Source organism: Camelus ferus, chromosome 18 (assembly GCF_009834535.1).
Source record: "Camelus ferus isolate YT-003-E chromosome 18, BCGSAC_Cfer_1.0, whole genome shotgun sequence".
NCBI classification, from domain to species: Eukaryota; Metazoa; Chordata; class Mammalia; order Artiodactyla; family Camelidae; genus Camelus; species Camelus ferus.
In genome coordinates this window covers 3069736-3213914 of record NC_045713.1, presented here as the reverse complement: position 1 = coordinate 3213914, position 144179 = coordinate 3069736, and positions in this window count along the sequence as shown.

The window sequence follows — 144179 nt, the reverse complement described above, 5'->3', positions numbered from 1 at the left end:
GGGGACACGAAAGGCCACATCACATGGTCTGATTCATCTGGTGACAGTGAGGGTTTTGAATGTCCTACCCGTGACTCACTGACTATAAGTCTTTTCTGTTCTTCCAAAATATTGGGGGGCTGCCTCTGTGAACTTACAGACCTTTATGCCTACATCCTGTCTCCTCTTGTCATTGAAACATTACAGAGCATCGGTCACCATATTTGGCCTCTTTGTGCTTTTCCTTGGAGGTGAGCACTGCAGGAAATTACTCTCAATTAATCAGCCCCTTCACAGCCCAGCATCCTGGCAGGGGTTTGAGACAACATCCCTTCCTTGGGGTTCAGAGCTACTGAAAGTTCTGCTGGGGTTGTAACTGTCCTGCACCTGGTGGTTGGTCTGATCTGGGATTGGGTCTGATCAGGAAGGTTTCTCAGACAGTGTTGAGTAGAGGCGATACTGGATGAAGGGGGAGTGCAGAAGCTTCTGGCTCACCAGGCTGTTCTCAGCATGCCAGGCTCAGATGATGTGGCCAGCCACCAGCCCAACATCCAGAAGACGTGGACCCTGTGATGTCACTCCAACTTGTCACTGACCCATGGGACATGGAGATTGTTACTTTAATAGGCTACACTGTTTGCAGATTTTTGTAGGCTGTGCACAAACTTATTTTGGGAGGCTTCAACCTACAATATATAAAAATGTACCCACATCCCACTGTAAACACACGTACAAATGTATGTCATTAAAGATTGAGTGGGTTGCAGTTGATTAATTTGTCATTTTAAGTTTTGTAAACATTTAATTAGACACATTAACATTTGACTTTCTAGTTTCCTTCTTACATTTTGGAACCAAAGAATCTTTTTCAGGTGCAGCTAAGGGGCTCTACGGGACTTTTTGTCTCCTACAAAGTATTTCAATGAAATATTTCCCAACATAACCATCTACATGGGAGTCTTACATTCGACTCAGCCCTGCTGAACTGCTCCCACTTGGATTAGCTGCACTCTGGACCCGCTGCCCAGATACCTTCTGAGTTCTCCTGTCATCATCACCACGGAGAAAGCATTCACCTCTTCTGTGCTAGAGTCCCTGTTTTTGGATCCCAGACTTTCCTCTTTTCATCACATACTCCCTCATTTTGGCAAAACATGTTCTATAATAATTCTGGAGAAAGATACGTGGAAGCCTGGAAAGTAACTTCCTTTTGATTTTCTGTTCTCAACAATCCCCTTCACACACACACACACACACACACATGCACGCACGCACGCACGCACACATGCCCACACTCTCTCCATCACACCAATGAAAAGTTTTGCTTTCTAAAAGTATGGTTTTGATTTTGGATGCCATTTGCATTTTTGTTAAAAACAACCTAATTTGCCTCAAGGAAGATGACTTTGATCAACTACAGTAGGGTGGACACAACTAAGGGTAGAAAAGAAAGGCACAGAAATGAGTGCTAGGAACTGAATTACGTCCTCCCCCAAATTCAGACATTGAAGCCCTAACTCCCGCCCCTTGCAACTGCATTTGGAGAGAGGGTGATAGAAGATTAAGGGACACCGAGTTTACTCCTCTCGGTGTCGCAGAGGAAAGGCCACTTGAGGACAGACTAAGACAATGTATCCAAGCCAAGGACCCCAGGGAAACCAGACCTGCTGGCACCTTGACCTTGGACTTGCAGCCTCCAGAACTGCGAACAAATACATGTCTACTGTTTAAACCACCCCGTCTCTGGTATTCTGTTAGGGCAGCACTAGCACAATGAGTATTTTAATACTTTATCTCGCTCTGTTGGCCCTATGTGCTCAACAAACATCTTCTTATCTGATCCTGGGAGTAGTTAATAGAAATGGTAACAATTTTTAAAGGGACCAAGTAAGAGACCTGTTTTAATGGATGACGGGGACTGACTTGCTGACTCCGCTGAGGCTGGCAGGCCGAACAGCTCGGAAGCAGCCTCCTCGGAACTCTTGCCTCCCCCATCACAGCCTCCTGGGGTTTTCCAATCTGTAGGTCTCACCTGTGTGCCTAACACTCCGAGGAAGCGATCTTTGCACTGGCGGGTCTGCGTTTGTGCCTTCTGCTCTGATGAAGCGATGTGGCGCTTCCCCGGCGACTTCATTCCCCCGTGTCATTGGCGTGTCATTTGCTTGTCATTTGAAGCTTAAATCGCAGACCAGGATGGCGGCCAGGGGCTGGGGCTTGCCCGCCCCTCTTCTCCCTTCCAATTTATACCTGTTTACTTACTGATAAGCTGAAGTGCTCCCTGCTGTGTTTCAAAAATAATCCGGCAAATCCTTGAGATTTATTTTAACGATTGATTAGAAAAGTCAATGTTGTACACTGGAGGATTAAAAAAGAAATATTTGGAATCTACTTAAGTATCTGTTATCTCAAAGTCAGTCTTGACTCCTCCAAATTTATATTGCCACAGGCGGAAAGGGGTGGTGGAAAATTCCTGCGTACAAATTGCATTGTCTACATAACGGGAGGAATGTTGGGCCGGCCCCCAAAAGACATTGATCCTAATCTGAATCTATCCTCTGATAGATGCTGTGACCTCTGTCAAGTTATTTAGCCCCCAGACCCCTGTTTGCTTATTTTTTTTTATTGTGGTAAAAAGTGCATAACAGCAAACTACCTGAACCATTTTTTAAAGTATATATAGTACAAGTGTTAATTACACACTCCTCACGGTACAGCAGCTCTCTAGAACTTTTCCACCTTGCAAAACTGAAACTCTATACCCACAAAGCAACAACTCCCCATTCCCCTTTCCTCTCCCCCACCACTGGCAACCACCATTCTTCTTACTGTTTCTAACAATTTGGCTACACTTTTTCATTATTAACGATACTCAGATACAAAAAAGGGAAACATCATTCTGACCTTCCCACCTCCTATCTTTGTTGTAGGGCTATGTTCAGTCAATTCTATGAAACTGCTCTGGAAGCTAAATCACTCTTCAAATGCCAGGAGTTATTTCAAACTAGAGCCAACTTTCTCAAGGTGGGTGAGGATAATCTTGATATAAACTGGCATTTGGCTTAAAAAGACTGACAGCCTGGGTATTTTGGGATGTGCCGAATTCTGCTTACGTATGTACCCTAACAATGTTTAGGAGAACTGGAAAAATTCATGAAAAGGATATATTTGGGGGAAATCTTTTCATTTAAATATGGATATGTGAATGCTGATGATAAAGTTATTAACTGGCTTACTCCTGCATCTTAGGGTTTCTTAATTCAGTCTGTAGTACATTGTACTAGACTCTTCCTCATCTCTTACCCTAGCCACCTGATTTCCAAGACTGAAGATGTACCTCCCCAGATGCAGGAAGAAAAGCTACATCTTTGATTGTCTTTTTATAGCTCATTCTTTAAATTCTTCCATTTTGTGTTTTGTAATATATACAGCATATTAATACTGGGTACATGTAAATTATTTATAAACAAATAAATACACATGTATTAGAGTGCATGTTTCTTTTTTTTTCTTATTTTGTTTTCCATTTAAAAAAAATTTATGACTGACAGGAACAAAAAGTTTCAAAGACCAATAACCTACTTCCAGTATCAGTCAGGGTTCTCCAGAGAAATAGAACCAAGAGGACACACACAGATACACCCGTACGTGTACACACACACAGATATTTATTTTTTATTTGAAGGAATTGGCTCATGCAATTGCGGGGACTGACAAGTTCAAAATCTGTAGGGAAGGCTGAAAACTCAGGCAGTATTTCTACATTAACAGTCTTGAAGCAGAATTTCTTCTTCTCTGGGTAACCTCAGTTTTACTCTTAAGACCTTCAACTGATTGGATGAGGCCCGACCCACCATATGGACAGTAATCTCCTTTACTTTAAGTGAACTGCTTATAGTCCAACAAGATACTGTTACAACTCCTAGATTGGTGTTTGATTAGAAAACTAAGTACCATATACACATAAAGCTCATCATCATGCAATCCCATTGCCAAGTTTCCTAACTGATAATCTAGCTCTAGTCTGTGCCAGCTCCAAGCCCTCTCCATGCCATTTCCAGGCTCAGCTTACCAAAGGATGTTTCTGGACAGGTGTCTCTGCTGGACATCCATCACCACTAAATGAAGACCAAGCCCTTGGACTGACATTAGCTGCCATTTAGACTTCAGAGCCCAAGCACCTCTTGTCCCCAACCCTTAACCTGGGCTATTCTGACAAGGGGGCCCCCTTGAGTACACCTCAGGGCACGTGTTCCCCTCCAGTTCAGCAGATCAACATCCCACCCTCTTCAATCAACATGTCCCATATCCAACTCATTACGTTACTCAAAATACACTTCTTCTCTTGTATTTCTGGGGCTCAGTTAATGTATTCTTTCCCTTTGCATAGACTAGGAATCTCAAATAAAATTAATAGATGGCAGACTAGGGGGAGATATTTCCAATACCTAAAACAGTCAAGGGAATTGCTTCTAGAGTGCAGAACGAAATCCTTCAGACCAGCTCACAAGGACAAGGAAAATCAATAGAAACACAGGCCAACGTTATCCCAAGGCAATTCACAGAAGGGGGAGCCCTGGTAGCCAACGAGCAGATGAACGAATAAATGCTCAAACCCACTTGTAGTCAAACAGATGAAAATGAGCACACCACTGAGACACCACTTTATAATCGACCGGGTGGCAACAGTGAGAAAGGTAGATAGCCCCAGTTGTTAGATAGGATGCGAGTGACTTCAAGTCTTTCCACGTCTTCATCTATCACTTTATTGATGTGGGTGTCATTGGCCTCCACAGCTGAGGTTTGTCTCTAAGCCCCGTATTTGCAAATCCAACCCGTTTTTAGACATCTCCCCTTCAAAGTTCAATGGGTTTACTAAAGACAGCACGTCCAAGACGGAACTTGCTCTCTGCTTCTCCAGACGTGATTCTCCTCCTGTTTCCTGTCCCAAAGGGCCACGTGCCATCCACCAGTTTGCCTAATCATTCAAATCCCTAGTACCCCTTCTCCAGCACCCCTCCCCCACCTGTCACAAAGTCCTTTATATTTTACCACTTAGTGTATTTGACATCTGTCTCCCATGTTCCATCTTTTCCAAATGCCACCCTACCTTAGGCTATTGTCATTTCTTGCCTGAATTATTCAAATTGTTTCTCGTATGTCCTCCCTCCGACAATCTCGCTAACTAATTTAATAATGAGTGCTCTCTATCTGACAATCACTTGAACACAAGAACGGATAAGATCCTCTCCATGACCTCATGGAACTTGCCCTTCTCTGGTGGGAGGGAAGGATGAATATACAAATAATTACAATCCCATGATGAGAGCGGGGAAAAGTGGAGTGACTATGGGAGCAGGAAGGAAGGGTACCCACTACTACAGCCCATCCTTTACCAGCCAGGCCTGTGATTGTTCTAAAATTCAGGTCTGATCATACGCCCCGGCCTTAAAACACGCCAAAGGCTCCCTGCTGCTTTCAGGATGAAATCCTCGACACAGGTGTAAATTCATGCACGGGCTGTCTCTGCCTACCTTTATGGTCCCTGTATGAATTCTCGGGCTGTAAGGAACTATATCCTGTACACGTAAACCACCTCTCTTTTGCGACTTGACGGGCCTGCCTACCGCCCGCACTACAAGCTGAGCGGTGTTTTGGGCTGTTGAAAAGTTAATTACAGTTCTGATAAAGTTGCGTTTTAACCGTTTGCAGTTTCCCCTGTCGCTCCTCTGCTCAAGGATGCACAGTGATAATCCAACAGACATCACGCTCATTCAGCGCCAACAGCGTGCAGTGCAGAATGCTAAACATCGTGGCAGAGGCAAAGATGAGTTAACAAACTCAACCACCTGCTCTCTCCCTACACCCTTAACTCCACAGCAACCATCTCCTCACTGAACGCTCAGCTCTTCAAGTCTGAATGCTGCTGCTTCCACACCCAGCTCAAACACGTCGTGCTCCCTGAAATGTTTTGTTTATCCCCAGCGGAATGTCAGCATCTCCCCTTTGAGCTCCTTTGCACCATCTGCCTGCTTCTCCTGTGGGACACTCATCATCCCTGTCCTATGCCATCCTTGCTTATGTCCACCGTTGACTCCTGTTGCCACCTGGACTCTGAACTCTGAGCTCCTTTAATGCAGAGGTGCTCTCTGATTTCCCTTTGTGTGATGTCTCGCACAGTCTAGGTACCCAACAAACGTGCTAAGTTGATGAGAAAGAGTTCTTGTTTTCCAGGAGCTCACAATTCTCTATGGACAAGTCCAAATTTTTTGGCAAAAATGTCAAAGCTTTCAAGAATCAGACCCCACCTTACTTGATTACGTTCTGCTTCTTCAGCAACCCAGTACCCTCTATGTCAGCCACCTGGTCCTTCATCGCACTTGAACTCTACCCAGGTTTGTTCATTTACTTCAAAAGCGTTCATTGAGTTAAATACCAAAAATGTATAGAGAGAACCTACCGTGTGCCAGGCCGGGCTCTCGATGCTCAGGATACAGTGATGAGAAAATGAGACAAGGTTCCTGTCCTCCTAGAATGTATAGAATGAGAAGGAAGCCAAGGTTAAGTCAATAATAACTACAAATCATGGAGAGTGCTTGGAAAGACGCAGACTACATTACGAGAGAGCACAGCAAATGGTGCTCAGGCTCTCTCCTCGCCGGGACATTGACTGACCCTTCTCCACTACCGGCATCACGCATCTCTTTCATCTCTTCCAGCCCCATGGCTCACTTCCGGGAAGTCTTCCCAGATGCCTGCAGGCCCTGCCTGGCCCCCGCAGCATTTACCAGGACAGCCTAACCAGCCAGCAAAGCTGTGGTGAGCGTTTACCCTGGTGTGGGAGCCGTGGAGATGGTGTAGCCGTGGCCACCAGCATTCAGATGCTCCCGGGTGAACAGTGAGATGTCTGGGATCTTTTTCACACTAACTGGTGGAGAGAAAACTCCATGCAAGGCAGCCCAGCCACGATGACTGGATGGTCCCCATCCAGCCCCTAACTTGTCCTCACCTGACCCCTGTTTGACTCATCCCAGCCTGTGCATAGTCATGAATGATCTTTCCCTCTTCCCAATTCCCGCCTCTTGCTGAAAAGTTCCTGTTAACGTACATTCATCTCACTCGTAATGATCTGAGTGCTCCTTGCTGATGCTGGGACAGCTCCTTCAGTTCCCTAAATCCTAGCAGATTCCCCCTGGCCTGGGAATAGACCTGTCGGTTGGGTCTTTTTTGCAAGGCAGTGAAAAGTTTTATATAATGACCAATAACGCAGGCAATATGAACAAACAGTTGGGAGTCAGGGGTGAAGGGGTCGGGGGGGATCCATGCTTGGGATACTGTATCTCACATTTTATATTATTTCTGATTCTTGAGCTTTCCTGCAGGGTAATATGGTTATGTTCAGTTTTATAGATGAGGGAAAACTAGGACACAATAGAGATTCCCCAAAAAACTAAAAAATAGAACTACCATGTGACTCAGAAATTCTACTCCTGGATATATATCCGAAAAAACCCACACACTCTAATTCAAAAAGATACATGCACCCCAATATTCATAGCAGCATTATTTACAATAGCCAAGATATGGAAGCAACCTAAGTGTCCATCAACAGATGAATGGATAAAGAAGATGTGGTACACACACACATATATATACGCAATGGAATATTACTCGGCCATAAAAAATGAAATATTACCATTTGCAACAACATGGGTGGACTTGGAGGGCATTATGCTAAGTGAAATAAATCAGAATAAGAAAGACAAATACTGTATGATCTCACTGATACATGGAATCTAAAAAGCACAACAAACTAGTGAATATAACAAAAAAGAAGCAGACTCACAGATACAGAGAACAAACTAGTGGTTACTCGTGGGGAGAGGGGAGTGGGTGGGGGATTAAGAGGTACAGACTATTATGTATAAAATAAGCTACAAGGATGTATTGTACAACACAGAGAATGTAGCCACTATTTAATAATAACTATAAATGGAGTATAACTTTTAAAAATTGTGAATCACTATATTGTACACCTGTAAGTTATATAATATTTTACATCAAATAAAGCTCAATAAAAATAATTAGGGCACAGACAAGAAAAATAACTTGGCTAAGAGGCAGGGAGGTCAGTCCTGTGTTTAGGCAAGTGATTTTAATACAATTTTAGATATGTTATAGTAGAAGTTTGCATAGTGATGGTTTTCTAATTAGAGCTTGCATCAGAAGCACCCGCGAGGCAGGTTAAAACACGGTGCCTGGGCCCCACCCCAAGAGTTTTTGATTCACTAGGCTCGGGATGGAGCCTAAGAATTTGCATTTTTAGCAAGTTCCCTGCTGATGGTGATGTTGCTGGTCCAGGGACTACACTGTGGAAACCACTGTTGTAAAACACGGTGTGACCCCAGAGAGGAGGGAAACTTCCAGTGCACTGGGGCAAAGGAAGCCTTCATTGGGAAAGTGGCACTCGGGTTGGGCATGGAGAGTCACAGAGAGTGACAAAGTCTCCACCTCACTCCCAGGTCATCGAGGGAAAGATGGAACACGGGCTGTGCAGACTTACAGATGCAAGACAAGTTCAGGTGTGCTGAGGAGCTCAGCTGCCACGTACAACTGGGCTGGCTCTGCGGAGCTCACGCCAGTGCGGGAGGAGGCTGGCAGGGGCACTTGGGGCCGGGTGGAAAGCCACGCTAAAGAGTTTGGACATCATCCTTGGGGTAGCGGGCTTTTAATCAGTAGAGTAATGCAATTCTCTTTGCCTAATTGTGTTCTAATTGTTCATTCATTAAAGATAAAAGGTATTAATCACTAACCGTGCCAAGAAATGCTAGGGGTATAAAAACCTCACCGTCTGTCAAGGTGGTAACAGCAGCATGTTCTCTCCGTCCAGCCCTTGCCTCTGGCGGTCAGGGCCTCCCACGCAGCATCTCATTTACATGGTGACAGAGGCTGCTAGGGCCCCATTTTAGAGATGAGGAAACCGAGGCTTACAGAGGCAAAGGCACCCTTCTGGGAAGTAGCTGAGTAGGGATTTAGGTCTAAGTGTAAAGAAATTTTTTTTTTTTTTTTGCGTTTTAACCTTTGTTTTCTGTTGTAACACCCTTGAGTTCAAGGACTGTATCTCTACTATCCCTTTCGCCCTAAACACGTCGCATCTCACAGGGAGCCCGACCTCCCTGGGCAATTCCTTCCCCACTGCGGGTGCCCTGATCTCTGCATCAAGGCCCGGCAAGCAGGAGCTGCAGCTTGTTATGGGAAGGCTCTGCGGTCTTCGTAGTACGGGAACGTCATCCCGAGGGGCCGAGCAGGATCCATCACTGTCAAACCCGGAGGCCTTTTTTGATTCTTGCAAACTCAGGGCTTTTCAGATCTTTCTGGCTGATCAGAGACCGAGCGCTGCAATAGCTGACTTAAATCTCAGCAAGCGGGGAGGCGAGGCAGAGCGAGGCACCGCGCAGAAAACAAAGTACGCCGACTCTTTTTTGGGAAGATAAAACATAACTCTCAGCACACATGGCACAATAAAAGCCCGTGGAGAACAGAGAAGGTCTTTGTCAGGAACTGTATCTCATTTAGCACCATTGTTTCACTGTGTTCCTTTCCGAATGAAAGTGATTCATCTTGCTTTTGTTTTAGGGTGCCGTTTGTTCTTCCTCTCGCAGAAATTTCTCTCTTCCTTGAGGAAGCAAGCACTTTTTCCTCTCCCTTCTCTTCACAAATGGGACTTTCATCTTCAGCATGTTTATGCTCGGCTCACACAGTCCAATTCAGTGATTCCCCCTCTCCCCTCATTTTGTCAACCAATGATTCATAATACAGACAATACTGCTGTGAAGCAGGTTTTTAAAAATATTTCAATGATCCCATTCTTTGCAACTGAGGGTACGCGCTCGCGTGTGTGTGTGTGGTGTGTGTGTCAGGCTGCAGCCATCACCATCATTTATTTGCTCAGGAAATACTTGGTGTGCAGATACCCACACTCCTGGGGACGTGGAGCAGTTGCTGCATGAGGGTAGCTACCGCACCAAGCGTGCAGCTGGAACAAGGCGCAAAAAGAGGTTAATTGAGGTTAATTAAGTTAAAGAGCAAAAGGCAAGATAAGAGACTCCATTCCTGCGTTTGGAGAGAGGATACAATTTTGAGCAGACAGATCGACTTCACTATGGATTTATCAGAAGGCTTGCTGTGAAAATCAGACTGAAGTGGCACTCCTTGTCCTTGGGAGCCCCTGTTTCTGCCCTGCGTCTCTTCAGGTAGCCGCGGTAAGGTGCGAGGAACCGAGGATCACAGCAACTGGGTGATTTTCAAAAAGCTGCACAGCTCAAGAGAAGCAGAGCCTGCTTTCATTCTCTGGTCTCTGGACAAGAAGGGAGGTTTGCCTGGGGTGTAGAGAGGTGGGCCCGGCTGATTTTGCCAGCAATCAGTGATCAATGCTTCCTGTATTTGAAACTCTCCTGGGGGTTTCTTCCCAGTTCTCGCCCCTTTCCAGCCACCTTCAGGGAATGTCTGGACACCGAAGGCTGCCCGGCCCAGATGCTGGGCTAAACCTGCTTAGCCAGCTATGGGGCTCCCGGCCACATGGTAAGTGGCACTGAGAGGCAGTCTGCTGCTTGGTTCTGAAAGGTGGAGCGATGAGCGTGTTAACATCCCTGCACCGGGGAGGTGTGGGGCCACATCCCCAGTCCGAGGTGAGCAGGGAGCTCGGCGGGCTCTCCCTGCCCGAGTCTCTCGGGCTTACCACCTCGGAGCCTCTGCTGCAGAGCAGAGGGAGCTGTGTGCCCAGCAACGGTGTCCTCTACGCTCCCAAGCCTTCTCTGTCTCCTCGGAGCATCCAAGTGCCACCCGTGTCTGGTCTTCCTTCTACTCCACTCCAGTACTCCCTGCTCCTCTTCTGTCTCCATTGCTGCCTTCCCTCCACTGGCAGGGCCTGCCTGAGCTCTTGAACGTCTGGCTCTGGCCCTGGGGATCTCACTCACTCCTGGGACTTTGAATTTTATATATAATAAATATACTATAATATAAATAATAGAATTTATATTATCTACTTGCATGCACACATGTATATTATTCAAAGCCATGTGTGTTTTGTATAAACATATGCACGCATATATCATTCAAATGCATGCAGGTATTAATCAAAGTCACGTATGTATATATGTAGACACCACACACACACACGCACAGACATCTTGCATTTCTATTTTCACCTTGGACTTCTTCCTTGAATTCCAGGCTCATAAATCCAACTGCCCACTCAAGTTCTCCATAAGGAGGTTTAATAGAAATCTCAGTGTTAACAGGGCCCCAGCAGAACTGCCTCTTCCCCTCACACACATTAATCCCCACTGCAAACTTTTCTATTTCCAATCATCATCTACCTGGTTGATTCTGCCAGAAGTCTTGGGATTTGAGTTTTCTTTCTTTCCCTCACGCCATCCAGCCAGCCCTGGGGTCAGCCCCATCAGCTCTAAGCACCCCCCACCCCCGCAAATATATCCAGAATCCAGCCACCTCTCACCATTGCGCTGCTGCAGCCCTGGTCCAAGCAGACTGCTGGCTGGGCTCCCAGCTCCCATGCTCTCCCCCCATCATCCACACTCCACACACCAGGAAAAGGGGCTGATAGCTCCTCGTCCCTCCTGGTTAACACTCCAGTGGTTTCCCGTTTCCCTGAGAGTGAAATGGAAACTCCTCATCATGGCCCCAAGGCCCCCTCATTATCCGGTTCCCCCTTCTGTCCCCCAGCTCATCTCCCTCATTACCGACATCTAGGTACACTGACCGACACACCGACAGGCCCTTTCTCTCTTAGGGTCTTTGTGGTTTATTTGCCCCCAGCCTGGAGCTCTTCCCCCGAATCACGGCAGGGCTGGCACACTTCTGCCTTTCAGAGCTCAACTCTGTCATCACCTCCCTGCAACAACCTCCCTGACCCCAGCATTAACCAGTGCCTCCGTCTCTGCCCGGTTCTTTATTCAATCTTCTTTGTCCCACCTGTGTGTAGCTGAAGTGATCTTTTTTCACTTATTTTTATAGCCACCGGCGTCCACTTTCCCCACGTTTTCATCTGAGAGTTCTCAGTTTTGGCTCTTACATTTAGGTCTTTGATCCAGTTTGAGTTGATTTTTGTAGATGACGTAAGGTGAGGGTCCCACATCGTTCCTTTGCCTGTGGATATCCAGTTTTCCCAGCACCTCGTGTTAAAAAAATGTGGTGTCTCCACTGAGTGGTCTTGGCAGTCAGGCTGACAGTCATTTGACACTTATGAAGGTTTATTTCTGGGCTCTCTTTTCAATTCCATTGGTCTGTATGTCTGCCTTTATGCCCCACTAGAAGGTACCTTCCTCGAGGGCAGGTGCCCTACCTGGCTTCCTGTAGCCCAGCCCCTGGCACAGGGGGAGCTCAATGAATTTCCGATGACTGGTTGGCTGGATTCATTTCCAGTTTTTCTTTCCTCAGCCCAGATGGACTTCCCTGCATGGCTCCATGTTGACCTGGGACGAGGACACCACCTCCGCTGGGCAGCCAGACTGACATGCTCCTCTTCCTTCTACTTTGGGTCGGGGGGGTCCCGCCCTCTCATCTCTCCAACCTGATCTCCCAGTCTGCTGGGGCAACGTGACCTGGCCTGTGCCATTCTGAATCTATTTATTTATAACTGGTGGCTGTGCATCCAGGCTTTTTTCACTCTGCTCCTCCCTCCTTCCAGGTGGCATCCCTGGGCAGTGTGTCCTGCCACCTACAGACCCCTGTGTGTGTCTTTCTGTCCTCCTTGGAGCGACGTCCAGCAGACCCTCCTGGCCCCCATAGGGGACACACTCACCTGCCTTCTGGGGCAGCCCTGCTTAACTTGAACCCCTGCCACTCACAGGTGTTGGACAAAGGAAAACGAAGCCACGCTCTGTTCCAGCCTTGTCCAAGTCACAGCGAAAAGACGAGCCTGGTTTTCATTTTCATATCCAGTCTCGTAAATAAAGCCTCAGTGATAGCAGAGAGGGAATCCAGAGGACAGGAGCATGGCATGACTTCACCGCATCGCTACACTGATGCATTATTCAAGGCCAACAAACTCAATTAGCTCGCTGGTAATAGCCATACCAGCGGTGGGGCTCCTGCAGCAGAGTGTGCCGTGAGGAAGGACACGGAAAACAGACGACCGTGCGGGCCGTTCACCATGCGGAGCCGCCAGCAAACTCACCCGACACTGCGGCTCAGCACCCAGCGGGGTTCACTTTAAACGATTTTGAACTGCTCCTTATAGTTCAGTCTTTTGATGTGTTTAAATCTGGAGAAACACAATGCTATCTGTTAAGTGTGTTCTAGTTATCTGTTACATCTCCCAGCCTTGAGCAACTTTGCTTTTTTTTCTGTAAACTATCAAGCCTCACAGCACTGAGACTCGGAGGAATGAGAACGGTCACCCGTGGACACTTGGCAAGTGGCCTTATCTCAGTCACGACCTATGTATTCATCATTCTTGGAACATATCACATAATCAGCCAAGCTATCATTTTGGGTAAGTTAGAGAAGGGAGAAGGTTCTCATTCAGAACGAGTGGGGATGAAGGACATTCAGGGCTACTGAGAAATCAAAATGTCATATTTCAACCACCATGTCATGAGGACGAGGAATGTTTTAGTTGAACAGTCCTGAGAATGTTCCTTGTCCAGCCCTGTAATTGTACAGATGAGAAAACCAAGAGAAGAGGTTATGTCCCATAGGTCACCTGGCTGGTTAGGAGGCACGCAGAGTCACTCTAAATAAGCCACAGCTCTGTGCTGTGCTGACATAAGGGACAGTCCTGCAGAGTCTCTTCCGAAGGAGCTGATGGTCCACTGATGAGGTGGATTTCAAAGCAGCATACAGAGGCCTGCAGGTGCGACCAATGTGATCCTGGGAGGGTGTTTGCTTTTGTCTGTAAATTAAACAAGCCCTTCACACTTTTAACAGTGAGTTCTTTGTGTCCAGTGCTAAATCTCAGTGTCACTAGCAAACATGCAGACAGTCTGTTCGGATTGGAGGCTGCCAGGTGGTTAAATCCTACATCCCCCAAAGCAACCTCTCTTCCCCATCTTTAGCTCTAAGATTGGTTTTCCATCCCGCCTCTTTTAGAAACAAGAAGAGGAAATCTGTGCACAGAGACCTCACATCTTGGCTTCAACAACCGCGTCTCTGTAGAACTCGTTTGGAACACACGGGGATTCAGCGTTGTGTTCTAAATGGCTCATAAATCATGCATTTCCTTAGGAAGGATTTTACAGAGGCCCTATTTGCTGGGTAGCCTTCTCCTCCTTCCCCGGGGCAGACGAGCAGGGCTGTGTGTCTTACACATTTTTCGTCCCTTTACAGCTCCGAGAAGCCTCAGGCAATGGGGATGCTGGTGACACGTGATTCCTACAGAGAATCGGTTCACAAAGGTTCTCCCTGTGCCTTTATGGCACAGGTGCATCGTGGCTGCACTTTGCTGAATCTGGACTCCACAGTGCAGTGGACAAACAGAACAACAAAAGTGGCCATGACATTTTTCCAGCCACGGAACTCTTAAGAGTCTGCTTGGAACTTGGATTTCCCAGAGTTTGGATGGTTGTGGCTTTTCTCTCCCTCTTTACTTTCCACTGTGTTTCTCTTCACCATGAGGCCACGTGTGTTACGGAGGAATATAGCAGATTTGGAGGGAGATGTGGGTGCGCATCGCAGGTGCATCTCTTGCAAGGGAGGGACCTCACACATGTTATGTGACAGCTCTGACTCTCGTAGATGAAGGATAACAACAAGGTGGAGAGAAGATTGAATAAAATAATAGAGTAAGCGTCCCCGGGGCAGTGCATAATAGATTACAGACCCTCTTCATTCTTTATTCAATAACAATTCTTTGAGCATCTACGCTGCCAGCCCCACTTCTAGACGGCACCAAATAAAACAGGGAAAAACCTGCTTTCCTGGAACTGATGTTCCAATGGAGGAGACAATGACAAACGGACAAGTACGACACAGGGACTGTGACATGGTGATAGTGGTCGTGGGGAGAAATCCAGCAGGGAAGGGGACACAGTGTGGGGCTGGGGGAATAGGTGTCTGGCATTTTTAATGTACGGTCAAGGAAGGCCTCATGGAGGGGACAGCGTTCACAAATAGACCTTAAATGGTGATGGACGGTGCTGTGGGTATTGGAGAAAGGGTGTCCCTGGCCGGGGTGCAGTGCAAGGCATGGCGATGATTTCTATATAAAGAAGAGCTGACCCCCCGCCCCCGCCACGGACAGGATGAAGGTGCCGGATGAGTGCAGCTCTTTGCACCAGTCACAGCCCTCTTTTCTTTCCTGCCTGGTTTAATCTGAGCCACATTCAGTGTCATGGGAGCCGGAGGCTATGCAGACCCAAGGTGGGAGACCTTGTGGACAGATGGGTTCGCTACTTGGCTGCTGACATCGGGAGTATTTAAAGGTCTCTGTCAATGACTAGAACACACCGTCAGGGGTTATGTCTGCGCTCCCAGTGCCGGGCATATTGTAGGTGCTCATTAAACGCCTCATGGATGGATGGAGGGGTGAGTACAGATTTCAAGAGAGGAACCCATCTAAAAAGCCCTTCTGCACAGAATTCAGCCATGGCGATAGACTCTAGCAGAGTTATTTCAGGGTGTCTGGGCAATTGAAAAAGACAGCAAGGAGTGGTCTCGGACAGAGTAAAGGAAGACAGGGCACTTGATATTGAAGCTGAAGTTCAGAGACAAAAATGGTACCAATAGAACATGTGTAAGACGCTCCCTAGAAAGGCATCAAGCAGTCCTTCCTAAGGGAAGCCCAGTCCCTGAGCGCTTGGCATGGACATCTGAGACCATCTCTGTCTTACGGGACGTGCTCTGAGAACTCAGCTCCAACCACCTCCCGCAGTGCTGGGATTGAAGCCCTTCCTGTGCAGGAATTCTAAAGCCTCGAACTCTGGTGAGATGTGAGGGAGGTGCCCCCGTGGGCTCTTCCCTTTCTCCAGCTGAGGGGAGACTTTCATGCTGAGCCTGTGGCCGCACCTGCCCTCGTCAGCTGGGCGTGTTAGCCCTACTGCCCTCCCCCTACTCGCTCTGTGAACCAACCCTTATGCCAGCCACCTGCTTCCTCTTCAAGTTTCCCCAATAAGAAAGATGAAAATATAACCAAGGGGAATACGATTGGACAATAACACAGGGGAAGACAGGCTGGAGGGACCCTCGAGTTTGCCTTGCAGGTCTGCCTCTTCCCCCAACACCCAAGGGCAGGTGACTCCCTCCCCATGGAAGCCACGGCTCACCCCCACCTGGGACGCCAGCCCCGTGTCAAGAGATGACAAATGAGGTGGGGAGGGTATAGCTCAGTGGTAGAGTGGGTGCTTGGCATGCATGAGGTCCTGGGTTCAATCCCCAGTACCTCCATCAAAAATAAATATATAAACCTAATTACCTGCCCCCACCAAACCAAACCAAACAAAAACAAAAAGAGATGACAAATGAGAGCAAGCTTCTACCCACTCCCGCCCCAGAGAACCTCCACAACCTGTGCACACAGGAGATGGCGGGAACGTTCTCCATAAACCAACGTGGGCTGGAAAGCCTCCAAGAGGAAACAGATGACTGTCCAGATAAAGCAGGAGATAAAGGAGAAGGAACAACAAACTCAGTGGGGGCCCTTTGGTGAAGAAAAGTGACAGCAGACGGAGACAGGTTAAAATGAACCAACTTCTCACCTAAGTACGAGAGTCTAGAGGAAGGGGTTCATTCATTTCAGATCCCTCTCCCCAGGGTCCTGGAAGGGAGACAGGACACACAAGCCGGTATGGATTGATGACAAGGAAAATGAAGCATCGATGCCGGAGACGCTGGGAGGGGCTGGTCATGGACACTCACCCAGCAGGAGAGAGAAGAGGGATGGGGGGTGCACACGACCCCAGAGCAGGTGCCCCAGGCAGGGGGACATGGCACCTCTCTGGGCGGAGACTGATGTGCTGGGGGAACCCAAAGGCCTTTGTCTGGGCAGGTCAACTTGAAGGACTCATTGGAGACCATGATTTTTTTTTCTGGAAAGCTGAGAGAACTCAGCTGAACGGACTGCCCATCACAGCTTCTTGAGTCATGGGGATGAAGGCAGGACATTCTGCTTCATTCTTGGCAGCGTTGAGCCCTGCTGGGCCTACACTAACTCTTGAGGAGAGCTTTGAGCCCAGTGAGACAACAGTCCTGCTCTGTTTGCACGTCCAGGGCCTCACAACAGAAGATGGCCTTGTCTCTGTCCCCAGAGCTGAGGCATTACCACTTTTGGAAACTACTGGGCTAAAGCCAGAACCACCACCCACGAAGCCATGGGAAGGGGCCCTGCAAAAATCAGCAAGCTCCCATCCAATGCACAGGAGCATAATTGTTTTAAGGGGTGGTTTCTTAGCTAGAAAGTTTAATGGTATGCCACCAGAAGATGATGCAGAGGAAACAGGAACAAAAGAGTCAATGGCAGCAGTAACTGGCTGTGATAAGGACTAGCTGTGACAAGCCCATCCTCTGCCAGAGAATCCTGCCTGGGCTCTAAGCCAGCGTTCCCGGGACAAGCTGCCTTTCTGTGACCCACCTCTGTCTGTTTGACCTTGCACAAGAGACCCGTCATATGTTTTCATTCGCACTGTAACTCAGGCCTCAGAAAGACCCACCTTTGGATTCTGGCTTTGCCTCTAACTGGGCCCTTTGCTGTCCAGGCACCCCCGTCTTACTGATTACTCTCAGACTTGAGCTGTCTACAAATGCTCACATTCCTGCTCTAGCCTTTGGGTTGCCTGCTTGTCTCTTACATCCGGCCTGGCTCACCACCTCTCTGGTCTGGTCCGGTCCTGGGCTTCACCATCTGACTCTGCCCCCAGCAGGTGCCCCAGGAAAACCCTGCATCAAGGAGCTGGCATCACGGCTGAGCTTTGGGGCTGGAATCCAAGCCGGCAGTCAGTCCCTCATCCTTTCATCTTGACATCACCCCCAACCCCCTTCTCCAACCTAAAGCCTATCTTCAGATGCCCTCCTGGATCCCACTGTTTTTCCATGCGTTCTTTCCTGCTGACCTGTTTTCCAGCACATCACGACATCAGGTACCGAGAATTTCCACTTCTGCCAGCCTGTGGCACGTGGCCGGACTCTGATGCCTGGCTCTGCCTGACGCCGCAGAATTGCAGCATTTCCCAAGTCAGCAGCTACTTCTTCCAAAGGATCACTCGGGACTTTCCCCGCCAGGGTGGACTATACCTGCAACGAGAGTTACTACTTATGAATCCTTGCGTAGGGGGTTGTGCCTGGAGCTGTTTTCAGGCAGCAAGAATGCACTTGATTCATGAGAGGCGCTTTCTATTTGAGAAGAAAAAATCCCTTTTCTGCGTTCCAGTACATAAAAGGACTCTACTATTAAAAACTCTAGGGAAAACTCGCTCTTGGGAGAAGAATGAATACATTCAAATCATGGTGAAACAAAGGCACGCAGAGGGTGATGTCATGATTGCAAGATACTCTTTGTTTTGGGGGAATAAGGTGTCTTAGAGATTCAAAGTAACAGAAAATCTATTAGCACTTTTCTTGATGCAAAATACACATTTTTTGATCCTCAACTCTCTTTGTACATCTTTGGGGTATTTAAAGAGATGGCCTTAAACAGGTACTCAGACATCTACAGAATGTCTCTTTAAACTTCCCCAGGGCTCTTTAAGGAAGATCTGTTATTGGACAGGAGCCTTGTGCTGGGACCACTGCTTCCATGGTGAGGTGGGTGGGCAGGAGGCGTGTGAACTACCTGTGAGCTGCCATTGACGTGGGAACTCAAACATCACGTAATGCAAAATACACAGAATCTAGGGACGATTTGCCATATAGCCTAGGTATCTCAGGACAATCTCATATCCAAGTATCTTTCTTCATAGACTTTCAGTCTCCTGGAAATAATGAATGAATGAATCCAGTCTACCAAGCCAATAACTGAGTGAGCTGAGACGTTTTTCCAATAGCAAATGTAATGATGCCCTCCCTCCATCCTCAGTAGATATGAACGAGGAAAGGGGACATGCTAGTTCTTTATTTACATGCATGTGTTTACATGATTAATGTCTTCCTACCGTATGATATTTAAAAGAAAGGTAATTAATTATATATCGTAATTATAAATATATTTTAAATTTATATATGTATAAATACATATAAAGGAAAAAGAAAGTGACTCATGTTAACCGGGCATGGAGTCTGGACCCCAATATAGAGCTCTGCTAAGCTCTACTGGACCACATGAAAAAGCATTTATCCTAAATTCTTAGACACATACATCTTCAGATCAGAGTCCAATCCCCCACACTAGCCAGTCCCAATGGACAGTCAATCAGAGGATGGTCATTAAGTTTGCCTGCGCCTTCCCTCCCTTGGCTGCCACGTAGGAGAATAACAGGGCACGGAGGACCACCTGGGCTTGCCCTCCACTGAACCCTCTTACATGGAAGGGGGAGAAGAGGGGTCAGCCTTTCTTTCTAGGCTCAAGGTTTCCAGGACATGGACAGAAGAGTTGATAAGGGGGGGTACCAGAGAGAGAACTTCATAGCCGGGAGAGAGAATTTTTCATGATTATCAGCAAATGTGGCTCATCGATGCCCTGGAAGGTAACTCCTCTAGAGTGTCCCCCACCCCTGGTTGGAGCGGGAGTGGGAAAGAGAGGCCTGACAGAGAGCCCCCCTGGCTCAGATCATGGGCAGCATATGCTAAGGTGGAATGTAGTTGGAATAAAAAAGAGAAACTTTTCCATGTAAGCTCTCAAAAATCAAATAGGGACCTCAGCTTGGACTCAAGGCTTACAGCTGGCTCACGGGGGTTATCATTCTGATGTTTGAGTTGTAACAGACCCTCTTCTGTCTGCATTGGTCAGACAACTCTAGATTTGAAGGCTATGTTTTATTTATTATTGTATTATTTAATTATTTTATTTTGGTGGGAGGTAGGTAATTAGGTTTGTTTATTTTTAGCAGAGGTACTGGGGATTGAACCCAGGACCTCGTGCATGCTAAGCACGTGCTCTACCACTCGAGCTATACCCTCCCTCCTTGAAGGCTATATTTTAAAAGGTACATGAATAGTCTACAGACTGTTTAGAGGAAATTAATAGATGGTGTGGGAAATTGAAGTGGAAAGTGCCTGTTTTTTTTAATTGCTAATACTCTAGGATGTCAAGGTGCTGGAAATCTAATCTCAAGGGATTTGAGGTTGTTGAATTCCTCTCACATGCACCAGGGCAGATGCTGTGTACGTGTTACCCGATCTGATCGTCGTGCTCATTGCCCCTGTGTTACATATAAGGACACCAGGGCTTCCAGAGGCTAGGGGATTTTCCTGCAGCTGGTGAGCAGCCAGCTGGGATTTGCACCCTTGTTCTGCCCGACTCAGAGTACATGCTGTTCTACCACATCAAGCATTTAACATCCTGAGATCCTAAGATTCTGTGCTTCGGTGATCCTGTGACAGAATGATTCTAAAGTTGCAGAGTTTGACTGTGGAAGAGTGTGGAGGGTAGGGAGGGCGAGAGGGAGGGCGAGGTGGTAGGAAGAACAAAGAAATCTCAATGGTGATCGTTCATTCGGTTCCCCCCAAACAAAACATTCCCTTTTATTTCTCTGCATTTCTACCAGGCAGGCATGTGACCTGAGAACAGCTCCCTTATGAGGCAGGGTTTTTCTCATTTCCTGACTCCTAATCTAATAGAAATGTCTAAACTAGCTGGCTGGCTCTGCCAAAGAGAGGGGGGAAAAAAAGTCCAGGATCAATCACTCCATTTGAAACTGCATCTGCAGAAAAGATGTCAGGAGCAGATAGGGTGCTCTGTTTACCCCCGGCTTCTCCTTGCACCTGCTGGCCCATCTCTGGTCTCTTGTACCCTGATGTGTGCAGGGCTTTCCAGAGCAGAGCCCAGCCAGTCACAACGGTATCAGTCAAGTCACTTTCCAGTCCCTTGCTTCTTCTCCCTAATTCCTTCCAACCCTGCAGGGACCCAAAGGGCATCTAGAAAGCAGTGGAGTAAAACCTAAGGGAGGAGGTAAACATCCACCGCCCAACTGCTCAGGGAAGGGCTGATCGGGGGGAAGGAAAAAAATTACGTGAATAATAGTTTAGAGTTTGGATATGACCACAGACTGGATTTTTAAAAATCCACAGAAAATGATACCCTTTATTATTTTTTTTTTTTTGCATGAAAATGATTGAGGGCTGTTTTATTATCCTAAACTGACCTGAAAAGCTGAAGGACCTAATTGAAATTTCATGCAGCATAAGTGGAGACAGAAGATAAGGCAGGGAGTCTAAATCTGAAGTTCAGTGGTCCATAGACTGCGTTGCTTTCTGCCTACACCTAAGCCTAGTTTAATTATTAAACCTGTTGCATAGAGTTCCCCTAAAAGGTAGGAGACTTCACAACACACACACACACACACACACACACACACAAAAGTGCGTCATCCATCCAAAGGGTACAATAACCATATAATTGGAACATAAGACACACAGTGTTTACATAAGAGACCAAACTTTAGCACAAGCTCATGTCCCTTTCTTGCTTCCTGAGTCATTGCATGGATGAAATATTCTACCTGAACATTTAGGCCACCTTAGTCAGAACCTCAAAATGTCCCTGTTGAACTCTAATAACACCAATCAGCACTGGAAGTGTTCTGTTCAGGGTGCTACATTCAATAACTTGGCATTGATTTCTTTAAGAAATATAATAAGGTTTTACAAGGAACAGAGCTTATTAAAGCATTGACATGTGCAGAAATACACCAGGGCCATATTTTTGCTCCTAACAGTCTAGAATTATGAGAGAAATTTAGTCTTTCTATTTGGTAAGGAATACAGAATTCACCCCGTTGGTTGAAAGACACCACTTTTTCATGTCAAGAGATTTTATGATCCCTGGGTGACATGATACAAATGACAGACGGTTACTCCTATAGCTCACCTACCAAACCCTATCTTGCAACACATGAGATTTGTCTGACCTTTTCTTCTCTTGCATGCAGGGCTGGCCATTGACTACTTATGCTATCTCCATCTGGCATATGTCTCCCCCCTCTGACCACCCACTCCTTGCCCTTTTTGCCTTCTTATATGTGGTGACCTTAAAATATGCTTTCAAATCTGTTGACACTCTTACCCATCAAGTCCAGTTCCCTTCCTCTTGAATGTGAGCAGATCTTGGTGACTCACTTCTCACAAGCAGAATATGGCAGGAGTGATGCTGTGGGACCTCCAGGGCTAGGTTATAACAGGCAAGACGGCATCAGCCTGGACTCTGGCTTGGGACACTTGCTCATAGAATCCATCTACAATGCTAGACCCCAGGCCACACAGAAAATCCTCATGCAGCTGTTCGAGTTAATAGCGTGGCTGAGGCCCCAGTTCACAACCAGCATCAACCACCAGGCATGTGAATGAGGAGGCCTTCAGCACGACTTCAGCCCCCGCCGTAGTCTGACCACAACCACATGAGAGGCTCTGAGTGAGACCCACCCAACAAAATACAGTGTTGTCAGAGATAATAACGTGTGATCGCTGTTTTATGCCACAAAGTATAGGGTGGTTTGTGGCACAGCTATAGATAGTCAGAACACTAACACAATGCACTACTAGGAATCCTTGAAAAATGTACTCTTTGAAACACTGTTTCCAATCTGGGAACATACACTACCATTTAGAGCCCAAGTGATGGAAATAACTTTTATACACAGAATGATTTTTTTTTTGTAGGAAGAACCATTTTCCTATTATTGAATATTTGGGTTATTCCAAAGCCATACAATGAAATATCAGGAGGCCATTAAAACCCCTAGCAAGACTGGCAAAAATAAAAAGAGACAAGACATCAACCACCAATATCAAGAATGCAATACACTGAGTACATCACTGCACACTTTGGTACATCACTGCAGATTCTGTAGGCGTCAAGAAGTTGTAAGGGAGCACTGCAAACGACTTTCAGTGCATAAATTAAATAACTTAGCGGAAACGGACCAATTCCTCAAAAGCTGCATACTACCCAAACTCAACCTCGATGAAGCAGATAATCTCAACAGCCCTCTAACCATGAAAGAAATTGAATTTGCAATTAAAAAGCTCCCCCAAATTAAACTACAATGAGATATCACACACATCTATCAGAGTGACCAAAATAAAAAAATAGTGACAACACTAAATGCTAGTGAGAATATGGAGAAATCGAACGAGTCGTTGTCAGAGGGAACGTAAAAGGGTACAGCCACTGTGGAAAATAGTTCAGTGGTTTCTTCTGCAGTTAAACACACAAGTATTACACGATCCTGCAATTGTGCTCCTGGCATTAATCTCAGAGAAATGAAAATTCATGTCCACAAAAAACATCCTGTACATAGCAGCTTTATTAGTAATAACTCCAAATTGGAAATTGCCCAGATGTCCTTCAACAGGTGACTGTTGAAACAAACGGTGGTACATACAAAACACGGACTAGTTCTCAGCAATAAAAAGGAACAATTATTGATTCTCTCTTATTCATCTTATAGCTGAAAGCTTGTATCTTTTTACCAACCTCTTCTTATTTCTCCCACCTCCAGTCCCCAGAAATCACTTCTCTATTCTCTATTTCTGTGATTTTGACTTAAAAAAAATTATTCCACATATAGGTGATGCCATGCCATATCTGACTTTCTCTGTATGGCTTATTTCACTTAGCATAATGCCCTCAAGTTCTATCCACGTTGCTCCAAATATCAGGGTTTTCTTCTCTCTCGTGGCTGAATAGCACTCCTGTGTGTGTGTGTGTGTGCGTGTGTGTGTATCACAACATCTTGATCTGTTCATCCATTGATGGACACAGGTGGATTCTATATCTTGGCTGTTGTGAATAATGCTGCAATGAACATGAGGGTGGAGATATAACTATCTCTTCAAGACACTGATGTCATTTACCAAGGATAAATACCCAGCAGTGGAGTTGCTGGATCATATGATGACTCTATTTTTAATTTCTTGAGGAACCTCCATACCTCCATACTGTTTTCCATAGGAACAAATTATGGATACATGCAAAATCTTAGATGAATCTCCAGGAATTATGCTGAGTGAAAAAAAATCAACCTCAAAATGTTAGATACTGCATGGTTCCATTTATATACTATTTTTGAAAGAACAAAATTTTAGAAACAGAAGAGATTAGTGAATGTCAAGAGTTACAAACTGGGGTGGGGAAGGGAGGGAGATCAGTGTGATTATCAAAGGGCAACACGGGGAATCCTCCTGGTAATGGAACTGTTCAGTACCTTGATTGCGATGGATACAGGAATCTGCACATCTTATAACATTGTATAAAATTAAATGCATACACATGCACACACAGACACAAATGCGTTATAAGTAGAACTGAGGAAATCTGAGGATCAGCGGATTATGTCAGTGTCACTATCCTGGTGTAATAGTCTACTATGGTTTTGTAGGATGTTACCATTGTGGGTAACTGGGTGAAGAGTCCTCTGTATTTTTTCTTACAACTGTATGTGAATCTATAATTGTCTCAATAGAACTTTCCATTAAAAATTGTGTTATGAAGAGGCTGTGATAGTATTGGATAAATTATTTATAATATAGCCATGGGCTATAGTTAAAATATTCATAAAACATATATACAGCATGATTCTGTCAAAGAGGCCCAAAGAAGGCAAAAATAAAAAGTGTGTAAGATTTAAAATTAAAGGAGAAGTGGGAAAGCCAAAGAAAACAAAAAAAATTTACTGTGTTAAACTTTTAGTTTTCAAATTTTCTCTAGTGGGCACATGATACTTAGGTAATAGAAGAAATAAACTCTATTAAAATGACATGTTATTCACTCTTAGAGTTATACTATCTATTAGCATACTTTGAGACCCAGTTTCTCCATCGAGGAAACTCAGTCTGGATGGTAAATTTGTATTTTGACAGAGGAAGAAGACGTCGTCAAGCGCTGAGTTTAATAAAGAAGATTTCAGGCAATGGTAAGTGAGTTCAAGAGAGATGGGAATGGGGTTGGTGGGGCACGTCACTGCCCCTTCCTGGGTCCTGGGAACTTGTGGCATCTTGGGATCACCCACTTCGCTCTCATTTAAGGCTGCCTACTCGCCTCCATGGCAGGTTCCTGTCCTATTTCACTGCTAATGCACTTTGGGCGTGGCTTGAAATCATCCAACTCTGAAGGCACAGAATCTCAAATTGGTTTGCCTATTCCAGTGGGCACAAATTCCTCCACGGCAGGGAGATTTCTCTGGGGAAATTTGGAAAACAAGTAGAGATGCTGAAGGAGTTTGGAGAAGATTGTTTTCTGCGTGGAAAGTTCTGAGTACAATTAAGTTGTACCCCAAATTTAGAGAGGTTAGGAAATAGTTGGGGGGAAATATGGTCCCCTATCAACACGAAGAATAGTGTTTCATTTATGAATGGAGGGAAGCTATCACTGAATTACAAATTCATTAGTGGCAGAAGGCACCTAAGAGATAGGCCACCACCATATTGAATGACATCAGGTGACCCCATTCACATGTATGTACATGGTGGCCCTGGGAGTTGTGCAGTGCACAACTTGCTTGACTGTATTCATTGATTCTTCTAAGTCTGGTCATTATTACCACCACTGTCCTCCCCCTCCTATGCCTCCACCCTGCACCGCCACTGCACTTAGATACAGTCCTCTTTTAGAGAGGAGAGAAGTGAAGCACAGAGATGGGAAGGAAATTGTCAAGTCACACAGCTAACCACAGCACACAAGTTCTTGAATTTCAGGCCTCTACTCTATCCTCTCTGCAATACTGCCTGGAAGAAAAATTTTTACTCAAATTAGATAGATAGATAGATAGATAGACAGACAGACAGATAGATAATCATCCTGATAAGCACTTGTTTCAAGTCTACACAGCTGTAACCTAACCAGGGATATTTTCATAATGTTAAAACAAGAATCAAATTGAATCTGCAGATTCTAAGTACAGTTTTCTCTACATATGAAATAGGGATAATAATAGTATCTTTTAGGGCTATTTTGGAGATGAGTTAATATTTTTAGAAAGCTTAGACCAACACCTGTCATAAAGAAAGCATATAAGTATTAGTAGTAGTAGTAGTTGTTGTTGTTATAATAATAATAATAATTTATTTTTATTATTATTATTATTATTATTATTATTATTATTATTATTATTATTATTATTATTATTATTATTATTATTATCAGCAGCAGCATGTATTTCTACATTCGACCTGGCATGGCTTTGAGAAAGTGCTCTATTAATATTGTTTGATGATGGATGGATAGGTGGATGGATGAATGGATGGAAAGATTGAGACAGGGATAGAGGAATGGGTGCATGCATGCATGGATGGATGAAGAAGTGGGTAAGTGGCTGGATGAATAAATTCAGGTTCATATGATTAAGTACCAGTTGACCCCAGAGAATGAGTCTTACTCACTGGATACTTTTTTCGTGGAGAATGAAGAGATGAAGCTAGTCACAGGAGACATGTTGGAGTTTTGTGTCCTTGAGTTCTAGAACTGTTAGGGTGTTTGCCAACTCATCTTACTTGACTCATTCCCCGGGAGGCAGACAGTTCTGTGACTCTGCCACTGTAATTATTAACGAGTTCTTTCTAAGTACATCCTATGACTTCTACTTGTCTGGATGTCATGGTGACGCCAAGAAGGAGCCAGATTTCCCAACCTCAAAGGTTTTTGTTCACCCATTTGACAAATATTTAGCAAGCACACAATGATTAAAAAGCAGAATTGATTCCTGCTGTCCTGGAGGTGACTTTACTCTGGAGGAGACAGAAGAGGAAATAAAGAGCTAAATGTATAGGGACACACCATGAAAAAACCCTACGGAGGAAAGGCACAGGGGCAGCTGTTTGGAGTGTGGCACCCCGAGGTCTGCCCTGAGGTGCACGAGGCTCTGGGGGAAGCTCCCGCAGATCCCGGTAAGAGTGTCAGTAGGGAGGTGTCGGGGCCACACATTAACTCACTGATAGCTTAATGCTCAGCTTGGTGAGACAAGAAAGACAGTGTCAGCTAGGCTTCTGCTCACAGACAGTGAGATATTCTGTAAAGAAGTACCTGAAATGAAATCAGGCAGAGGGACCACATCACAGACCTCCCAAGTAGGAAGACACCTCAGAGGACACCTGGGCCACACCCGTCCTCCCCGAGCACACACTCACACAGCCACACGCCCAAACGGAGGCTCAGCCGGAGAAAGGGAAACATCAGGTGTCCTGACTCCCACCTCCTGGGTTGCAGGACACCACTCTTTCTTGGTTCTCCCTACCTGCTTTCCTACCTACCTACCTACCTACTTCACTCAGAGGCTGCTCCTTCTCAGCCCCCTTTGCTGGATCCTCCCCGTCTTCCTGACTTGGGAGCACTGCAGTGTCTAGAGCTCAGTCCTGACCTCCCTTCTCTCGTGTCTCCTCACTCCCTCTCCAGGAGACCTCGTACCCTAAGCCTTTAGATGTCTTGTACGCACTGATGGATTCGAAATTCATGACTTTAACCCCACCCCTCCGTTAAACTCTAGGTGCTTACTAAACATCACCAGGTACATTAATGGGTGTCTTACGCCAAAAACGAAGTTTGTGATTTTTCTCCCCAAACTTAACTCTTGCTCCAGTGTAACCCATCTCAGGCAGCGGCACCTCCAGCATTACAGCTGTTCAGGTCAGCTACCTTGGGACCGTCCTTGCTTCCTCTCTCTCTCTGTATACCTGCTATGTTAGCAGATCCTGTCATTATATATGCAAGACATGTTTAGAATCCAACAACTCCTTCCAACCTCAACAACCCTAGACCAAGGCATCAGCGTCTCTTACAATTGGCCTCCCTGCTTTGATTCTGGCCTTCCTATAGTCCATCCCCTCACAGCATGACCTGGCTCCAGCTACTGCTATTCCCCAACCTCGTCCATCACTGCTGTCCTACTTTCTCACCCCAATCCAGCTACACCAGTTTCTTAACTATTCCTCGCATGCACTGGGCATGCTCCCATCTCAAGGCCTTTGCACGTACCGACCTCTCTATCTGAAATGCTGCCCCTAGTTTCAGCTGATCACTTCCACTCCCATCTTGTAATTTCCTCCGCATGTCTTCTGCTAGTGTAACTGAGATAAGGAAACCAATGGGTTAGATAATGCTGGGTCTCTCTCTCTCCTCCAGAGACCAGGAGAGGGGGAATCCACCATCATGAGATTCAGGGCTATGTCACTCTCGGTTCAGCTGTCTGGAGCTTAGAATATTACGTGAGACTGTTTGCCATGAAGGGCTCTGAGATACAGTCCCTAAGGGGTGCATACACTTACCAGAACTTTTTATCTTCTACATTTTAGTTGTTTATGGGGTTTGAGCCCTGAAACTCAAGCTGAGATATTCTTTGTTATAGATATTTGTGAATGAACCTTATCTGACATGTTGGACTGTGAGCACCTCAAAGCTAGAACTTCACAGTTTGACAGTCTCTCCTCTTCCTACTGCAGATCACGATACAGAAGAGGTCATGCCAGTCGTTCATATTTACGGAGCACTTACAACGTGCTAATGTGTGGGTTGTTTGCAAAAATGGCTGTGATAATTTCCCTCCTGGACGTACTCCCCCTTGTCGTGTGAATTTGCAGCTCCTCCATCAAGTGATAGAGTCAGTTTCCCAGTCGTTGAATCTGGGAGGGCCCTGTGGCTTACTCTGACCACTAAAGTGTAGCAGAAGTGACGGATTCTTTGCTGGGGCAGGCCGAGGCCTCAAGAAGCTGTATTTCTGCTGTGCCTCTTGGAGCCCTGCCTAACCTCCATTTGAACAAGCCCAGGCTAGCCTGCCGGGCGATGAGGGACCACATGGAGCAGCTGAGGCCAGTCCAGACCAGCCAGCCCCAGCTGGCCCGACAGCTGACTGTGGATACATGTGTAAGCCGAGCCAAGGCCCAGAAAACTACACAGCGGATCCTCATCCAAATTGTCTACCCTTAGAACCAGGAGGCAAATAAATGGTTGTTGTTTGAAGTCATGGATTGGCAGACTACAGCCAATGGCCAAATCTGGCCTGCCTCCTATTTTTGGAAATACAGTTTTCTTGGAACACAGCCTCACTCAATTGTTTATGTCTTGTTTATAGCTGCTTTCCCATTGCAACAGCAGAGTTGGATAGTGGCGACAGAGCTTGAAATATTTACTATCTGTCCCTTTACAGAAAAAAAGTTTGTAAACCCTGTTTAAGTCACTAAATTTAGGAGTGGTTTATTATATCCAGGCATTAAGCCAAGTGCTTTAAATTATTATACTTGAAATTTCACTTTAACCCCATGAGGGTTTATCATGCCCATTTTACAGATGAGGAAACTGAGGCATAGAGTAATTTGTCCATGGTGGAGTTAGGGGAAAAAAATCAAACTGTCTGGCCTCACAGACTTATGACATTGGCACACTGACTCAGCAAATAATATTAAATAGATGGGTGCCTGTCTGAGTGAATATATAGCTGAATAAATAGTTGGGGTTAGTTCCTTAGAGGAGGGACTGTAGGTGATAATAAACTTTGTGTCAATGGTGTGGTACTTCTGGGCCCACCTGAATTCCTCACAGGAAGGGTTAGAAGTCTCCACATCTAGATCTTAAGAGTTTCTGACAAGTCCTTGGTATGTGTGTCCCTCATGCAGGATGCAGAAGAATCACTGAAATATACTCTATTTGGAAGGGAGGGGAGAAGGGAATGAACGGATGGAGGTAGAGGGAGAAAGTGGAGAGAAGGTTTAGGAAAAAAAGGAAGAGCAATTCAAATTTTATGGAGGATAGGGCATATATCTGGAGAAAACACTAATTCAAAAAGATACACCCACCCTCAGTGTTCATAGCAGCACCATTTATAATAGCCAAGACATGGAAACAACTGAAATGTCCATCAACAGATGACTGGATAAAGAAACTATGGTGTGTGTGTGTGTGTAGTGGAATATGTGTATATATATATATATATATAATGGAATACTACTCAGCCATAAAAAAGAATGAAACAATGTCATTTGCAGCAACATGAAGGGACCTAGAGATTAATGTATTAAGTGAAGCAAGTCAGACAGAGAAAGACAGATAACATATGGTATCATTTATATGTGTAATCTTTAAAAAAAATGGCACAAATGAATTTATTTACAAAACAGAAATAGACTCACAGACATAGAAAACAAATATGGTTACCAAAGGGGAAAGGAGGGAGGGATAAATCAGGAGTTTGGGCTTAGCAGATACAAACTACTACATGTAAAATAGATAAACAACAAAGTCCTACTATATAGCACAGGGAACTATACTCATAGCTTGTAAACTATAAACCATAATGGAAAAGAACATGAAAAAGAATGTATTTATATATGTATAACTGAATACTATGCTGTACACGAGACACTAGCACAACATTGTAAATCAGCTACACGTCAATAAAAAAAATGCTATGGAGGATAAAGAGCCTTCCACTTCTTTCTGATAGCCATCTGCTATCTGATGTTAGGCAGCCACCAATACCTGCTCTGAAGGTGGAATCAATCTACAATCAATCTGTCACTGGGGAGATTCCTGAGGTTCACCAGGGGTCATTTTTGAACAGGATGAGGAGACCCCCACCCTGTCTTAGATCAAGGCGCTGGTCTTCGCTGGCCCACCGCCCTCTGGAGTGGGCCCGGGGCCTTGCAGATAGGGACCCTCACAGCATGAGGAACAGCCTCCCCAGCTCACTCACCCCTCAAGAACAGGAGCACGTGGTCAGCCCATCACCACCTTCCAGGCAGACGAGAAGTCAGCTCTGGCTTTCTCAGCATCCTCCCCCACCCCCAGCCACGCTGATACTCAATCACCACATTGACTTTGGGAGGAGAAAAAAAAATGTAATTGTTAAAGTGTAAATCCCTTTAAACGCTAAGATCAAAAGGAAGGTTTCCATCCAATGACACGTAATTAAACATGCAGACATGCCCAACTTTGATTCATGAACGCTTCTGCACTTCTAAATTGTTGCCAGGGAGATCAGGGCCTGAGAAAATTAAAACCATTACGCCTCAAAAGGATACATGATTTTCACAGCTTTCTAGCGTGATTTCCTGTTGTGCAGAACTTTATGTTTTCCCATTTTCTCCTCCCCACCTCGCTGTTCAGGGCTGAACGGAAGCAGCTTTGCAAATATCTTCAGGTTGAGAATTCCCACAGGCCCAGCAGGATGTGAGCACAGAGCCAGATTGCGAGGCCCACTGTTTTTCCTACGGCTTTATGTTCGATCAGAGGGCAAATTCCCCATTTAGGCCAGGTTCCTGGAGGATGACCGCAGGTGCTCGGGTGGTGGGATGGCAGCGTGGTAAGGAAAGCCCTCAAACGTATGAGGTGGATTAAGCAGGGTTCTCTAGAGAAACAGAACTAGTAGGATCTCTATATCTACATGGTAAGAATTGGCTCATGCAAGTATGGGGCTGAGAAGTCCCACATCTGCCCTCAGAAAGCTGGAGACCCAGGAAAGCCAGTGAGGTCATTCAGTCTGAATCCAAAAGCTTGAAACCTGGGGAACTGGGTGATGTAGATTCCAGTCTGGGTCTGAAGGCCTCGGAACTAGCAGTGCTGAGAGCAGAAGTTGCATGTCTCGGCTCAATCAGTCAGGTAGGAAGGGCCGAACTGTTTCTTTTTTTCACCTTTTTGTTCTATCTGAGCCCTCAAAGCATTGGCTGATGCTCACCCCCATCAGGGAGGACAAACTGCTTTCCTGAGTCTGGAATTCAAGGGCGAATGAGCCAGGGAATGAAGCCTGAGCTGTGTGTGACAGCCGGGGGTTGGCAAGAGCATCTCCTGGCCCATCATGTCTTGCAGTTACTTCAGGGGATGCCCCCAAATGGAGAAGTCCCCGCTGATGGCAAACTGCATCTGACTCTTCTGCCCACAGTAAGGTGTCAACATCCCCCTATTCCAGGGGAGCAACCAGCTCTAGCCTTTCAGGAAAAGTCCCCAAAGTACAGCCGGCTGTCTTGTGTGACACTGAGGACTCTGCCATCAAGTCGGCTCACCTGGACACAGTGATTACATGTCTGTTTCAAGGAACAAGTAAAACGGTGGGAAGTTGCCCAGACCAAAAGCACCCCAGGGGAGAAAGGACCAGGCAGCATTAAAGTGTTCTTTGCTCGCTTGGTGACTTTCAATTGTCCTTCAAGCAGGCAGCCACATTGCTCTGGCAAAGCAGGATGCAGAGGCATGGAGGGCCCGCTGGCTCGTACAGGAATCATGTTGCGACCCTGGCGGCTCAGGCTGGTGAAGCAGGAGGAAGGTAGGACTAAGTGACCTTTAGAAATATCTTGGCCTGGACCTGGACAGCCAGCAGCAGGTCCCTGGAGATGAAGGTCAACAAATGCAGGTGTAGTTCAGGCAGGTGCCCGTGACCAGGAGCCAGACAATACTCAGAAGGCCGCGGGATCATGACTGTCACAGGTGAGCGGGGAGCAGAGTCGACTCCCCAGGGGAAGCGGCTGGACTATGCATAGCCGACCTCACCAAGCAGGCTGCGATCCAGTCTCAGCGCACATTCCTGGGCAGGAAAGCGGAGCTGGAAGCCCAAGTACACTTTCCAGATGGTGAGATCCAATGAGCACAGGGCCCACTTGGGTGCACCTGACCCCTGGCGACCACAGCTCAGCTCCATCCCTCCAGCACCAGGGCTCAGGCAGCGGAAATTCGGCCTGCCTCGCTCAGGATCATCAGGGGGCCGTTCAAGACTGAGTGTCTAGGGGAGGGCCCAGGGGCTCTGGTGGGAGGGCCCAGGACTGTGAGACTCTACTGTCCTCTTTACAGAAGTCTGGGAAAACTGGGCTATCCTCTAGCAGAGCCTGTTTCTGCCACACTCAGGCAGTGAAGTCACGACAACAACACAGACTGTTACCTTAGAAGGGTGATGATCATGGCTACTCTCCATCCCAGGCCTGTGGGATGAAATGTTAAATAAACACATGGCCAAATAATGATTTGGTTGTAGCATTTTATTGATAACCAGAAAAGACTGGCTCACAGAATCTGTTCGATCAGGCGGACTGCCCAACTCCCTACTTCCCACAGGTAATTACCTGCTCCTAATTGGGTCTGAAAGCAGTGGGTTTGTGTTTACAGGTAGGAGCGCTGCACACTTTGTATTTTCCCAGAGACCATGTGGATGAGGGTTTAGTGCTCTGGATATCCACGGCTTAAAGAGCCAGAGGACTTGTCCGTGAAACCCAGTCCTTCGCTTAAGCTCTTTGTCCTTGGGTTAAATATATCACTTCTCAGAGCTTATGCCCCCCCATTTATAAATGGAAAGGGATGACGTGATGCTTAAATGGGATTAGGGACACAGAAGCAACTATCCCAGTGCCTGAGACACATGAGGTTCTCAGGGATTGCTAACTGAATCTGTATCTTTTAATGTGGAAAGAAATGGTTCCAAATCTCCACCTCTTGCTGCTCTGGGGTGTGCTGCAAAATTCTCATCACGATCACTACCTCTCCTCATAACACTTCCTAGCTTATTACTTCCTGTGGATTGCATTTGATTTTTAATGTGGCTCTGTCAGATCATCAAGACAGGTGAAGTTATGTTTATTTTACAGACGGGGAAATGGAGGACGGCAGAGGGGAAGTGACTCGTTAAAGGTCATGTCCCTTAACTGGACAGTGGTGTCAGGGTTTGTTGCAGCTGAGACCAAAAGGACATTGAACCTCGGGGAAGGGGAAGTTGGAGGAAAGTTGGAAGGATGCTGAGAAGGCAGAGTGATAGGTATAGTTCTCAGGCATACCTTGCAGGGGTAAGGGGGAGCATGAACAAATTCTGACTCCCAGAAAGTAGGATGAAAAATGCTAGGTTGGCTGGGATGCAACACAGGGCTCCCTTCCCGGGGGACTGGTGCTCGGGGGGGAAACCCGGCAAACTCAAAGGGCCAACTGGAGGTGGAGGCAGGTCAGAGTGGCCACCATCTAACATCAGCTTGATGAGCTTCAGAGAAGGGGTAGAACCCGCCCGCATGTTGCTCCAAGCTTGTCAAGACAGCAGAGGTGGGGCAAGGATGGAGCAATTCCGAGGTCTGCTCTGTCTGAACCACTTTTATTCACCTGACACCATCATGAAAATTTGCTCCAGGATGGTGTGTGAAAGGGGCCCCTGGGCCTCCCCAGCCCCAGGGAGTCCTGCCAGGCTGTCTCCTGCCTTCCCCCCGGCTTCTTGCTCTCCTGTCCCACTTTGGTGCTGGATCTTGAACCCTGCTCTCTGGGGAGTTCTTACATGATGCTGGGGATAGATTTAGACTAAGCGTGGCTTTGGTCCCAACCTCAGCACAGAGATCTGTTTGTTGACACATCTCACTTCCCTTCTCAAATTTCAGTGCCTCCAGGGCAGGACTTTGTCTTCCTCATCTTTGGATCCTCAGTAGCTGCTCCTGCACCTGTAATGTGGTAGGTACTCATTGAATGAATGAATGAATGAATCAATCAATCAATCAATCAGTCAGTCAATCTGGCATCTCACAAATCACCAGACTTTAAGTTTCACAAGGACAACAACTGCCTGTTGCTGAATTCCCATGCCTGGTACAGGATGGGGATTCAAGAAATATTGCAGAATGAGTGAAAGGCACATCTCTGACTCAGCAGCACTGGCCTTCTCCCTTTTCACTTAGCGGGGAGAGACTTTAGAGATGACTTGGTCCAAGTTCATTATTTCAGAGACAAGACAGTGTGACCCAGTGGGCTTGCACACATGGCTGAGTCAGGACCAGAAGCCCTGCACCCTGGCTCCCCATCCAGGCCTCTTGACTCACTACCTGCCCCATCTTCCCGAAGTCTACCACCTAGAAAGCGGACCGGGCATGCAGAGTCACAACCACTGGGAGCCCCAGCTGTGGCAGCAGTGAAAGCGAGGGCTCGGAGACAGTCTGAGAACTCACCTCAGGTGAATCTGTGTCTCAGCCAGGGGGAAGCCCAGGCTCTGCAGGAGGGGGACAGCTAAACTACCGCATAAGCAGGGATTGGAAATGGATGGACTTGCTCTGAGCAGTCCTACCGCCCCCTACCCCGTGGCTGAATGCTCACATAGCTGGGGGGCCTTGGGAGCCTCTGGTTCCCTTGTTCTACGCCTCAGGGTTTCAACCTCATTTTGAACTCCCTTGGTGCGCATCCTTAGTCCTTCACACAGCAGCTGCTGGAGAAGGAAATACATGTACCAGCCGGCTGCCTCCCTGAAGGTGACAGCAGAGCGCAGCAGTGCCGGTCAGCATGCCGGCGCTGCTGCTTCCTAGCAGTGACACCTCGGGCAAGCTGTTGATCTTCTCCAAGCCCCAGTTTCTCATCTACAAAAAAAGGTTTAGGGGAATAAAGAACATCCACCAGGAGAAAGTACAAAACACAGTGCCTGGCATGAGATGAGCATCTAACACATGACGTCAGGGACTGCAGGTAATCCTCAGGCAGAGGGAGGACCCAGCTCAGCGCTCAGAGCCTCTGTCATCAGACTTCCTGGGTCTGAATTCCAGCCTGCCTCCTCATCAGCTGTGTGCCCCGGGGGCCCCTCATCCCACCTCTCTGTGCCTCAACATCCTTATCAATAAGATGAGAGTGATAATGGGGCTATTTCCTTGGGTTTTCGACAGATTTCAAATGAGTTCATTCACAGAAAGCACTTAGAATAGTCCCTGGCACATGGGAAGTGCTAAATACACACCAGTCCTTCCACCCTTCTTATTATCTAGTTTTAAAAACAAATTTAGGAGAGCCAGACTCTTTCTACTGAAAGCCTTTAGTGGAAGAGATGAATGCAGACACAAGACATCGGTGCCAACATCGAGGTTATTGGCTGGTAATCTTGTTTGCTGTCTCGCTGCTCCCAAGCATAGCCCACAGCTAGCAGAGCACTGGGCTTGGGTGGTGCTCCCAGGCTGAGCTGGCTGGGCAGTGACTTCTCCACTGTATGCTATAAATGGCTGCCAGCAGTGAAATTACATTTGTATTGATCTAAAGAGCATGTTATTGATCAAACACAGGGAAAGAAACCTTTGAAACATAAACCCATTGTTTTAACAATTTGTTGCCAGGAATAGGCAATGACTGCTTTCACTTGGCCTTCCCAAGGCAGCTTCCAGGATAGGCAGGTGGTCTGGAGACCCACCTCCTGTGAACATCTTGTCAATGACCACCTCTCTGGTCTCCAGCATCATGACCCCCATTTTCCCCTCCGTGTCTCTGTCCCTTGAGGTCTTCCTACTGGCAGGCTCTTCTGCCTCTGAATGCTTTCCCCCCTTCCTTGCCTGGTTCTCCCTCATGTGGCTTTTAGACCTCCCCTCCCTCCTTGATCTCACTGGCTGAGATCTGGATCATTCTGAGCAGCTGGGGCTGACAGTGAAGGCACCGGATTGCCATGGCCTTCCCCATGAAACACTCACAGGCTGTCCCATCAGGTTTGGAACACAAATTCCTCTGAAGCCACTGTCCCCCACTCCACCAACGTCTGCTTTTGGATCTGACTTTATTCAACTAAATTAACATTGGTGTTGGCTGTTTAGGAAGCTGAAGACCTCCAGTGAAACATTTTCAGAAGGGACTAGTCACTGCAGCAATTCCAGCATGATTCCATGAATGTATGCAATCAGAGGGTTTGAATAACCCTATGCTCAACCTCATAGGGGCGCCAAAGACTTGTCCCCAGTTCCTGCCCTCAGCAGGCTGACCTTTTAGCCTGAGAGAGGAGAGACCCACACAAAGGAGTGACTCCCATGAGGCAGGATTTGTTACAAGTTATAAGAGCGGCACAAGAAGTCCATGGGGAAGGACTCATCTCTTCAAAAATTGGTACTAAGACAACCGAACAGTCACATGCCAAAGAATGAAGTTGGACCCTTATCTCACACCACACACAAAAAATTACCTCAAAATGGGACATAGACCTAAGTGTAAGAGCCGAAACTATGAAATTCTTAGAAGTAAATTTAAATGTAAATCTTCAGGACGTTGGAGAAGGCAATGATTTCTTAGATATGACACTTAAAGCACAAACAACCAAAGGGGGGAAAAATGGACTTCATCAGAATTAAGAACTTTTGTACTTCAGAGACACCAACAGAATGAAAGAAAATGGATTCAAATCCTATGTCTGATAAAAGTCTAACATACAGAATATACAAAGAACTCCTACAACTCAAAAATAAAAAGGCAGCCCAATGTACAAATGGGGAAGGGATCTGAAGAGACATTACTCCAAGGAGGATATGCAAATTGCCAATAAGCACATGAAAATATGCTCAATATCATGTCATTAGGGAAATGCAAATCCAAACCACAGAGATACCACTTCCTTCCCACTAGGACGACCGCACTCAAAAGCAGAATCAACAAGTGCTGGCAAGGATACGGGAAAATGGAAATCTACATCGCACAAGGAGGCTGCCACTCTGGGCAGACAGGAGTCTCGCAGCCCGAGCTGCTGAGTCCTACACGCAGTTTTAAAGGGAATTTACCTTTTGGCTTTGAGTTTCCATTCTTCTTGGGGAAGAGAGGCGGAAATTGTTCACAAGTCTGGAAATTATAAATGTAAATGAGGAGAGTCCCCTGGGAGGGTCTGAACACATAGCCCCTCCAGCTCAATCACCTTGTGCCACAGAGGCTCCCAGTTCTGGGTCTTGGCAGCATAACCTGAAGAAACAATTTGCTGCCTGTGCCTCACACTAAGCTAGTGACCTGGGTGTTCTGCCCAAAAGAAGCAAAGTGGCCATCTCTTAAAGTACTAGGTCAAGCACATGAGCAGATGAACTCCAGTCTTGAGTACCACGAGGTGGAACAGTTTGGGCACTGTTTTTGAACCTGATGGGCAGGTATGATGGCTTAGAGTGGTCACCCACTTTGGAATCATGGGAATGGGCTGGTTCTATTTGAGGGGGTGGAGGACAAACCCTATCCTCTGGGCAGCAGCATGCAGGCTGCATGTGCTCCTGGAGATCACGTGGGCAGGAGCATTCATTTTACGAGTGCTCAGAGAGGCCGAGTGACTTGACTACGGTAACAAAGCTTACTGCCTGTGGTCCTTGGTCCACTCTTCTTCTCAAATGATAGATTCAATGACAGCTGGTCTCCCTCCTCCTCTTCCTCGTTCTCTTTCTCTCTTTCCCTCTCCCTTTCCCCTTCCTTTCTTTTCTGAATAAATTGAGTAAAGTCCACTTATGCAGAGGAGTCACATAAATTCCCCAAAATAAAAAGTGATGCTCAAACCAGAGGAAGCAAGAGATACACTTGGAGGGCTTGTTAAGATAGAGGGCAGGGTGCCACCTTCAGAGTTTCTGACTCAGTAGGTCCTAGTTGGAATTTGAGAATGTGCATTTTTAACATTCTCCCAAGTGGAGCTGATGCTACAGGCACAGGGAGAACACACTGAGATTCCTGCTCTGTGGTTTGCATGGTGCACATCCTAGCCTCCAGGCAGGACTCTTCCCACATCACTTTATACAGGGGATCATCTCACTCATTTTCATAAATCTCCAGGAAATTCTACAGACAGATCTACATAGAACTTCTCCATGAAATTCTATAGACAAATCAGTATGACTACAATCATCACCTGGAATTTATTGAACACCTACTAATGTACAGGGGCTAAATTTCATAGTTGGAAACTTTTCTAATTCCATATCACTGCACACAAGTTAAACTCACTGATGGTTAAGAAACAACCTCCCCCTGCTTCTCAGCCCTAGAGCAGGACTCAGGTGGGACACAGCAGAGGCTACTGAATGATGGAGATGACATTATTGTCACTTGCTGACCTCCTTGGCCACAGACAGCTCTGGGAGCACTTAGCTAAAGATTTTTTTTACCTGTTTCTGAAGTAGCCATAGAAGCCCAGAATCATGGACTTGACATCCCCTGGATGTCATCAAGACAATTCCCCATCACTCTGTAACTTCTACTCTACCTCCCGGTTTGCCCCCACCATCCTAGCCTTCCTGTGCCCCCATCGAAAACACCACGGCTTCTTAAAGCCTTCATGATTCCCTAAGGGAGAAGGGGTCAGTCCCTCTTCTGTGTCTCCATTGCATTGCCCCCTTTTTGATGTGATTACAGAGAGGCAAGCACATAAAGCTGGAGCTCGAAGGACTCTCTCAGAGACGTAGCACAATCCTCTTACTTGCCAGGGTGGGAAACAGAAGCCTGGGAGGCAAATCAGGATGCAAGTCAAGACAAGAGAAACAGGCAGCACTGTGAGAAGTTCCGAGGCAGTGGGTTTTGTCTGCAGTGAAACGAGGTCTTGGTGGAAGAGCACTGGGCAGTGAGACACCTGGTGGAAGGGAGCACAGGGTGAGGGACTTGTGAGTGGCCAAGTGAGGCTGGAGGGGGCTGGAGGGGTGGAGAGAGAATGGCAGCAGCCCCACTGACCCATCAGTTCCCCAACTGTGACATGCATTGTTCAGGACCCAGGCTGGCTGTGGGATCCAGGCTGGCTATGGGATCCAGGCGGAGTGAATTAGAGAAGCAGCACTGTGTGGTCGGGCCTGGGGGCTCTGCAGAGTGCTCTGCTCCTGCTCCCTCCTCCTGGGGCTCAGTGTGTCCAAGACACTCAGATAGGGACCCAGTCCCACCAGACCTGCATGGACTGAGTCTTGGTCTGTGCTGGTCCAGGATGTGATCGGGCTTGCTCCAAACCCTTTTCCAGAAATTCAAGCATCATCCTAGACTCCTCCCCTACTCTCTCTGATATCCACTCAACCAGGACAATAGAATGTGAACCATTCAGGCTATGAAAAAAGGCACAAAAGAGCTCAGGCTCTCATCTGTCTACTTACGCATCCTTAACATCCTCTTCCTGCAATTTAGGGTTCAAATGTCTTTCTACTTCTTTTGCTCTCAAAACATCATGCTCGTCTGAGTCTCCATGTCTCTGAGTGGCTGGCAATGGGAGCCACCTTCTGCCCACTGCAGCAGATGCTGCCAGTGCCCCATATATAACCCTTAGACCACACACGTGTTTGTGTGTCCAGCAGCCTTGCAACCGCCAGTGTCTGTGTCTGTGCCTGAGACCTTTCGCCACACTGGGGAGGGCTGAGAAGACCGAGCACGCAACATTTCCCACCAGGAGCAGAACTCAACTCTGACTTAGGAGTGGGTGTGTAAATATCCCAGCTCCCTCATGCCTCAGGTGACATAATTCTGAGACACTCATTTGGTACCTGTTCCCAGAGTTTACACACACAGTGTGGCAGCTCACTTAATAACATATCCTTATGGATTAATGGGTTGCTCTTTCTTCCCTTCATCTATTCCTCATTCTCTTTCTGGTATCCTTGTGCTTCCCAAATAAACTTCTTGCCCTTGAATCCTTCTTTTAGATTCTCTTTATAGGGTGAATCCAATCTCAGACACAAGTGAATGATCTAAGGCTCAAAGTCGCTCTACTGAAATATTTCCTTCCTAGATTTTTCCAGGCAGTGAAGGGTTGTAACCTCCGCGTGTCAAGGCCACTGTCTGCATACCTCTATCAGTACATTGTTTTCTAAATGCCTGTTTGCCTGATAATGTCCCCCACCAAACTCTACTCCTGGAAGGCAGAAAACGTCTTTCTTTCTGTATCATCCCCCCAGTACCTCCCACAGAGTAGGTGTTAAGTGATGGATGGATTGTTGCCAAATAGTTGGCAGGCATCACAGTTTAGAAGAAAGAACATTGAACATGGAGTCAGTCGGAGACTATACTGGGGTCCCATCCTTCAGGACATTACTTGTGTGATTAGGGACAAGTTGCCTAACCTTTCAATTTCCTTTGTGGAGGAAATGTGGGTTGGAGGCAAGACCCCTGTGGTTGTCTCCTCCATACCTAATAAAAGGTAAAGAGCCTTCTACTTGGGACATCGTCAAGGACACCACCAACTGGGAGCTGGGTCTCTGCCCTGAGGACGGCCCTCCACTACCCACATTCGGTATTCCTCCCCTGCAATGCTGAAAGGAAGGGAGTGCCCAGAGCCCAGGAGCTGGGTCAGGAAGTCTGGTGGCTCACAGCGGTGGTGGCTTCATGCTCCAGTAAACTCACAAAACACACTGTAATTTCCCTTCCACTTAACTATCAGCAGCGTGGAAGGAGGGCCACTCTCTCCCGCCCTCCTCCCTCTTCCTTAGTTAGTCATGACTCATTAATTGCCACCAGCGAATGAGTTTTATTCTAATTTTCATGATCTAATTCAGAGATGTTTTTGGCTAAAGATCAGGATATAGGTTTTCAGCTGCGCTAATGAAATATCTAATGAATTCGCATTAGTGACAATTACAGACAGGACACCTAGAAGGGAAGAGCCGGCTGCAGCACTCCACGAACACCACTCACTAGTGGCTCCTTTAAGGGGAAGAGCGCAGACTTTGGGGTCATCTTCCTAATGACAATGCTGTCCTGGAGACTTGGGCCCCCAGAAGTGGATTTGAAGAGGAAGCATCAGTCTTCCTCTCTCTTTCTTCCATGCTCTGGTTCTGCCTTCAAACCAACAACATGATATGAAAGGGGGTCTTTCAAGTGTTAAAAATCACCTCCTGAAAATAGGATCAATTTATATAGTTTTGCATGTAAGTGAGATTCTCTTGGTATAAAAATAAACACTCCAGACCTGAGAACAGTTATTCACCAGGGAGGGCAGATTCTTTCCCTAATCAGATGGGAATCTAAGGCAAAGGACCACAGAAAGTCAGCGAATATGTAAAATACAGACTCAGAATTTTTGCTTGACCCTCAGGCAGTGGGGTCTGTGGCTCTGTGAGGCCCTCCCATGGCCCTTCCGTTCTCCTATCCTTGCGTCAGAGGGTGAAACATCAGTTGAAGGTGGCAAAACCCGGGAAGAGAAAAGTCTTTAAAAATCACGGCACTTAATCATTTGGCACTGACACTTTCTACGATCTCTGTTCCAAGGCAAGCCGGCTGGTCCAAGCAGAGTCTAGAGCAGCACGTTGTAACCAAGTTAAGACACAGGCTTCAGGAGCCGGGGAAAAACAACCCTCCAATTAGCTGAATGCACTCCAGGACCCCTCCTACCTGGCCGCTCCCACCTCCCTCGTTGCTGCAAGGCCTCAGGGCAGGAGAGGCATTCTCCGCAGCCCCCGAGCTAAGGCGGTCACTCCATTTGGGTACAGGAGTCGGATTTGTGATCTGTATTTTATTCTTCCTTATCCCCTCTCGTCCACCTAATTTACTTTGACTTGGACGTCGAGTCATCTTGACTGACCTCCCTGTCTCTTCCTGGCTCTGTTACTGGGCATTCTTCCACACTGGAAGGTGAAAAATGCTTCCTTTAATCTCCCGTGTGCTTCTCAATCTTTGTCTTTTGGAGAATCTGCTTTAGGCCAGTTCTTCTCGGGAGTTTGACAGTTTTATGCACCAGCTAATGTTTCTCACGTAACCTTGGGTGCTTTTTCATGGTCAGAGGGAAGCTCTCTTGAATTTAAGAGGTCGAGATGGTGGAGTGAGAGATCTAGTACAAGGGTAAAAATAAAAATTATTGCTCTCTTGGGGAAGCCATCATACATTTTCCAGCCCCGGTGACCGTGGCAGTGCGGAGAGACTGGCCGTATCTTGCACGTCTTTGTCGCCCCAGCATCTGCCATAGCACAGGGCATACTGCTGGGGCTGGAAATGTGTGTGAAATGAATAAATGGATGAGTGAATGGATTTTAGCCTGTTTTCCCTATGGTAAGAAATCTGGGAAAAGACCATCATCAAAATTGAGACCTCAGTCCCCAGCGGAAAAACAAAATTAGTCTGTGATGCTGAGATCCAATATAGGACTGACACTGTGACACTCAGCCACTCTGTGCAAGAAGGGACCTGCTCGCCAATGCAATGTCATTACGTGTACCCTAAATACATGCCAAAGCTTAGCCTCCCGAATGCCCCTTGTCCTCCCAAATGGACACCTCATTTCAAAACAGCAGACAGAGACTGGAGAACACATGCCATGGGGATGTGCCAACATTGGAAAGGGACACGGTGGTCCAGGACTGGGTGGTAGGAGGTGCCATGCCTGGCAAGCTGACATCAACCAGAAGTGTGACCAAACTGTGGAGTGTCCTGAGGCAGATCTGAGCGTGTGCAGCTAAGCCAAGCAGAAGAGCAGAGAGAAAACCTGGGGGATAGGGCAGAGAAGCAGAAATACCTCCTTCTGCTCAGGAATGAGCAGGGAGAAGGGCGAGGCCCTGTGCAGCTCTGGACCAGACGGGGATGCTGTGTCAGGCGTGTAAGGCACGACCTCGTGCAGTAGCAGACCAGGAGCATGGCTACAAAATCCAACAGCCCTGGTTTCTCAGTTGAAAAGCAGTACAATCTGCTCCGTGAACCTCTTCAAGCCTCTTACCTCGTCTGTAAAATGGGGATAATGTTAGCATTAGTTCATGGGATTATAGGAAGGAATAAACTAGACACGCAACACATTCACTGAGACTGTGCACCAGGAAGCACTCTGGGCTCAGGGGATAGAGAACAAGGCAGACAAGTCTGCTCTCGTGCAATTTTCATTCCGGTCAGAGGCAGCACTGAAGCACTTAGGCAAAGGAACAAGGTAACTTCAGGTTAAGACACATGCTGCGATGAAAATTAATAAAAGGGCTGATGGGCTGGCAACTCCTGACTAGGGCTGGAAGACAAAGGCTACAGCAGCGAAGAGAAGGCCTCTCGAAGGACGTGACAGATGAGCTGTCACCTTCATGACAAAGAAGAGCCCGCCTGGTGAAGCTCGGAGAGCAGGGAATTCCCGGCTGAGGGCGCAGCACCCATAGTGCACTGCGTAGAGCAGAGCAGGGTGTGTTTGTGTGGCCCCAGCCCGGGAGCCAGCAGGTCAGGTTTATGGTTTTAAAAGATCACTCTAGATGATGAGGTTGCGTGTGTAAGGCAGCTCATGCCATATGCTCAGTGCACATTTGTCCTGGAGACTGCAAAAGTGTTTGTAAGAAATGTTTGTAAGCAGGTCGGACACAATATGTGTCCTACAAGACGTTTTAAAAATGTGTTTAGCTGCTTCCTAAAGATAGTATTCCAAAGATAATTAAGATAGAGACCTGCTTTTAGCAGTCCAGAGTCTAGTAAGGATGCACAAACAGATGCATGCGTAGCAGTGAGTCCTAAAACAGACGTGTGTGTGCCGCGGAACTCAAGAGCTCCAGGATGGAATCAGGTGGGAAGGAACCAGCCGGAAGGGAGAAGAGAAAGGTAGTTGCAACAGGAAGGGGAACAGCAGGAGGTACACAGCAGGGTGGCTTTCTGCATGAGCTCACAGGGGTAGGTGGTGCTACGGGAGGCTGGGGACCCAGGCAGGGCTCACCAAGCAGTGGGGGATCTATAGGCCCAGAGAATGAGCAGAACTGTGTCTTCTTGGTGATGGGGAATCACTGGGGAGTTTTTGAAAAGTGGGTACCTCCCCAAGGACTGTTGTTTTGGAAGATCGCTTGGGCTGGAGGGTAATTTGGAGAAGGCAGAACCGAGGCGGAGTAAGCCTGCCAGTTAGGTGTTTCCTACCATCATCCAGGTGACAGGGAGGAGGCAAGGGCTGGACCAGGGTAGGGGGAAAGAGATGGAAAGCACGCAGTGCGTTTAGTAAGATTTCAGAGGAAAAAAATCGCAGGATCTGACACAGAGTAAATACGCCATAGAATTTTTTAAACTAAATTGATTGAATTGGAAAGCTAGAGTGGTTAACAGTCTCTGTCTGGGGCAGTGGATGAGGTAGAAGTCAAACTGAAGCAACCTAAATGTCCATCAATAGATGATTGTACAATGGAATATTGCTCAGCTGTAAGAAAGAATGAAATAATGCTATTTGCGGCAACTTAGATGGACATAGAGATTATCATAGGACTTAAGTGAAGTAAGTCAGACAAACAAAGACAAATATCATATGATATCACTTATATGTGAAATCTAAAAAAGGATACAAAATAACTTATTTACAAAACAGAAAGATAGACATAGAAAAAAAACTTATGGTTACCAAAGTGGAAGGAGGTGGGGTGATAAATTAGGAGTCTGGGATTAGCAGATACAAACTACTATATATAAAATAGACATAAAACAAGGTCCTACTGTATGGCATAGGGAAATATATTCAACACCTTGTAATAATCTATAATAAAAATATGAAAAAGAATTATATATGTATCTGTAACTGAATCACTATGCTGTACACCAGAAACTAACATAAAAATGTAAATCAACTATACTTCAACTGAAAAAAAAGTTAGAAGGTCTGAGCAAACACTCAATAAATACTTATTTTTATCATAATTCCTATCAGATTCAGAGTCACAGACCATTCAGGGAAAGCCCCTTGAGGAGGCAAGGAAGACGAGAACATAGTCCTGGCCTCGGGGACTCTGGGATGGAGGCGTAGGCTGGTGGGCTGGGACCTGGGCGTCAGTCCAGGATGCAGAAGGGAGAGTCAGCATGTCGCAGACCACCTGGCATGTCCCTGATTCCTGCCCACGTTTGTTATAGTTTCCATTCATGACCAGCAGTGTGCCTGGGTGCACAATGCCCCTGTTCAGAGCAACAAGAGTGAGGCTGTAGAGTCCCCAGGAAACGTCCATCACCAGCGTCTTCTTACGCATCTAACAGGTCACTCACGATGGCCCCAGTCCATCTCCCCTCCACCTGAGAGCATGCTGCCTCATCCTGGCCTTCAGAAAGGATTGTGGTCCAGACCACGTGATCGCTGATGGGGTCCAAACAACCTTTGTACTTCAGCAAGTTCTCCACAAACAGATTTGAACCAAGAAGCAACGACGGATTGCTCCTTCCCCCAGCACTTTAACACTGCAGTACTTAGAATCTATGTGCTCGATGCTCCAGGACTTGCAAATGAACAGTGTCCCCTGCTGTCCAGTTATTCCCTCAGTGGACTTGAGGTTGAAAATTCTACATCGGTACATACAGTCAAACCAGACAGACTGATGTTAGGCATCGATCCCCATGTCTTCCAAACCTCAACTACAAAAATTCAACAAAGAAATGTTTCAAAGGTTATAAACCTACAGGGACAACCAGAAGAGGAGGGGAACAACCAGTTTTTGAAGAAGAGCCTCTATATAGCAGGGGACACTAGCAACTGAATTAATAAACAGGAAAAGCTGAGCTGTAAGTGCCTACAAATGGGGTGAAACAGGAAACCAACCAACACACATACACACACACGCACACACATGATCAGGAATTAGACGCACCAGGAAGGAAAGAGGCTCAAAACATCAATATTTGTTGATAGTCTAAGGAGCATTTGCTTTCCAAAGAAGGGTGCACCTAAGCATAAACCAACTTGACCCCTGAAGACCCAGAAGAACAAGATATTGTGAGTGCATGGCATGGCTATTCAAATAAATGTGACCCTCCCTACCCAACAAAGACAATTATCAGGATGTGGGTCCCATGGTTTGAACTGGATAAGGCCACCTGGCCCTCTACTGCCTTGTGCTCTGAGAGACCCCAAGGGGAAGTCTGTGTGATCTGGGTGAAGCCAGCTCTATACCCTATGCTCCAGCTCATGCACTTGTCGGAAAGATGGAGACACACAACCAGGACTCCTTATTTGCCATTGATTTAGCAGAAGCGTTCATTTCTGGCTAGAGAACATGGACTAATATTTTGTACAGTGAATTGAATTCCTCTCCTGCTGGGAGCAAAATCCTTGGAAAACCTGGCAGAACCCAGTTCTATCTCCAGCTCCAGCTTAGAGAGTCTGCTAAGCACCATAATGGGCACTGTCCAATGACCTTGCAGTGACTTTCTCCCCACAGCCCCTCTGAGGGTTTCTCTCAGGCAGCAAGGATGTCAGTACACGATGGAGTTCCTAAAAGACCAGTGCCTTGAGGGAACTGGTCCTCAGACTACAGTAAAAGTAAAACGTATTTGTGCCTAAGCTCTGGGCAGGGCACAGTATTGGCTCACACCCTCCCTTCCATGCTTCTGGAGTCTTTAAACCAAGTCTGACCACACGGAGTAGAACTGCATAAAAAGAATGACTGAGGGTTATTTTCCAAGAGCCTCCTCCTATCCACGGGGCCTCGTTGGCTTGACTCATGGTAGATGGTGGATGCTGGAGATGGGGAGGCAGAGCAGAGAGGATCCCCCTCTGTTGCTGTCCACTTGCCCTCTGACTCTGAGCCAGTGACTGAGATTCTTATCTGTAAAACGATGTGGAGGCACTAGGCTTGTGTGGGTGTTTTGTGTTTTTTTTCAGACTTAAAAAAAAAAGTTGCAAATATAGTGAAAAGAGTTCCTGTATTCTCCTGATCCAGATCCTCAGATTGCTACATCTATCATAACCCCAATACGATGATGGAAAGTCAGGACATTACACTCTTTCCTAATGTACAGACCTTATTCACGTTTCCCGTTTGCTCTTCTTCTGGTCTTGGATTCACTCTAGGACCACACATTCTCTTTACTTGCCAAATCTTTTCATGGTCTAGTCTTTTATTACTTGGTTACTACTGTTATTATTTAATTTATCACCATTCTAAGGATATTGCTATTATTATTCTTATTCTTATTCTTATTATTCTTATTCTTATTCTTATTCTTATTATTATTCTCCTGAACATTTAGTCTTTATTATTAGATAAACTAGATTGTTTTACAAAATTCCCTTTGAGCTTTTAAGTGCTGCATATCGAGTTTCTCTTGCTGTTTGTAGAAATGGTAAATACGCAGTACTTTGCAGACCAACTGGGAATATTCGTGTAACACCCTGATCCGAGCTGATGGGAGCTAGGCTTCCGGTGAAGTCTCCCCGGGCTTCTAGAATCTTTAAGTAAGTCTAAGCGCAGTCAAGCAGCTGTGCACCGGCACCCAGAGTCAGGCACACATGATGGCCAGGGGAAGGGCGTCTCACTTTAGCTGGCTGAACCCCGCTGAGCTCACTGGCCTCAGACATAACCAGTTTTACCCAGATAGAGGGTGCAGGGGTGAGGTGGGGAGGTAACGGGGAGGGGGAGAGGGTGCCGAAATCCAGCCTGGGGTCTGCTCGCCACACTCACCTCCTGGCTCTGGGCTTTTTCTGCCCATTACGTGTGCCTTTTTCTAATTAACACAAAGGTGCTGGAGGCAATTCTGCTCAGCCAGGTGCTCACCTCAGACCAACATGTTAGAAAGTCAGTCACTGTAATAGCAGGAGACTGAGGGACCGTGTGAATGACTCAGAGGAAGTGTGCCACCACCACTGAGCCTGGACGTAGGTGGGGCCACCCAGAATGCATCACACGGGAAGGTGGCAAAGATGGAACTGGTCACACATGTAGCCCCATAGCCAGGGAGGGGAACCGGCATATCCCCCTTCCTTCCTCCCTGCCTGGAGCTCTCAGCCGCCTGGTGACTGTTCTCAGTTCTCACCATAGCAAACACATATTTTTTTAGTGCTTTTACTTTGTCAGGGTTTATTTTTCACCATAAGAACAATAACTGCACCTTAAATTTACAGAGTAAGAGAAGTACGGATTAAAACAAAACTAATGATGGCTGCACCCACCACACAGGTAAGAACTGTTAATATTGGTGTTTAACACTCAGCTTTTCAATGGACGTCTTCTATATTGTAACTATTTTTCTTAACATTGCTATAATTATAGATCATCCTGCTGTTTAACTTTCTATTAAATTGTAGATGTTTTGATGTTATTACTTCAATCAATGCATTACATCAATTTTGCGGTATTTCCTCAATGTTAATATCACTGTAAGTTTCCATTGGATGGGTTACATAACCTCTGTGTTACAGTTGGGCATTCATGGGGTCTTTGACTTTTATCATCAAAAATTACACTTTGCTCCTTATTTAGGATTATTCTCTTAAGATAGAATCCCAGAAATACTATTATTGGTTAAAGGCTTGTATCTATTGAGGTTTACGCTTTAGCTTTTTACTACTCAGATGGTTTCGTTCCATCATAAATATATTCTCTTTTTGGCTCAGCAGAGATTTGAAAAGCATTTGCACCCTGGAACTTGCTCTTTTTCTGCTCTTAGACGTCTGAGCTACCACAGAACAAGCCTGTGGTGTCTTGGTGGAAGATGAGAGATTCACAGCCAAGACATCCCTGTTGTTCCAGCCAATAGTCAGTCAACCACCAGAAGTGGGATCTCACCAAAAGGTGTATGAGTCATCCCAGTGAAGTCCGGAGTGAGCTGCCAGCCCACGGCATTGGAGCCAAGTTCGCGAGCTGTGCTTCGTGGCGGTTTGCTACACAGCAACATGTAACCAATAGATCCTCTCACATCTAGATGGGCTCATGTGACTAGTTCTGACCAACAGAATGCAGACAAAAGTGATGTAGGCCACCTCCAGGCCTGGTCTCTGGAATCTTCTGCAAGACTGTTTGCTTTCTCTTGGCCAGTGAGTCAAGAAAGCAGAAGGCTGGAAGGAGGCTCTAGGAGATGTGGCCAATCAGAATGGAATATGCATGAGTCAGATTCACGGCTGTTCAGAGAGCCACCCAGTCAGGGAGATCCTCGCTGGACTTTGAATGAATGACTTGATCAAGTGTTTGGTGACTTTTTCCACTGAGTCACTGAGATGGTGTGTGTGATAGTGACTAGTATTAATGAACCTGGCTTGGTACTGGTACCTAATACTTGGTACTAGGTCAATCGATATGTACCGTGCTTATCCGGATACATCAAATCCACAGACTAGACAGTGGGGAGGGATAGATGTTGAGAAATGGGTGAACTGGGGACAGAATACAAAAAAACTGTCATCCCTGCTAAGGTGTTTACTTACTGTGTTTTAAACACTGAAGGGACAATAGCCGTTTTTCAGCAGGAGAGTGACATGATGAACTGTGACAGTCAAATACTTTTCCCCTCTCTCGATCTCTTCACACTTTGCTACCTAACATGCTGTGAGCACTGGTGATGCTTAGTAAATAACTAAAGCAAGGCAGGAAGAAGCCGTGTGGAATGGTATCATCAGTGTCTTCCTAGTTCTGCTGTTTTAGCAGTTACATGACTTTTCATTCTCTATTAACCACATCCATTGCTTTGAGCGATGGCGTCAGAATTTCTTATGTGAACTTAGTTTAATGTCTGTAGCTTTGCTTGGTTCCCTTTTAACCCTCTTCAAGGGATGCACACGTTCTCTGCTTGTCTTCCTTGGGAAAGACTCCCTGAAATTGCTCCCGACTGTGAAATGCATCTCTATTGATTTTTGTAGAATTCAATCAGCAGAAAGCCAGCCTAGGCCTGATGTGAAGTTTGCCTGTTCTCACCTCCCTTCCAGAACAAGGGGTGCCTCATCTTTTAAGGATAACATTAAAATGTAAAGTTCAGAGGAGGTCTGTGAAATGCCAAAAACCTTTGCCTTCTCTTTTTTCTTTCTCTTACTGCAAATTTCTAAGCCTAAACAGTACTGGTACCCTCTCATGCACTCTCCATCTTTTTGTACTCAGCTTCCTTTGCCCTGTCTTCTTCATGGTTATTCAGTCTTAATGAAATAATAAGCTCCAGGCTGTTTAAAGTATATTTTTTGCATTATTTAGTTAAAGAGGAGGTTCTCAGGATAAGCATATTTATTTTATAGGGTCTGCCCATGTTGAGTATGACCAAGAAATTAGTAGACTGACATTCTATAGACGTTCTAGCTTTCATATTAATGGTTTGTCCACTTAACTAACCAACGGTCATCAAATTTATTAAAAATGCTAATGAATTAAGAACTATCATCAGAAAACAATAATTGACCCTGAGTATAAAAGTATTAACCAGAGGCAATCACTTTCTCAAGTAAACACTTGGAATGTATTAACTGCCCCCAAAGGAGTAATTAAAGAACTTAGCTGTTCTGTTTCAAACCCAAGTAACAAAGGGTCAATCAAACACAACGTGTAAATCTGGTGATTACAGATCAACATTAACCAAATGGTTGATGTGAGAGGTTATTCTCATAGAACCAGTGAGTCTGTAACATCTCCGAGCAGGCATGTCTCTAAAAGATGTATCAGGGAATACTACCACCTGCCACAAACAGCCTGATCATTGCCTGTTTGGGGTGTTTCTTCTGCATTTCACCTGTATTGTAATAACAATAATAGTAAGAATTTATGATGCATCTTGCAAAACTGTTTTCCATACAGGTGTTAAATGTGTGCACTGTCATCAGAAGAGGTGAGTGCTGTGTTGTATCATGTTTCATGGCCATATTGAGGAATAACTGACAAATGACAAACTGCACACGGTTAAGTGTACAATCTGATAACTTCTGAGGTGTGTACACACCCATGAAACCCTCGCCACAGTCAACATAATGAACATCTCTGTCACGCCCAAAACGTCCTGTGTCTATTTGTAATTCCCTGGTCCTAAACCCCTGACCGCTTGCCAGGTGACCGCTGGTCTTTCTGTTACTATAGATTCATTTGAACGTTTTAGAATTTTAAATAAATGAACACATGCAGTGTAGTTCATGTGGCATAATTATTTTGAGGTCCTTATACTTTACAGAGATATCAACAGTTGATTCCTTTCTGTTTCTGAGTAGCATTCCGTCACATGGACACATCGCAACTTGTTTATCCATTCACCTGCTGTTGGACATTTGGGTTGATTCGTGCTTTTTGGCTATTTTGAATAAAGCTGCTATGAATGTTTGCAGACCAATCTTTGTGTGGACGTATGGTTTTATTTCCCTTGGATAAATATCTATGGATCATATCATATGAATACTTTTAACTTTTTAAGAAACAGCCAAATTGCTTTCCAAAGTAGTTTCACCTTTTGACAGTCTAAGCAGAAATTTATGAGAATTTCAGAATCTCCTGAAACTGAATTCAAAGTATTATGATAATTTATCAGGACTCATTTCTCTCGGGAAAAGTCCCACAGCCTAAATGTTTGCAGCTGATGTATTTCCAACATCATGTTTTCATTTTATTTATTTTTTTTATCTTTTGCTATTAAGGAGTAAGTATGCATTTGGTTCCAATTATTTTTAAAAAGCAGTTATTTATTTCTAATTTTTCCAAGTCATTAAATACATCTATTTCATGGGAAAGGTTTTTGTCCTGTCCTCCTATCTTTTTTTTAATTTTTATTTTTTATTGAAGTGTAATTGATCTACAATGTTAGTTTCAGGGGATGTCCTCATATCTCTTGACCTCAATCATCATGAAGCAGAATTCTTCCAAAAGCCTCACTTACGTTTTCTTTTTGGGTGCTCATTATATAATTTAACTTTTATGTTTGCTGTTCTAGTTTTTTATTTTGAGGCTACATGGAAAACCTGCCCCTACTATCTGGACTGATCCTAGACCTGGGCCTGCTTCTCTCAGGCCAAAAACAAGTCTAATGAAATACACTCATACCCTATAAACCATCAGTTCTACTCAGCAACACACACCTGCACACACACACTTGCATGCATGGCTAACAGCAATGTGTTTGCACGCATCAAAGATGTATAAGGGTGTTCACGACTGCATTTTGGGTTATAGTCCCAAACCATAAACGATCCAAAAGTCTATCAACATTAGAATGAATAAGTCCATCAAAGAGTAGTCACACAACGGAAGTCTACACTGCAATAAAAATAAATGATGTGATATATATATATATGTTCATGCATAACTGAAAAATTGTGCTCTACACTGGAATTTGACACAACATTGTAAAATGATTATAAATCAATAAAAAATGTTAAAAAAATAAATAAACAATGTGTTGCTACATGTTTCAACATGAATGAATCTTACAAATATCACATTGTGCAAAAAAAAAGCCGGATACAAAAAATACATAGTGTATGACTCTACTTGTATAAAGCTCCAGAAATACGTAAACAAGCCCACTATGTTTGAGTTCACATGCTTAAGTGGTCAAACTATAAAGAAAAGCAAGAAAGTTATGAAGATATTAGATATCCCAGTCAGGGTGCCTCCAGGCGCTTTCCTGGAGGAGGCGGGGATAGAGACTGGACAAGGGGACAAGGGAGCTGGGCGCTGGATCGTGCTTAGCAGGGCTTTGCAGGTTCACAGATCATTGTTACATAGTTTTGATTTTTATACTTTTCCATGGAAAATCTATATTTAAAAAATTAGTAATAGAAAGAGAAAACTCTTCCAGCCACTGTCCGTGGTGGTTGGTCTAGAAAGATCATGAGCTGGCCACAGCTGCCATTTCTCTCGTGCTGGCTCCCGTCCTCACGACACCCCTCCTCCTGGCCAGTCACCTTGGACTCTCCCATGTATACCACTTTGTTCTGAGTGCTCCCAAATCTCCATCGCAGATTTCCTTTTAGGATGCTGTTTAGATGTCCCACCCATCCTCACCAGTTCCTCCAGGCGCCTCATCCTTGATTTACTTCTCCGCAGGCTGGAGCCAATGGCTGTTAGCCGCTCTGGCTTCTGTGGCTGGAAGTAGGTCTCACCCTCCCCATGCTTCTTGGTCCCAGAGACTAGACACTGAGATATAAGCCAGGGGCCTAATATCTCCCCTGGGAACCAGCCTGAGAAGAAGTGGGTGCGTCCTTTTATCCCAAATAGCCTTGTCTGTATTTTGTCAACAGTAGGGAAGAAGACTTCGGAGAGGCATGAGGTAGAGGGAAGGCCACACTACCCTGATTAATTGGCTTTAAATGAAAGATAACAAACCTCTATCCTCAAAGCGAACTTACCTAGATATGTCCTATTTAAAAAATAAATCACTGACCATTTTCTCAAAGGGCACACTAGTCAAAAGTGATCTGAGGAGAGAATGGGAACCAACGTTGTGTCAAGCTCTTGTGTAATCCCATCCTATGGAGAGCGTGTTATTACCTCCAGTTTGCAGGTGAGGAAACCTGGGCCCCTGGAGCGCCACTGCTGGTAGCCATTGCCAGAATCGGGATTGAAACTTTGCTGGGCTCGGCTCCAAAACAAAGTCTCTTTCCATACCATTCTGGTGTAGAGCTTCTGGACAGGATGACAGATAGGGCAGGCCTGGCAAAATAAATACGTTACACTGTAAACATCAGATGAGTCAGGTATTTGTCAAAGCAAATGAATTGTAATGCGAGGTGGGGCGGGAGGGAGCTTCCTGCCCGCTACCTCTCTACTACCCTTGAGTGAACAAAGTAATTATCGGTCGGGGCAAACTCACAGCGTCTGGGTAACTCATTAGCTCTTATTTGTTTAAAGTCTGATGGTGTATGACAAAAGGATTTGTTCCAGATGTCAAAGCAGCACAATAGAGTTTAACAGCCTGTGCATTAGAAGAGCTTCATGACAGGAAATCACTGGAGGTCATGGAGGCAGACGGGGGCTGGTCAAAGCCGGCACAACCTCACAAGTCCCCAGCTCTCCTCCAGGGAAGTCACCACTTATCTGTCCGACCTCGTGCAGAGCTCTTTGCCCACAACTCTGAACATTAATGCCTTTTCCATTCTCTGAACTTAAGGTCCTTGAAAGGATTATTGAAACAGTATCTTTTGGACTTTGGTGCTGGAAAAAACATTTTATCTAATATATATATTATATATATAAAATGTATAAAAATATGCATAAAATATACATATTATATGTATATATATATATATACATATTCTCATAATCTAAACTATTTAATTCAATGTGTTTTGCTTTTTCCTTTGCTTGTCAGGAAACTCAGAGCTCAATTTCCTACTTAAGTGCAGAGTTTTGCTTAGCCCAACTTTCTCATCAAATTAGATGCCCACTCTGTGCCGTGCTTTGTTTTATTGCTATGTAAATGGTTCTCTATTAACTGTATGAATCTTTATCCACTTTGCCCTCATTTCTTTTTTTTTTTTTTCCTTTTCCTTAGCAAGGATTACCACCTGGCATATCATGTTCTCATAAATTAGTTCATTTATTATCTGGCTTGTAACAGGGGGGGATATAAACTCCATGACAGCACAGACACGATCTATTCTGTTCACGGCTGTGCCCTTGGAGCTTAGAACAGTGCCTTGAAGACACGTAAGATCACTATGCATTTCTTAGCCAACTCAGATTAAGTGCTTTAGAAAACAAGCCCCCAGACTCAGTGGCTTAAACCCTTAAAGGGTTATTCCTCACTCAGATTGCAGCCCAGGATGGGTGCAAGGGGTCATTCTGGGACCCAGACTCTACCATCCCCTAGGTAGCTGAGAATTCTCTACTGGATATTCTGCAGTTGACCAAACACGAGGGGAAGAAAGAGGCATGGAGCATCACGTTGTGTGCATCACTGTGTCCACATCCCATTGTCCAGACTCAGCCACGTGCTCCTCCCTGCGTGCCCAGGAGAGCAAGGAGAAGAAACAGCAGTCTCTGCAAGAACGTCACCGGACACCCTGAACAGTAGCTCCTACTTCTTTCGCAGATCCTGCCATAATTTCATCCTTAGCGGGATTAGGCTAGAGGAAAGAATGGGGTCTTTTTAATATTTGGAGGTCACCGATCTCATAGTGGTTTGATCAGAAGATACTAACAAAAAGGTCCGAGTGTTTGGCCAATAATCACAGCCACCACTTACCCTGGACCAAGCGCTGTTCTGGGCATGTTACACTTTACTCCTCAAACAACTTTATGAAATAGGCACTACTACTGCCCCCATTTTACAGATGAGCAAACCACAGAAGAGAGAAGTGAGGTAACCCTCCCAACATCACACAGCTAATAAATGGCTGAGCTGGGATTTGAATAAAGGCCAAGCGACTCTCCGATCTGTGGATTTCACAACTTTGATAATCTGCCCTGAAATGGGATGGGGTCGGCCAGACATTCCCTTTGATAGTAAGGGGTGTGTGGGGAAATGTGAGTGCCTGTTCCTTCACAGTCCACAAGGATGGAGATGCGCTAAACCTTACAGTCAACATGCACACGTGGCCTGTTCTACTTCTTAATCTTGTTCTTACACAAATGACACAGAAAGTAACTTTCTCTCTTAATTTTAGCTGGTGGTCCTGCTGGCTATAAAGGAGATACCGGAGTACTTCATCCTCTGCTTTCTCTCCTCCTTCCTCAGCCCAGCTTTTCAACAAAGATTTCTAATGAGCATCTATTCAGTGCCACTCTCCTGGGTGCTGAAGTTTGGAGAAGATGGAGAAGACATGAGAACGAAATGCAATGCACATCCCTAACAGCATCCTGGGTCATAAATAAAAAAGAGGCGTAGCATAAAATAAATCCAACAGATCAGGTGCTAGGTATCTAAATATCTAGTCGGATGCTGGCCGGTGATGAGTGCCTCAAAGAAAACGGGGGCAAGGGTGGCTAGAGACACCCTCTCCTGAGGACGCTTGGGCAGAGACATGGATGATCCAAAGAGAATCCATCACTTTAAAATGTGGAGTGAGAGGCTCCCAGGAGGAAGGCAGAGTGAGTTTAAAGACTCAGAGCCAATGATCTTTGGTTTCCAGTGATTACACCATATTTACATTTTCAGGGTTTGAAACATTTATATTCCGCTTCTAAAAAATAATTTATTTTGAAGTAATTATCAACTTACTGAAGAGTAGAAAGTACAGTTCAAAGAACTCCCATATCCCCCTCACCCCTGTTCCCCGGATGTTAACATTTCATCACATACACACACACACATTATTATTATTTTTCTTCATTATTTGAGAGCAAGCTACAGATGTAATATCCCTTCATTTTTTAAATACTCTACTATGCGTTCCCTAAAACAAAGATACTCTCCTACAGAACCACCGTACAAGTTTCCAAGTGAGGACGTCAACGTTTTTACGATGCTACCATCCAAACCACAGATGCCATTCAGATTTTCCCAACTGTCTCAACCATGTCTCTTTTCTCCCCTTTTATGGTCCAGGGCACCATCCAGGAACATGCACTATATCTCACTGTCATGTCCACTAATCCCCTCCAACCTGGAACAGTTCCTTATCTCTTCTGTCTCTCACATCATCAACAATTTTAAAGAGTGCAGGCTTCACACACTGTCAGATGACCCTCAGGGTGGGTTTACCTGATGTCTCCCCAGGACCAGAGCCAGACCCTGTGTTCCTAGTGGGGATAGTCACAGAAATGACAGTGCGTTCTTCTCAGTACATTGCATTAGGTGTGCATACTACCTACCATGGGTGATGTGAACTTCGATCACCTGGTCAGGCTGGTATATGCTAGGTTTCTGCACCATAATGACATCACTGTCCCCTTTGTAACAGGTTGTTATCTTGTTGGGGTATATTCTGAGATCGTATCAGTACTAGGTACATCATCAAATTACCACCCACCTACCTTAGCATGCCAGAATCTAGACCTGCCTGAATCGATGACCATAGGTCCACTGCATCCAAGGACCACTGTGATGGCTGCCAAACAGTGATTTTCTGTTTTCACCATTCCTTCTACACTTATTACTTTGAATTTTACTATAAGGTAGAGCTTTTCCTTCTTCTTTGTTTATTTACATCAGAATGGACTGAGAGATTCTTATTTTATTTATTGCATTATAATGTGTAATGCTTACACCCAGTTTTGAAACCACACTTTTTTTAAGCTTCATCCCACAATGAGACTGATTCAGTGTTGACAGTCTATCTGTTTACCACAGTGCCACTGTTCATTTCTCGGTGGGATTTATATTCTCTAAGTTCTTACACACTTTAAAATGGTTTTCTTTTTTCCCCCCGTAACAACTATTGAGTTATAATTCACATTCCATGCAATTCATCCATTTAACTTGTACAATTCAATGGCTTTTCATGTATTCACAGACTTGTGTAACCATTACCACAATCATATTTAGAATATTTTTATCACTCCAAGAAGGAACTTTTGTACCCATTAATAATCATTCTCCATTCTCCCCACCTTCCCCCCAGCCCTAGGCAGCAACTCATGTATTTTTTTTTTTTTTTTGTCTACATAGAGTTGCCCCTTCTGGACATTTCTTATAATGAAATCATATGATATGTGGTCCTTTGTGATGACTTCTTTCACTTAGCATAGTGTTTTCAAGGTTTATCCGTGTTGTAATATAGATCAGTGTCTTTTTATGTTGAGCGCTAGTCCATTGTATGGATGTACCAAATTTGTTTATCCATTCAACATCTGATGGACACTTAAGTTCTTCTGCTTTTGACTACTGAGAACAATGCTGCTTTTGAACATTCACGTACAAGTCATTGTGGACACAGATTGTCCTTTTCCTTTCCTTTCTCGTGGGTATACGCCTACAAGTAGAATTTCTGGGTCATATAGTAATTCTATGTTTAACATTTTAAGGAACCACCAAACTCTTTTCCACAGTGTCTACACCAGTTTACATTCCCACTAGCAAAGTACAAGGTTCCCAATTTCTCTATACCCTCACCAACACTTGTTATTATCTATCTCTTCTATTACAGCCATTCTAGTGGCACCCCCTGGTGGTTTTGATTTGCATTTCCCTGATGGCAGTGATGTTAAGTATCATTTGTTGTGCTCACTGCCCACTGTGTGTTTGGAGAATGTCTATTCACATCCTTTGCCTATGTTTAAATTGCATTTTTCACATCTTTTTATTATTGTGTTGTTAGAGTTCTTTACATATTCTAGATATAATTCCCTTGTTAGATATATGCCTTGCAAAATTTTTCTCCCATTTGTGGGCTGTCTTTTCACTCTCTTTATGGTGTCCTTTGAAGTACAAATATTTTTAATTTAGATGAAGTCCAATTTATCTATTTTTCCTTTTGTTGCTCATGTTTTTGATGTCTCACATAAGGAATTAATTCTTAATCTAAGGTCATGAAAGTTTAACTCCATGTTTTATTTTAAGAATTTTATATTTAGCTGTTACGTTTAAGGTTTTGATCCATTTTGAGTTAGTTTTTGAATATGCTGTGAGTTACAGGTCCAGATTCATTTTTTGCACAGTTGCTACCCCGTTTTCCCAGCACCATTTGTTCCAAAGATGACTCTTTCTGCCATTGAACTGATTTGATACCCTTGTCAAAAATCAACTGAATGTAACTGCTAGAGTGTATTTCTAGACCCTCAGTTCTTTTCCATTGGTCCATATGTCTATCCTTATGCCAGTACTATACTAGCACGAGTTTCCTTTGCCTTCTTCATACTTTAACAAAAGTTATGCTGGGTGTCAAATGTTTGAGTCACCATTTCTTACCTTGAAGATTTTGGGAATGTAACTCCACCATCTCTAGCACTGAAGATGGAGAAGTTTGAGGCCCATCCAATGATTTTTATCCTTAGAGCCAACCTGATATTTTGATTGAATGCCCAAGGGATTGTTTCTTTATCTGTAATGCTCATTAATTCTGAAGATACCTCTTGGTGTTAATAGTTTCATGTCAGTTTTTCTTGAGAGCATGGTGTGCTTTCATCATGGGCATTTGATCTTTATTTTAAGGAAAGTTTTCTTGAGCTAATATTTTAAAATATGATTTTTTTTGTTTCATTATTTTAGTGTCTTCTTTGGGGACAATGATAACGACAAGTTGGAACTCTGACTTTATTCTCTTTGTAGATATGTAACTAGATAGATACATACCACAGAGATAGATAATACAGATATCAATATTATATACATGCATTTATAGAATATGTGTGTATACTTTGGCTCTTCTCTTACGATAATTTCTGCTTGATTTTCCTCCACCCCTTACTCCATAATAATTACTGTGCTTTCAACTGTGCTGATTCTTCTTTATCTTGTCTTTAATGCAGCTCACATTCCTCAAAGGTTGTGTTTTGCTCTTCTGTTTCCTTCTTCTTCACTGCTTCCTGCCAGCCTATGTTTTATCTTATTCTGTTGTCACGTCATGTGTATTCTCTGTGTGGTTCCATGTCTGCCTTGAACTTCAGTTTTTAAATGCTTCATTAAAATGTTCTTTAATGAATAAAACTAGAGTGATACTATCCTCTGTTCAAAGACCAGGTTTTTCTCTACGCATTTCTCATTTGATGTTTTCTCCCACTTTTGACCTTTCTTCTTGGATAGTTAGTTTCCTTGCAGTTCCTGTCTTCATCCCTTTTGTACTACACTTTGACAGATGGGAGCTTTTCTCTGGACACACAATTCGTACATGTATACTATGTGTTGGGAAGGGTGGGGCTATTATTAGGGCCAGAAATCATTCTCCCTCCTGTCCCATGAAGTTACTCAGGACTCTTTGGTGCCCACGTGAGCATGTCCTGACTCTCCTCAGCTGACAGAAACATGGCCCCACAACCGTTCTGCTCGCCTGCTCTGCCGGCTGACAGACTGCTTCCTGTAAGTAGGATGCACCTGTCCCAGTGCTAAGTGTTCATGAGCACACACAGGAAGGGAACCTAACAAAATAGCACCTGTGGTTCTGCTTGTCATACCACATGATGCTTTTATTCTGTTCTTTACAGTTTTCTATAGTTTCATTTTTAACAAAAATATGTATTATCTCTATAATCAGAAAATCGATGCATTTTATTGAAAGTAGGAGGGCCACATGGCTACAGTGGAGTGAAAGGACTCAGGTGAGTGAGAAAACAGGATCCACAAGCCAGTCCCTCTGAAGTGCTGCAGATGAACAGCTAATGACAGGCTAACTGAGGGGGCCAGAGGGTTCAGCACTGGAGAGGCAAGATAGCCCACTACAGTTAAAGAAATCACCAGGTTAAGAAGGGGAGGAAAAAAAAAAAAAAAACTGAAGCAAGGCTGGACAGAGGGGAAATCCTATACATTCAAAGTATTATTATACTCATCAAAACTCCCAGGGGAGAGGAAACTGCAGCTCGGAGAGGTTAGGTAAATTGCCCAAAGTCTCTCCATTGTGAGGATGCCGATTAAATCCTGCTCCTCTAATTCCACGTCCCAAGGCCTTTCCTCTCCTTCCTGCCTACTTATTAGCTCTCCAGCTGGGTGACTCAGTGTATGGTGATGCTATTAGCCAAGAAAGGGGATGCCGGGGAGGGAAGGAGAGGCAGCTTGCAGGGACAGATAATGAGCTCTGTTTTGGACATGATGAGTTATTGTGAACACAGCACTTGCAGCTCCACTGTTGGAATAACACAGAGGCAGAGGCATCACTTTATGTGAAAGCCCACTGTTCCTGTCACCTCGCGCCTGTCAGTCAAACGAGGAAGGAAAATAATGTTTCTAGAGCCCCGCTGGTGGCTGTCTTTCTCCCAGAATGAAGCCACCCAGTACAGATGACACTAGGATCTCAAGGAGACAGGCTCTGACAGCGTCTGCTCTGACTCACCCACGGGCCAAACAGGATCAGGACCATCTCATTTCTTGGCATCAGTCCTGCTCTGGGCTCTTGGGTGGGGGCATTCCAGACCCCTTAGGGGTGGAGTGAGGTGGGGGAGTGGTGACAGCCGTATTGAACTATTGCAGAACTTGAGAGATTTGCCTTCCCCATTGTGGTCCTAAGCAACCGGTCTCAGGGGATTTTATCAGGGCCAAGTTTTCCTCTTAAGACTGACAAGCACAACATCCTGACCTATAGACCAGTTTGCCAAGACTGATGGTGAGGGTTCCAAACACAATGGAACAGTAACAAAACCCAGCCAAATGATTGCCACTCGTGTGTGATTAACTTTTTGCAAAAGAGGCAGTTGTTGAATTCCAAGCCTATTTTTAAAGTGTAACTGTGTAGAAATAAATGGTAATCTGACTCTTTTTATTTCTGGTTGAAATAGTATTATGGGCCTGCAACTTGGACTGACCTTGTCTTTTATTTTTTGGTATCAAATTTGGATTCAAATTCAGACTCTACCACTTAATCATTCTGCACCCTTGCATAAGTCAGCTGGTCTCTAGATCTCAATTTTCTCATAATCAAAAATGCATAATAACACAGTCTTCCTAGCATTCTTGAGAGGATTCTATTAAATGAGATAATATGTGGAAGATATTTATTTAGTGTATGGTTTGGAATATAGCAAGTACATAGTAAGTAGCAGCTATGATCAATATTTCTTTTGCAAAACACAATATTTACACAATCCCCCCAAAAATATTGTGCCCTGTCCACAGTGTGATTTTAGCTTTTGAGAAAGGCCATGGCAGGCATGGCATTTTGATGTCTTCCTGAAGCCTCCTCTGCAGCAGTGCAGATTAACTCCCTGCTCCAGCATTTATGCAAATGGAACCTATTATGAACATGCAACAGTGACAATGTATGCCAAGTTATGAATCATCTCTAGACAGTGAGCAGAAGAGAGTAGAGGCCACTTTTTGCTTTATGCATCGACATGTCCCCAGCACCCGGTACAGTGTAGGGTCTTGACATACATTTTTAGATTCGATAAATGAATCACCTTCTATATACCAACATCATGCCAGATACTTTGCTTCCATTCTTATCTATGCCTTGAAAATAAACTGGCCCTTGTATCAGTCAGGATCAGCTGGATGATGCTGTGATAACAAACATGCCTCCAATCTTATAGGCTGCTAACAGTTCTTCCTCACTCACACTACATGTGTAATTGTTGCTCAGCTGGCAGCTTTCCTCCCAAGCTTCCTTACTCCAAGATCCAGGTAATGGTGCTGCCACTGTTGCCAATCCCAGAGTCACAGAGAAAGAGCAGGATGAATTGCAAAACTGGCTGTTAATTCCCACCTGGAAGTGATATGGCTCTCTGGTTCACATGTCATTGGCTGAGCATCTCACCTGGCCGTGCCTGATATCAAAGGGAATGGGGTAGGGGTAGTAGAACCCTGTCAAGTGCCTGGGAGAACACATGGAATTTTTGCAAACAGTCCTTATTTCCTCATGAGGGAAGCTGACATTCTTGGTAAAGTAACTCAGCCAGGTGTTTCGGAAATGACTCATGGTCTGTCTGACTGCAGAGTCCACTGCATCTGATTTGTCTTTTTGTTTTGCCTGTTTCTCATGTCTTCACGGAGCCAAACATTTGGTCTCTGTAGGAGACCTGCTTTCCCCTGGATTTGAATAGACTGAGTAAATACAACCAGGTTGCCATCGTACATAAATATTAAATTCCAGGGAACTGACTCCCAGGCAGAAGGCCTGTCTCCAGAACTACGGGAATGGCTAATTGGCAAGGCCCCAGGTTACACCAAGAAGCTTGCCTTTGTCACTCCGATCTGACACAGATTCCCAGGCCATCTAAATCCAAGTACCAAACGATACCAAGATTTGTTGTGGAGATGTCCTTGCAATCCAGGCAGATATTCTACTGGTAATCCACATCCAGGCCCACTTTGCCAAAATGGCTTACTGCCTCAGCTTTCTGAGCAATCACTGCCCTACATAAATAAAACACAAATATTGTTGCCTGTGCTCCAATTCCAGAAAGCTTAGGACATTTCCAGTTCTACAAATGTGACAGAGGAGGAAAAAGTATATACCTGCTTTCCTTTCTGAAACAATCATTTAGTAACTTATTACTCATCCATTGGCGTTTCCAAATAGCACAGCTGTTTGACTTGAACCCTTTATAATTTTTTTTCTAATCATTTTCTTTCTGTGGAGTTAGAGTCCTGCTTGTGTCTGGTAAATGGACTATAAAAATGTACCCACAATACATAGGTCTTGAATGACTGGTTTCACAATCCTGAGCCACTGAAACCTTATCTGAACCACTTACAAGAATCTGAGCATCATTGGTTGGCAGCTTTTCCTGTTCCCCAGCCTCTTCTAATTGACATGTTAAAAAAAAAATAAATTAAATGGTCACAAGTCAGAGAGAAGTAGATGGAACAGGTAGAAAAGAAATGTAAACTTGCCCAAGACTTAATTCAGTGGCTCTCAAAGAGGGGTGTGAATCATCACCGTTTGCACAGCTTCTTATAATCTGTCTGCCCAGGACTCATCCCAAACCATTGAATCAGAACTCCAGGTACTCGGCCCCGGACACACTGATCTTTTGAAAGTCCCAGGATGTCACTTCTGCTTTGAGAACCACTGAATGAGATCATCAACCACTGAATAGCTGAGCCGGAGCCCCTTCCTGCCCATTCTGCCCTCCTTAACACTCTGCATGTATAATTCTCATCAGATGAATAGCAACGTTTGTAGATGTTACACTGAGGTTAGGATGTGTTTATTCTGCTCATTTCCTACAAGCTTCTGGATGCTAATTAAGGTCATTTTCAATGTTTGTCCCCAAGTCGGCTGGAACAATAACCCTCGCTTGTCAAGCAGTGTGGCCTCACCATGTGCCCTCTAGCAGCTTTCTGACGGGCAGCAGAGGGGAGGAGACGGTTATCTCACAAGTAATTCCTCCTGCAGCTGTGCCTCTGGCTGGTTCACCGTCCTCACTTGGGCCGTCTACACAGGAGTGCTGATCTGCCCCTAAACTCTGAATTTCATTTGTAAGTAAGTTCATTTGTGTTATTTTTTATGAACTTACATGAACTTTAAATAAGCTTATTTGCAAAACAGAAACAGACCCATAGACATAATAAACTTATGGTTACCAGGGGGAAAAGCAGGTAGGAAGGGATAAACTGGGAGTCCAAGATTTGTGGATACTAACCACTACAAATTAAATAGATAAACAACACATTTCTACTGTATAGCACAGGGAACAATAGCCAGTATCTTATAGTAACCTGCAGTGAAAAAGAATATGAAAAGGAATATATTATGTATATGTGTGACTGGAACATTAAGCTGCACACCAGAAATTGACACAACATTGTAAACGGACTGTACTTCAATAAATAAATGAACTCTGAATTTTCTGGCTGTGACAATGTTGCCTCTCCTTCCACCTCCACCTGCCTTCAGACCTCTCACAGTGAACATTTCTCATTAGCTTGCGGGGGAATGGGTCCCTTTTCTATTGCTTATTTATTTTGATGTTGGGGGAGGAGAAGTGGGGCAGGTGGGGCTCCCCAGCTGAGATGCACTGACTGGTGGAGACACGGGGTTCCATATCATCCTCAGCTCTTCTTTCCCTGATCAGGTTGGACGATCACAGCAGATCCCTCCATCTGCAGCAGCATTTTCTCTCTCAGGAACTTCCTTCTCCTTCCTGCAAGCTAGCTTCTGTTGCATTCCCACTGTAGATGGTTTAGACACCCCACTCCCACCAAAGTCTACATTTTGCATTTCATTCCCATTATATGGTTGGCATCTAGGAGGGGCAATCAGACAGGACTTCCACTGAAGATGGGGACTTCCATAGCATCGACCCCCCCAGATTCACAGGGAAGAAGCTGGCAGCTCTGATGAGAAAGAGAACTGATGGGAAGGCATCTGGCTGGGGACGTAGATTAGAATTTTATTTTCTGGACTCTTTCCCAAAGGATTTCATGTCTGGAGAACTTTTCATCATGCAAGGCAAGATGGCAACGTTCCCAGGAAAAGGAGAGGATGGGGTAGAAGGAAGGTAGAGTGATGCTCCCAGCCTCAGTCACCACTTTGTGATAGTTGGTAGCTTTCCTTCTACACTGAGTGAGAGGTAAACCAGAAGATGCAGCTTCTTTAAAGGAAACAAAGAGAGCTTGTTCTATGGCTTAGTGGATCCACGCATCCAAAGGGGCAGAGCAAGATGTGATGGGGAATACTCTAGAAGGATATCCTAACAAAGGACGGCTGTCATGCTGAGCCACTCTTCAGAGAAGATGAGGGAAAGAGGGCTTCAAAGAGCTCCTCAGAGCTTCCAAATGCATTCCTGCTTCAGGAGATACAGGGACCTGATGCCCGAGAATGGGAGAGTGGGTTATGAACAACTTCAAGCTCCGGACGTAAGATACCCCAGGTGGAGAGTGCTGGCAGGGGCTGACCACCTGCTTTGGTGGTGGAGCCAGGGAAGGATGGCACTGGGACCGGCCAGCAAAGGGTCTGTGGGGGCATGGGGAATGTGAGTGCCCCCACAGGGCAGGCACAGGTGACAAGGCGGCTATGAAGTCATCTTGGGTCCTTTTCAATCAGGCTGCTCAGGAGGGCGAGGAGTCCCCGCAGGAAGAGACCAGAGGACCATGGCTGGAGGCCCAGGGGCAGAAGAAAGACTGTAAGTCACAAGCTAAAATAGACACATCCACCCTGGTCCCCAAGACTATGTCAGGGGAGCCACATAGTCTTCAAAGGCACCCCAAAGGAGAAAGCAGAAACTTTACACATCTGGACAGACCCAGAGAACAAAAAGCCAGATAACTTCAGAACCAGCTCAGGAAACAGCCTTCCTGCCCCTTCTTCCTCCTTGTAGCGCCTCCTAGAGGCTGATGCTGTGGGAGTGGGAGGGGGCTGGGGTAGAGGGTTCAAGGGGAGACACCGGGGAAGCGGCAGGAAGAGGAAGGTGGGGAGACTGACCACTCTGCCCCCTTTCTTACCACGGTGTCCAGCCAAGTTCCAAGTCTCTCTTTAAATTGTGATGTGAACAATCTAGTCTCTGACTCAATCTGTGTTTGTGACTGAAAGTAACTTCCACAGGGAGGAAGTCGGGGGGGTGTGGAAGGATAAATCGGGAGTTCAGGATTTGCAGATACTAACTACTGTATATAAACTAGATAATACAAACAAGGTCCTACTGTATAGTACAGGGGACTATATTCAATACCTTGTAATAGCCTACAATGGAAACAGTATGAAAAGGAATATATATGTATTGTATATATAGCTGAATCACAATGCTGTACACCAGAAATCAACACAACATTGTACCCATTGTATACTGACCATACTTCAGTAAAAATATAAAAAATAACTTCGAGATATTCTATTGTCTAAGAGCGAACAGAGAAAATGACTTGCCAGCCAGGAGAATCCACACAAGGTAAGATGCCCTCGTGAAATAAAGTTTAAAGGGACTATGAGAGGCAGGATAAAGCTGCCATGTGATTACAGTCCACACGTTACACAAGTTACAAACAAGTTACAAGAGAAACCAGGAGAGAGATGACAGAAGCAATCTATGCTTCTTGAATTGCCCTTTAATGAAGCCCAGATTATTTTCCATATTATATAAAAAAAAAGGAAACCAAAGAAATGGACTTGAGTCCACACCAGGGCTAGAGCTTGGAAAAGAAGGCAGAGTACCTGTCATGGTGCCCTCGAAAGATGGGGTCATGGGATGACAGAGTCCCAAGAATGAGGTGAAATTCAGGTCCTAAGTCCCCATATAGAGATGCTCCTCTTTCTAGTGATAAAAACCTGGACTTTTCACATTTGGCCCTGAGTTTAAAAATCAAATTACCACTTGGATCCAGTTTTCGTAGGAGATGCAAGGGGTCACACAGAAAGCACAGAGTCAAGCCCGATGAAGGCACAGTTTGCAAGGAGCTCTGCTTTGGGTGACTGTGCACAGGAAACTTTCAATGTGGTTACATATCACCATAGGGATATTTGCTACATGCTGTAAGTTTGGCTGGGAAAGCAGATTGAAAATACGTAAACACTATCAAATCTTGTCCAAAGGAAAACATCGCTAAAGGAGAGACTGACTTTGGGAGTCTCTGCTAAGCACAGGAAAATTAAAATATGCTTTTGGTTTGGATTCCTTTCAAAAGTGTCCTCTTTGACTCCTTGCCCAAAAACCATGTCAACCTACAGTCTCACTGGGGAGATGATGCAACTTAAGTGGGAAAACAGGTCAACGGTATAGACTGGAAACTTAGTAATGATGCCCAATTTTACTGATAAGCAGAGTGAGGTCAGACTCATCCCTAGGGGCTGCCCTTCAGAATGGCAGGGTGGGTGGGCAGGCCAGTCTGGCGTGGCACAATGCCCCAGAATTTCGTGCTCTTTCTTGGAAGCTTTTATTCTGCCAGGTAAGGCACCTGTTTCCACTTGTCCCCACTGTGTTCTGAGTGATGCTGGATGCCATCTTTCATGAAGTGGTTTTGTGAACTTGAAAAGACACTGCGATAACAATTCGGTAGACTTGGTTCAAATTTTAACTTTGCCGCTGGCTCTGTGAACTGGCCATATCACTTAATGGTGCTAATTCTCTGCTTGATCATCTTTAAACCTTGGAAACTTGTTCTGAGGATTAAATGAAGCTTTGTAGGTGAAAACCTTTTGCTCCATGCAATAGACGATAGTTGATCTTTATGTCCATTTTTATAATAAAACAATAACTCTGGAAGTTTACCACTGAAACAGCCTTGCTCATAAAGTAAAGGAAAAATTCCTGAATAGGACGCAGTGGCTATGAACTGACGGACACTCAATCCCCAAATTAAAGTCCGGGAAGGATAAAATTGGTAGCACCGAGTGCGTCTGCAGTGAGGAAACAATATGCATCCCATTTCAGAATGCTCATGGGGTCCTATTTTTATTTCTATTTTATCTGAAGAAAGATTTTTGGAAGTTCTGTCTCAACCATTTCACTCCCTTTTGCCTGGCAGCCAGCCTACTTAAATATCCTTCTCTTCTGCATTTTCTTTTTCCGCCTTAAAAAAGGTTTGTTGAGTGAGACACTGAAATTTTTCAGGCAGCACTGGCAACACCTGACTGGGCCGAGCACAGCTTTACTAACAGAAGGTGTTAAAAAGGTAAACTATCTTGGACTGAAAGAGATAAAGTTCTTCGTGAGTGGGAGAGTGGCCAGCGGAAGGTAGGTGAAGCGTTCCTGTGGAGGCTTCAGCTTTCCGGGGCATCTGGAACCCCTCACACACTACACACGCTTTCCAGTTGGGAAAACATGCTTTTTTTTTTTTTTTTTTTTTTTTTTTTTTACCCTCTGCAGTTCCCTAAAAATTTTCCTTATGTCATGGGTTAACCCCTTCTCTGCCAAGAGCTCTCCCTTAGGAGCAAATACTCCTGAGGCGCTTGCCAACCCCCATCTCCTGACTCAATGTCATGATTCTGAGCCGTTCTTGCCCTGGTGTCTCTCCCCTCTTAAGAGACCCAGGAGATTTCCATGTCCCTCTTTCTTTGATGTGGATGTCCCTCGGCTGGCAATGAACTTTTCTCTGGGGGCTGGGATCCTGCTCAGGGCAGCAGAGGCTCCGGTTGGTCTGCCGTGGGTGTCAGGTGAGCAAGTCCACAGTCACTAAGTATTCTGAATTGGAATGCACCTTCCAGAAGGTTTCAGGATAAATACAACAGTTGTTTCTTAATTTGTCGGGAATTTGAGTAATACTTCCTTTTGTGCATGTATTAAAGGCATTTATTAATTTAACAATTAAATTATTGAGTGTGTGCATGCATGTGCTTACATATATATGCCAGATGTTGAGCTAAGTCCTGGAAATAAACCATAAAACAGTAACAAGTACAAATGACCACTAGACTTGTGTGTGATTGACTACATTTTTTTCTTAGATCTGTGTAGTTTAGTCTTTTTCTGTATGATTCTGACGGACCCTCACAACCCGAGCTAACTATCATTCCTTCCATTTTTAGGCTAAGAAATCTCAGGTGGAGAGTTGCAGACCTGCAAAAGGTCCCAGGGTGACAACTCTGGTGGTCCAGCCGAGTCTTTGGCTGGGGGCCGCTCACCCTGACTCAGTCCCCTTTCAGCCACACCTCGCTGCTCCACTCTGCCAGAGCCAGGCTCTGCACGGTGCTCCTTTACTCCTGCACCTCCAGCTGGCAGCGTCTCTGCCTGAACTTTATGTAACCTGGCTCCTTTCCAGGCCCGCTGGCAGCTGTCCCAGTGCTCATTTTCTATCTACCAGCATCTCCCAGGTTCTCTTCTGAAGCTCTTATCCTACTTTGGCAGCCAAATGCCCTCTATTTTATTTTCTCCCTAGGGCACGCTCACGGGATGGAGAAAAGCCGAGAGATTGTTCACTTTCTTAACCGGAGCTGCTTTCAATTCAGCCACAGCTGCTACACGTTTCAGAAGTGAGATGGATCCCAGGACAGATGGCTCAGCAGCAACTATTTTAAGCCCCAGAGTCACAAGAACATATCCAAAATAACTCAGTCCAGCAGGGGTCAAACGCAGAGCAGAGCTGCCAGCTTCAGAGAAAGCGTGACCCTGGATCTTTGGAGTCACCGAGTGAGTCAGTGCTGGTGTTTTCTACTTAATAAGACTTCTGTGCAGTTTCTAAGCTGATAGTTCAGGACTGACTTGGCCCCATGTTCAGTCGCTGATTTCAAAAGTCTCCCTCTAATGGCTTCAAAGGCTCTAATTTGAATATTTGTTACTGCTACCAAGATTTATACCAGGGGAAACTGCACTCCCCTGTGTATCAGTCAGCTAATTGCAACAATAATGCTGAGTAAGAAAACACCTTGGAAGTCAATGGCTTAAAGCAAGTCTCATTTATTCTCTTTCATGTGCCTGGATTTGGCTGAGGGCCAGCTGATCTGGACTTAACTGTTGATCTTGGCTCCAAGTTGTGGATTTTCTCCTGCTGTTCCACTGAGCTCTCATCCCTGTTGGACCAGCAGGCTTCAGAGCATGCTCTCATAGCAATGGCAGAAATGCAAGAGGAGAAGTCTGATCACACACGCATTTTCAAGCTTTTGTTTTCATGTGTCTGTTAAAATCATATTACCCAAAGCAATTTATGTGGACAAGCCCAATCAATATTAAAAATATACTTGACTCCTAGTGGTGGGGGTAGGGACTGCAAGTTCCATGGCTAAGGTTGTACATAGGAAAGGAGTGAAGAACTAGGACCATGTTGCAATCCATTACACCTGGGCTGCAGAGAACCTGGAAAAGAAGTCTTCATAGAGGAGTAGCAGAGATACCTGGTGGTCTTTTCCCTTTGAGCAGCTGTGACTGCTCATTATCTTTTCCTATCCAGTGAGGAATCAGGGCCATGACAGATGGCCTGACATCTTCCTTTGGAAGGGCCTTAAACTATATCTACACTCTGTTGTAAATTGGTTTCCTGCCTTCTGTCCACTGAGTGGGCTGTTGGATTGGCTCTTCAGAGGGTAATTTAATAGATTTGGAAAGTCCGGAGATGCAGGCAGGATGCATGAGCCGAGAGTATTTTAAGGTCTTGAGCCCCTTTATTTGCATACCTCTGTCATTGCATGTAAGAGTGACTTCAGTTTCAACAAGAAGACCAGAGAGGTGGGCTCTCAGGAGCTCAATGGAGATGGCAGCACATGCGAGATGATACTGTCCTATTCTTGAGGCCATCATAATGTGTCTGTGGACTGGTGATGGGGACAGAAGTACCCTGTGAAGGGATTTTTACATATAATGACTACATAACATGGGACAGTATAGTTGCTGGAGTCACACATCACTCCTCACTTTACATCCTTCTGTCTGGCAGACTGAGCCTTGGTGAAAGAGGCATCTGCCTCCAGAGTCATGGGAGCAATAAAGCGATGCCATCTGTCTTCCAACACTCTCTACCCTCCTGCCCTCCGAATGTGTTTATGGCATCTGTCTCTTTGTTTATTGCCTAGCTCTTCCACTACTTCTTGTGGACAAGAACTCTATTTACCTCGTTTAGGGTTGTACCCCCAAAACCTAGACTCTGACACATATTATTAATCAAGAAGAAATTCAATAGATATTTGTTAAGTGAATAAAGATATAGCCTTGTCCCATTGTGTGGAATAAGAGTAGGTGTTCAATATATATTAATTTTCTTCTTCCCTTCCTTTTTTCCTTCCTTCCTTCCTCCACATACAGATGGGTACCCATACCTAAAATCCTAATTCATTTTGCATGATTTTGAAACTTGTTTCCCAAGGTGCAACATAAGCTTCCCTTTAGCTATATTAATATTTAGGACAAATGGTGATTTCAGAGGAGGAAAAAAAATCAGTCTTGGCTCATGGAAGACCAGACCTTTTAAAATTCAGAGTGAGAGCACTTCAGCAGCAGGAAGGAGTTAGCAGCTAGATATTTAGAAATTAGCTTGCTCTTTATTCACAGGAAAAAATACTGGAAATGGCAAAGAGCATCATCTAGGAATCAGACAGTCTACATTCTAGGGTTAAGTTAAGCGGGCAGCTGTGGTAGACTGAATAATGTCCTCCCAATTATGGCCACATTTTAATCCGCAGAGCCTCTGAATATGTTAGATTACTTGGCGAAAAAAGAGGAATTAACGTTACACAAATGGAATTAAGGTTTCTAATCGGTTGACCTTGAGATCAGGAGATTATACTGGATCATCTGCGTGGGCCCAAGGTTAAAACTTAGGTGAGCGCAATTGTTAAAAAATAAAGTTTTAACTTTAATGGGGAAAGAGTGGGCAGAAGAGTCAGCGTCAGAATGATGTTATCTGAGGAAGAGTAGACCAGTCTTTGCCGGCTTTGAAGATGGAAAGGGGCCACTGGCCAAGGAGTGTGGGCAGCCTCAGGGAGATGGAAAAGCAAGAAAGTGGATTCTCCTCTAGAACCTCCAGAAATGAACACATCCCTGCTGACGCCTTGGTTTTAGCCCATTTTGGACGTATTGCCTTTAGAACTACGAGGTAATAACTTTGCATTGCTTTCATGAAACCACTAAGTTTTTATGGCTTTGATTTGTTACAGCAACAATAAGAAACTAATACACCCATTTACTAAACAGGATTCTATTTTAATCTTTAAAGCCAAGGGTGCTGGGCTAGATAGCTCCTAGTCTTTCCAGTTCTAATTTCCTCTCATTAGAAAATCCTCATTTTGGTAAACTGTCAAAGAGACAAATGGGGTAACGACTAGACTGTGGAATCAGGCTGATCAAGGGTGACCTTGGGTCCCTCCACTTACTCTCAGTCTGTTGGCTTGTTGGGAAGATCATTCATCCCCTTCCCACAGGGGCAGTGAGGACTAATCATTTGTGGCTCTGTACATTTTATTTGTTTTCTTTCATCTTTTTTTCAGTCTTTGTTTCTCTAATGGATGTTCACTCTCATGGAAGGGTAGCATGGGAAAAGCCCATATATGTGGGACAGTGAAGGCACTGCCCTGACTTTAACTGGAGAGATCGCTGTGGGTTTGGTTGTTGGTTTTGTGTGTTTGCTGCCGAGTCTTCACCACATCCACTTCCTGTCCTGCTCTGCAGGGGCTTCCCAGGGATGCTCTGTAAGAACACGGGCGCTCATGGAACATCCCCCGGACTCTGGCTTCCTCCAGCCTGAGCAGTAGTTCCTGCTTCAGAAAGTGCTCCAAATACAGCCAGAGGGGATGACTGGGATCCTTGGGGGACACACTGGTTCAAGGAAGAGTCCAATTATCACCTTGGAACCACAGGCAAATATTTCAAGTATTTCAAGAGGAGGTCAGGGTCTGGATAGAAGCAGCTAAGAAAGGGAGGCATTTTGGGCTGAAAAAGAGGCAACTTGGAAGATTACAAACCTTTAACATGACCTGAGTCAGAGGCAAATCACCAATTGATTAGAAGGTTTAGTCTGATGAATAGTGGAGAAAGACCAGCCCCACCCCAGGTGGCCCCCTTACTCTCTGTGGTCACACATTTTTTAAAGGTACTGTTCATTTTCCATCTGAAACTAATTTATATCTTCCATACTTTATAATATCTAAGGTAATGCTGTGCTTTTATTTCACAAGTAATAAAGCCTTGTATTTTATACTGGAGATCATGCAAATACATGCAAATTTAACATGCAAATACGTCTGAAAAGGTAGCACTGTTAGCATTACCCATGAAAGTACAAATCACTGGTGTGTTATCCTTGTGCAGGAGAGTGGAGAACTCAGGAGAGGGCAGACACGTACGGGGATTCCCCAAAATGGAGAAGGTTGACATGAAAAGAATGAAGGGAACATGGGTCGCAGAGAAAGGGAGCTGGGGGGACTTGAAGGCACATCTTATCAACTGCCCAGTGGGATTTCTTCAACCTGCTCCTAAATGCTCTCTCCAGAGGGAACGGGGAGGGGCTGTCTAGAAAGGTCCTGCAAGGAGAAGAGAGTCCCTTTGGTTATTTACAAGTCACTCTTGTTGGGGTTAATGCTTTGGCTTCCCACATGGTTATCTCATAAAGGCTCCAGGATGGGTGAACCAGCCTGACATCCAGGAAAAGGACATTTCTTTATAATCATCAGAGAGGAAAGAAGGCTTCAGATCTGTCCTCTGTGGGTTGGTCCCAGCTAGGAAAGAGAGGGTTTGACCTGAGATATTTCTAGATGGCGAAGTCTTAAAATGACCTCTATCATGTAAAGGTCGGTGGGCAGTTAGAAGGAGGACCCTGAAAAGGGCCAGTGGTTCTCTCTATCTCAATATGAGTAAGCAAGATTATCCGGATTCCTGGCATTTTCTGTGTTAATTTTCCTAGCGCTCTGTCACAAAGATGTATATTTTAAAATCTTGCTTTCATCCAACAACATTCAGTTATCCAGTCCCTTTTCTCTGCCAGGCTAGGTGGGCACCAAACATAAAGCTCAAGTTTGACTCGGTCCCTGCTCATGAGACACGTTCAGCTACACCACACGCTATTAAACATGAACCCCTGCAATTCTTGTGTGCTGATTGAAAAACTGGCTGTGAGGTTTTACAGTTTCTTTATCAAGGAGCTGAGTCTATTTCTCCACCTTGTGGACCCAGGCTGGCCTTTCGACTTGCTAGAATGTGGTAAAAAATGACACTGTTCAAGTTCCAATCGGAGGCCCCAAGAAGACTTGCAGCTTTATCTCTTGCTGTCCCTGGGAACCCCACATCCACCAGCTTGTCAATCAGCCAGGGCTATCCTGCTGGGTGACTGATGATGGCGCTGGCCCAGTCACCCTGAACCCCTAGCCAACAGCCAGCCAAGCCCTAATCTTGTGAGGGAGGCCCTCGATGACACCTGAACAAGCCCGGCCCACGACAGCAGCTGCCCTCCACCCAAACTGCCCACCCACGTGAAAGACACACGGCAGTGTGAAGTCACCAGCTTGGGGGCTAATTTTTTATGCAGCAGAAGCTAATTGATGCACCTTGCGCAGCAGAGAGAAACCTGACAGCTACTGGAGTGCTGCTTTCAATGACATTGTCAAGGATAATCACTTGTTAATTTAAGTCCTACCTGGGGCCTTGATTATGGGTGTTTATTGGGGGGGGGGGGGACGCTGTGCTAACTGAGTATTTGGCTCAGGGTGAAAGAAAAGATGTTTGAAATTCAAATTCCCTTTCTTTTACTGATGGACAACGACAACTCTGTGCTTTTAGGGAACTGTCCTTTTTTTTTAATTAGAGTAGTAGCTGAGATAATAGGAAAATCAACACGGCCTCAAGGGAAGACTTCCCTAATTGTTCTCGGCTGAAAGAGGTTTAGCCTTAAACATGTGTGAGCTGAGAACCCCACCCTAATTCTCTCATCATAAGAAAATGTCACCCACCAACCCCCAACCTAGCCCTCTCCAAGGGAGGCCATTGCCACCGCCCTCAGCGCAGTGGGTGTTACTGGCTGGCGAACCAGGAGAGAAATTTTCTGAAACAGAGACCCAGGCTCTCCATTTCTCTATGCAGGTTCTTGTGTTGTCCGCTTTTTTTTTTTTTTTTTTCTGGAAATAGAGCTCCCACTGACATCAAAAAGGATCTTTCTCAAAGTGCCCAGAAACCACAGGGCGGGCAGCGTGGTTCCCCCACCGGCAGGAAAGCAGCTCCTGATGCCTTCACTGGAGATCAAATCGGGTTAAATGCCCTCTTCCAAGCAAGCCTGAAAAATTCCCCAACGCGAGGCCTTTCATGCGTCAGACTTCGAATGAAGGGCAAGCCTCAAAGCCTGGCCTAGTTCTAAATTTAGATCAGTAATTTTATCCAAGAATGTAACTGTGTCGTGCCTACTTCTGTTTTCCTTCCCTTTTAATGCCCAAGCGGGGAGGATTAGGGCTACGTTGGCGCCTTGACAATTTTGAGGAGGTGTCATGTGGGTATTTCTCAGTGAAAAGAGCAAAAGTAATAGGAGACCAGCTTAAAATGTCAAGTCACATTATTGGCAGACACCTACGGTGATCTCTGCGGCCTTCCCTGGCTCTTAATTCAAGCGACGTTACATGTGCTATGACAACAGCGAGCAGCTGGGAACAGACTGCTTGATCTCTGGGAGCTGGCTGCTGCAAGGACAATCTGAATAGTCCTTCACGCATTTTATCATCCTTAAAGGGGTGCTTATTCTCTGGGGGGTCGGTGTCTCTGCTCTGAGCGCTTTAGTAGCAGAGAAAGGGTAAAAGGCTGTTGGTGTGCTTAGGACTTATTTTACATATTTTTTTAGACGTTGAATGAATAATGCATATATGAGTGTGTTCTGCAGTCCAATTCTATCAAATGTAGAAAAGAATGTCTGATTGACAACTGTATAGATATATTCACTTAATAAAAGAAGCAAGACCAAAATGATTAATGATTATGTGATAAATGCAATATGTTTAGGACTCAGAGGGGACCAGAGGGGCCCTTCATCCTGCTCTGGAATGTAAAGGCTCTCCTGGATGGACACAGGGCTGCCCAAGCCCAGAGATTAAATGACTGCATCGGAGAGGCCAGCTTTTCCATGATGGTTCTCCATGTAACCACCGGGGATACAGATGTTTAAATGAAGATTTTTAGAGCAATCCACCTGCTCTTGAGGCAAATCTTGGACTTACCTGTCTCCCAGATAACCTGAAAAGCGAGGCACGGGGTTTTGATTGAATTGCCTGGTAATTCTGTCATGAACGGCACTGCTTTTTTCTCCCTTGAACACATTACTGATGGTAACAAGGGAGTTATTTTCAATCAAGGCATGTTACAACGAGAAAGATTTCTCCTAACATTGTGATCCCTTCCTCTGAAATCCATTTCAGATTGGCGGATAAAATGTGATTATATTTACACTTCCCTGACACAATTCAGGCAGCAAAATAACAGCCTGCCGGAGACATTTTTCTTCCTCATATTTAGATCTGTCAGTGCCATGGAGCTGGGGGAACAGGGAGGGGTGACAGAAGCAGCTGGGGTTGGCGATATGTTTTAGTTGGCTCACAAATAGAGACCTTCTGTGCACCATGAGTCTCTCTATCTCTGTCTCATCCCAGAGTTTCTTGAATGCCTTCCCGAACAGTGTTCAGAGCAATGCTATAGCTTGCTGATCAATAGTTCTCTATGCAAATCGAATTTCTCATTTTTGCCTTGACACAGCCCATAAATTGTTTTAACCTAATACTTTAATTGGCTCATACTCATTAGGGGATGGGCGATGTAGGACTCATCAATCTCTGTGTAAGTCACAGTTGCAAACTGTATTAAAAATCAAGGCTTCCAGATGGCAAGACCAAGAAGGTAGACGGGACAGCCCAGAGATGGTACAGTGCTGCAGAGAGCAAGAGATCCTTCACCTGAGCGAGGGATTCTGACTTCGGCCCGCAACCTACCGGAGATTAGCCATATGGGGTATCTGGCGACTCGTTCACCTTCTCCGGCCCAGGTGTCCTCATTTGCAAAGTGAGTAGGTTGATTAGGGTCAAGATTCTTTGTGTGTGGAGGCCTGCTTATACTCTCCAAACTTGTGTACAAGCCTTCACTCTCAAACAAGCGCGCGCGTACACACACACACACACACACACACACACACACAACGGGATACTGTTCGGCTACGAGAATGGAAATCCTGCTATTTGTGACGACATGGATAGACCTTGAAGGCAGTGTGCTAAGTGAGATAAGCCAGACAAGGACAAATATTTTGATGCCCTTATACATAGAATCTAAAAAAGCAGAACTCGTCGAAACAGAGTAGAACGGTGTTTACCAGAGGCTGGAGGGGGCGGTGGGGACTGGGAAGACATTGTTAAAGATTTAAACTTACAACTAGAAGATGAATAAGTGCTGGGGTCTAAGGCACAGCATTGTGATCACAGTCAGCAATACTGTATTATAGTCTTCAAAATTTCTGAGAGATCAGATCTTAAATATGCTCACCACAAAAAATAAGTGCTAATTGTCAAGTCTGAGGTGTTAGTAAATGCTACAGTGTTAACCTTATTACAATATATACATGTATTGAATCAAATCACTGTATACCTTAAACTTATACAATCTTCTATGTCAATTTTATCTCAATTAAAAAAAAATACAATTGGTATGGGCACAATTGGTATAGACCCAATCAGACCAACGGAATACAATGGAGCCACCAGAAACAAACTCTCACAAATTCGTCACTTGATTTATGACAAACACATTACTGCAAAATTCTTGAGATGGTACTTCACGAAAGAGGAGTCTGGCCAGTAAACAAACGAAAAGTTGCTCAACATCACTAGTTAACAATGACTGATGTAAAATTAGAACTATAAGATGCCATTTCAAACCCACTAACATGGTTAAAGTTAAGGGGAAAAAAACAGTAATCTGCATGTTGGTGAGGATGTGGAGCAGCTAGAATTTTCACAGGATGCTGGTTAAGGGCGTCGTTGGGTAACAACCACTTTGGAAAACTTACCACCACGTATGGAGACAAGGGAAGGGCAAAGGTGAGGGTGGAGGTGGCAGTGTGTAACACTGGGCACCAACGGGCTGCCACCTCATATGCTAAATTATTGGGGGAAAAAAGGAAGCAGCGCCCTCACAATCCTTCTCCCCTAGCTCCAGCTCGGGGTTTGGCGAATCCCAGTAATTAATCTTACAAAGAAGCATCTGATTGTATGGGAATAATAGTTCTCAGTTTGACTCTGCTGATCCTGATTACTCATCGAAATTTCCAAGAGAACTTTGTCATAGATTTTTCTCTCCTTGAGGGCATGAGAGTGAATCTATTTGACACCAAAGCAGTGGCTTACTTTGGCCAGTGCTGGCTGCTTCTCTGAGCACTGTGGTCCTTCCCCTCCATTTCCACCTGCAGATTCAGCGAAGAAGAAATAAATGAAGAAACTGGAAGGCTCTCTCTACTAAGCTGGCTTCTGAAACTGGATCAGCCCTTCCTACCTGGACAGGTGTCCGTCCTGAACAGGGATAAGTAAGATGATGGCCTCCCTACCTACGCCCTCGCCCCTGCCCCCCACTAATGATGACTTGGTCCCTGGCTCCTGGTCTTTCCTCTCGGCCTGCTAGGATAGATTCAACTCTAAACTACCCCATGCTCAATAGAATCCTTAACAACCTTGTTTAATTCCACATTCCTATGGCCCCAGGGCTGGATATGGCTTCTGTATTGCTCAGCTGTTGTTGATAGTTTCCTCAACAGAAACCGTTTCTGCACCACAGGAAGGTATTTCTAAACAGAAGACCTGATCACCCCACCCAACTTCACATCGATATACTGGTAATTTGACTCTTCTACCCCCCAAACTTGGCCACCCCACATCAGGCTGAACCTCACCATATCCCCAGATTTTGTGATTCATACTATTTGGCTAAGTAAGCTTACCTCATTCATAGCCTTCCTCTTGCAGGGTATTTCTAACATGCGATATGACTCATGAAAAAACTGTGAAAAATCCATCCAGCCAGTTGTTGGAATTCAAGTATGCTTATCCGGCAGAAATTTAACATTTCAAAGGCTTTAGGGAAAATTGTGTCAGGACAGAGGATACTTAGGATAATAGATTTACAACATCTCTGTTCAGTGCAGCCTTCCTTGGTTATTTGATCTGTAAGTTGTTACTTAAAGATAAATTTTTCAGTTTGATTTAGTTTAAACGTTGCCTCTGAGAATTACACACATTCCCAGAGGCCACAGGGCAGTCGGTACAACTTAAATAAATTGGGCATATTTGAATCGATAAATAAATGCATACGTCTCCACCCACTCCAGCACCACATACATGGAAAATACTCTGGGGAAAGTCTTAAGAAAGGCTTGAGAACTGGCACAAAGCAGCAGAAGAAAATCCTTCCAGGGACAAGGTAAACTGAGCACCCAGCTACCTATGAGAGGAGTCAAACACACTCAGAGGTACGGGTCAGGGAGGATCTCTGGGAAGACTCTGGGATAGAATGGGCAGGTTATTTCTTTTTTAAGAACTTTATTTTTTTGAGAGCAGTTTTAGGTTTGCAGCAAAATTAAGAGGAAGGTACAGAGATTTCCCATTTACCCTTTGCCCTGATGTGGGCACAGCCTCTCTCATCATCAGACTCTCCCACCAGGCTGGTATGTTCGCTACAATTGATGAACCTGTACTGATACATCATGACCACCCAGAGTCCATAGTTTCCGTTAGGGTTCACTCTTGGTGTTGTACACTCTGTAGGTTTGGACAAAAGTATAAATGACATGTATCCACCATTATAATATCGTACAAAGTCATGGCACTCCCCTAAAAATCCTCTGTGTTCCACCTGCTCCTCCCTCCCTCCTCTCCTACTCCCCGGAAACCACCGATCTTTTCATTGTCTCCATAGTTTTGACTTTTCCAGAATGTGATATAGTTGGAATCCTATAGCATATAGCCTTTTCAGATTGGCTTCTTTCACTTAGTGGCATGTATTTAAGGTTCCTCCTTGTCTTTTCATGGCTTGATAGCTCTTTTTAGTGCAAAATAATATTCCCTTGTCTGGAGGTAACTCAGTTTATCCATTCACCTACTGAAAAACATCTTAATTGCTTCCAAGTTTTTAAAATTATGAGTAAAGCTGCTATAAACATCTGTGTTCGGTTCTTTATGTGGACATACATTTTCACCTCCTGTGGGTAAATACCAAGGAGCGTGATTGCTGGATGGTGTGGTTAAGAGCATGTTTAGCTTTGTAAGGAACTGCCAAACTGTCTTCCAAAAGAAGGCTGCTTCCTTCACATTGACAGTCTGTTGTTTGGCAGCCACCTTCATTACTGATCTTTGCTAGAACTTCTAGATGACTTGCTGCAGCTTCTCCACCAGCACCTGCTGCTCCACCTTGCACTTTTATGTTACAGAGATGGCTTCCTTCCTGAAGCCTCATGAACCAAACTCTGCTAGCTTTAAACTTCCCGCTTCTTCACCCCTGCAGAACTTCTTGGACTTGAAGAGAATTAGTGCCTTGCTCTGGATTAAACTCTGGCTTAAGGAAGTGCTGTGCCTGGTTTTATCTTTTATCTGGACCACTGAAACGTTCTCCATATCGGCAGTAAGACTGTTCTGCCTTCCATCGTTCATGTGCTAGCAGGAGTAGCACTTTAAATTCATACCGAGAACTTCTCCTTTGCATTCACAAGTTGTCTAACTGGTACAAGAGGTCCAGCTTTCGGCCCATCTTGGTTTTTGACATACCTTCCTCACCAAGCATAATCGCTTCTAGCTTTAGATTTAAAGTGAGAGCCGTGCAAATCTTCCTTTCACTTAGATGCCACTGGAGGGTTATGAATTAGTCTAATTTCAATATTGCTGTTTATCAGGGAATAGGGAGGCCTGAAAAGAGGGGGAGAGGTGGGTAAATGGCCGGTGGGTGGAACAGTCAGAATGCACACAACGTTTATCCGTTAATTTTGCCATCTTACGTGGGTGTGGTTCATGGCACCCCAAAACAATTACAATAGAAGTATCAAAGATCACTGATCACAGATCACCATAACAAATGCACTAATAATGAAAAATTTTGAAATAATGAAAAATTCAGATTTGAAATCTGAATTACCAACATATGACACAGAGACACGAAGTGAGCAAATGCTGTTAGAGAAATGACAGGCCTGCTCAGAGCTGCCACAAACCTTGCAGTGTCTGTGAAGCGCACTCAACTGAAGTGCAATGAAACAAAGTCTGCCTGTGCCTTCCGTCCGTGTGTCTTCTTTGGGGAGGTGACTTACAACGTTTTGGGCTCATTTTCTAGTTAGGTTTTTTCCTTATTGCTGCATTTTTAAGGATTCCTTGTATACTTCGGGTACCAGTCCTGCATCAGATGTGGCTCTTGCAATATCTTTCTCCCAATCTGGGGCTTGTCTTCTCATTTTCCTGAGCATGTTATTTTTCTATGAGTTTATGTGTACAAGTCACAGTGGGGTTTGCACATGACTGAATCCATGAAGAATTACAAATGAAAAAATGATCAAGCCTTGAGCACTTTTTTTTTTTTTTTTTTTTTTTTTTGCCAGAGACCATAGGGAACAGTGGTTGAAATGGTCTCTGCATGTGCAGCTGGGGATGGAAATGGGGGCCACCAATTGCTCTGTGTCAGGCTGCTTGAGCTCAAATCCCGGTTATGCCACATAATTGCTGTACAATTTAGGAGAAACTACTTATTGTTCTCTGACCCAGGCTCTTAGCCTATAAAATGGAGACAACTGTATGATAAATATGCAGAGAGGATATGAAGACACATATGGATACACAGAAAGCTCTTAACAGTGTCACTGTTTAGTACACACTCAGTAAATGTTAGCCCTTATTATAATGCACACATTCCCATTGTGGGTATTTTTGAAGATGCAGGAGAAAAAATATCCCTATCCATGGAAATCATTTTATTGCAAAAGAAGATTAAAATGCAAGATACAGAGTGAAAAGTCAGAGAGAGCACAGGCCAGTCATGAAAACATTCTGTGTCACCTAAAACTGAGCAGAAAGTCTGGAATTCAGTGCATTCGGAATACGTGTTTAATTAATTCATCAATTATTTAATGTTAGGGCCGACCTGTGTGGTACGTAATTACAGTGAAGGAGACATTGAGGATAAAGCAATCTGAGATGATTTAATGACAGAAGGTGGGATGGAACCACATCCTGAAGGACTGAGTCAGATTTGGATTAACAAGGGGAGAGGAGAAGGCCCTTGAGATGGGGAAAGCAGGTTGACAGATAGATGGAAGAGAGGAATGCATTGGTAAGACACGGGGGAGAAGGGTCTGGCTGCAGAGGAAGTGACATCAGTAGGGAAGAGCCATATTACTTGGTAATACTTGATGCCAGCTGCCAACTTCCAAACCAGTTTGTGTTTGTAGAAACAGCTGATTTTAAGAATCAATTACTAGATTTCACCCCTCCCCATCTGCTTCCTAGACAGCTGATTTCAAAATAACTAGGCGATTAATGAGTTAAACTATTGTGCTATTGTGTTCAACTGGGCATTGAAGAACACGCTCTCCCACATAGTTTGTATAACTTATTTCTCCTTCCTGGGACAACTATTAGATCTAGTATTCTTGGGGGAATACAGTGAAAGAGTGGCTTGGGATACTCTTTACATATCCAGAATCATAGGCTATTCAAGCTGATTTGACCAAAGTGTTTAAATGTTTCAGCCCCACCCCCAACTAAATGTGTATTGGTAAAAATTAAATTTGATGTACAAGTAATCTGAATACGTAGGTCCACACAAAAACCTTCATACAAATGTTCATAGTAGCTTTATTCATAATCGCTTAAAACTGGAGGCAGTTAAGATGTCCTTTAATAGGTGAACGGATGAACAAACTGTGGTCTATCAATACAATAAAATATTATTCAGTGATTAGAAGGAATAAGCTAGCAAGCCGCAAAAAGACATAAATGCATCTTAAATGCATATTGCTAGGTGAAAGAAGTCAGTCTGCAAAGGCTACATTCTGTATGAGTTCATTTATATGCTATTCCAGAAAAGGCAAAAGTGCAGCTTGTAAGCAGATCAGTAGTTGCTACGGGCTTAGGGGAAAGAAGGAAGGAGGGTTGAACAGATGACGCTGGTGGGATTTTTTTTATCTGAATGATACCTTAATGGCGAATACACGATTCTCACTATATATTTGTTAAAACCCATAGAATTTTACAACACAGAGTGAACCTAATATATGCAAATAAAAGAATTATTTAAGGGGTCAGGGGATTCTAGGATAGTGGTGGCTGAAAAGCAAAAAATGTCAATAGCCTATGGTACTGTTCTAGCCAGTGCAGGGCATTCTATGAATTCAGTTAGTGAGCCAAAAGCAGCTTAGAGACATGTCATCACCGTCTATCCCTTAGCCACATGGCTCGCCACACCAAATGTTTGGAAATGTACCCAGGATTTGTTTTAATTAGGTAAGTTGGTAAGATGACAGACATGGAGACAGCTGCCTTGGAAGAAGAGTTTATGACTTATAATCCCCAAGAAGGGGTGGCACGCCCATCATGGAGGGCTACAGGAGGAAGCACCCGGGTTGGTCAGGAAGCAGAAGAAGTGAGAGGAAAGTGTAGGCCAGAGTCTTTGTTACTTAGTAAAGAAGTAGTGGGACGTTGTCAGGTGGGGACGTCCCCTACTGGGCAGGAACCAAGACACAGATGATGGAGTTTGTGGTTGGAAGGTTTGTAATATGATTTCTGTGTCCTGCAAAACCACGGGGAAGGTAGGTACGTGAACAATGTTGGCCAGTGATTTCAAGATATCAAATCATCAATTACAGACCATCAAGACTGATGATTACAACAGGATCCTGGAACAAAAAAAGGGCATTTGGTAAAAACTGAGGAAATCGGAGTAAAGTGTGGAATGTAATTAATCAAAACGCAGCAATATTGGTTCATTAATTGTGACAAGTGCACATCCTAATGTAAGATATTAATTAGAGGGGAAACTGGGCATGAAACGTATGAAAATGCTCTGCACTATCTTTGTAATTTCCTGTAAACCCAGAACTTTGCAAACATACTGGTTTATTTTCTAAAATTAACTTTGAGAACCATCTATAGGTTTCAGTTCTCTCCTCTAAGCTTTCCTCACATTGGGTATACGTTTTCCCACAAGAAGACAAAAAGAAGAGAGCTGGTCCTTATCATTTCCTAATGTTCATTTGTTCATTTATCAAATACTTACAGAGAATCTGACTGTTTCTGGCTGGTGCTAGGGGCAGAGTATGCTAGCCTTGCTCTTAAGAAAATCCCAGTTTGATGGAGGTTATAGACACAAAACCCCCCAAATTGCCTTACAAGCTGGTAAGTGCTGTGCCGGGATTCTGTACATGACGCCTTGAGATACTCAGAGAAGTGTTTGGAGGATTCAAGGGGGGCTTCTTAGCAGAGCCAACATTGAAAGAGCATCTTGAAGGGTCAGGAGCAATTTGAAAGACAGAACAGAGGGGAAAGGGCTTGAGAGCAGAGCTGGGGGCAAAGGCACAGAGGCAGAAACTTGCAATGTTGGGGAGGTGAAGCTGGGCAGGACATGGAAGCTGTGGTTGGGAGTGGTAGGAGATGGGACTGGAAAGGAATATACAGGTTTTGCCTTTAGCAGGCCCTTAATAAACATTGCTGATTAACTGAATAAATGGGTGAATGACCAGAAGCTGAAGGGCCTGGCATGATTCTAGAGTCTAGGCTTTATTGGAGAGGCAACAGGGAGCCACCTCGGGTTTTCCAGTGGGGAAATATCATGACATATTGTTGGTTAGACTCTTGCCACTCCTGGCAGAGTTCACGGACCATGTGACTCATGCAGCATCAGCTTGTAAGAACTAGAGAATCTGAGGTCAGACCTCAGACGTGCTCAATCGGAAGCTGCATTTCATCAGGCCCTCTCCCCACCGTGTGATTTACCTGCATGCTTAAGTTCCAGAAGAACTGCTTTAGAAAGCTCATTTTGTTAGCAGAGAAAAAAAGTAGCCCTTTTTTTACCTTCCCACCAAAAAAAAAAAAAAAAAAAAAAAAAGAGGGAGGGAGGGAGAAAAGAGAGGGGAAAAGAGGAAGGAGAGAAGAGAGAACAGAAAAAAAACAATAACTCATAAGTGAAACGGAAAAACCACCTCCTGCCTGACTGTTTTCTTCCAGCTAAGTCCTGCCGTTTGAAAGAAACAGCATCTCTAATTGGAAGACTTCCGGATCCCAGCCAGACTCCAGAGGAGGGATGTGTGTCCTTTGAAAGGGCTACTTTGGATTTGGGGAGGGGGGTGCTGTGGTGGATGGCTGGTGTCAGAGCCATGGGCAAACATGTAACTGGTGTTCCCTCTGCCACCAGATGAAACAGGCACTTAATTTCCAGGAAGGTGGCTGCTGGGATGGCAGCCCAGGGAAATCAAAGGCTCAGAGGGCCCCCGTAATTCACACTCATTTTGTGCAGCCAGAGCGGATGATGGGATGGCAGGGTAAAAACGTCCCCGGCTCTCGCTAGCACACTGCTGTGTCAAGGCCCACCCTCCCCTCTATCTCCCTCTGCATGCTTGACCAGGGCAGCCAAAATCTGGATTCGTGCAGAGAAGGAAAATGGAAACGTCCCTCTCTGCCCAGGCCCAGGCCGCTCAGGCAGCCTTTGCAGACGGGTGACCCACTTCCACCACCTCGTCTGTATTGTCTGTGCAGCGGGGGCCTCCTCCTCCAAGGGACACTCGTTGAGATCTATTATATTTACCTACAAATGCTGAATTTACTTCTGATGAGCTACACACGATAACGATATCCCAGACTTTTATTTGAGATGAAAGACCAAACAGAGCCTCGCTTGTCTGATTAGTGACCCAAGTTCAGTGATTATTCTCAGAATACAGGTAGGGCTTTATTTGGAGTTTCATTCTTTCCCTCCTTTCATCATTGGGTCGCTAAGAACTGAACTCATTCTCCAGTGAAGTCTGGCAGCCACTCAATTGCTCTGACCAGGCATGTTCATCTATTTTTTTTTCCTTGAAGTCCCTTGTGAGAACGCTGCAAGACGCTCCCTTGTCCCTAGTCCACATGGAGGCTGGCAGCTTGCTGGTAGCATACTTGGGATTGCATCCAACACTATGCTCTTTCCTCTGCATTGTTAGCAATGATATTAATTCAAGGTCAAAATCCTCTCGGAGCCACCATCCAGGTTCCCTGAAATAGTATTTCTCTTGGAATTACCATCTCCACCCTGAAGACCACCAAGTTTTTAATGATAACACTGACACCTCGTATTTGTTAGAACTTTATGCTTGTTGAACTTCTTAGCACATCTTATGTCATTTATGCTTAAAAATACATCATAAGACCTGCAGAGCTAGGTTAGTGTCCTGAGTTGTTTGGAGAAAGGGACTGAACCCCTAGAGAAAAGCAGCAGCACCCTGGGGAGGGAAGGGATTAAGAAGACACAGGAGGTGCTGAATGCCTCAACCTCCTGCCTGTGCACATTGATGCATCGCTTCACCCAGCAGAAACTGGAATGTGTAGCCTAGAATTGATGAGACGGAACTGGAAACAAATGATGGTTGCTTTTGAAAAGTTGAAAATTGCCCTAAGGAAGAAGAGGCAGCCTTGTCTTATGTGTGCGTGTGTATCTGTGTGTGTGTCTGTGTGTATTTATGTATGTGTGTGTATTTCCAGAAGGCAAATGAGAAGAGACTCCAGCCTTTCTGACTAGGTCCCTGATGAATCCTAGTCACTCACCAGCTCAATTTGATTCAATTAAATACAGAGGTGGAAGCCCTGAGCACAGCATATGAGAACTGGTAGAGTCTGACAAAGCAATCATCCACCAAAGGCGCTGTTTGCCTGAAGATTTCATAGGCTTTGTGAGTAGAGAGTGACGAGTTCTTGGAACCATGCTCACCCAAGACTGAGATTCTCAAACACAACTGAGGGAGCAGAGTCCCAGCCCCAGCCTTCTCCCCTGGACCAAATCTTAAAGATGCCAGATGTGGACACAGACCTGAGATGATAGTTGGCTGGCAGCAAGGCAGATGCATTTTTTCAGGCTGGTGTGGCTCTTATCATCTTTGAACCTCACCTGAAGATAATTAATCCCAAATCCTAAAGAGAGTGATTGTGAGATTCTAAGAAACTCACAGTGCTACAAGAAATGCAGCCACTGAATGCAGAAAACAAAAAGATCTGATCACAGCATCACAGCCACGGGGAGAACCATTCCCAGCCTCAGTGTGGATAACTGGCATGGAGGAGCTACAGGAAGCCTGCAGAGGTGACATCAACTCAGTGACTTAGCATTGGCAAGGATGGAGAGAGGTGAAGGGGTACCATGGCAGTGTCCAGCTGTGACGCTGGAGCTCTTGAAGAGGCAGGAGTGGCTGAGGCTAGGAGGTGGGGCGGAGTTCAGGGGAGCAGTTGTAACTGGAGAACTTCAGTGACCTCCAGGATGGAGTGTGAGATGCTCTGAGATGAATAACCTTCCCATGGGAGGCCAGCAGCTTCCCCCCTGCACCTGACTGTATCTTACTCAACCTTTAAAACCCAGTTCCAAGGACACTTCCTGAAGTGTTCTTTTCTAGAAGTGGGTCATCCTCCTACAAACTCCCAGAGCTCCCAGAGCTCTTAACCTTATTTCACATATCATTTTCCATTTTGTCCTTTGGCTGGCTGTGGTCCACTGGCCCCAATTCATTTTTCTAGACCATGACTGCCTGTCTTGTGTTCCTCTTGCCTCTTTCTGTTCAGCCTCTCCTTCTAGAGTCTACACTCCCTGAGGGAAGAGACCTCAACTCTGACTTCTCACCACCCCCTAACCCAGCCAGAATGCCTCACACAGCATGGATGTGGTGATTTTGTATTTGGATGAATGGCTGCGTGATGAATAAAGGAGGCAAGATGGGGACAGGATGCAGGAGGGAGATGGGGAGTTTTGAGTCCTCAGGGAAAGAAATCACAGTGGCTTTGGCCCCAAGTGCAGCCTCATTTTTCCAGGAGGGGTGAGTTCTGGCTCACAGTAGGTGAGCCAAGAGATGGAAGTCAGGAGCTGGCCAAGGCAGGCGCCTCAGTCCCCCTGGAGGAAATGCCGTTGAAGGGGCCAGCCCTGGCTAGGCGTTGCTTCAGCTGCATTCCCAGGAATTAGGGGCAGAGAAGGTAGAAAAAGAGAGCCATCTCAGAGGCTGGTAGGTGAAGAGAAGGGGAAGGGGAGGCCAGGGGCGGAGACAGCCCCTCGCTGACTAATTAAACCCTCTGGTAGCTGGCCCCCACCAGCTCAAGCAGGTTATCACTGCTGAATCAGCTCCCTGCCACGGCCAGCCTCTGCTCTCTTTTTTCCTGCTTGATTTGCTTAATGGAAGCTGACAGAGAGGTTCAACACTGATTGTCAGATTTCAGTAGGAACCTCAAGGGGGGAGAGGAAGGCAGACATTTGAGGAATAAAAATAGCACACATAATGAGATCCTTTATTTAGCCGAAACCACTTCTTTAATGACTTACATCTCTCTCTCACACAAACACACGCACACACACACACACACACACGGTTGTGCATACAAGTGTCTGCATTTTTGCTTGGCCTGGAGACCTTGCCTGGGTCCTGCAGAAAAGACAGGCCATGCATCCTGGACTATAGGAATCCGCAAAAAGGGGGTGTCATGTAATGGGGAGGCTGGGAAGTAGCTCCCCATATCCCTCCAGATGGCCTCTCTGCTCCCCAATCGCTTTCAATAGATCCATTTTCCAAATCGTGACCTAGGTCTGGCCAGCTAGACTGCACGCACGTGCGCGGGCAGCCACTTGTTACTCTGTCTTTTTGTGCTCCTGTTCTGTCAAAAGAGGTCTGGAGGGTTTGGTTAACCTACCCAAATCTGGGCTCCCTGGAAACTCAGCCTTCCCTCTTGTGGGAGGAAATAGGCAAGCACAGGCAAAGCCCCTATCATACAGCATGTGGACAATGAAAGTCGCCCCTTCCTCCTCTGATGGCAATTTTTATATTACAGGGAATCACCAGCAATCCTAAGGGTCATGGTTGGAAATCTAGTTCTCTGTGAAGAGGCTGAATTGTTAGTCGCCTTTATCAGGAACTAACATTCTGAGCATTCTGAGTGCAAGGCAAGAGGCTAAGTGCATCGTAGGCATTAACTCACCACAGCCCTGTTAGCGCCATTTTACAGGTGAGGCGACCAAGGCCCAGAAGAGTTAAGCAACTTGCCCAAAGTCATCACAGCATGAGTCAGCATTGAATCTGAATTTGTATTTAAATTGCTTAAACGTGTCAAATAAATAGAAAGGGCTTCATCCACTTTGGACACTGGTATCCCAGGTCCTCGTTGGGGGACATTAGTCCTGGATTAGGTGCAACCCTGAGAGTGGGCTCTTCCCTCCGCTGTGGCCTCTGCCTGCCTCACTCACCCTCACACTACTTCCAGCTACAGGAGGGAGAGACCCTGAGAGGTTAAAATGATGTCACCCTGTTGTTCTGAAGGCTCAACTAAACAAAGACCTTTCCAAGCTGATACCTCTAGAGAGCAAATCCAGATCCTGTGCCTAAAGCCAACCCAGCCGCAGACATCACCCACACCTGGCAGAGAAAAAAAACAGGTGGAGGCAACAAAAAGATCATTTTAGAAAAATTAAAACTTGAGTTGCAAAATCTTCTTCAGATTGGTTTTATCCCCTTTTGGATACAGACCATGCTTTTTCTTCTATTTTTCTATTTCCCTACCCTACAACACTTCTGGAGTGTGAGCTTGCCATTTTTACTGACAATCACTGTCCCTCATCCCTCATCACTTGATCCTCACCTCTTGTTTCACAGGATGAGGGACAGATAGCACAGAGAACTTATAAAAGTTGCCCAGGATGAAATAGCTAATGAAGACAGCATAGGTCTAGAGTCCAAAGCCTGAATTCTGTTCACTGTAAGATGCTCCCTCCTTGGAGTCCTAGGTGCAGTCGAGGTGGGGAGCTACCAAAGAAGAAAAGACAGTGCCTCAAGGACCTGGGACTTACTACTCCACGCTGACCCCTTTTATTTTCCTAATGTGCCCATGTAAGGGAACCACACAAATTGCCACCCGAGACGCTGGTGTTTCCCACCATGTACACCTTCTGCTTCTCTTGATATCTCCGCCACAGATGAATCTTCACTCTTGATTCTCAGAATTCTGCACCAGAAGTAGCCCTGGCAACTCACCCACTCCTCCCTTCCCCACCCTACAAAAAGGACAATCTTCATACATGGTTGGGCAAATGTTTAAAAACCCATGCTCTGCTCGTTGCCATGCAAAGCAACAAAATGCCCACTTCTTCAAGTGTCTCCAAGTGACTGTTTTAATTAATACAAATGTTCAACTGTGTTTTCAGGAGGCAGGCATGATTTTTATTAATCACCAGTTTCCCACCACCAGTGGAATGTTAACTTCAAAGAGAGAACAACATAATAGCAATAATGGTGAGAGGAATTCCCCCAACGTTTGCTCATGTTCCATCTGCTCCATGAGCAAGTGGCTAGAAGAGTGGCCAGAAGAAGGCTGGGAACAAGATAGAAACAGTAAGAGGAGCCTGGAATTAGTAAGATAAGAAGGACCCAATCAGCTCCTCACCTGAGAAGCTCATTCATCTCTATTCAACACCTGCCACCGGCTTCCACTTTCTCCTGGTTGGAGAGAAGAACTGACCATCATCAATTTTGCCCAAGAGACCCCAGAGTAATCCAAATAAAATAACAAGAATGCCCATTGAAACCAAGGGAAGGGGCATGGGAGCGGGCTGCTGTCATTAGAGGTTGAGTAGTCTCAATACATTACAAGAAGATGAAAGTCAGATAAAAGTCACATTGATGGATAAAACCAAGAAAGTCTCAGATCACATTATGCTAAGAAAGGGATACAGTGGTGGAGATGTTGGTTTTCTGAGAGTAACTCAGGACAGACTCTAGACTAGAGGTCTGGGAGAACAGAGGTTGGTGATGAGACGTGGAGCAGAAGCAGAGAATGTAATTGAGCATTTATTTCTCCTCAGAATAGATACACCATTTAACCCTTTCCTCTGTGCTTTTTTTGTAGAGGAGAAACAAGAGAAGTCCCAAGCTAGAAGCAAGGAAACAGCTGGAATGAGATTGAAAAGGAAGTTTGAGAGGATCCAGCAAGAATGTCCAGTAAAGAAACAGGATGCTCTAGTAGATGGAACTGTTGACAGAGTGATAATTCTGAGGATATGGTAAAGACATATTGTTGTTTTATCAATAGGAAAAAGAGGAAGGAAGGAAGGAAGGAAGGAAGGAAGGAAGGAAGGAAGGAAGGCAGGAAGGAAGGAAGGAAGGAAGGAAGGAAGGAAGGAAGGGAGGGAGGGAGGAACTTCAAGGTGGGGGGAAGAAACTCAGGGTCCAAATATGAAGCAAAATAAAATGGGAGTGTTTCTGAGCCATTGAGTATTTAAAAGAAGGGGAGAGAAACCTATTTAATCTACATTCTAGGAAACTTTTCTCTTTAGTGGCATTATTCCCAAGAAGGAAATGTAATCCTAGTATACTATATGGCTCTGCAGACTGAAACTGCTACATAGTCATAACAGGATATGTATTTGGTTTTCAGATTTTAGAATTAACCTATAGATAAAGTTCTCACTTTGGTTATCAAACACCATGATTGTGTTTTTGATCTTGATCATATAAAAGTGATGTTTCAGATTATAGAAATTGGAGGGTGGAGGGAGTGATGGAGGGGAAGTAGAGAAAAGGACGTAACTGCTAACTTTGATGGTATGAAGTCAGGCATCTGCTAATGTTGATGCAAGAAGAAGTAGAGGTTTAAATATATTATTTAAAATTATAGGCATAACCAAGAGAAAAATACAAGTTATAATTAACAAAAATTAAGACTGATGGTGTTCCTGCTGTATTCTATGTGGAATAAATATAGTGACCTTGGAGAGAAGAGGGGAGAGAGAGTAAGTGAACAAGATTTTCCTCTTTTATATTAGCAATTCAGTATACATGCTTGGCAACTGATAAATTATGACATATTATTATAAGCATATTATCTGGAAGAGAAATAATAAAAGGAGGACTTATAAAGTTGTAGCCTCTCTGGTTAGGAATTGGGATCAGAAGGTGAAGCCTGTTTCTTTTTAGTTAAAGAATTTTTGAACTATTTGATTTTTTTACATGTGCATCTAGTATTTTGATCAAAATTTAAATGAAAAAATAAAATATTACTCTAACAAATGGAAAAAAAATAATTCAAGAGTTACACTCCCTCCTGGGAAATTGCGACTCATCTCAGGATAATAGATTTATTTGCTTCAAACCAAAACTGAGAATCGGCACATGACTTGAATTTTTGTAAATTAATAAAAATGCAGCAGCAACTCTTGTGCTTAACGTTCAACTTCTGTCTCACCACATGCATGCATTACATGCTTTTATGAAACCTCCTCCTCAAAGGTCCAAGGCATCATGCAGTCAGCTTATCAAATAACCCTCAGTTTGAGCTCCCTCATAAATCAATATCCAGAGCCCCATCACTTAAGAGAAATTCATTTTCCTGCTCCTGTGCTTTTTCCATGTAAGCTACTGACCTTCAGATCACATATGAGTTCATCTCATACAGAGGCTTCCCAATCTGACTTTTAATTTCCCTCCTTCCTGCTCCCAGCAGTTATCCCCTACTGCCCAATCTCACCTGCTGCTGTCATTAGCAGGTCCTTCTCAGGTTCTCTTTCCTTCTTTTACTTCTTCCAGTGCCAGTCAGGTTACTCCCTTTAACACCACAATGATGGGAAGAAAGTGACCATCCGAGAACTCAAGTAAAAGTTTACCCCTTGCTAGCCGTTGATTGTATGGGAAAAGAATATATGTGGTCCAGAAAACCAACACCTATTGAACACTCCAAACACTATGCTGGGTGCTTCACGTGAATGATCCACTAAATCCCCACAAGCAACTCATGATACAGGTATTGCTTCCTCTCTGTTTCAGACAAGAAACTGAACTTCATAAAAGCTGGGCACCTGCCTGGGTCACATCATTCTTACGGGACAATGCCAAATGTGGACTTAGGTCTTCTTGACTTCCTGTGTCTTTTTAAAATATAAATCACAGTGTAACTGCCTTGTGGCTAGCTTTCCACATTCCACGTAGGACAAGTCACAATGAATAACAGAATGAGGTCAAATACAGCTGTCTTCTAACCAGTTAGCTCATAGACAATCAAGAACATAAAGCTACTGCTGTTGGTATCAGGAAACAATCAACAGAATTGAGCGCCCAGGGGTATGGGCTTTGCTCTTGTTCCTATGACCAAATAGTTCTCTGGACTTGAGTTTTCTCATTTTTAAAATTAAATGTTTTTACTGGATGATTATTAAGCTCTCTCCCAATCCTGAAGAATCTATACACGTGAAAGAAATAAAGCTCATGAAAGTTATTGTCTAATTCAGATATCTTACAAATCGCTGGGTGAATGAGGTGGAAAAGTAAAATTTAAGGTTAAACAGAAAGAGGATAATGGGACTAAAAATAAAATCTTCGTATTCTAACCCTTAACTTGTTACTGTCCAGCATGGAATGGATTTAAAATACTGTAGTGCGTCACTCTGTTTGGATGGTCATAACAAGATAAAAACAGATTGAGTGGCTTAAACAACAGACATGTATTTCTCACAGTCTTGCAGGCTGGGAAGTCCAAGATTAAAGCACCAAAGTGCCAGCAAGGTTAGTTTTATTCTGAGGCCTCTTCTCTTAGCTTGTAGGCCGCCACCATCTCACTATGTGGTCACATGACCTCTTCTTTGTGTGCAGGCAGGGAAAGAAATAGAGAGAGATGGAGATGGGCAAGGGTGGGAGGGAGAAAGAAAGAAAGAAGAAAGAGAAAGTTCTCTGGTGTCACTTCTTAAAATGACACTAATCCTACAGGATCGGGGTCCCACCCTTATAACCTCATTTAACCTTAACTAATTCCTTAGAAGTCCCATCTCCCAAGACAGCCACAGTAGGGGGTTAAGGCTTCCATATATAAATTATGGGGGGACACAAACATTCGGTCTGTAACAGGTAGCATTAGAAGATAGTGGTGTGACCGCATCACATTTGAATTGCCAAATTATGTCTTTTAAGAAGAGTGAAGAAAATACCCTAGTAAAAAATGTAGAACAGTGCTTTCTCAAACTTTACCATGTATAGGAATCTCCTGGAGAGACTAAACGTATAGTTTAGCTGTGAAATTGGCTTTCAAAGTACTGGTGATGCGAGGGAAAAAGGAAACACGCTGATTATATACATTTCACTGTTCACAAGGTAGTTTGATAGAAATCCCTCAGGGGAACTAAATGTTTTTGCCATCAGTTAATTCTAAAGTATATTTATCATCTCTATGACAATGAGAAATAAGTGGATGATGCTCTGAAGAAAATCTTGGATTTTATAAGTTATAAAGCTATTTCTTGCATCTCTCAGTGAAAGCTGAAGATAGAATGTCAAAACCAACTACATAAAATCATTATTCTGGGATTGCAGATTATAGAATATTTCAAAATAAATGTAATTTTTTTCCCCAAATGCATAGAGTAATTGGAATTGGGTCAACAGAACTTTGTCTAACAAAGATCCTTAGGGGACCTGCTTTAATGAAGAGGAAGACATCTCCGATAAGCAGGACCCTTTTTTTTTTTTTTTTAAGGAAGGAGTACTTCTGCAAAACTTGAAGACTTGTTTGTCTTTAAGTAGTTTAATCATCCCCCAGTGGCTAGTGTTTATACAATTAATTTGCTTAGAAACACTTTTTGTTGTTGTTGTTTTTGTAGGCCAATAGGTTTTATCCAGAAATAGGGGTGTTAATGAGAGGAGACAGGTTGTACCAAGTTTGGAAATCCTGTGTTCCATATCTTTTACATCTAGTTTATGTAACTGGCCTCTGATGCCTATTTTTATGGTGTAGCTAAAGGTCTGGTTGATAAAATATCCATGAGAAGTTCTTTCTAAGAATAAATGAGATAACAGATTTCATTGGATGGGGCATAGTTCTTTGGTCCCAACCTTGGCTAAAAATGTTCTCAGGCAAGTGGTTTGCACTAGGCTAGATGTTGTTTATCTCATCTCTTTTCCAGCCAATGGAGAAGTGCAAATAGGAGGAAAAAACAAAAAGAAAACAATAACAAAATTCCATTGAGTTTGATTTATGGATTTGTTCTGCTCTGAGAGTTCTTTTTGATAAGGTCCATAATGGATCAGAGAGTAATGAACTATGGAAAAGAATCCACACATACTGAGATTAGATCTCCACTGCGCCGAAACTGGTAGCACTTGTATGAAATGTCCTCGTGCTGCCAGCTCACAAAATGTGGATGCAGCCCTACTGTCATGTTGCCCCCCTCTGAAGAGCTGGGATGAAGAGCTGAAAGCAGCAGCAAGAGGAGTAGGCAGGCTTTTGTGCTTAGCAATTATGTTATGGGGTAATATTGCTCGTTTTAAGCCAAGGGAGTAAAGTGTGTGCTATTACCACCTTTCTGGGAGAGATATTTGTATTTCCTAAACTTCTGCTAAGTGACCAAATCAAAATCTAGTCACTAAAACTAAAAGTGATCACAGATTATGTTTGCCTCCCCTGGAAGAGGATTGTGATGAGTTACAAAAACACACACAGAACTACATTGCCTATTTTTACATCACATCTGTTTCATTAGGTCACATCAATAGAAATCCAGTTCCAAATCAGTTATCAATCACCTTTAATTTCACCAGTCACTCCATAGACAAGTCTATACTTTGGATCTGGGCAATTATATCTAAGTGGCCAGGCATCTCTTCACCCATCCACTCAGTCAAAAAAAGCTTAAACTTTGTACTGAGTGAAATGTAAAACTAAAACTCATCTCATTTGTTCTAAGCCTTTATCTTATAGTATTTATACTGAAAAGACAGGCAAAGTGCAGAAATAGTTCTAGTTTTCAGGGGTCTGGTAGGCAACCCCAGCAATCCTTTTCATATCCATGGGGATTTTATAGACTTGAATAATGTTTCCTTTGGCTTTCCCATCTAATTCTAATCTCCTTTATATTCTTCCCTGGAAGCTATTTGAATCACCTGATACTTAACTGGCACAAAATCATTCCAGAACCAGTGTTTCAGAGGATCAAAGAAATCCAATATCAAAGAACCCAGATCCTCTAATGTCTCCCTTCAGTAACCCTCCCCAACCTGCTCCACATTCTGTTAGCTTCTCATTTCTATGTCCAGATCAAAGGGGCCCTAAGAATCTGCCACACATACAGATGTCAGTTGCATTGAATGGACAAGGCGTCTCCAATTATGATGCTGCAAGATGGCACTGTAATAATACATACCAATGTAATTAGAAATCAAACACTAGTAATATATTTTGTATGACTTGACTCCTTTTAAATTTATTGATATTTGCTTTATGGCCCAGAATATAATCTCTCTTGGTAAATGTTCTGTGCATACTTGAAAAGAATGTTTGTAACAAAGATTTTTAAAAAGAGTCATAAAAATACTAAGTTAATGCAAAAGAAGACAGAAAAAGAAGAAGGAAAGAAAAAACAGAGAGGACAAATAGAAAACAAATGGAGAGATAAAGGATTTAAATCAATTATCAATCATCACATTAAATGTAAATGGTCTAAACATTACAATTAAAAGACAGAGATTATTAGATTTGGAGTGCTAGGCAAGACCCAACTATAAGTTCCCAACAAGAGACTCACTTTAAATATAAAGACACAAACAGAAAGGAAAGATGATATACTGTGTTACAACTAATTAAAAGGATGCTGCCATACCTACTTTAATCTACATAGTAGATTTCAGAGCAAAGAATGGATAAAAAAAGTTCTTTTCATAATGGTAAGTGTGGGTCAATTCATTAAGGAAACATAATGCTCTAAACATTTATATCTTAAACATAAATTGAGTAAAATAAAGGAAATAATACAGATCAAAGAGAACATTGGGAAAAATTTAAAAAACAAACAGAAAAACAATGGAGAAAATCAATGTAACCAAAAACTGGTTCTGTAAGATCAATATAATTGATAAATCTCTAGGCAGACTGATTAGAGAGAAGGAGAGAGAGAAAGAGAGGAGGTGGGGAGAGAGAGAGAAGAAGGAGAAAAAGAAAATAAAGGAGGAGGTGAAGGAGAGAAGGAAGGAGGAAAAGAAGGGAGGGAGGATTGAAGGATGTAAGGAAATAAGGAAGTAAGGAAGGGAGGGAGGAAGGAAAAAAGGAAGGAGGGAAGGAGAGAGAGAGAAGACGGAAAGAGAAATTATTCATACCATAAATCAAAGAGGGGATATCACTCTAGATTCCATGAATAACAAAAGGATATGCCAATAATTTCAACAATTTAGAAGAAGAGAGCCAGTTCTTCAGAAGACATATTCTACCAATGCTCACTCAAGAATAAATAGATAACTTGAAGAGTCCTGTATCTATTAAATAAAATTGAATTTGTTGTTTAAAACCTTCCACAAAGACTCCAGGCCCAGATTACTGCACTGATGAATTATAGCAAACATTTAAAGAAGAAATAATACTAATTCAACACAAATGCTTCCAGAATATTAAAAAGGAGGAAATACTTCCCAATTCAGTCTATGAGGCTAGCACTATACATACTTCAAAACCAGACACAGACATTCCCCCCTAAAAGAAAATTACATACCAATATCCCTATGGACATTGATGCAAAAATTCTAAACCAAATCTTAGCAAATTAAATTAAAAATAAAGTAATAAAATATAATGACCAAGTGAAGTTTGTCCCAGTAAACAATTCTGATTTGACCTTGGTAAAGCAATCACTGTAATTCACCATATTAACAAAGAAATATTAACAAACACCATATTAACGAAAGAAAGAAAGAAAGAAAGAAAGAAAGAAAGAAAGAAAGAAAGAAAGAAAGAAAGAAAGAAAGAAAGAAAGAAAGGAAGGAAGAAAAAGGAAACTCATATGAACATCTAAATAGATGAAAAAATTATTTAAAATCCAACATCTATTCTACACTTCAGCCACCTAGGAATACAGGGGAACTTCCACAACTGGATAAAGAACAGATATGAAAAATACACAGCTATCACCTTACTTACTGGTGAAAGACTGAAAACTTTGTCCCTGAGACAAGGAACAGACAAGAATATCCTTTCCAGCACTTCCAGTCAACATTGTATTTGGGGTTGTAGCCAGTACAATTAGGTAGGGGGAAAAAAGAATTCAAATGCATCTAGATTGAAAAGGAGGAAATTATAACCACCTTTATTATCAGACAACATGATAATCTATATAGAAAATACAATGGAACTCACCAAAAAAAAAAAAAAAGCAAATAAAACTAAAAAGTGCAGTTTCAGGATCTAAAATCAATATTTTTGCCAATTATATTTATAATAATATACATATTATTAAGACATACAGATAGAAAATATGCAAAAATAAGAAAACATGTTCAATTTCACCAGCCATTAGGGAAACAGAAATTAAACCATGCTAAGATACATCTACACACCTTTTAAAGTGGTTAAAATTAAAAAAATGCCATCTATGCCAAATGCTGACGAGGCTGTTAACAACTAAGACTCTCAGATACTGCTAAAGGGAATGTAAAATGACACACCTACTTTGGAAGATAGTTTGGGAGTATTTTTTTTTTAAGTCAAACATACACTTGCCATACAATCCAGCTATTCCACTCCTAAATATCTGCCCAAGAGAAATAAAAGTGTATTTCCTTTCAAAGACTTGCCCATGAATATCCTTTGAAGCTTTGTTTGTAAGAGGTCTACACTGGAAACAATTCAAAGGCCCGTGCACAGGTGAATGGATAAACAGAGGTAGTCTATCCTTATATTGGAATACTACTCAGCAATAAACAGAAGTGAACTGTTGATATAAGCCACATTGTGGGTGAATCTCAAAATCATTATACTGAGTGAATGTTGGGAGATGAAACAACAGTACCTACTGTATGATTTCATTTATACGAAACTCTAGAAAATGCAAACTAACCTATAGCAACAGAAAGCAGATAAGCAGGTGCCTTGGGAAAGGAAGAGGGCAGAGGGGTAAGGAAGCAAACAAACACAGGCAAGCTTTTCCGAGTGATGGATATGCTCACTATCTTGCTTGAGATATCAAATCTATGGGTATCAAAATTGATCACATTTTATATTTAAATATAATTGCTTTATTGTATGTCAATTCTGTATCAATAAATCTGTTTAGAAAGGGGGAATGTATTTATCAGACTAGGTAAAGCTGAAAATTTCCCAGAAAATTCGTAATGCACCAAAATGCCAACACAAAGCTAGCATTTGTCTCAGTAAATAGAACTCATGTTCTAGTCCTAAATATGGCCTGCAACAGAATGGCAATACCTGACTGATTTTAATAATCTAGGTTTTATGATTATTCAACCCCATCAAAAACTGAAGTTTGTTTTTCTAGAAGGAAGAATTAGCTGAATCATCAGCGCACACAAATTTGCCTTGGGCAAATTAAAACAACTCTCTACATACAGGTTTGAAGCACATTTATAGGCAAAAGAAGCCTGAGCTTAGGATTCAAAATAATAAGGTACCCAGCACCCCCTAAACTCTGCCGATGCTTCCAGGACTCCTTTCCAGTTTCCTTTTATGCATTGACCCCTGGCTGTCTGCTCACCTAGCCGTGAGTGGAATACAGCGGGGTCCCAGAATGCCGGTTTCTCTAAGGTTTGCCCTGAGAGGATGGTGAGTGGAGGTTTCAGTCACACAGTGTTCCCAGCCCTGATCAACTTGACCCCCTAATTGTCTAACTCTTGGTGGATGTCCAGGTGAAGAAAACTGGAGGAGGATACCTTCCCCTCTGGTTAGCCGAGGTCCCTTCTCTGAGTTGTCCACATTTCCACTCAGCTTGTCTTGAGGAATTGCTTCTCTCTCTTTCCAACAAATTGTATTCTAAAAGGCTCCACCTTCTTTCCCCCGAGCCACTGGGATGATGGAAGCACAGGGCCAGGCCCCACCAGCATCACCAGCTGTCTGCACGCTGGTGCACCAGGACCATGCAACAGCAACGCTCAAACAGAAACCATCAGAGGCAGAATGTTCCCTTGCAATAAAGCTGCTACATCAGCTTCCTGCCTGGTGCCCTTCTGTTAGATGCTTCTGGCTTCTCAGAGGCGAGTGTCTGAGACCTGCCACCGCCCCTGCAACCCACTCCCACCACAGGATTGGCTTGTTACTGCCTCCCTGAGCCCACCTTTCTTGCTGCCCCCCGGCCACCTTCCCAACCTTCTCACCCACAGCTTGTATTGCTCAGAATAGATCCCAGTCTTTCTCTGACTTGGGCAGAGAGGGATGCTAATTCCAAAACGTGGGTTTGTTGAAGCCAGTTCTGTTTTACACAAGTCTGACATTCTCTCAACTCTCTTTTCTAGGGCCCTTCAACTCAGTGGGACACCTAAGACATAATTACTTTCTTATCCTCTGCCACCAGGTTTCAGGGTAATCAATTCTGCCCCAACTACGGCACTTAATACGAATTCACTGCATTCTGGGCTTCGTGCTGAGTTCTTGTTGTGACATACCTCCTTAAATCTCTTTTCATTCCAGCAGACTGCCCTTCAGGGCGGTTACTGCTTCCTTCCTCGGTGTAGTGTTTGTTTTCAACCAGGTTAACTAACTTGTCCAAAGCCACACAGCTAGTAAGTGGCCAAATGACCTTAAGTCCAGTGTTTTCTGTCCTCTCCTGATACCACAGGGCCTTGATTCTTAAGAATCCCATTAATGGGGGAGTTAATGTGAATCTCATTCTCAATTCATAGTCTACTAGTAACAGCAAACTTGGTCTTTGATTCTTCTTCAGTTGGCTTTCCCATTGCCTGGAACTCCCCGAGTTTCCAGAGGAGCAAGGACATGGGTCTTAGAGTCATTATTCACCCAAGACCTTTTCAAAGGCAAAAGGCATTTAACTAACTAAACAAAACTAAACAGTTAAAGCCTCATGAATCCCAGTGGGATTTAATAAACAAATCGTAAATGACCTAAAGCCCTTCAAGCCAACCCAAGTATTTTCATACTTTCTGTTCTTGATGTCAGAGTGAGTACTTGGAAATATGTGTTTCTCTAAAAATAGCCAATAATTGAAACATCGTATCAATCAACTTGCATTATCCTTAATCATTCTATACTTACGAGGACTGACCATATTCCATTTTGAGCTAGTTTGAGTATATAAGGCTAAATTGGTATGAATCTGAAAGGCCATCCACTCACCTCTGGCCCTTTGAACCAGATGAGTCCATACATCACATCTGCTAAGTGACCAAGCCCAGCCCTAAAGCTGCAGAGCCGTGCAGGGCTATTGCCTGGACTGGGCCTCCTTTTCTCCCAGACCCGACTGCCTCCCATTACAAGCTCCTGGAATTGTAGCTTTGTCTTCAACCCTGCTTCCGTCTCTGAAATTTGAGTTTGCCCTTGGTTGCTCCCAGCATTTGATGCCAATATCCCTCAACCAGTCGGAGCTGGTCTATCTCTCTGCCTCTCTTGTTACTAAGTTTCCTGGTTCTGGCCCCTAACGTCTGGGGAAGGCCAGGATCGGGCCTCCTGCAAAGCAGATCTTGGACAGATAATTAGTTGTAAGTGTGTGCACGTTACATCTGAGTTTGTGTTGTCTAACAGGTTATGTGAAATATTTGTATGTTCATTTTCATGCCTATTTAACACAAAAGTCCCTCTCTCTGGGAGTAATGTGCCATTTTATCAGTCATTTTCTATCATGTGAAGATCATAACATCCTAATATTCTCAGCCTTGCTCTTCAATTCTCCAGGGAATCCCCTTCCGTGGTATTAATCTTGGCAGCAGTGCTCATTAATATGATAAGGCTCTCTGGGTTTAAACAGCTCTTCAGACCCAAACAGGCTATCACCGAATGGGAGATTTAATTGTTTTTTCACTCAGCAAACAATCAGGCCAGGAGAGCAAGGGCACTGCAGACAAAACACCACCGCTTGACTCAGGAATGAAAGGCGTGTGTTTTCATTCTCTAATAGGCAGAAATGTCAGTGGATTTCAGAAAGGCTGACTCGGGGCTTAGTGTGGAAGAGCGAGCTATTGAATTCCCCCTTCTGGCTGGCAGACAGCTCGACCACATGGTTCTCTCTTCCCCTGTCACTCCTGTTGATTTGCCTTCAAGGTGGTCATTCAGAGGGAGTAAAAGAAAAAAGCCACTGTTTGCCATTTCAGGCCCAGAGATTTAGCTGCAACTCCCGTCCAGCTGTAGCTTTCAGCCCCGCAGCTCAGCCCAGAGGCTCCAACAAATGGATGGCAACTCCATGACTTTATATCGTCTTTTGTTCACATTAAGTAAGATCCTCTCACAGAGAGATAATAATTGCCTACCCCCACCAAAAAAAAACAAAACCCCCCAGCCAGGGGCATGAATTTGATGGCTCAGTGGTAGGACCTGGGTCAGCAAATTCCATTTTCACTATATACCAACTTAGTAAATCCTGTTTTTAAGCTTATTGCCAGCCGACATCTACTCTGTTTTATTACCTGCTGCCCGACTTCACTCTCTCCCTCCATTGGCACTTAATTTTCAAGCTATCTGCTTTCTAGCTGGAAAATTTTGTAAAAACAAAATTGCCAACTTTCTGTTGCTGCTGTTCTGAGACAGTGGGGGAGGGCACGTCTGTGTCTACAGTACAGATCATGTTCTCCAGCAGGTGGAGAGACCTAGACTCATAGGACAAGTTTATAATCTGGTTTGAGGGGAGACATGACCACTGAGCAGAGAATAGAGTGTAAGACAGACAGGTTTCCAGCTTCACTCAAGTCAGATTTCCAGATTCGTCACCTTGCTGATGGAAAGGAATCCCAGAATATCACACGTACCTGGGTCCAGTCCATGGTAGAAGAAGTCAGAGCACACTTAAAGCCAAGTGACTCTGATTTTGGAATGAACCATGCCCAAATTCACTTCTGCCATGACCATTAATCAAAATAAGACCAATTATCGCTGCTGCAGGGTGGTAGAGACTGCTAGAAGTTTACCAAAATCAGCATCCCTTTCTTACTGGATGCATTATTCAGAGGCCATGCAGGAAAACTGTTACATTCCTGTAACTAGTCACTGTTGATATTTATAACTTTCCTCTCGCACTGCCATTTCAGCCAATGTCAAACAGAAGTTAGAGGGTAAGTACACCAGCTTCCTCGCCCTTCAGGTAGGATGCTCCGTGCCATCTCCCAAGGGTCTACACTGGGACTGAGCCACTATGAGTTGCTCACAGTCAAAACCCATTAATGGTTCCACGTTAGCCTCTTTCTCTTCCTTGTCTCACATCTTCACTTCTTTACCAGTGCTTTCTGGGACCATCTTTTAAACAAATCACATGTATTCAAATCCTGTCTCAAAATATGCTTCTGGGGGAAACCAGGCCCCAACAGCTCAAATCACGTGGTCACTTGATGTCAGGTACTCAGCTTCTTTTCAGAAACAATCAGGAGTTTCATCTCAAGAAAAGAGTTTATTTATATGCAAAAGCACCGCTGGCTTTGCTCCAAAACCTTAATCTGCTCCCAGTTTGTAGATTACATTTCCCATCTCCCTTAAAAGTTCAGTGTAGAAACAAATCTGAATTCCAGTCAGTGGAATGCAAGCAGTAGGGAAGGTGCCATTTTTATGAGCCTGGCTCATATTAAAAACAAACAAAAAAGCTTTCATGAGCACTTAGCCATGCTCTACCTCACTTCCTGCTATCTGCAGTGGCAACACTTGATACAGCATTAGAAGGTACATGATACAGAGAAGAGACTTGTCAGCCTGGGTGCTGAGTGACCATAAGCAACACCTTTCCCAGCTGCCCTGGAATTACACTAGACTGTTACACGAATGAGAAATAAACTTCTATTTCCTTAAGCCAATCAAAGTATAAGTATTTTTCTACCCTCAAATATATGTGTGTGTGTGTGTGTGTGTGTGCATGTATATGTATATATATACACATATTTTTAATGGAAAAGATGGGAAAACAAAAGCAATAAAAAGATTTTCATAGAAACTCAGATCATTAAACAAAGCTTAATTTTGTTATTCTAAATCTCTAATTTTCTTCACCTCAAAGCTGCTCAAAACCAAAACAAAACAGAGTGAACAAACAAATCTATAAAAGTTCATTAAACTTAAACTTTACTAGCACACACTGGTTACCTCTGAATTGTACAGAATTATTTTGCTCTCTCTGAGAACAATTGTTCACATACCATATAACCTTTTCCCAGTCTCCAAGAGAAAACCTTTGTTCTCTCCCCTAGTATTTTCTACTCAGTTTGCTTTTCTGCCAGGAAGATGTCTTTTACAGACATCTATAGAGGGTCTCTCCAAATATTCCACTCCCTTATTTCCCTATGGGGCTTCCATTACCACCATGGACAGATTCAAATCATAGGTTGGAAGTATCTCATTGACCAAACGGATTAAAGACAGAATGAACAGACGTTCCAATTCCAGGAACTCTGAAATAATTTATATCTGATTAAACTTCATGCAGATAACAATGATACAATTGGGATAAAACAAAACAAAGAACAACCTTTCTGATGGCACTGGAGAACAATCAAAAGCAGGGAGAAATTGGAATTGATTCAATGCTTGAATGAGAGAAAATTCAGGGGTGACGGCTATGTTTATTTAAATTTTCCCTTGAGGGCTATCCCACTATGCTCTCAGTGTAGGTTGCCTGGAACTCAAACAAAAATGTACAACCTTTATCCTGAGGTATCAGAAGGAAGAATTCGGGGCTTCCAGAGTAACTGAAAATTTAGGGAGAGGAGAATGTTTCAAAGGAGGGGCCTCCAGAAAGAGAAATCTCTAAATCTGCATGTAAAGGCTCCTTAAATCCTTGACTGACATCTGAATTATGCACGTGTAAGGGAGATACCAAGACCCCCAGCGGAGAGCAACAACTGGAAAGTGGAAAAACTTGCGCAGAGATTTTTTTAGCTGTGATCTGCTTGAAGAGAGAGAGAGTTCAGAGTCCGAATCTTAAATGACAAGTGTTGATAAATACCCTGGGCTGTTTGTTGATTTCTAAGAAGGGCCATACCTTACATCTAAAGGCTATTTCCCAGGAATAAGGATTCGTTTTAAGAAAAAAACTGAAACAGATCCACTCTAACAAAGGCTAAAATAAAACATTCACAAGTTCATGGCAATTAGCCAGTGATTAGATCATTTCTGAGAGCAAAAAGTAACTCATCTAACAAAGATAACAGAATCCAGAATTTCTTCAGTATTCACAATGTCTGGCACAATATACGCAATAATTAGACATGGAAAGAACAATGAAATGTGTTCCACAGTCAAGAGAAAAATCAGTCAGTAGACTGAGACCATAGAAAATTCAACATTGAAATTAACAAACAAGGACTTGAAAGCAGTAATTAAATATATGAAAAAGGGCATAAAGTAAGAGATGGTTATAATCGGTGAAAAGAGGAGGAATACCATCAGAGAAATAGGAAATATATGTAAAAAAAAAATAAGCAAAATTAGATTCTGAAACTTTAAAATATAGCATTTGAAACGAAAAATTGACTGGATGGGCTTAACAGCAGATGAGATACATTTTTTTAAAAAGTCATTGTGAACTTGAAAGAAAACAAAAGATTGGGAAAAAACTGAAGAAGTTGTTCTAAACATGGGATGATATCAAATACTTTTGAAGTCCCTGAAGGAGAGAAAAAAATGCCAGAAATAGTATATAAAGAAGCAATTTTTGACTTCCAAGAATTTGGTGAAAACCATTAACCTACACATCCAAGAATCTCGTAGAACCCTCAGCAAGACAGATAGAAAGAAAACCGTAAGCAGAGCACCACAGTTATACTACTGGTAAACCAGATACAGTGCATGTCTTCAGAACAGCCAGAGACAAGTGACACATTATACACAGGGAACAATCACAGTATTTGTAAATAACTCTCTTTTGGAACAGTGGTGATCAGAAGACAACGAAACTCTCTACCTAGAATTCTATATCAAGTAAAAATATTCTTCAAACAAGAAAGTGAAATAAAAACATTTCAGTGGAACAAAATTTGAGAAAGTTTATCATCAGCTGACCTTCATTTTAAGAAATGCTAATGGAGTTTCTTCAGGCTGAAAGTGAATGAACCCAGGTAGAAGCTAAGTTCTATAGAAAGGAATGAAGGACCCCAGAAATGGTACATCCGGAGAATCCTCATTATTTATGGGTTCTGTTACCTGTCAATTCATCTCTTTGTTAAAATTTATGTGTAACCCAAAAATGAACACTTGTAAGTCTTTTGTAGCCCTTTATGGACACATGCAGGGTGACAAAAATATTGCATTTCCTGATGTGCATTGTTCCAACTTGAAGTGACACTTTGCCTTCTTGTTTCAGCTCTCATGCTGTCAACTAGTGACTTTTCCGTATTTTATTTAGTGCCACGTTTTTCACAGTTTTGTGATTTTCTTGGTGATTCTGCTGTTTAAAATGGCCCCTAAGTGTGGTACTGAAGTGCTGTCTAGTGTTCCTAAGTGTAAGCAGACAGCGATGTATGTCTTATGAGAAAATAGGTGTGTAGGTAAGCTTCATTCAGGCATGAGTTACAGCTCTGTTGGGCATAAGCCCAATGTGAATGAGTCAACCTTATGTATTAACTACAGCATCTTTAAACATAAACACACAGAAAACAAGGTTCATTGTTCATTAGTTAATGAAAATGAGACCAGAGTCCTGCAAGAACCTAACCATGTATTTCCCCTAGAAACGACAGTTTAGCTTTCACTTACTTAGTGTTCACAGTGACTTAATACAACACTGCCATGAATAATGGGGTATCAGCTGCATATGGGTAAATAGAGAAGTCAATTGTGCCTTATTAAGTTCTTTGAAGACACATGATTATTTAGTGCAAAAATGTTACTAACCTTTTGTGGATTTATAAGGTATATACATGTAAAATATATATAAGAAAAAAAAAAGCCTAGGGGAACAGTAAATGGAGTTATATTGTACTGTTTCAGGATTCTTACATTTTATGAGAAGTGGTACAATATAAAATCCAAATAGATTATAAGGATGCGTATTATAATCCCTTGAGCAACCACTGTGAAATTAATATGAAAAATGATAGCTTAAAAGGCTATAAAATGGAACAGTCAAAATATTTGATCAATTCAAAGAGGTCAGGAGAGGAGAAACAGAGGAACATAAAACAGATGTGACAAATACAAAACAAATAGTAAAATGATTGGCTTTGATACAACCATATATCAAAAAATACATTAAATGTAAATAAACAAAGCAGATTGAGAAGCAAAGAATGTCAGACTGGCTAAAAAGAAGGATAAATGAATGAATAAACGAATGAATAAACAAATGAACAAACTATTTGGAAAAATAGATCAAATGGGGTTAATGAATATTTTGTCATTACTGGTAACCATTTAGGGAAATAATTACCCCCCTATTCTCAATCCACCTAATGTCATGGCGGGTTAAACCCCATTCCTAGCTCCATGCAACTGAGACCTGGGCATTCAGCAGTTTCTTCCTATCCATTGTGATTAACCAAGAAACAGGCATATGACCCAAACTCTACCAATGTGAGGCACAGTCAACAGTTTTGCTGTAATACCAGGAGAAAAAACCTCTTTTCTCACACAAGATTATAAGCTGATAAAATGTAAACCTGCATTTTCTGGTGGACATCTTTGTCTGTTTGTTGATGAAGACAGCACAGACAAAGCAGAGCTATAAAAATATATACATGTATACATATACACACACACACATACACACACACACATATTTATACTTTTCTTAATTATTTCTATATATAAGTATAAATATATGTATATATATACACATGCACTCTGTCTTCTCAGTTATTTCAGTTAAAAAAAAATCAATCCCCTTCCTCTTTTGATTTCTATCATTTTCAACCAAAAGACCTGGCTAACACAAGTAGCAAGCTAACCATTTTCAAATCATTTTTAAAAATCATAATATTGGCTGAAATAAAATATAATCAGTTAGATGAGCTTGTTTGTAATCTCTGACACATTTTCCTCAACCATGAGAAATTCTTGCAAGCTCGTAAACCAGAAATGATATAGAGACTGCCTTCAACTCTTCGCAATTGATGGATATTGTTCATGAAAACACCGTGCCCTCTCATTTCCACGTGAAGTGTTAATAGGCCCTCAAGGCTGTGCTCTCAACCAACAGCAGTTCCCCCTTGGCTGCTCCCCTTAGAAGGTTCTTTACCTTTTCCCCAGACTATTCACTCATTGTCAATGGCTGTAGCTCTATATATGGCAGTATTAACCCCTTCTTCCCCCATCATGGAACAACTATTTATATAGACAGATAGAAACTAAATCTAGATGGATTTCAAGTATCTGCCTATTCGTCTATCATTGATGTTTGGAGGATTTGACATAATCAATATTTGTAATGACTGAAAAAGGAAATTATCTTCTGGTCTTCATAAATTACCTCCCAAATAGGTGACTTTCTCATATCTCTTTATTCTGCGATGAAAGGATTTGTCTTTAGGGACTTGCGAAATTAGTTTGCCTGTGTTTTAGGCTCTTCCTCTACAGCTGTCTACTGTCACAGATACAGAGAACAAGTCCAATGTCAATGGATTAATAAGTGTACACCAATGTAGATATGATGTATTGATCAACACTCACTCTGCACTCAATTCAAGAAGCTGTCTTGGGAGGCTTTGCAAGTGAGAGCAAAATGGCTACAATACTATTTGTTTATTCACACAATATGGCAGATTCTCATTAAATGGACAATGGACTAAATTCAATATGTGTTGGAACACACTTGTGCACAGAATATAAAGGAATACATCTGAGAAGATTATTTTTCCATAGCTCAGGAAGCTGAAAAGGAGGGATTACTATCTCTGCCTTAGAGAGTAGAAGCAGGGTTTCTAAGGAGGCAGCGTTAGGCTGGATTAAGGAACGCGGTGGGTAGATAGGGCTGGGACTAGGGTGAGGCAATTGAGGGCTTAGGGAGCAAAGTGAAGGAGGCACTTGCTCTCGGGCACTTACACGACCCTGAGAGTAGGCACCTGACAGTTTGCCATGGATGTCTCAATTCCTTTGCCCTATTTTGTCCCTGAGTGTGGGACATGCCTTACAGACAAAGAAGGATGAAGAAAGCATTTTAAGCATTGAAAACTATATGTGCAAAGAATCAGAGACATGGAAGCAGGTGTAGATAGAAAAGGAGAAAGAAGTCCTTTTAATTACAGCAAAGACTGCAGGGGTAGAAGTGGGTGGAAGGGGAGGAGGGCAGAAGATGGGAGGAGGGCAGAAGATGAGATGAGGTGGGTTGTGGCCAAACTGGAAATGGTCTTGTATGTAGTGCAGAGGATTTCTGACTCTTTGTCACAGACAAAGGGAGAACAAATAGTCTTCAAGTTCTGGTTTGTTTTTAGAGGATCTCTGTGATAAAACAATGTGGGGAAAATGGTTTGGAAGAGAAAGGCTAAAGCTAGAATAAGTAGAAAGCTGTCCATAGAAGAGAAGCTGGATGTCTCAGAGGGGCAGACTTCACCTGGACTTGGTAACTGAACGTGCCTGATGAGGAAAGAACACATATAACTCAGTGCTCTCTAAGCTGGGAAAGCGGGCAATTCTATCAACTAAGAAAGATCATGGATGCTCCTGGAGAATGTCATTCTAAGTGAAGTAAGCCAGAAAGAGAAAGAAAAATACCATATGAGATCGCTCATATGTGGAATCTAAAAAACAAAAACAAAAACAAACAAACAAACAAAAACAAAGCGTAAATAAAGGACAGAAATAGACTCACAAACAGAGAATACAGACTTGTGGTTACCAGGGGGGTGGAGGGTGGGAAGGGATAGGCTGGGATTTCAAAATTGTAGAATAGACTACACTGTATAGCACAGGGAAATATACACAAAATGTTATGATAACTCACAGAGAAAAAAATGTGACAATGAGTGTGTATATGTCCATGAATAACTGAAAAATTGTGCTGAACACTGGAATTTGACACAACATTGTAAAATGATTATAAATCAATAAAAAATTTAAAAAAAAAAAAAAGAAAGATCAGAAGGGCAGATTAAGGGAGGGAGATGGTGATTTTGAGTTTGGGGTGTGGTTTAAAAACATTTGAATAAGTTAACTTGCTGCAACAGAAATACCATAGATTGGGGGTCTTAAACAACAGAAATTTATTTCTCAGAGTGCTGGAACCTGGGAAGTCCCAGGTCAAGGTGCTGGCAGATTCATTTTCCAGTGAGGGCTCTCTTCCTGGTTTGCAGACAGCCTCCTGTTTGCTGTGTCCTCACATGACATTTCCTTTCCTTGGTGCAAGCTCTCTGATTTCTTCTGATAAGGGTACTAATCCCATCATGGGCCCCACCCTCATGACTTCATTATTACCTCCCAAAGGCCCCACCTCCAAATACCATCATAAAGGGAGTTAGGGTTTCCATACAGGGATTTGGGGACTGCAAAAACATTCAGTCCATAGACGCTTGGGTAACTTTTTGATTTAGTTGGCGAGAAAACTGGACTCTGTTCTCAGCCAACGGAGCTGTCTTTAAGTTATTTTTCACATTTTCACAGCGGGCCACTAGGACTTGATGGGCAAATGAGATCTCACCAGTGACTTGAGCCACTTTAGCTCAGGAAATATTAAAAAAAAAAAAGTAATTCCCAGTTTTACTTGGAAAAAAATAAGCAAGCTTGTCCCTAGAAGCCCAGTAGTGACCTCACGGCCCCAGCTGACAGTCTCTCGGCTTTGGAAATTCATGTAAAGTGTCTCCAGTGCCTTACCATTTTTCATAACCTTAATTTAAAAATCAACTGATGGCTCCTGATCCCTTAGGCCTCTGCTGAAGAAAAGTTGATATATCTTAGAACAAAAGCGCACACACACGGTGCATACGACTCTGTATTCTACCAGATCAGTCAAATGCCAGATTCTCCTACTGCCTATTTTCAAAAAGTAACCTTTCATCTCCTCCTCCCTCAGCATCCCCCAAAGAAATCCCCATAAAGTTATTACTATTTTTTTTTTACATCTCTTAGCTCTCAGATTTAGATGAAGGCATAGCTTGGCTTGAGGTTGATTTCAAAAGCTATAGACGAAAACCCAAGTGGTGGTGGTGTTTTTTTTTTTTTTTTTCATTCTACCTCTTGTTAGCAGAACACACACACACACACACACACACACACACACACACACAGATTTCATTCTCAGCTGTGAACATGATGAGAGGTAACTGTTTACCTTTCCTATCGCACCTCCCCTGTGGAATTTCTCCAGCCCTCACACCCTTGTACGTGCTGCGGCTCTGAGCACACTCCATCGTGATTGTCCATTTCCTGTCCTGCTTCCCCACGAGAACGGCATCTATGTTAGTGCAGAGACCCGAAGTATTTTCCCTGCAGGGCCTAGGACAGCAGGAAGCACAGGCATGTGTTTCATGAATGCCTGTCGATTAAATGAATGAATGATGGATGAACAGGCGTGTCTGGTGTTTGAATAAAATGCCCTGCCTCTGAATAGCAAAGTGCTGCCAGAGCAGGACTTCTTTCCTCTGCTGCTCTCTCTGCACAACCAGGGCCCTGCCCTCCCTGGTCTTTATCACCTTTCATGTTGACAGGCTTGCAGGGTAGCAGATGGATGTGGGGGGTGCCTGGTGAGGCCCACCCAGAGCCCGGGCAATGGGTCTACAGGTGAAGGAACCCCGAGCTCTGACTGCATGGCTCACCTCTAAGGAACTACCTTCCCTCTTCTTCCACGCAGCCCCCTGCAACCTGGGACCTGGGCCATGAGAAAGGCATTCTCTCTCCACAGCTGTCGCAGTATTTACCTTGAAGCCCATAAGCTCCAGGATTACAAATTGCAATTCAGAAACATCCAGGAAAAGGATTACAAAAGGACATGCGGATGCTCTGGTTTAGAAAAGACATGTTCCTTCCTGCTGCACTGAATATGCTATTTCCTCTGGCTCACCCCCATTTTTCCAGTTGATTAAAAAAAAAAAATCTACTTTGTCTGGTATCACATGCTCACGTATTCAGTCAACAAACACAGTCAAGTACCTTCCGTGGTCCAGATCTAGCTCCCGCCTCACTCCTGTTGATGAAGCCTTCCTCTACTCGCTGAGTCTGAGTTAATGATTCAGCCAGCACATTTCACATTCACTTTAATTATGTATTTGCTGCTCTCACTCCTCTCTGCTGTGGGATGTCTGAGGAACAATTGGGTCTCGTGCATGTCTAGATCTCCAGCACTCAGCTCGTAGACTGATGCACAGGTGGAGTGCAGCGAGAAAGTGTTGTTCAGAATCCCACAGTGTTTATGAAATCCCACTCTTCAAAACCAGAGATCATTTAGGGATAAATACTATGTTTTTCCCTATATGCTTTGAATAATGCCCATGGATCTCCTGTGGTTTCTTTTTGACACTAACAAGTGGTTCTTGATGAAAAGTTCCCGTTGTGCACCTGCCTTTCAGGTGGATCTCCCACCACAGTCTGCATGATGGGAAAATAACCTGTAACCTTGGGCAGAGGAAAACAAACAGACAAACCAACCACAAAAAAACTCACTTCCTGAGAATACTTAGGGATCAGATCTGGAATCCACAGGAATTTCAAGGCCCTAAGGACAAATCAATAGTTCAAAATCTGTGGTCACGTCACAGCCAAGGGTTACACTGAAATATCTAGAGTTTTGAATTTGTGGAATGGACCATTGAGATTTAATATTCCTAAGAAGGTCTGGTGCAGGCCAGCACCAGCCCCAGAATGGGACAGAGCACTGAGCAGTGTAATGATCTCTAAGGTATCCTGCAAAAATAGGTATGTGCTTGCTTGCAAAATAAGCAATCGATAAGCCCCTTCGTATGTGGCTGTGCTTTTTTTGATGGTCCTGTAGATAAGACAGGCAGGAGGGAAGGGGATGAGAGAGAGAGAGAGAGAAGGGGCGATAGAGACACAGAGAGACAGAAGCAGAGACAGAGATGGGGAGGAGAGGGAATGAGACCCTAGAGGGAGAAGCAGGGGATGCTGGAAATTCTGCTGGAGATGGTGTGGAAGCAGAGTGGTACTCTGGTTTCTTCCAGTTTACTGCCTCCCGTTAAGCACTGATTCCTCCACTGGCCAAACCCAGACATAGCCCGAGAAACGCAGTCTGCAGGCCAGGCCCCCTGGGGACAAGGCAGGCCAGGCCAGGGAAGGAGAGGCAGGCTCTGAGGTCCCAGAGACCCAGAGAGGGCACAGCAGCTCTGAAGTCTGCACAGCTCCATCAGACCCAGGGCTGCATGTGCCAAGAGCAGTGACTGGAGTGTTGTTTTGCAAGGAGCCACTGCCTGTATCCAGTGCTCTTGAAGAAAATTATTCACCTCCATCAGAGAAGTGGAGAAGTGACCACTGCACACTGCCATTCCTCCTTATCAGTGTGGACGGCTGGGTGTTCAACCCAGAAGTTCTGTCCTATCTCCAGGGAGCATCATCTGGGACCTCAGGGAGACTGGAAAGGCCGAAGCACCGGATGACCCTGTAAGAGGGAGATGCTGAGCCAGGACCAGCGGACACTCTCCCCTGCTGGGCTCATTTGAGCTCCAGTTGGACAGAATATATTAACACCTCAGAACCCTTTTCCTGTGCGACAACACAGTGAAAACATGTCTCTGGCTTTCCTCCCAGCGTGTGTGTTAGTGTGTGTAAGGCAGATGGGGGAGTAGAGGTTTTTCACCTCACTTCAAATAAAAGAAAGAGGAGACTTTTCAAGCCCTAGTGCCTGGCAGTGTAGGAGGGTCAAAGCCAGAGGCCATGGGCACCGGTCACACACCCAGCTCCCCAGCCTCGCCCTCCGCTCAGGCCCAGCCCACACCGGGTGCTGCAATCACGGTATCACAAAGGTGTGAGACAAGAGGATGTCAGGGCCAGAGGAGAGTCAACTATTCAACGGGCTTGACTGAGGAGACCTGAGTTTAAATCTCAGCTCTGCCAAATCATTTGTTAAATGGCTTTGAGGCAGACGATATAAACCTCCAAGAGTCTCAGTGTTCTTCACTGCAAAGTGCCCTTCTTCATACCATCAGGAAGATTAAACACGTAGGCTCCCAGCAACGCGTGAACGCTAAATTAATGCATGTACGCATTTTTGTTAACTTTCCAAGAATGAGATTGTGATGGGTACTCTTGACTAGAAATGGTAGTGATGATGATTTGAATCATTATTTAGGAGCAAAGAAAATCCTTCTCTACACTTTAATTTTATAAACAGAGGCATCTGAGATGGGAAAACAGAATGAACACTGCTCCTGGGATATGGTGAGGGCTGCAGATTGTCCCTGCCTCTCTCTTTCTCTCCTCAGGGGAGCATCACCTTGTTCACGGTGGCCTGGGGAGTGGATGTTCTGTTTGTACATTACAAGGGGACTTGAAACGAAGTTCTACCACTCAGGAAAGATGTTGACTGGCAGCCGCACCCTCCAACCAGATCTGTTCTGCTTCTGGCTGTCTCTCTGGCTGGTTCCCTCCCACTGCTGTCCCCAAAGTACAGCCTCCTGCCTACCAGTCTCCATGGCAGCAGCTTTGAGAGTGACAGGATGGGCCCCAGGGAGGTGACGGTCACATGATATGTCAGGATCTCCCATCTCTCTTATACCTTGAATCCTGCTCTCAGTCATTTACTCCTGAGCACTGATTTGCAGACAGAAGACTAAAGACCTGCTCCTACCTTCTTTGGTGTTCCCCTGCATCCTTTGTCTCTATTTTCCCCTTAAGTCCTCCCTCAGGTATCTGCTTTGTAATATATTTAGAGGATGTCCGCTTGAGTCCATCTCTTCTGCCTCCACCCTAATCCAAGCCACAAACATCTCTCAACTGGACCATTACCATGGTCTCTTAACTGGTCCATGGGCATCTCCTCCAGCCCCATCATCCATTCTCCAGGCTGCAGCCAGAGAGAGCTTTTACAGACACACTGGAAAATACCATCCCTTCTCTGCTTGGAGGATTAACAGCAAAATTCTCAGTGCGACCCCAACACCCTTGTGGGGTCAGCCAATGCCTATCTTTCTCCTCATGGTCCACAGGCAGCCACATGCATCTTCTGTTTTTAGGACATGGCAAGTTCTCACTCCTCAAGGCGGCAGCACATGCTGTGTCTCCACCAGGAATGTTCTCCAAAACCTCCCCCACCTCCCTTCTTCTCCAAGATGCCTACTCCTCTGATCTCAGCTTAACTGTTTCTTCCCCAGGGAGCCCATTCCCTCTGGGATGAGCTCAGCACCTCTGCAGGCCTCTCCAAGACTAGCTGGAGTCCCCTGTTTTACACTCTCCCAGCCTGCTGTTCTCTTCCTTCGGAGCACGTTGTCATGGTTCTAATTACATGGGACCTTGGATAACTAAGGCTGCGCACTTCCTGAATGCAGCGATCCATCCTGTCCTGTTCATCACTGTATCTCTAAAGACTGCAAAGTGATTGGCGCATGATAGACCCTTACTTAGTAGTCACTGGATGGGAATGAATGAATGAATGACTGGACGATGAACACGTTTGGCAAGAACAATTTTCCTCTCTGGGAAAGTGGAGGAAAGTTACACATTCTGTAAAGTGGGTATCATATTACAAACACCCTTGTCTCCTTAGAGATGCTGTCGTATGAAAACCTAGAATTCCACACTACACCCGATGGATTCTCTCAGCCCAAGGACCAAGGTGCTCCAGCTGGCCTACAATTTGTGATCATTCTCATCCAAAACATTCCATCCATGACAGACAAGCTGGAAACTGATGACTGCCCCAGGTATCCCACGTCTATTTGAAGATCAATTCCAAAGAATGATTAACTCCTAAGGGCCAGTTCAAGACCTGACTCCCTTCAACCCTGATTTTCTCCTTTGGTCTCCACTCCAGTCCTGGCATGTCTTATGGTCAAGGCTGAACAAACGTTACATCAGTAGAAGTTCCAGGAAGCCAGGAGGAAACACTGCCAGCTCAAGTCAGTGATGATCTCCTGCTCATTCAAATGCCACTCCCCACACCCCAGGCAGAAGCTGAGGTATGAGCACCCCAAACGACATGTTCCAGCCCTGCTGAGCTGGCTAATCCTCAGACTCCCTCTGGAAAAATCTGGCCAATCTCAGAGTCCAAGGCACTCACCCTTCCAGGGTTGCAAAACAGAAGATAGGACTTTAATTCTTTTGGCTAGGCCTGTCCAACCATAGGAATTCTCACGGGCCCTCTCTCATAAGAACAAAGACCAGTTTTTATCCTTAATTATGCAGCTGTAAGGCCAACCCTGACCACAGTCACTGAGCACTGGGAATAGAAACATCCTTCTTCTTTGCCAGCAAAGGTCCGTTTGACTTTTCATCCTATGACATTTAAACCCTTCTGTTTGTCTTGTTTTAACTCCAAGTGCAGCCCCTGAAGATGACACCTCTAACTGGAATGGTGGCTTTGCAAATTGATGTGAATGTACTTGGCAGTGTCTTGAGATGCTGAGTTAACAAATCTGTCCTTCCAATCATCTGAATTCAGCTTGATGCCTCTTGGCCCAACATCAACAAACACTGTGAATGTGTGTGGTTATAGAGCAGGGAGTTTACCCAGCTTGGTTAGACGTAGATCAAAATAAACAGATGTTTTCTTTAAGAATTAGACTCGGGATTGTCCTCTAGGCATAACTGTCCTCTGTTTCCAACATGTCTATGTGGCATTGTCTCTGATGTCACAGATTAATTTATCCTATGAATATTTTTATTCGTGTTGCCCAATTCTTCTTTTCCTTTCATTAAACATAATTGAGATCTAGCCTTGTGCCAAGCCCTGTGTTATGTTCTTTAATAAAGAAATAGTGTTATTATCTATCTATCTCTGTCTTGGTTTCTAGCAGAAGAGACAAAAAAGGAAAGGAAATGACAGTGTATTATGATACATATAATATGGGTATGAGCAAAATGCCATAGACACTCAGAAGAGGGAGGCTTTAAATCTGTCTAGGTAATCGAGGAAGGTTTCAGGGAGGTAGTGGCGATGGAACTGAGTCCCATGTGAGAAAGACAGAGGGAATATTAGGTGAAGAAAAAGGCAAAGGCAAGAGAAGAGAGGGCAAAAGATATAAACAGGAAACTGACAGAGGGAATTTTAAAGGAGGAGCTTATGATGATACATTCAAAATCACAGTAATTAATTCCTATCAGACTGGGAAATTTAGAAAGCTGGATAATGCCAAGTGTTTCTGAGAGGCAGAGGATGCAGACATTGGAGCAGCCATTCTGTAGAACAATCTGTCAATATTTAGTCAAATTAGGTACACTAATGCTCTCTGGCCAGCAATTCAACTTCTGAGCATCTATCTTCCCAGGGAAATTTTCATACAAATCCACTGTAGCATCATTTGGGGTTCTGGGGAGTTGGAGGCAAACCCTTGCACAGATGATGGTGTGCAATGAATTACAACTGAGTTTAATGTAACTTTAAACCTAAGACTATAGAAGGAGACAGACAGAAAGAGATTAAAAATGGGGGGGAAGGCACTGCAGACAAAAGCAACGAGGCTTGGGAGAGAAGGTGTATTGTTTTCTGAATATCAGAAATGTTGATACTTCTGGGTCATCTGGGTATGCTTGGAAAGCAGTGGAAGAAGGGCTTGGATGGGTAGGTTGGGTGTAGAATATAAAGGGCCTTGGAAGTCATGCTAATGGGACAGACAATTTATTTCATAGGCAGTGGAGTTACAGGGTAGACAGTATCATGATCACATTTGGATTTTAAGCTATCACTCGAGTAGCAGCTTCAGGGAAGAAGAGAAAGAAGGTGATGGGTCATGTACCAAGGACCAATGGAATCCTAGCAATGTTAGGGAAGTTCTCACTTTTTAGCTGCATTTTCCCTTCAACATGTAAGTAAAATGACAATGACCTGTGAACAGTGTCACTAAGGCACCCAGAGCCCCACTTCCATCTGTCCATAAGAGACGTTTTCTATCTCTTCTCCAAAAGCCATGAAACTGTCCCCAGAGGTACCCTGCTCTCCAGACAAACTCCATTTACCAACTTCTTTGAATTGGCTCAGTGCAGAGTCCTGGGACTGATTAGCTAATAATTCTTGGTGTTCTCCTTTGAGATTTACAAGTTTCTTCCTCCTACTCACACTTGCTCTGGTTCCCAGCCCAACATTCCTCATAAAATGGAGGGAAAGGCATGATGACTTATCTGGGTAACATGAAAAGACTCCTTAGGGAAGTCTTTCTACGGGCTTCACTTAGAAAATCAATCAATGTGATTCACCATATTAAAAAATTCCTCCCATGTAATTATTGTGAACCCTTTGCTTTGTGGTCACTGTAACATTTGGGGGGGGGGGGGGTCAGGGAGTAAGCCAGGGAGGAAAAGGAACAATAGTCCGTATGTCCCTGGCATCTATTCAGAGCGGGATGCCGAATGTAATGCTTTTTTTGTAAGAAACTTTTTATGATTTTTAAAATAAATTCAGTGAAGCTATTAAAAAAAAAACTTAAAAGAAAAACCACATGAATATCTCAATCGGTGCAGAAAAGCATTTGACAAAGTCCAACATCCATTGCAGATAAAAACTCTCAGCAACTTAGGAAGAGAGGGGAACGGTCTCAGTTTCATAAGGACATCTAAACAAAGCCTATAGCTAACATCATTCTTAATGGTGAAAGGCTGAACACTCTTCTTAAGATCAGGAAAAAGACAGAGATGTCAGCTCTCACCAGAAGGTCTAGCAGTGCAATCAGGTGAGGGGAAAAAAAAAAAAAGAAAAAAGAAAGATAAGACATTCAGATTGGAAAGAACAAAGTAAAACTATCTTTATTACAGATGACACGATTGTGAAGGGGATCAGAATATGTCACCTCAAAGTGTGCCACTTTGGTATATGGGTTATTTCAAGCTGAAGGCAACTGGGAATCAACAGATGCAGAAAGGGGATTTCTTGGAGCTTCCCTTATCTGACAAAAAGCAGGAACTTCTGAAAAAGGAGGATGCTATAAATCCCTTCTCCAGGGGAGTTTTATGGCCATGAAGAAGACAGAAAGCCAGCATCAAGAAGGGTCTGTACAAATAAATCTTACTAAAATTCCCTTATCTTCCATTAGTTTCCCCATATATTTACCTTATCACAATTTACTATCCCTGGAAGCCTCAATTCCCTTTTCCTTTATCTAGTTACTTCTCCTTATTACACTTTGTTAAAATGGTATATAAGCTTCCAAGCCTAACTTCTTTAGGTTTTCACTTCTTTTCTGTGTATCCCCCATGCATGTAGAATTTAAAATATTAAATTTCCATTCATTTTTCTCCTGTGAATCTTTATTTTATCAGTTTAATTCACAGGACCCAGTAACAGAACCTAAGAAGGTAGAGTAAAACTTTACCCCACCCTTACAACTGATGATGTAAAAAATAGGATGAAATTTCTAAAAACCTGTTCGGTGAGATTAGCATGGTTGAGGGCTATAAGACCAACATACAAAAATCATCATCACACATAATACCTGTATATCAAAGTCTAAAAAACACTGTAAGATTAAAGAAGACTTAAATAACAGAGAAACATATTGTGTTCATGGATCAGAAGAATTAATATTGTTAAGATGTCAATTTTCCCCCAAATTCAGTTGATGCAATCAATGCAATTCCAATTGAAAGCCCTGGGAACTTTTTGTAGAAATTGATGAATTGATTCTAAAATTCCTATTGATACGCAAAGCACCTTAGATAGTCACACAACTACGAAAAAGAACAAGAAAGCTGGACAACTAACATTATCTGATTTTAAGAGTTAGTAGATCTACATATATATGGAGAATTGGTTTACAACCAAGGTACAAAGGCAATTAAGTTGAGAAATGATAGTCTTTTCAACAAATAATGTTTTCATAAGGGGATAATGTCCCTCCCTGCCACACACACAAGAATGTTTATCCATACTTCACAGCATATAGAAAAATTAACTCAAAATAGATCATACAACCAAACATCAAACTTAAAACTGTAAAACGTCTAGAAGTCAGAAGAAATTCATTGTGAATTTTTGTTACCCAGAGAATTCTTAGATATGACACCAAAAGCACTTCCTATGAAAGAACAAATTAATGAACTGGCTTTTATCAAAATTGAAAACTTCTTCTCTTCAAAAGTCACTATTAAGAAAATCCACAGACTAGGATAAAATATTTGCCAAACATCTATCTGATAAAGTGCTTGCATCCAGAATATAGAAAGAACACTCAACATTTAATTAAAAGAAAACAATTTTTTTGATCAGACACTTCATCAAAGAATATGTAAGGCTGGCAAATAAGCACATGAAAATATGTTCAACATTATCAGTCACCAGGGCAATGAAAACTGAAAGCACAAGGTGGTACTACTACATACCTAATAAAGTGGCTAAAATTAAAAAGACTGACCGTACCAAGTGCTGACAAGGATGTGGTAGAACTGTGGCATTCAATAGAATGCTACTTAGCAATATAAAAAAATTCACTACTGATTTACACAACAAGAATGAATTTCAAAATTGTTCTGCTGATTGAAAGAAGTCACACAAAAAAAGACTACATAGTGTATGAAACTCCATTTATATAAAATTCTAATACAAAGTACTGCCTCAACTCAGTGACTGAAAGCAGATTAGTGAGGGGAGAGATGGGTGGAGAATACAATGGGACACTTGGACACACAAAAACTCAGGGGTGATAGGTACATTCATCATCTTGATTGTGGCAATGGTTTCTCAGGTATATGAGAAAGTTCATAAAATTGTGTACTTTAAACATCAGCAGTTTATTATATAATCAATTAAACCTAAATAAAGATGATCAAAATAAATTTTTTAAAATTTGAAAATGGAAAAGTAATGGACAGAGAGTGTAGGGAAAGACCAGAAGATACTCAATGATAAAAATCACAGGAAAGATAGTATCTCAGGAAGGATATGGCCAGAAGCTGTAATGGCAAGAGGTTCATCAGAAGAGAAAACATAATATCCTCATGTGTAAAACGAAGCTACTAAGAACACCTCATAGAGCTGCTGTGAGGATTAACTTTAACACTATGTAAAATGCAATGATTGTAATATGCAATCAATAAATGTCAATAAATTAGTATTAAGGAGACGATCAGGTTAATGCTATAGCAGTTAAGATCACAGAATAATTTCCAAATAAGAAGAGGGTGGAAATCAAGGCTGGCTTCCTGGAGGAGGTGTCACTTGCTCAAAGGCATAAAGGATGCCATGCAGTATTATTTAAATGTTTCTGTCTGTGCCTTGTTTGCACACGCAGACTCTCTGGGGCATATTCAGTGTCTTCTGTTGTGTATCTTCCCTCACCTGGTCAGCCCCAGCCCCAAGCAGAGCGCTGAACCATTTTAAGCCTTCAGTGAATGCCAGAATCACCAAGTCATGGAATTTCAGATTTGTAAGAGACCTCAGAGATCAGCCAGTTCAACTTCCTTACTTTACAAGCAATTGAACTGCATTTTAAAGCAACCAAGCAAAAAGGAAAGACACTGAAGTAGGCAGGTTTTCTGACCTCACGGTGGCCTCAGGCAAACCTCTTAACCTTTGTGGGCTTTGGGTGTCTCATATGTAAAACAAGGTCAAACTTACTGCCTGAGGACAGTGGATTAAACCTGATATTTCCTTCCCTCCCCCAAGGTCAGCATGAATTCTTATATCTTAGTCGTTTTTTAAGTTTGAAAAACATTGGCGGTTCAGGCAGTTGCTTAATCTTCTAAGTTGTTTTAAAAAAAAAAAAAGAAAAGGAAAGAAGAAGAATCTACAAGAGGAGCGTAGACTTGGGGAAACCATGCTGGGAATTCTAAAGTCTCGATTTCAACACCAGCTTTTCATGTGAATTTGGGATGATCTGAAGTATGTCAAAGCATGCTGAACCGCTTCCCTTCTTAACTGGATATTCTCACAAGGAGGTCCTAAGCCATCAAAGGATGGGGCCACGTGCGCTAAATATTACTTGATTCTCACTAGCCATTTGTGGTAGTTACTGCAGAGTCACAGAAAGCACTGAATTAGCAAAGACTGACTCACTGCTCCCAGCACAAGTACAGTTAGGTTCCTGCAAGTCTCTGGTCATATATCCATCACCCAATCAATACAGAACCTTGCTTTATGCGTGTTTCTGTTTAAAGACACTTTTGTTAATAGAGACTGTTGATTCATTACCGTAGAACAGCACAAAACTCATGCCTGGACCATGCTTATCCAGCACATCACAGCCTCCTTGGATGCTCCTACACCAGATAGCACTTCAACACTGCCTGGGGGCCATATTTAACAGCAAAATCACCAACAAAAAAAGCACGCGCGCACACACACACACACACACACACACACACACACACACACACGGTATTAAATAGATCATGGAAAGCACCCTTGTTCATGGTTTGAGAGCTGAAACAAGACAGATTGCTTGTTGTTCAGCATCAAGCTGGGAAAGTATATGTTGGGCTACTCAATTTTTTTGCTGCTCTTCATATGGCTGTGAACAACTGCAAAAGTACTATGAATAATTATTGATTCGGGAGGTTACAGATAAATTTTAGTGAGCCAGTGGGTGAATTTGTAAATACAGGATCCGTGAATAATGAGGATCGATTTTTCCTTGGTACCCAGCAGCATCCTGCCCTTCTAAGCTCTCCATGTAGTGCCGCTGCTAGGAGCCCAAAAGCTACATTTCACAGGCCCCCTTGTCAGTGGGATTATTTTGATTCTGCCAGTGACAGGAACTCACATCAGATGTGGAAGTTGGGAGAGAAGCAGGAACAATTGTAGTCCTTGGACGTAGGTGGGCAGGTGCACAGAGTCCAGCAGAAGGCTGTGTGATGTCTTGCAGTGGTTCCCAAGCATTCTCCTATGAATCACCTGCTCTGGGTGGCTGCTTCTTGCAATTCCTACAACTGCCTGATTTCCTGGGGTCGATGTTGATTTTCCCTGATGTTTGCATTCCTAGCTTGGCCAAACTTCCATGACGCACCTGTGATGCTGTGATTTATAATATGAAACATATATTTGGCCTTTGTCCCTATACCTGAAAAAGTTTCCAAGATCCCTGTCAATTCCTAAATAAGATTGCTGGGAGCATCTTTTGTTCTAATGAGGGGACTCTGGGTGGTCTCCTGTATGGCTCCTGGATGGGGGCTGGTCACCAGAAAGATCAAGCTGTGATTAGAAACTTGGAATTTTCAGCCCGACCCCCCATTCTCCAAAAAGGGTAGAGGGGCTGGAAATGGAGACAATAACTGATTTTGCCTGGATGAGAAAGCCTCCATAAAATCCCAGTAGTATGGAGTTCAGAGAGTTTCTGGGTTGGGGGACACATCTGTGCACCGGGAGGGTGACGCATCCTGACTCCATGGGACAGAAGCTCCTGCCCACCCGCGGGACTTTCCCTGACCACAGCCTAAGTATCTCCATCTGGCTGTTCATCTGAATCCTTTATCATGTCCTTTAATAAACTGGTAAAAGTAGCTATTTTCATGAGTTCTGTGAGCTGCTGTAGCAAATCAGTCGAACCTGAGGGGTGGGGGCAGTCAGTCATGAGAATGCAATTTATAGCCCCAATGGCCAGAAGCAGAGGTGACCACCTGGTTTTGCAATTGATATCGGAAGGAGGGGCAGGGGGGCAATGTTGTAGGACTAAGCCTGTGGGATCTGACCCTATCTCCACATAGAATGGAGTTAAACTGCAGGACACCCAGCTGATGTCACAGAAATTTGTTTGGTGGGGAAAAAAAGTCCCACACGTTTGATATCAGAATTGGGAGTGTGCTATTAGTTGGGGGGTGGGGGGTAGGGGGTGGGGGTAATGGAGAGACCCAGGAAGAAAGAGTGAGGTTTTTTTCTATTCAGCATCTAATTCCCTGTGTTAAATTTCTCTCCGACAACAACATCTAGAGTGGTTTCTGGGTCTCTGACTAAACTCACAATAGCAAACCTGTATCTAAGCATATCACTTAGACTGAAACCTAACTGATTTATTTCAAACCAATACATTTGGAGGACAGACTGGTCTCACTGATCATGTAACGAGCAAATTGCCCTCTCAGCGTCCTAATTTGTACCATCTCCACAGCCATGCTCTGAAAAGTATATCAGATGATTTGTGTTATTACATATTCAGATAGAACTAACATTTATAGGTGGCTTATGAAGTCCCAGGCATGATGCTAAGCACTGCAGAAAAATTACTGGATTTGATCCTTACCACAACCCAGCGGGGAAGGCAACATCAACTTTTACAAAATGAGTGTCATGGACATTTTAATTCCTTGACCAGGGTCGTGAAAACAGTAAATGGTAGAACAGTGAGTCAATATGAGCTTTCCCACAGTGGCCTGCTGCTTCTCTTTGCTGAATCCTTCCAGGTGATTCCACGTCTCCTCATTTCCTCCTATCACCTCAATCTTTCACTCGCCTTTAACAATTTAGGGGGAGAAAGTCAAAGTCAGATTTTGATCCTAGGAAAGAATAATCTGTGTATTTTGCATTTCATTGGAAACTAATAATTCATGACCGAGGACCCCTTTTTTTTTTCTCAACCCCGATGCAATTATGAAATCAACATGTCCTTGAGACAACCATCCTGCCTGTACCTCCACCTAGATTTGTCAGAAAATGATGGCCCTTTCTCAAACTTGCAAAGTGCAGGTGGGTTTGGATAATCTCTCCCTTGAATCCACCTTTATAAGGTGCACAATTTGAAATAATTCACTGCCGACTCTCAAGTCTTTCTGGGCTGTGAATGGTACCCAGCAGCATCCTGCCCTTCTGTTTAAAGACACTTTGGTTAAGATCCCTTCCTTTGGTTAAGATCCCTCCCTTCATCTGAACCTTGACAGTCCAAGCAATGTTCTGGGCTGAGTGACACACATACATGTATTAAACATTAATGATCACCTACTCTGGGACAGGCATGATGCTTTCAAGTGGAGGTGCCCTTGAAGTTGGGGAAAAGACCTTTTTCATGGATACGCATGAACACCTCATTTATGCCATCTGGTTTGCCCCCTGATGGGACTCTGGATTGTTTATGGGGGAGATGGTGAATAGTGCCTTGAGTTCTTCTCCTATTAGAATGAAGGAGAAGCCTACTATTACGGACTGAATGTTTCTGACCCTCCAAAACCCATATGCAGAAGTTGTAACCCCCAGTATGGCTGTTTTTGGAGGTGAGGTCTCTAAGGAAGTAATTAAGGTTAAGTGAGGTCATAAGGATGGGGCCCTGATTCTACTGGATTCGTACGCTGCTCCCTGGCAGGCAGAGAGTGTAGAGGATACTTCTCTTCTCCCATGGCAATACCAGACTGGGGTTTCCGGGGAAAGTCAACTCAGAGTCCACAGGGGGTTCATACAGGAGAAATAACTAGAATGCCCAAGGCAGGAAAGGGTCTAGGTAACCCCTATTAATGTCCTTAGCTTAGTGGACAGTTGGGATACTCTGCATGGTGGGGAAATGACTGCAGCCTCCTTCCAGGACCTGGGGTTCCTGAACCTTCAGCTCTGCCCAGGCAACACCTGGACATTCTGCAGGACATGCTGGCTGGTGGCCCCCAATTCTCCTGACCTCCTGACTCCCCTGAAAAACAGCAATGAGGCTCCTTTATTTGTCAAAAGTCTCCATTACAAAAATGTCTCTTCTAAAGTCTCTGTGCCACCCTTTGATTTATCTCTGTTTCTTAAACTCAGTTTGTTCTTGCTTCATGTTGTTGCTGACGAGTCATTAATTGAGTGAACATTTACTGCTCACCTATAATGTTACCTGGAGGAAAATGGTAACCATAGGGCAGATGTCCTGTCCATTAAATCCCCCAGATTTCTCTTTTTCGCCATTCTTCTCGTATTCACAAAAGTCAGAATCATAGTATTAACATCAAATTTACTGGCATTTCTGTTGGTGGGGAGGGAGGGATGGATGGGGTTCTGATTCATTCACTTAGTTAAATCCCATCCTGCCTAAAATACCTAGATTAGTTTCTGATTTCCTGAACGAAACCAACAAACAGAAAACTGCAATTTACAGATTTATTTCAAAGTAGTAAATTTGGGGTCAAAAGTTCCCATTGGCTTTTCATTCCTCAGGACTTGTTCCTTTGTGTGTAACTAGGAGCTCTTAGGGTCAGCCACCTTAAGGAAATCAGGCATTTTATGTGGCCTGAGTTTCCCTAATTGTTGTTAATGTTCTAGAGCTGTCTCAATAGAGTAGCCATTAGCCTCACTAGCAGCTATTTAAATTAATTAAAATTCAATGAAGTTAAAAATCCAGTTCCTCAATTGCTCTCACTGCAATTTCAAGTGGCTGGTGGCTGCCATACTGGACAGCACAGGTACATAATATTTCCACCATCACAAAAGGTCCACCGGACGGTGCTGAAGCTCTTGTGCTGAAGCTCTAGTGAAGACCATAACAAAGACGTATACAGAGGCAGTTTGCCTGGTACTAAGGAACACAAGTTTGGGATCAGACAAGCCTGGGTTCTCATTGCTGCTCTGTCTCGTTCATATTAGCTCTGTGACCCTGGGCAAGTTGTTTACCTTCTCTGAACCTACCTATCCGAACATAAACATGCATCCTTGATGTGTTGTTCCTGGCAATAAATTTTGAAAAGTAATACTTTTTAAAATTTTTGTACAAAAAAATTGAGCCTCAAGGCCGTCATCTGTTACATGGAGATAATAACATTCACAGGGTAAACTGTGAAAATTAAACAGGACATGATGTGGGAAGTGCGAACCTCAGACTTCAACATGTGCAGCCTTTATTCTCAGCAGTTCAAGTGCATTGTGCAATAGGCAGAGCCGGTCATCTTGCTGGGGGACAAATCCAGAGGCTGAAAGTAAGAGACCTGCACAGCGAAAGAGGGTCTGAAGTATTTCAGCATTTCACAACAAGATTTCCCATCTGGCTGGCTTTCTTGGGCAAGTCACTCGGAGAGCTTTCATTTCGGAAAGGTGAATAGCACGAGAGGTCAGGAACTTGGCAGTATCTTCATCTGGGTAGAAATGCCCATTGGTGGCAGAGCAACACGGAATCCCTGAAGGGCACCCAAGTGAATGTGGGGAAAAAATGACTATTAAAACTATCTTTTATCTGTATAGTTTGTGTTCCTTTAAAAAAAACCTAACTTTTAGGATTAATTAATCACTTACTTGTTCAGTGTTTGCTTTCTGGTTTGTCACATGCCTACTTCACGTCAGTGGTATCTGTTGAATGTGTGTGGGTGAGTGAGTGGAACGGTGGGTTGGTGGTTAGGTAGGTGAGCAGATAAGGTTTTGGCAGCTGGCTGAGGCTACTTGATGATTTATAAGGAGATAAGAAGACAGAAGCCTTGTGTCAAACTTCAGATGCTTAGACTAAGGTGAGAACACTGAGTAAGAGACGGCAGATCTAGATTTTGTTCCCTGGATTACTATGTATTACCCTTGGGTCCCCCGAATACCATTATTTTGCCTCTTTGTGCCTCAGTTTTCTAGATGAGGACATCTATAAAATGGGACTAGTGATGTCTGTTCAACCCGTCTCATAGGTTTATATTGAGAATCAAATGAATTCATGTATGTGATGTGGGGAAAATTTGTGTTTTCTTGATAGAAATATCTGAACTCAGCTGACTCAGCCTTTCTTTCTTCCTGCCTTGAAGCAGAAGTTATGGCTGGTGCTGCAGCAGCCATCATGAGATCATGAGGAAGAGGCTCAGTTAAAGCAGAAATATCATCTGAAACATCATAGGTCCTATTAACTAATATTAAGAAGCCCTTATTTATTTAAGGCACATCTATTCAGTTTTCTGTTACTCGAAGCAGGACACAGCCCTAATTGACAAATAGCTCCAGCTCTAGCACCTGCCAGTAACTGGTCAGTAGCAGGTGCTCAAAAAAGTTATATGAATGACTAGATGGATATAGGAATGAATAAATCCATCTTTATTCCCCTGCAGTACTTAACTCAGAGCCTGGCAACTAATAAGTACATAATAAATATTTGTTGAATAAAATTGCAGACCCAAAAGTTATCATTTAGCACATTGCACACACACACACACACACACACACACACACACACATACACACACACACACACACACAAAACAACCTGCCAGGTCTGTGAGTTGAAGAAAATAAGAAATTGAGAACATCTAGTACCCCAAAGCGGTACTCCAATTTGGAAAGCCAAAAATAATACCACTCACTCCTCGCTCTTGTCTCCTGGCAAAGTACAAATTAGTGGCTTGGAAAATTCCTCCAAGCTCAAGGGTAACACAGACATTAGCCTAAATAGGGAAAGCCCTCCTGGCCTGCTAGGCCTGCTTCCCAGGGAGGGATGATTCAGGCTCGACCAAGTCCAGAAATATCACAGGGTACCTGATTTTCAACAATCGCTGTGAAAAGTGAGATAAGGTAGAAACAGTAGGCAGCGGAGTGTGATCCCCATGCAGACAGAGCCAGACAGCTGTCAGCACAGAGCCTCCCCAAACCCAAAGGAGGCGGGCATTGCCTTGTCATTCCCCCTAGTCACCCTCCCCATCTTCAGCAGCAGAGACAGCCCACCATGCCCTATGTGGAGATAGCTATGCAGATGGCCCGGCCTGTCCTCCAGGTAGCATCCTCTCTCTCGTCCACTTTGTCCCGCAGCAGGGGAAGAGGGATAGGAAAAACACCAGGCAGATTACTGAACATGAATTATTAATTCTTATTAGCATATGAAAATGCTCTCGGTGACAAGATCTGCTGAAATATTGCTCATGACAGCTCGGCCCACGTGCACGGAGTCAGCTAGACTCATACGCAGGGCAACTAAGCATATGTTCAAACAGAGCAGCGAAGTGGTTGTTCCACCCCAGACACGGCATTCATCACATGCGGACAGAGGTGCAGAATCCAACCGCGTATGCACAAGCTTTCAAGTCAGACAGGATTCTGATGCCAGCTAAAACGTATGTTAATTTTCTCATCGATAAGTTAGGTTTAATAGTATTTAAGTCCCAAAGCTAGATGTGGCTATGAAATACAATAATGTAGATAAAAATACACGGCAGAGTGTCTAACTATGTGCGTGCAAGATCAACATGCACATAGACTGTACTTACTAAGACACTATTTTTACAATACTCCACAGAAACAGAAAGTCAAGGCTGGAGGGGAAGTATGCAAGTGACAGACCTAGTAAGCGGCCAGAGCTGGAACCGGAGCCAAGTTTCTCTGACATCCCAGCCTGTGATCCCTCTCCAGGTCCCCTCTCAAGAGGCTGACACTCAGCAGACAGCCATGCAGGGAAGATGTCTTAGAGACATGATGCTGCTGCTCTTGGAAGCAACAGAAATTCTGTTTCCAGTTCCTTCCACTCTCCTTCCTTGTCCCCAGCCTGAGCTTTAGCTCTGTGTGACACCTGAGCCCAGGAATCTTCTTCTGGGAGTCCTCAGGGCTAAGGAGCCGGCTGAGCCAGATCAAGTGGAAATTAAAAAGGGCCTCGGGGACAGCAGACCCAAGCTTCATTAAGACCTAATGAAAACCTGCCATGAGGCTGAGCCCTGGCGCTTATGAGATTTTTTTTTTCCTCTTTTCTTTGTGGTGGCCTTTTATATGACCCCACGTCTGGGAAAGCTGAGAATGAACGTAACCAGAAGCAGAGGCTGAACCAGCAGCCTGGGAAGACGGCAGCCATACCCTACCAACCAAAAAACAGGCTGTGTGCTCTGACGTGTGTGCCAGAGGTCAGGGCGGTCTTTCAAAAGATAGAGCACAGGTCAGTGGGCCAAATGTCGCTTCTGAGAAGCACGAGTGGCTATCACGTATCAGCCAGCAGGATCAGCAGCTCAGACTGTGGACAAGGAGACGGAGACGGGAGAAAGGACCGGTGGTGGTAGGAAATATTTATTTGCTAGGCACCAACTAAGTAAGTCCATGAGTAATGATCACTCCACCCTCTTGGAACCACCACAACCATCCCCACCAAAAAGACCACTGAACGCCTTGAAGATCTTCAGACCACGAGGTCCGGTATAGCAGAAATTTGTAGAGCTTATGGCTGCTCAATGTCCATTTCACCTTCGATATTGCCACGCTGATTTCCTTTTGGGAAACTGCTTCCCTCCCATGAGCTACAGTCTGGAATAGCCAAGAAGCAGAGATACGGCACCCAGGCAGGACCAGTCAGACATTCTGGGCCAGAATGTGAATCTTGAGCTGCCACAATGACCATGACGATGGTAATGCTCATCTACTCCAGGAGCTGCACTCCTGTGGATCCATCAAAATTCATGCTCCCTAGACCCTTGAGTTTCCTTGGTCCTTGCTCTTTTGGGCCTTATTATGCAGCGTCCCTGTCATCTCTTGGAGTTTGCCCTTCTCCAAATCATCATCAACAGTGGCAAAAGCAGCCAATGAGGTCACTGCTCATGATCATCTAGAATGACTGCAGACCAATCAGACTGCTGCTAATACAGACCACACGAAGCAAATGAGGAATTCCAGGACAGCAGGCCAGGGTGGTGGCAATGGACAGGAACTGGGGAGGAATAAGATCAGGATGCTGATGACAAGGCAGTTGGGGGAAGAATCATGTGGAATTTTTACACTTGGCCAGAGTATGGGAATATTTGTGTGCAATGTAAATGCTCACCAACAGGCCCCGTGCTATTGAGGATGTTTAATAATTAGATGGACAGTTTGGCCTTTTTGTCAATATTAATCACCCTCCTCTGCCAATACCCAATGAAAGGACCCAGCAAATGAAATGGCAGCTATGTTTCTAAAGATGAAGGCTAAGAAGAGGCTCTGCAATATGCACTTCCCCTCACCAAGGCCCTTCTGTCACCAGCTGTGACTCTACACTGACCAGTATGCTGACATCAGTGACTAACCTTGGACATGATGGAGCACCGGTATGATCACTTGCCTGTTGGAGGTCATCCAGCTCCTGGTGGCAGGTTAATTACACGGAGCCCCTCCTGTCATAAAGGCTGTGCAATGGATCCTGTTGGAGCAGCCCTTTATTCTGGGTTTGATTTTGCTTCTGCTTCCTGGCCTGCCAGGCCTCTGTGAGCACTGTCATCTGTCAAGTTACAGAATATGTTATTCACTGTCTCACACAACATTGCTTCTGACCAAAGAATGTTCTCCCCAGGCAGAGAAGAAAGGCAATGAGCTGATGCCCATGTGATCCACTCTTATCATGAATCCTATCACCCAGAAGCATCTGACTTCACAGACTGGCAGAATGGCTTGCTGATGGCTCAATTACACTGACAGCTGGAAGACAACACCTTCAAGGTTCTTTCTGAAAGTTGTGCACCAGGGTTCAGAATATGGTGCTGTTGCTCCATTGCTAGGACACATGAGTCCAGTACCAAGGAAGACAATGGGAGAAAAGCAATTCTCATGAATATACCTAATGACCCATTATTAAACATTTTACTCTTTGTGCCCATGATCTTGACTTTCTTAGGAGAGAGAGTAGAATTGGGAGCTGAGACTGACACCTAGATAATCCCAGCTATTCATTTCACTGGGACAATTGTGGTTTGTCCCACTGGCTGGGATGACTGATGTCCTGGCCAATCAAGGAGAAATTAGGCTGCTATTATATAATAGGGAGCAGGGAACATACAGGTGGAACCCAGGGACTCCCTGGGACAGTCACATCACTCTGATGTGCAGTAAAGTTTAATAGGAGATGACAGCAACTCTGCACAGGTAAGTACACCAAGGACTCAAGATGCAGATTCGGGTCATCCTAACCTGCCCTGTCCATTGGCCGCAGCGCTGGGAAGAGGTGAAGGAAGTCTGAACGGGTTCTGGTGGAGAGAAGATGGTGGAACACCAGCTCTGGCCCCATGAGCAGTTCAAGCATTCATTCATTCATCTGTTCTTTCATTCATTCAACAGATATTTATTGAGTGTCTCCTATGTGCCAAGCACTGTCTGGGCTAAGGGGCAAAGTAATGAATAAAATAAAATACCCTTTTTTTGTGGCATTTATGCAGATAATAAACCACATAAATAAGAAAAATATATATTATGGTAGAAGGTGATAAGGAGTACAGGGGAAAATAAAGGCAGAGAATGGAAATTGGGTGTTGGTAGAGGGTTATGATATTAAGCCATGTGGTCAGAGCAGACATCACTGAGAGGGTGGCATTTGAATAAGGATATGAAGGACATGGGGGAAAAAGCCATGTGGCTGTTTTCAAGTGGAGGGGATAGCCAGTGCACACAGCATGGGGTGGGGATATGCCAGCCCTGTGGGAGCAAGAGCAAAGAAGCAGGGTGGGTGAAGTGAGTGAGTGAGAGGGATGGGGTTGCAGTCAGGGCATCATGGGCACCAGATCATGGATCCCCTGCAGGCATGATGAAGAGTCTGGTTTCTAGTGCTGGAGGCCACTGGGGGTTAGGGCAGGATGGTGTATATTGCTATGACAACCTTCTAACAGGTTCACTCTGTCTGCCGTGTTGAGAAGAGACTCGAGTGGGCAAGAGGAGGAGCAGGCAGGTGCACTCAGAGGTCACAGCAGCAATCCTAGCAGGAGTTGGTGGTGTCTGCACCAGGGTTATAACTGAAAAAGGGTAGATTCTGGATGTACCTTGAAAGTAAAACCAGTGAGACTTGCTGACATATTCGATACAGCCTGAGAAAGAGAGGTCCCTAAGGTTTCTGTTCTAAGTCACAGAAATGGGAAGACTGTACAGGTTGTAGGGGAAGACCAAGCACTCAGTTTGGACACGTAGAGGTAGACATACAGACGTACAAGTGGAGATGGAGCAGGTAGGGAGATATAAATAAGGCGTGTGGCTGCTGTCAGATGTGCATTTCTGTATTTTAATTAATTTCCCTCTTCTTCTTTCCTCCTCTCTTTGCCTCACAGGGTGTGTAGGCTCGGTGGGTGGTAGTTAAATTAGCCATCTACTTCATAGCTTGCCGAATATCCAGACAGACTCAAGCAGAAGTGGAGGTGAAGTAAATATCAAGCAGAGATTCTGAACATGGAACTACAGGCATAAGTGATAGGAGTTTAATTTGTTCTTTTTTGGTAAAGAGAGGGGAGTATTTTCAGTTGTACCTGGAATATTGAATTGTGAAGTGATGGTATTTTGAGAAATAAATGTAAGGGAAGAAATGTGGCTGTAGACGTTGCATTGTAGTGGCCAATGATTAGTTTCTGGCTTTTCTGGACCCATCCACCTTCCTCCTGCTCCCTTCTGGGTAATGATAGTGCCTGGGGACATATCCCAGGTCTGCAACTTCCAGCTTTAGGGACCCTGCACCAGCCTCTCAACCAGCATCTTGAAAATGAACACTGTGATACTTGAAACTCAATCTGCAGCCTAAGAACCACGGTCTATGTGTGGAGTGTATGACTGGCTTGCCTTTCCCTCTTGATCTGATTTGCCCTTCATTTCCCCAAAGGACAGAGCTCTTAGCCTTGAATCCAGTCTAGCTGACTAGGGTCTTGTCCTTTTGTCCTTGTTTCAGTAAAGCTTTTCCATCCAATCAACACAGGCTTAATCCTTGACTGCGGTTCTTCATTGGAATTCATTCACTTTCTTGGAAGGGTCCCAAAGGATCAGGGTGAATGGAGATGTGGAGCCAAAAGTGTTTGCCAGAAAGAGTTGGGCTGGGCAGACAAATATCCTGACACCTGAGAAATCCAGATTATCATGCGAGCGGAGCAAGCCTGAGGTGGGCGTCAGGAGCCAAAGAAGGACCGAAGGGCTCAGAAATCTGGGGAGGAGCTAGAAGATGTCCAGGGCAGTGGGTTCACCAGAGGATGACAAGAATACATGCAGAGGCAGACGCAGGGAGATGTTGCCCCTGGCTAGCCTTGCTGCTCTTCTCCGTCCTGAGCCACATGGATAGTCTGGCTCCATTTAAGTGCCCAGAGACACAATAATACTCATTGTTTCCATCTGAGTGGCTCTCCGGCATCTATGATTTTGACAGTCCTCTGATAGTGAGTATCCTGCTGCCAGAAGCTTTGGAAACTGCAACTCCCTGCTCAGATATGTCAGACCGCTCCAAGACTACAGTTAGCCATGGTCTTTGCACATAGAGCTTTGGCATCTTGGCACCCACCGCTATGAGACCAGTTTCTCCCTGTCCCTGTGCTCTACTGGCCCTAGCTCAGGGCCACCCTCACTGTCCCCTCCCTTACCACCTTGGAAATGAACCATTGCTGTCAATTTCCTGTCCAGAGTGACTTTCAGAGACGTGCTAGGGAGCATTTTATTGAAGTTGGGAAATTGGAAAGCATCTCAATTTCTCTTGCACCAAGATTTTATTATTTCCTTTGAAGTGAATTTTCAAATACACCAGACTAATCTCCGCTCAAATGGAAGTATGAAAATGCATGTAAAAATCAAAAAGCAGAGATTTCTTCGGCCATCTCCCGTTTTGTACCCTCCATGTCCTTGCCTGCCTGCCTTGCATTTGTTAATGGGAAGATCACCTCTGTGCATCCAAGTGGATGGCTGAACAGAGCTCCAGAATCCCAGGGGAAAATGACTCTGAGACTTTTAAAGCCTTATTTCTTTGATCAATTTTAGCTATGTATCCTTTAGAGACAGAAGTCATCCTCATAAAAGACTACTTATTTTTATGAACATTTTTCTGTATGCCCTAATGATGAACATGTATTACATTCATAATCAAATAAAACAACAAGCTATTTTAATTACATGCCATAGACCTCAGCTGTGTGGAATGGAATAACAAAAATAAAACTATCTTGGACTTGGAAGTGACCTTCTGCAGCAATGGTGATAGACGAGGATCATTTTGAGGGAAACTAGTGGTTAGAGTCAGGAGAGCTCATTTGCCAGGACTAGTTTCCTGGATCTAAATTAAAAAAATGTCAGGTGGTGGGTATAGCTCAGTGGTAGAGTGGATGCTTAGAATGTATAAGGTCCTGGATTAAATCCCCAGTGCCTCTACCCCCCCCCTCCGAAAAAAAAGCATTACACACATTCAAAACAAAAAAGTTCACAAATGATAAGTGCACAAATGGATGAATTTGGCAGTGGGGGTTGGGGAGGTGTTTAGCTCAGGGGTAGACCATATGCTTAGCATGCACAAGGTCCTGGGTTCAATACCCAGTACCTTCATTAAAAAAAAAAAAGTATCCATGACAGGGTCAGGCCCAAAGATGTTTCACTGCACTGGCCTTCCCTAACCCCCACTGCCAGATATACTGAGGGGCCCCTGGGAGAGCCAAGGAAGGTCCAGGTCTGCCTGAGCCAAAATGCTGCCCAGCAACCTTGGCCTCAGTGTCCAGGGGCGCTTGGGACAAAAGCACCTGAATCTAAACATAGGTGGGCTGAGCCCTGACCCCTGTAAAGCCTGGGAGTCATAGCTCTTCCCACACATCTAGCCCACATGGCACCAGCAGACCAAACATCTGTCCTCTGCTTGCACAGTTACCCTGCCTTGTGCTCCAGGCTTTTTCCTGAGCTTGGAGCCCTCCCTGGAATGCCAGCCTCTCTGTACTTACTCAGCTCTTATAGTCTTTGCAGTGCTCAGTCCTGGTCCATTCCTGGAAGCTTGTTGGATCGTGCTGTGATGGGGGGAACTAATGTGGATCACCTGCGTTGGACCAACTCCACCTGACCATTCAGGTACACTGCACCCTCTTCTCATTGAAGCTGGTATAGACGCTTGCTGGTCCAGGTGTCTACTCAACCACACATGAGCCTACGATTACATTTAATGATTATGCCTCAGCCTCTGGGGCAAACTTCTGCCGCTGGTTCAGTTTCAATGACTTCTGCCTACAACACAGTGATCAGTCTTGGCTGCTCCTCCTCCCTGCTGATCCTGAGTGGCCACCTATTCCCGGCATGCCTCACATAACATGGAGCTTTTCAGATATGTGCCAACAAAACCTCATCCGGCCTGGTTGGCCACAGTCCAGCACTGACCCCAGGCACTGGCATTCGGTGTATCTCGTTTCACAGATATACAAGAGGCAGCAGTCCCTCCAGGGCTGTGTGAAGGGCTGGCTCATTTCTCAGCTATCCTAGACCTGCTCCCTACCCAAAAATAAGATGAATATGATGCCGCCTTCATTGTGACGGGAACGGGAAATATTCACTCTCCAGCTGGAACATCGGAAATGCTTTGTCAAGGGAGGGTAACTGGTACTCGTTCTAGCTCACCTGTTGCTATCCAACTCCAGACTCAACCCACCCGTTGTCATTTCAGGACAGGGCTTGTCACCATTCCCCCATATGTAGGAATTTCCATCCAACACCAGAAATGAAACTATTCCTCAATTCAAGGACTAAGGTCCTTTGGCCCCCTAGTAAGTATCCAGCTTGCAGAACTTACTCTCATCCAGCTTACAGAAAAGTCATGAAAGATGGGCAGGGCAAAGGCTGGAAACCCTTAGTCACCGGGTGATCATCTAAATAATGCTCTCTCTTTAGCTAAGGCAGTTTAGATGGATAAACGTGAGGACAGGCCACCAAGCCTTCTCCAACTCTGGTGCTAGAGGAGGTACGATGTTCTTGGGAAGGAGGAGAGGTTGTGTTCATTTTCCAAAGGCAAATTACAGTGAAAGTCGCTGTGGAGTCCACATTTTTCACTGTCCCTACAGCAGGCGTATTTTGTTAAAAGAGAACTAGAACTTGGCTGTCATCTGAGTTAATATATAGGCTTGGAAGCTCTGATCCACCAAGATGGGGCTGGTGAGCCAGCCCTGTGGGGTCAGCAGACCAGCAGGGTGTATTCAGGGAAGCAGATGCCATTAAGCACGGCCATCTCAGCTGTATCTATGCCTACATGCACGTGCACCCACAATGAAAACTACCCATTATCTTCCAAGTAAAGTGCTTTCAAAATGAATGCTTTATATGATTATTATCTCTATCCTGTCTAGTTTATCTGCCTCATCTTTGTGATAAACCTCAACCCTTATTTCTAATAGGTCTCCTTTAATCTAATTCACAGTGGTTTGATTTAATAGTTAATGAAAAGTCAGGTGAAATGATATGATGGAAAGTATCTACTCAGAACTCACCAGTGCTACACCAATGTTCACAGCAGCACTATTTACAATAGCCAAGAGATGGGAACAACCTAAATGTCCATTGACAGATGAATGGATAAAGAAAATGTGGTATATATACACAGTGGAACACTCAGCCATGAGAAGAATGAAATAATGCCATTTGCAGCAACATGAATGGACCTAGAGATTATCACACTAAGTGAAGTAAGTCAGACAGAGAAAGACGAGTATCATATGACATCTCTTATATGTGGAATCTAAGAAAATGAGACAGATGAACTTGTTTACAAAAAGAAATAGACTCACAGACACACAAAACAAACTTATGGTTACCAAAGGGGAAAGGAGGAGGAGGGATAAATTAGGAGTTTGGGATTAGCAGATACTACCTACTATATAGAAAATGGATAAATAAGGTCCTACTGTATAACACAGGGAACTATATTCAATACCTCGTAATTGCCCATAATGAAAAAGAATATATTTATGTATGTATGCACAACTAAACCACTACGCTGTACATCAGAAACTAACACATTGTAAATGAACTATACTTCAATAGGAAGAAATTTAAACAATGATTTAAAAAAACTCAGCAGTGCTAAATATTGTCTCAAGTACAAAGATGCTACTTTCTAGGCCAGCCTTCTAAGCGTCCCACAATTTGACGCTGACCAACACTTCAACCACATCTTCTATAACTTGTATTTTACATTTTGAGACATCTGTTACTTCACTGGCCCAGACTTTTCTGATTTTCTTCTGGGAAATATGCTTCGTATTTTATCCCTCCCATCATTTCTTCTCACAAGTGTTCCTTCCTGAGTCCAAATATGTGGTTTTAAAAGTGACATTCACATTCTTACAACTTCTATGTGTTTACAAGATTCCCCACCTCCGCCCACAGAAGTTGGTACCACCTGAGCTGGGCACATGCATGGGATTTTAGAACTTGAACCACAGTCTGAGTTGCTCCTTGGGAACAAACCTGGACGTGTGCTAATGGAAGTGCCAGCAACTCTGGTTCCCACCAGAAGCAGGAAGACAGTTTAGATGAACAAAATAGACGAGCTGAGAGATTCTGAGACAGGGTCAGGTGCTGAGAGTAAGTGATGGTGGTTTTCAAGCCACTTGGCCCCTTTGTCATTAAGACCAGCTATATTTCTGCCCATCCTGCAATTTTGTGAGCCTTACTATGAATTTCCATTTTGACCTCAGCTATGGCAAGTTGATTTTTCAGTCTTTTGCGACCAAAATAATTCCAGTTAACAATGTGATGTGTGCTTTTCCACCCATTTGCCTGCCTTTGTAGGTACTGTTTCCTCTCTAAGAATTCACCCTCTCATCTCTAACTCTCAGAATCCTACCTTTCTTTCAAGACCAAGTTTAAATACCAACACCTTAATTAAAAATGGCAGCCCATATTCCCAGCCCAAGTGGTCATGCTCTCTTCGGCTCGACCACACTCACTACTTCTCTATGGCAGTAACGTGCTCCCCTATAATAAAGCTACATATGTATGTGTCAGATCTTGCCTCTTATCCCTCATTAATTGTAAAGTATCCTAAGGGCAGAGATTGTGTGATCACTGGTTTGCTATTCTCCATGAGATCCAGCACAGGACTGTCATATGAGAAGAAATATTCTTTTAGCTTTTTCTTGAGTTGTATCTCCATCTGACTCCTCCAAGCCATAGGAGCCCAGTTTTGGAAGTAGTTGATTTGCCTAATCCAGCAAATCCCATCTGACAACACTGGGTTTGTTCTAAGCACGAGTTTCAGGCTCCTAGAAGAGGGACTTTACCCACAGTAAGGCTGCTTGACGCACAGCCCCTCTTTTAAGTTCTTGCTCAAAGCAGGAGTGCCAGCACATCATCTCTGCAGAGCATTCCCACCCCTGGGGACCTCCCTTCATTCTGAGCCACTGTGAGGTTGTGGAAGGATGCTGCTGGTGGGCCATCCACGTGGTACTCCTCACTGAATTGCGGGCCAGAAGAAGAAGATAGGATCAACCTAGTTTACGGGGACTAACCAGAACCAGCAATTTATGGAAGCTGCTAACCTGAGTCATTGTGATCCCACTGCCTGAGAGATCAGTAGGACATATTAAACATGTCCTCTGCTTTTACTCATGTTGTTACTTTCTCTTGGGATGGCACCCATTTCAACCCTTCCTCCCTGACTATTGAAATCTCTCTTATCTTTCAAGGTGTCTCTCAAGACTCAAGTCCCCCTGAAGAGTTCCCTCTGCCCCCACCACTGGGGGCATTTTCACCCTCTGCTGCCCCTCCCTAGTACTCTCCCCCCACCCTCATCCTTGTGGCTCTTACTGAGTAAGAGCAGACATCCTTCTTTGCTTTACATTTGCACTGCCCAAGTCTGTCTTCCCAACTAATGCACTGGATGGGTTTTGTTCCTTTTGGTGTCCTATTTCCCAGCATGGAGCCTGGCACAGATTAGGTGCTCAGTCAGTATTTATTGTAGGCATCATCCCGTAATTAGATGATGACAACAGGAAATATTTATCTCCTTGCATCTAGGTAAAACTGAACCTGATTAAGCAAGGCAGATAGGTGTCTGGGCAACTCCTGTGGCATTTCAACAGAGGAAAAATTCATAACTTATCTCAGCAAACACTTATAACACTGGTGCAGTTTGTTCAGTGATGATAAATATGTTTGCATTGCTACTTCATCTTTATCTGTTGTTTGTTCCCCTTTGCTGGATTGCAAAATCCTGGAGCAGATAGATACTATTACCTTTCTTTACAACCTTCACTGTGTCTAACACAAGATAATGAGCAGAGTGGACAGGTAATAAGTGATTGATTAATTGATTGACTCAGTTAATAAACATTTCCTCAGCATTCACTGACTGCCAAAGATACGTGAACCAGGACGCTTCAAGGGTTCTCAGTCCAGTGAGAGATTCTGTGTTTTACTATAGTTTTCTAATTTATGAATTTGAATCACAATGGAGACATTAATTGGGTCAATATGGGAACAAAGCAAGGGGTGATGAATTCTGCCCCTGAGAGTGCTTCCCAGCGGAAGGGATATCTGAGCTTCATTTTAGAAGTACAGTGACCACCCAGAGGAGAAAAGACTTTAGGCTGATGTTCGTCTGTGAAAATGTCACAATTTCATGCCTAAATACAGCATGGCTGTGTTTGCCTGGCAAAACCAACCCATATAATGCCTTACGTGCTGCTGAATGGTCTTAACTCCGAATATAGCATGATGGAGCGGAGACAGCCAGATGCCAGGGGCTACAAAGCACTGGTACAGCTGCAAGGAAGTCTCGTCCCTCTCCGAGCCTTAGTTTCCTCCTCTGTAAGACAGGTCTGACAATCCTAATCAATGAAAAGCCCATTATGAAACTCTGCGATGGTCCCTGTGAGAGGGTCTGTCTTTTGCTCTGGAGCAAACACTCCACTATTATTTAAGGTTTATCATGATTGAGTGCCTTAGTCCCCCCTTTATTCCTCTCCTTCAAAGAACTCATTGCTTTCATGTTGAAAGATAAACTGCAGCCCCACTGCTCACCAGAGGAGCAGTGGACAGAACAAGGGTATGGAGGAAGCAGTTAAAATATAAAATAATAGCAAGGGGCTGAAATTGCCCCTGACTGCCCATTGCTGCTCTGGTTTTTATAGTCCATTAAAACCTACAATCACTGTAATGTTTATGCGTTATTGGGGAGATAAATTGCATAATTTTCACTTTGCAATTTAAATGTAATTATGATCTTACTAATGACTAAAACCTGAATTTGCTAGACTATCAGTTTTTCTAACCCTTGCCAAAATTATAGGTAATTACTTAAGGCTTACAATAATTATAAGTCCATCTCTTAAATAATTAATGTGCACTTTCGTGGTACAAAATAGCTAGTAATCAAACGACCTCCGCTTACACTGCAAACCCAGGCAATTAGGCCTATTGTGTAGTTCTGTGGAAATATGCCCATTTGCAAGAGTCCCTTCGGTCGGCAAGCTGAAACAGAGTGGCTGTGTTTCATAGCAGCAAACAAGGAAGAATTTCCCTGCTGCCACAAGGCCAGGAAAAGAAGGTGATACACAAAGTGGTAGGGAATTCGATACTAATCTACACAACACTGTTGTGGCTGGTGGGGGCTGGGCTGAGGAGGGGAGGAAGGTGAGGAATGCTGTTGGCGGGGCTGGACTCAGAGAAGCGGGGAATGATCCAGTTCCAGCGAAGGATCGGAGTATGGGAGTTTGGGGGGATCATCACCTGCTTTTTGGCCCCTCTGTTCTCTGTTGGGGGCATGCCAATTGCCTCACACGACAAAAATAGGACATCGTGCTGGGCTGCGAAGACTGGTAAATCAGGTGAGGTTTTGGCCCTTGAGGAATTAACCTGTTAGTGCATGTTATGAGATAGGCAGACAGAAACTTGGAACCTACTCTGATAAGTGCCGTGATTTTCCACAGAGTACTGGCAGAGAAGGGGGCACTGAGCCATGAACGGTATTCCTTGCTATTTACTATTCTACTCCCAAAGGTTCTGGAGAAACTTAAATGAGTGGAGTGGGCCAGTAAGAAACATTCCAGGGAACGATACACCCTCGTGCACCCACGTCTGCCCTGGGGTTATGGTTCATGGTGGGTCAGAGCAATGATGATCATCTCTTAGTCACAATGCCAAATGTTGCTGATTTAGGAAATACTGGGAAATGAGTTTCTGGAGCCAATGCCTTCTCAATACTGTCTTCACTACTTGCCTCCTCACGTCTTTCCATCCTCGTCACTCAGCTTCACTCCTGTCTCCTCCAAACTATGGAGCCCCTTCCCTCTTCACACAAAATTTAAGCCGATTTGAAGGATGTCGTCATCATTAATTTTTTTGTGTGTTAACTTAGCTGGATGTGTGGTCAAACGTCATTCGGGATGTTTCTGACAAGGTGTTTTTGGATGAGATTAACACCTCCACTACCATCACAATCTCCCTCCAACCCAAACCACTAAAACTCCAGCCAATCTGGCCTCACAGAAGAATAACCCAGAACTCTGGGTCAGGAAGGGACCATCCTCTTCACAAAGCCCACCTGTTCTGCTTTATCTTCTGCTCAGCCATACTGCTGTCCCTTACCAATGGGCTGGGCGGAGTCCCACCCATGAAGGACATGCTGTGTCAGGGCAGAAGTGACCTGGGTCATGGGTCACACATCCTGACCCATATGTGAAGGATACTCTTCCTGCACCATTGCTGTTCAGATCTTCCGTGTGGCGTAAGATCAGCCTTAAAAAGGACCAGTGGGGGATAGCTGTCCGAGGAGGTGAGATCTGGGGATCCTGGCTGCAGGATCACTTCTGCTTTTATGACAAAAGGCCTTTAAAAGTAGTTATTAAGGCACACCCCGTCTACATGCCAGGGTGGGGGCAAGACATCCACGAAAACATTTTTGCCCTTTTCCACTTTTTGGAATTTTCCATCTTTCATTCTGTGACTTCAGTAGGATCATGTGTGCTGGGGTGGGCACTGGGGTGGTATTCGTCCCCCTGCTCTGGATTTCTGTTTAAATATGTCCTTTCATGTCCTTGTACTTACCTGGTTCTGGAGCAGAGTATGACAACAGACGACAGCTGTGGAAGGAGTGACAGTCCTCTCTGTTTCTTACTACCCCTGCCACGCACCCTCCAATGACAAGGAAGGCATTTGTTCTCCAAATCAAGAACAGGGACAGTCAATCCATAAGAGTCCCCTCTCCAGGCACCAGAACCTTGACTTCGGCCTGACATGTAAGAGAACCCTGTGCATAGCTTACATTAAAAGAGGAAGACCAGAAGACCCTCTTCTTGGGATGTCTAAGCTGAGAGGCTTCCATCTTGAAGCAAAGACAGTGAAATCCAGGATCCTGGACAGAAAGGACAGATTGTGGGACCCACACACAGGGACTCTATACCCCTGTTTCATCTTCTTCAGTTGGTGCGTTTATGGAGTTCTTGATGGGGGTACAGTGGGAAATAGTAGACTCTATCTCTTCTGCAAAAAGAGAAAAAAATCACTGATGTTCAAGGAGTTAGGAGACTGAATGCCAACTCAAGTTCTCCACTCAGTGCTATGTCCTCTTAAGAAAATCGTTTTCTCTCTCTTGCCTCACTTTTGCTAAATTAGGAGTTAAAAGGCTCTAGTCCTGGCAGATTTTGACTCTAAGATCTGACTCTGCACACCAGCACCTCCAGGAAATGGTAAGAGATTTATGTTTCTGAACTATAATCAGCAGCTTGGTTAAAAAAAACAAACAAACAAACCGCAGCTTTTGTAGCAGAGAGATGTTATACACTCCCACTCGGCCGTGTGTGGGATGTCAGCGTGGAGGATTGCCTGAAGCCTTCAGTTTCTGGAGAAGCCATCCAGTACTATCTGAAATCCCCCCGAACTCCTTTGGTTGCATCCCTGACCTCTTCTGCACAAAAAGTAGCCCCACTGTCAGTTGTTCTCAAACGAACGCTTGGCAGAGCCCATCTCCTCTGACAACAGGGCTCCGCACTGGCCTCTCTGAAGCTTAGGAGTCTGTGGGAAGAAACCTTATCCAGGCTGCCACCTTCACACCTCATCACCCTCGAGCAAAGGGCCTGACTCAAAGGGCAGCACAGACACTGCTGCCAACTGTGGCAGGAAATTTTCCGCCAAGGTGCGCCAAATTTCTCATCACTCGGCACTTCACTCCTCTGTGGGAATCAGCCCCCTTGAATCTACAATGTGACAGCATTGATGTGCTTGAGAGACCCATGGAGAACCTCCCTCTCGAGCTAGAAGGGTAGAAATCATCAGTACTCAGTGGCTCAGTCTCACTCACACAAACCAAAGACTTGAAAACCACTAGCTTGGTAGACGCCATCCTTGAGCCAGTTGGAGCCTGG